Source organism: Drosophila biarmipes, chromosome 3L (genome assembly GCF_025231255.1).
Source record: "Drosophila biarmipes strain raj3 chromosome 3L, RU_DBia_V1.1, whole genome shotgun sequence".
NCBI lineage: Eukaryota > Metazoa > Arthropoda > Insecta > Diptera > Drosophilidae > Drosophila > Drosophila biarmipes.
The window spans coordinates 2,442,802-2,586,980 of record NC_066613.1 but is presented as its reverse complement, the minus strand read 5'-3'; the positions used below and the strand labels follow the sequence as shown (position 1 = coordinate 2,586,980).

At 38.3% G+C, this 144,179-nt stretch overlaps 2 protein-coding genes and 2 long non-coding RNA genes across 6 annotated transcripts; 2 read left to right on the top strand and 2 right to left on the bottom strand.

Moving 5' to 3' along the window:
- The first annotated feature begins 67,651 nt into the window (after positions 1–67,651).
- On the top strand, positions 67,652–91,205 carry LOC108031821 (programmed cell death protein 6). Of its 2 annotated transcripts, none has more exons than XM_044092612.2 (3): positions 67,652–67,810; positions 67,864–67,994; positions 91,025–91,205. In XM_044092612.2, the coding sequence occupies exons 1-3, from the start codon at positions 67,752–67,754 to the stop codon at positions 91,057–91,059; spliced, it is 225 nt and encodes a 74-aa protein (XP_043948547.1). In that variant the 5' UTR covers positions 67,652–67,751; the 3' UTR covers positions 91,060–91,205. The 2 variants fall into 2 exon arrangements, with proteins under 2 accessions (XP_043948547.1, XP_043948546.1); XM_044092611.2 differs by having other exon boundaries at positions 67,653–67,810; positions 67,864–68,239.
- Positions 91,206–115,684: 24,479 nt separating this feature from the next.
- LOC127010905 (uncharacterized protein DDB_G0290685-like) lies at positions 115,685–126,450 on the bottom strand. The gene is made up of 2 exons (XM_050886538.1): positions 126,219–126,450; positions 115,685–116,547 (listed from the first exon to the last, which is right to left on the bottom strand). Exon 2 carries the CDS (start codon positions 116,072–116,074, stop codon positions 115,685–115,687), a length of 390 nt encoding a protein of 129 aa, XP_050742495.1. The 5' UTR covers positions 116,075–116,547; positions 126,219–126,450.
- A 439-nt stretch (positions 126,451–126,889) lies between these two features.
- On the bottom strand, positions 126,890–130,059 carry LOC127010894 (uncharacterized). Its single transcript, XR_007763766.1, has 3 exons — positions 129,932–130,059; positions 127,084–127,171; positions 126,890–127,011 (listed from the first exon to the last, which is right to left on the bottom strand). It is a non-coding gene; the product is annotated as an uncharacterized LOC127010894 (long non-coding RNA).
- A 2,854-nt stretch (positions 130,060–132,913) lies between these two features.
- LOC127010892 (uncharacterized) lies at positions 132,914–142,059 on the top strand. Of its 2 annotated transcripts, none has more exons than XR_007763763.1 (2): positions 132,914–133,106; positions 141,860–142,059. It is a non-coding gene; the product is annotated as an uncharacterized LOC127010892 (long non-coding RNA). The 2 variants fall into 2 exon arrangements; XR_007763762.1 differs by lacking the exon at positions 132,914–133,106 and adding an exon at positions 141,073–141,390.
- The last annotated feature ends 2,120 nt before the right edge of the window (positions 142,060–144,179 follow it).

Below are 144,179 nucleotides of genomic sequence, written 5' to 3'. Positions count from 1 at the left end.
GGAAGTCGAAAGAAGGAAAGGAGAAGCTTCTTAAGTTTCATGACGAAACCCACATTGCCAAGACTCTAGGACTAATTTGGGAGCCAAGTTCGAACAATTTCTTATTCAACTTCTTACCAATGCTTCCAGATGGTCCACCATCCAAAATAAGCGTTTTATCGGTAAACGCAAGATGTTGTGACCCCCTTGGACTTAGAGCCCCAAATCTAGTCAAAGCCAAAATATTCCTGCAGGTAGGTGACCCATTACCCGAATCGCTGTCTTCAGTTCCAAACTGAGAGCTTGCCTCTTAGCTAAGCTTAGTTCAAAACATCAATTCCCCAGATTTTTCATGATGCCAAGTGCTTCCGTGCACCTTTTCTGTTGCCAGCAGTACAGCTTACGGAGCCTGTATCTATTTGAAAGCAGAAGCATTTAGAGCAGTAACGTCTCATCTACTATGTTCAAATTCTAAGGTAGGACCTTTGAAGACGCTAATTATACCCAAAATGGAATTGTCAGCTGCATTACTACTTGCAGAACTCATCGCCATGCCCTGTTGGTTTGACTAAACTGTCGTGTTGTCCTGGATAAGAGCAGCACTATCACGAAAAATTCAATGTTTTTGTGTTTTTTTTCTGACGACACAGTTAAAATGTTTTTATTCAAAGAATGGTACATTAAAATATGTCATTCGAAGAAAGTCTTATCCAATTTTTACAAAGAAATATTAAAAAAAAAATATGGCAATGGTAGCAACTGTCCGGATTTGTCTCGCAAAAAAGTTTAATTGTGGTGCCCCTCATAACTCAATGCTGGATCCTAAGAAATCCAAAAATCCAAGTCCATACATTAAATAATAATTAGCCCCAGGTTTTTCGGAGACTTTGAAGTAAAATACACAATTTATTGGGAAAAATCAGCTAATTTATAATTGTAAAATTAAAATTATGAAAAAAAAATGATTGGACACCGTTACCTTGTAAAATATATAAAAAAAAACATTTCAAAATAAAACAAATTTAAAACAAAAATTTTTTAATAACCTATCTCTTCTTAACAAAACAAAAAATATTTGTCAGTCGGAGGAAGAAAATGTGTACCAGTGTCCCAAACAAACGTGATAGGTGTTTTTGGATCAAACCAACAATTTTTTAACACATTATGGGCAGTCTACCAGTTGATCGAGTCCCAACTTTTCATCTATTTTTGTGGACTCTTATTTTACAAAGCTGAGGCTCGAAATAAGCCATCCCACAAATGCTATATTTCGCTTCTTATTTGCTTCTCAACCAAGGCCAATCATCATCATGAAGTTTATGCCTCGCCGTTCACCCCACTTCGGCGGACTATGGGAAACAGCCGTCAAAGTAACGAAATTTTATTTGTACCGGGCTGTCGGTCCCACAACCTTGATATTCGATGAACTCAGAACTCTTGTCTACGAAATATCTGCGATTCTTTATTCTCGTCCATTTAGTCCAATTTCAGAAGACCCGAATAATTTGGAAGTGCTCACACCGGCGCACTTTCTAAAAGGTTCGAACTTCAATATGTTTCCAGAGCCAGACGTAATTTATCTCAAGGCCCCTCGTCTCAGTGCAATTCACGAGCAAAGTCCAGATGCAGCATACCTCTTGAAGAAATGGAAACAGAGTATTTGTCCTTGCTGCAAGAAAAGTCCAAGGGGAAATCTGGACAAGCCAACATACGAGTGGAGTAGGTTGCTGAAGGATGAAAATCTGCCACCCCTTTAACGGCATATGGGAAGCGTCACAGAGTTTATATCTGGCCAGGGTGACATCATCAGAGTTGCTATGGATCAAAAGTTGAGTTGGTTGAAAGCGAATCCTTCCAATAGAGGGAGGATGCTCGGAGCAGAGCCAAAGCTTGAATGCTTAAAAGAATAGCTACCTGTTGCATATAAGTTTTTGTCTTCAGTGCAGCACCTATCATGAAAAATAAAACTCGGCACTAAGGGTGGTAAATTGTTGTCTACCCCTAAACGAGTAACATGATTTAAATATGACTTTAAAACTTTTACCAAGCTGTGCCAATTGAATTTTGTACGATTAAACCAACATAAACCCTGTCAGGAGGGATAAGACGCCGAAAAATGTATAGCATTTCAAAGTTCATTTGATACTACTACTAGTACACTGTTCCACCAGGGCGGAAACCTAGTGCGATACAGAAACCGAAAGTATTTTTATGGAAGGCAGGACCTAATCCGGCTTGTAAACTAAAGAGAGATGAAAGTTCGAGAAACGCGGAATAGAAGCAAGAGCCAACTAGGCTCTACGAACACAATCTATTTTACCGATGGCTCTAAATTATCCCAAATAAGAATATTAGGGTAATGGTTTCTATGTCTATTTATACAAATAAAACAAATTATATCTTTGGTGTTTTTTAACATGTAACCTCCTACGCTTGGAAATATCATTTTGTAATTGGTTTTGAATTCCGAATTAAATTTTATCAAAATCGGACGACTATATCATATAGCAGCCATAGGAACAATCGGAAAATTAGTGGTAAAATAATATGAAAAAATTATATCTTCGGTGTTTTTTAATATATAACCGAGTAAGCTTAGAAATAACATCTGTTATTTGGTTTTAAATTTCGTTAAAATTTAATCAAAATCGGACGACTATATCATATAGCTGTCAGAAGAACGCTCGGAGAATTGGTGGGAAAATAAAATGAAACAAATTATAGCTTTGGGTCTGTTGAGGCATTATATTAGTTTGCATTTGATATGTTGATGTTATGTCATTGTGTTATATAAGCAAAATACTAAAGTGTTATGGAATGAAAGACGGTCCCTCTAGTCGGCAAAAAGAGACGCCTCTTGCGTAAAAAATTCTTGAAGTACACGAGTTGACGAGCGCAAAAACTCAAATATATTGCAAAATATCTAAAATAAAGTGATCAGTATATAACTGGTGTTTTCTTCAAACGAATCTTTCGACGACTACAACGACATCTTTAATCGGTATAACCCTTACCAGGTAATTACCCCAACAAATGGTCTTTCGAGCCCCAAAATCCTTAATCGGTATAGCCCTTACCAGGTAATTACCCTAACAAATGGTCCTTCTTAGCCTCCTGAACGGCACATGGATTACGCGAAACTAGAGCGCAATTTCATCAGCCAAAATTTGCAAGTGTATGTATTACCGAGCGTGATCTCGGACATGCACAGAACAGTCTTCTCGCATACATTGACGACGACTAGTGTGTGTGTACCTGTAAAATTTGGAACTGGACAAACACAACCTCAAAAAGATGCCTAAGACACGTCTCAAGAAGCAGAACAATGACGACAATACGCCCAGGGAAATAGAGGACACGTCACGACCAGGCACCTATGCGGCGAATCTACTGGAGATTTCAATGGAACGGTTATGCGAGGCACAGCATCAATGCAGAAAGTTCCAGAAAGGTGGAACGAAGATGCACAGTCTAACCGGAGCCACCAACCTCAACGATCCGTTAAAGCCCAAAAACTTCAACTTCAAATGGAGCATCTACAGAAGCAACAAGAGCTGAAAGCTAAACGGATGCAGCTTGAGTTCGAGGAGAAACAGTTGGAACGGGAGATGCAAATGCAAATGACAGAAATTGAAGAAGACAACAGCAGCCAAGACGACCAAGATGACAACATCGGCGATGAGTACAACAACGGCACCAGGACACGTGAGTGGGTTAAGTCTTCTTAACGAAGAAGAAGTCTCTGGAATTTTGCTATCATGCTTATTTTACAGCCGTTGTCACAAAAACCATTACAGATTATCAGCCGCAGTTCATTACAAATGCTTCTACGTGGAATATACCCAAAAATATACTAGACCCTCAATTTTACAAATCGCAGCGTACAGATATGCTAACTGCGTTCCTGGCTATTCGCACCATGCATCAATTAGCTGATGATAAAGAATCTTTATTTCCCATTAAGGCTAAAATCGTAAAAAAGGGACTTCTAAAACGACGTTCGAATATCTTGTGGGAATACAATTGAAGAAGTTCAGGAAATTCGAAGGCAAGTCCGATTTGCAAATAGTGCTCCAACGAGCCGAGAATTCCTAAGGGGAAGTCGAAAGAAGGAAAGGAAAAGCTTCTTAAGTTTCATGACGAAACCCACATTGCCAAGACTCTAGGACTAATTTGGGAGCCAAGTTCGAACAATTTCTTATTCAACTTCTTACCAATGCTTCCAGATGGTCCACCATCCAAAATAAGCGTTTTATCGGTAAACGCAAGATGTTGTGACCCCCTTGGACTTAGAGCCCCAAATCTAGTCAAAGCCAAAATATTCCTGCAGGTAGGTGACCCATTACCCGAATCGCTGTCTTCAGTTCCAAACTGAGAGCTTGCCTCTTAGCTAAGCTTAGTTCAAAACATCAATTCCCCAGATTTTTCATGATGCCAAGTGCTTCCGTGCACCTTTTCTGTTGCCAGCAGTACAGCTTACGGAGCCTGTATCTATTTGAAAGCAGAAGCATTTAGAGCAGTAACGTCTCATCTACTATGTTCAAATTCTAAGGTAGGACCTTTGAAGACGCTAATTATACCCAAAATGGAATTGTCAGCTGCATTACTACTTGCAGAACTCATCGCCATGCCCTGTTGGTTTGACTAAACTGTCGTGTTGTCCTGGATAAGAGCAGCACTATCACGAAAAATTCAATGTTTTTGTGTTTTTTTTCTGACGACACAGTTAAAATGTTTTTATTCAAAGAATGGTACATTAAAATATGTCATTCGAAGAAAGTCTTATCCAATTTTTACAAAGAAATATTAAAAAAAAAATATGGCAATGGTAGCAACTGTCCGGATTTGTCTCGCAAAAAAGTTTAATTGTGGTGCCCCTCATAACTCAATGCTGGATCCTAAGAAATCCAAAAATCCAAGTCCATACATTAAATAATAATTAGCCCCAGGTTTTTCGGAGACTTTGAAGTAAAATACACAATTTATTGGGAAAAATCAGCTAATTTATAATTGTAAAATTAAAATTATGAAAAAAAAATGATTGGACACCGTTACCTTGTAAAATATATAAAAAAAAACATTTCAAAATAAAACAAATTTAAAACAAAAATTTTTTAATAACCTATCTCTTCTTAACAAAACAAAAAATATTTGTCAGTCGGAGGAAGAAAATGTGTACCAGTGTCCCAAACAAACGTGATAGGTGTTTTTGGATCAAACCAACAATTTTTTAACACATTATGGGCAGTCTACCAGTTGATCGAGTCCCAACTTTTCATCTATTTTTGTGGACTCTTATTTTACAAAGCTGAGGCTCGAAATAAGCCATCCCACAAATGCTATATTTCGCTTCTTATTTGCTTCTCAACCAAGGCCAATCATCATCATGAAGTTTATGCCTCGCCGTTCACCCCACTTCGGCGGACTATGGGAAACAGCCGTCAAAGTAACGAAATTTTATTTGTACCGGGCTGTCGGTCCCACAACCTTGATATTCGATGAACTCAGAACTCTTGTCTACGAAATATCTGCGATTCTTTATTCTCGTCCATTTAGTCCAATTTCAGAAGACCCGAATAATTTGGAAGTGCTCACACCGGCGCACTTTCTAAAAGGTTCGAACTTCAATATGTTTCCAGAGCCAGACGTAATTTATCTCAAGGCCCCTCGTCTCAGTGCAATTCACGAGCAAAGTCCAGATGCAGCATACCTCTTGAAGAAATGGAAACAGAGTATTTGTCCTTGCTGCAAGAAAAGTCCAAGGGGAAATCTGGACAAGCCAACATACGAGTGGAGTAGGTTGCTGAAGGATGAAAATCTGCCACCCCTTTAACGGCATATGGGAAGCGTCACAGAGTTTATATCTGGCCAGGGTGACATCATCAGAGTTGCTATGGATCAAAAGTTGAGTTGGTTGAAAGCGAATCCTTCCAATAGAGGGAGGATGCTCGGAGCAGAGCCAAAGCTTGAATGCTTAAAAGAATAGCTACCTGTTGCATATAAGTTTTTGTCTTCAGTGCAGCACCTATCATGAAAAATAAAACTCGGCACTAAGGGTGGTAAATTGTTGTCTACCCCTAAACGAGTAACATGATTTAAATATGACTTTAAAACTTTTACCAAGCTGTGCCAATTGAATTTTGTACGATTAAACCAACATAAACCCTGTCAGGAGGGATAAGACGCCGAAAAATGTATAGCATTTCAAAGTTCATTTGATACTACTACTAGTACACTGTTCCACCAGGGCGGAAACCTAGTGCGATACAGAAACCGAAAGTATTTTTATGGAAGGCAGGACCTAATCCGGCTTGTAAACTAAAGAGAGATGAAAGTTCGAGAAACGCGGAATAGAAGCAAGAGCCAACTAGGCTCTACGAACACAATCTATTTTACCGATGGCTCTAAATTATCCCAAATAAGAATATTAGGGTAATGGTTTCTATGTCTATTTATACAAATAAAACAAATTATATCTTTGGTGTTTTTTAACATGTAACCTCCTACGCTTGGAAATATCATTTTGTAATTGGTTTTGAATTCCGAATTAAATTTTATCAAAATCGGACGACTATATCATATAGCAGCCATAGGAACAATCGGAAAATTAGTGGTAAAATAATATGAAAAAATTATATCTTCGGTGTTTTTTAATATATAACCGAGTAAGCTTAGAAATAACATCTGTTATTTGGTTTTAAATTTCGTTAAAATTTAATCAAAATCGGACGACTATATCATATAGCTGTCAGAAGAACGCTCGGAGAATTGGTGGGAAAATAAAATGAAACAAATTATAGCTTTGGGTCTGTTGAGGCATTATATTAGTTTGCATTTGATATGTTGATGTTATGTCATTGTGTTATATAAGCAAAATACTAAAGTGTTATGGAATGAAAGACGGTCCCTCTAGTCGGCAAAAAGAGACGCCTCTTGCGTAAAAAATTCTTGAAGTACACGAGTTGACGAGCGCAAAAACTCAAATATATTGCAAAATATCTAAAATAAAGTGATCAGCATATAACTGGTGTTTTCTTCAAACGAATCTTTCGACGACTACAACGACAGTGGCTTGTGTGGGTTAGAAGTCGGTCTTTCGAGTCCCATAATCTTTAATCGGTATAACCCTTACCAGGTAATTACCCCAACAAATGGTCTTTCGAGCCCCAAAATCCTTAATCGGTATAGCCCTTACCAGGTAATTACCCTAACAAATGGTCCTTCTTAGCCTCCTGAACGGCACATGGATTACGCGAAACTAGAGCGCAATTTCATCAGCCAAAATTTGCAAGTGTATGTATTACCGAGCGTGATCTCGGACATGCACAGAACAGTCTTCTCGCATACATTGACGACGACTAGTGTGTGTGTACCTGTAAAATTTGGAACTGGACAAACACAACCTCAAAAAGATGCCTAAGACACGTCTCAAGAAGCAGAACAATGACGACAATACGCCCAGGGAAATAGAGGACACGTCACGACCAGGCACCTATGCGGCGAATCTACTGGAGATTTCAATGGAACGGTTATGCGAGGCACAGCATCAATGCAGAAAGTTCCAGAAAGGTGGAACGAAGATGCACAGTCTAACCGGAGCCACCAACCTCAACGATCCGTTAAAGCCCAAAAACTTCAACTTCAAATGGAGCATCTACAGAAGCAACAAGAGCTGAAAGCTAAACGGATGCAGCTTGAGTTCGAGGAGAAACAGTTGGAACGGGAGATGCAAATGCAAATGACAGAAATTGAAGAAGACAACAGCAGCCAAGACGACCAAGATGACAACATCGGCGATGAGTACAACAACGGCACCAGGACACGTGAGTGGATTAAGTCTTCTTAACGAAAGCAAACAGATGAGCCTGATGACATCAATTCAAATGCTATTGTTAGTTTTATGGCTAGGCAAACAATTAAACAAGAACTTCCCTTATTCAGTGGTGACCCTTTAGAATGGTCAATTTTTATTGCCGAGTATGAGAACAGTTCTCAAGTGTGTAAATTCACCGACTACGAAAACATCAATCGCTTGCGAAAAGCACTGACTGGGCGAGCCAAAAAATGTGTACAGTCACTTCTATTAGTGCCAAAAAATGTAAATGGGATAATTGACATATTAAGAGAATGATGATAGATAAAATTAGAGCTTTTCCTGTAATCAAAGAGGATAAATATGACAGACTTATCACTTTTTATGATATGATTACAAATCTCATTCAAACTTTACTGTTCTTCAATGATATTGATCAGATTCGCAACAATTTGCTGTTTGAGGAAATTCTAGAAAAAATTCAGGTTTCCCAAAGAATCTCATTCATAAAACATTTTCAAAAAATAAAGTCTGACGATCCGAAGATTATACTATTTCACGAATGGTTAGGTCATACCATAAAAGCAGCAACATTGCTCGGATTCGGTCAGAATAAATCAAAAGACACGACACTAACAGTCTCAAGTCCAGTCAAGACATTTGAAAAATCCAAATATTATTGTAACTATAGTAAGTCTACTGATCATCACATAACAGATTGTCCAAAATTTAAATCCTTGAGTGTCGACAAGCGTTGGGAATTCACATCTCACAATAAGTTATGTATATCTTGTCTGGGTAGAAATCACATTATGAAAGACTTCAAACGCAAAAAAACTTGTAGGGCAGAAAATTGTAAGCTTAACCACAATTTTTTGTTGCATAAAGACAAAGACAACACAGCAAGCGCTTCTCTTGATGTGCCTAATAATCCTGACCAAAACAAGACAATTCCCGACATGAACTGCAACATTAATTTCGGTTGTAACAAAGTATTACTAAAGGTCATTCCATTCACACTAATAGGTCCACAAAAAGCAATCGAGACATACGCTTTACTTGACGAAGCCTCGACAATTTCATTGATTGACGAACAACTAGCGACGGACCTACAACTAGAAGGACCGACTAGTCCTTTAAAGATGCAGTGGACAAATATCGAGGTATATGAACAAGCGAACTGAAAGGTAGTTAGTGTGGGTATCCGAGGTAAGAAACAGACTTCCAAAGCTCTTCGTATCATGCCTAAATCTACCCCTACAAACCCTTTCAATAAGCGACTTGTCTGAGACCTACGAGTTTTTAAAAGACTTTTCCTTTTGCTCCTACCAAAACGCGCATCCAAAGATTTTGATTGGTCAAGACAATTGGTCAATCATACAATCTTGGAAATTGAAATATCAATAATTTCAAGGACCTGTCGCTAGCAAAACAGCGCTGGGTTGGGTTGTACATGGAACAGTGGGAATGATTAGAGAAATACCAGATAGAAATGATTCGTATAATGTATTTAATTGCGTAGGTTACGACAATCCTAACGATGACCTGGAAATTCTACACAATTTGGTTAAATCCTATTGGTCCATTGAGAATGAGTTTTAACACCTCATGACTTTCCGAGATCACTTGACAACAGAAGATGTTTGGAAATTGTTGACAAAACCCTCAGGCGAATCGATGACAGATTTCAATGTTGTCTATTTTGGAAAAGTGACGACATTAAACTACCTGAATTACATTACAAAAATGCATACTCTAGATTGTTTTTATGCGAAAGAAAAATGGGAAAAAACACGGGGTACAGAAAGAAATATAAACAATCCTTTGACTCCTACATACAAAATGGGTATTTGAGGAAAATAACTTCTGCTGAGAAAACTAAAATCACTCCCTTGACCTACTATTTGCCACACTTTGGAGTTCTAAATAGCAACAAGCCAGACAAACTTAAAATAGTTTTCGACGCGGCCCCAAAGCCATATTGTCTTAAGGATTTCCTTTTGCCAGGTCCAGATCTATATAGCCAATGAATTTTCGAGAACACAAAATTGCATTTGTCGGATATATCAAAGATATGTTTCTCCAAATAAAAGTAAAGGAGTCAGACCGTTGCGCACAAAGAATCCTATAGCGAGGCGACAACCGACAATCCGAAATACAAGTTCTATTTTTTGGCGCTAAATGTAGCCCAAGTATCGCCCAACAGGTCAGAAACAGAAACGCCTTAGATTTTCAAAATGTCTATGACCAAGCCTGTAAGGACATAATAATAAAACATTACATGGATGATTATTTGGGTGGAGCTCCAGACATTAGTACAGCCGTAAAATGAATCAAGGACGTAACATATGTACACAAAGCAGGTGGATTCGACATGCGAAATTGGATATCTAATTCTCCAGAAGTTTTAAATCAGATAACAGACAACACTCCATCGAAACAAGTCACAGAATAGAATTTAACCGTAGAGAGAGTTCTAGGTTTAATTTGGGATCACAAAAAAGACGTTTTTACATACAATTTAAAGTTTTCTAAGTCCCATTTTGAACTTCTTAACAATCTCAGACGACCAACTAAGCGAGAAATATTAAAAATAACTATGTCCATTTTGGATCCCTTAGGGTTTCTTTCAAACCTTTTGATATCAAATAAAATCCTTCTACAAGCCATTTGGGATAGCGGAATCTATTGGGGCGACTACATTACAGACGATCAATTTCAAATATGGAAGGCATTGCGTAACAGCTTGAATAAAATAAACGATTTTTACATTCCAAGGCAGTTACCTACACTTATCATAAGACATTGTAATGTTCAGTTACATATATTTTGCGATGCATCAAAATACGCATCTTGCGCGTACCTACGCTTCCAGTGTAACAGCCAAATATAAGCCACCCTGATTTCAGCTAAGTCGCGAGTAGCGCCACTTAAACCAATGTCAATTCCTAGACTAGAGCTTCAAGGAACCTTACTAGGAGCTAGGCTAAGCAAAGCTATTAAAGAAACACTCAATCTCAGAATAGACTCAACTTTCATGTGAACAGATTCCGATATAGTCTTATACTGGCTGAAAACGAGCAGCAAAAGGTTCAAGACTTTTGTGGCTCAGCGCTTGGGAGAGATACAAGAATTGACACATTCAAGTGAATGGCGACATGTACCCTCAAAACTGAACCCCGCTGATAAAGCAACAAAGATATTATCCTTTGACTTCTAATCAAATGAGTTATGGCTGACAGGACCGCCATTCCTTAGAAAAAATCAAGATCAGTGACCATTAGGTAAAATCTCTCTAAGTCCAGACAGTTCTGATAATAGCGATAAAGAGTTCGTGAATCTCACAACCATTCAAAAGCAGTCATTTATATTACCGGACGTCTCAAGGTTCTCCAATTGGATGAGATTCCTAAGAAAAACATCCTGGGTTTTGAGATACTTGACAAAGCTAAGACCAAATTTGACAATATCTATCAATAATGAGCTAACAGCCACAGAACTTTTCAAAGCGGAAAAATTAATCTTTCTTAGCATACAACAAGACAGTTATTATCAGGAAATTGGAAAACTTAAATGTAACGAACCTGTATCAACTTCAAGCAGTCTGTTAAGACTCAGAGGCAGACTAAATAATTTAAGTGAAGAGGAGATGAGTATCGACTCTAAAAATCCGATTATCTTAAGCAGAGATCATCCAATCACTAAATTACTCGGTCAGTACTATCACGTCGAAAATTGTCATATGGGAACCGAAACTGTCATTGCCAACATTCGCCAAAGGTTTTGGATTACAAAATGTAGAAGTACAGTAAAGAACATCATTCGAAATTGTCAGCAATGTAATAACAGGCCCTAACCACCTCTAATGGGTCAGCTTTCAAGTTGTCGTATAAAGCCAACCGAAAGAGCCTTTTTGAAAATAGGTATTGATTATTTTTGGCCTATAGAAGTTACACAAAATAGACGCGTTACGGTGTAAGACCTATCCTGCAATGCGTTTATGTATGTATTTCGACAATTTGGTTGTAGGCGAGGATTTCCGACAGAATTATATTCTTAAAACGGAACTAATTTCAGACGCGCTGACAAGAACATAAAAGAAATCATAGAACAGTGGCCAAATGACAAGTTTACTCAGTTTTTAATCACCAAAGATTGCACTCAGTACTTTAACCCGCCATTGTTCCCTTACATGGGAGGAGCTTGGGAGAGGCTCATACAGTCAGTCAAGAAATATTTAGGAGTTCTACTAAAAGAGAGATAGAGAGTATACTTTGAAAACTTTGTTTTGTGAGATCGAGTTTATGATTAACAGTAGACCACTTTTGATTTTTCCTTCAGACTCCTTGTCGGAACCATTAACGCCAAATGACTTGTTAATTGGTTCTAATTATCGCGAATCCTTTTACACTGACCCCAATGATGGTGATTTGAGACTGTTAAACCTTCCTAGAAATGTTTGGCCAAAAAGCATAATTGTCAAAACGTATCCATCAATGATGGGCGTGTGAGAATTGTTGATGTAAAAATTAGAGACCATATTAATAAGAGACCTGCTGTAAAAATAATTAAACTAGATGTAAGAACAGAAACTCTAAGTATTGCCGTCGTCTATACTTAATTTTCCACGACTCCAATACTTTGGAGGAGGATGTTGATGCTGTGAGGAGTTGAATAACTCCCCACAAATCCCAGCAGCAGATGGCCGGCCGCTCACCAGGTACGCGGCGAATTCGCGTAGTGGCGGCGCGGCGAAGAGCGAGGACGGAGAACGAGAGAGTTGGAGGTCGAGGACGTAGAACGAGGGAGTTTGGAGATCGAGGACGGAGAACGTGAGAGTTTGGAGAGGAAGAGAGTTTGGAGAGAAAGAGAGTTTGGAGACAAGACTTTGGAGAGCGAGAGAGTTTGGAGAGGAAGAGAGTTTGGAGACAAGAGTTTGGAGGGCGAGAGAGTTTGGAGAGAAAGAGGGTTCGGAGACCAAGAGAGTTTGGAGACCAACAATGAAGAAGTAGAGAGCGGAGACTTGGCGGGCGGAGCGAGAGTGCCGTGTGCAAAAAGGAGTAGCGGGACGCCGCCGGACTTTGGACTTTGGAAAGAAGGTGCCACATCTCAGCAGCGGTGCGGCACACAAACATGTCGCATGCGTCTCCGGGATCAGCGGGACGGCAGCATCAGGCTGGACGGCGGCGGGAAGCAGTGCGTCAGGGACAAGAGGGTCAAACAGGAACCATGGACTGTGGACCCGATGTGGAGAGTTTTGGCGGGCCGTGTGCAAAAGGGAAATAACGGTTCCCAGAGGCCCTATATAAACCCGCAGGGCGCTGGCAGCTGGATCAATCATTCAGTCGAGAGCATTCAGTCGAGATCAGTCAGTCAAGAGCGAGCAGTCAGTCGAGAGCAAGGAGTCGAACGAAATCCAACCAAGCAAGCTACGAGGGAGCCACACCAGGGCGAGTCGTCGGAAGCAGCGCCGTGGGAGCCTACGAGAAGCAAGATCGTCACGTCGAGACGTTCGGGATTGGGATTACTAGGAATCTCCGAACTGAGACACAGGTGGCTGAGGTCTAAGGAGGCACCACACGGCTAAGTCAAGGCATCTGTTCTTTCCTGCCGACGAAGTCCTGGCGTTACGCCTGGAGGGTCTACTAGACTTAGATTTGAAATCGAGAGTAGCAAGCCAAAAGGGAGTGAAGTCCCGGAGCGGCGTAACAGAACCCCTAGAGTAGCGAGCCAGAAGGGAGAGAAGTCCCGGAGCGGCGCAACGGAACCCCTAGAGTAGCGAGCCAGAAGGGAGAGAAGTCCCGGAGCGGCGTAACAGAACCCCTAGAGTAGCGAGACAGAAGGGAGAAAAGTCCCGGAGCGGCGCAACAGAACCCTGAGAGTCACGAGCCAGAAGGGAGAGAAGTCCCGGATCGGCGTATGCCCTCGAACCCAGCACAGAAGTCTAGACCTACAGCCACCTGTCAGGAGCAGTTTGCAGGACATCGCCACCAGCAAGCAGGACACCACACCGCAACGGCCACACAAGGAGGATCGAGCCCGCAGGAACGGCACGGACAGTACGCGGAAGGGTGAGGCTAGGGTGGAACGTTCGTTTACACGAGGCACAGAAGCGAAGTGAAAAGCGAGGCAGCTTCCTGGCGTTCCGCCTTGACTGTCCGCACCCTAGTCTGAGAACGGTGACGCTTCCCTAAGCCCGCACGGCTGACCCCATAGCGAGTCTGAATCGTGGCCGAGCAGTCACCGAGTCAAACACACACAATCTACTGAGCTAGCCGCACAAATACCGTAGCGAGCAGAAACCAAAGAAAACAGTTCGTTACAATGCATTGTATTAATTTGAATTTGATATGTTGATGTTTTGTCATTGTGTTATGTAAGAAAAATTCTAAACTGTAATGGAAATCTCGCATGTATCACCGAATGAAAGACGGTCCCTCTAGTCGGCAAAAAGAGACGCCGCTTGCGTAAAAAATTCTTGAAGTACACGAGTTGACGAGCGCAAAAACTCAAATATATTGCAAAAGATCTAAAATAAAGTGATCAGCATATAACAGGTGTTTTCTTCAAACGAATCTTTCGACGACTACAAGGACAGTGGCTTGTGTGGGTTAGAAGTCGGTCTTTCGGGCCCCATAATCCTTAATCAGTATAACCCTTACCAGGTAATTACCCCAACAGGGGCTTTTCGACATATTATCTTATAATATTGGGAAAATAATTTTTTATATTTTTAAGAATTTCGAATTCAATAAAAAAATGGTCTAAAAAAAAGAATGAATATATTTTTTTTAATATCACTAAGTCTTCTTATATCTGCAAGGGTATATTCGGCAAGCCGAAGTTAACTTCCTTTCTTGTTTTTTAGTCTTTTTTATTTATTACCATAGCAGTGGAGTCCACAGTCTTTGAACCTAACATCTTTAATGTTTTATGTTTTACGCCGTTAATAAATGTTTTTTCTTTGCTGGATAATGATATTGATATATGTACTCTTCTTATGCATTCGTATTAGTCTATTATAATTATTTCAGAAAAATATGTGTATTACATTTGCTATATTTTTGTTAGCTTTACGAGCTACATTTCTATTGGGCAGAAAAAGTTCCTTTCAATCTTACAGAAAAAATTTTTAATAATGTAATTAGTATATTAATTTAAATATAGTAATAATGATTATCATCTCTCCTACTTGGATAGAGCAGAGATAAAAGTTTTGCAACTGCGCTCCCAAAAGCGGCAGCGGAGACAAAATTATATTGTTGAGTATATAGCTGTGCTCGCTTAAGCTGGAACACGATGGTCTATGAACATACACTTTAGTTTTACACATGTGAGTTCGCGGGTGACAAGTATACTGACAATGGCACTTTCTGTGAGCGGGCCAAGGCATACCTATCGGTTTATGTGACCTGGACTTTGAGCAATGTTAACTCTTCAATAAACGGTTACAGTATGTACACTTTATGTACTCTTGGTACAGTGAAAATTCAATTTGTGTGCATACTGTAACACAAACACTTCTCATTCGAAATTTATCGTAGAATCCGTGAAGTAACTAAGTAATAAAAGGTTACATTTTATTACATATTGTGAATCGCATTAATTATATAGGTGACGGAAGGATAAAGTGACAAACAATTCGTTTTTTAAATGTCACTTTTTCAAAAATTAGCATTTCTCAAATATTTAATGATGCTCACATATATCAATACTAGTAATTATTAAAGATGGATGTTTTGCGAACAATAGGCACTACCATGATTTTCCCCGAGTGCTCCGAACCACTTGTTAGGCCGTTTTTGCGCAGGAAAAGGTGTAATATTTCTTTCTCACAGTCACTTGTAATAATACTTTACTTTGTCACTTGTTCGCTTTATTTAGATCAACAGGTCTTTATTTTTTATTCAGTTGTCAATTTAAAATGTTTCGGCAGCAACGGGGAAAAATGCCGACAATGCAAATGACAATATATTCACCACGCTGGCAGCCAAATGAATCAAAGCGCAGCCCCCTAAGGTGGCTGTGCTCTATGGGCAGTTGAGATGCCAATATTCTTATAGACTACTTCTTGCCCATTAATTTTATGCAAATATTTATATTCGCCATTTAAGCAAAAGGGGGTATGCAGTGCGCGCGACATTTAAATCGTGTTCAAGTAAGTCGACATCTGTGTAAAACATGCCGACATAGCGACAGTTGTCTGCTGGGTGATCATATTACCAATGCACTTAAAAATGTTCTGGCCGTTGGACTATTGTGTATTTATAATTTAATTTTATTAGTGTTCAGGGTGTACCCGATATGTGCGCATACTACATCTTCCTCTTTTTGAAAAATAACGTAATATAGTAGAGTTATTTTCTATAGATTATATATTACTGTGTTTATACGATGCCGACCACGCTATCATTTCACACTTTCAGGCGATTCGTGTATGTATAATCGCCTTTTCGTGAATTCGGCAACGTGAATTTGGCTCTTGCAAAAAGCACTCAGTAAGTTTGGAAATTAATTTTTCGGTTCTTATTTGCCGATTGTAAATGAAGAATTTTTGTTTATCCATCGCCTTGTTTGGTTTGTTTACATTTTGTAAAAGTGTGACCAGACTAAAATAAAAAATTTTACACGTCTGTCATCTCTACTGAAAGCAAATCACGAAATGATATGCGTCGTATAAACAGGGGTTATCTCTATATCGCGTTTTTAAGAAATCGTGATTCCTATCGTATAAACATAGTAAATAATAAGTATAATGTTTTTTGTATGTATATAACATGTTTTATGATTAAAAATTAAAAGATTTTGAAAAATAAAAATTTTTTATATATATGTTTTAACTTTAATCAGGAAAACGTATATCTATATATTTTTTTTTTTTTAATAATGTTTTAACTATGGCCTGTGTATGACCATATCGAATTGTATATAAGTAATAAATTAAAAGCGATTCTTAAAGAAAAATTTTTATAAATGAGATTATAATTAATAAAGTTTAATTAATTATAATTAATAAAATTTTAAAGTTTTTATATTACAAATACAAAATAAAATAAAATATAAAAATCTGTCTTTATGTACTACCTGCTGTTTATTCTTAATGTCTTTATCTTAATATTTTAATAAAGCTTTATATACTATTTATACATTAAAATCTTTATCGTTTTTGTCAGAAATTAATTTCTGTGCCATTTTTTTTGTTCAATCATTGTTCGTGCTCCATGCTTTTTTATATATATATATATATATATATATATATATATATGTACGATCTAAGATATTCGTTAAACGTTCTGTGGCTTATTTCTCTTGTACCTAAGGTCTGGTGGTCATGTGCAGCAGATGTTATGTTTTCAATATTTATATATTTACATACATCTTTGATTACTGAATTCTTGTAAGTTGGCTAATCTTATTTATACCGGCCGTTCTTTCCAGCCTTCGGAAAAATTGATCTAAATCGAATATTCTATTAGTATATAGATCATCAGCACTTATTTTTGTATATACCTCTTTTCTTTTTTAAGGAAAAATTTGAAGTTTTTCAATGCAAGATCACTACTTTTTTAACATCCTCATTGCGATGAGGCCAAATGAGGTCATTGCGTCAAATATTTTTGGCTTAGAAGCTGTCGGCGGTTTTCTTGTAGTGAAAATTGCTATAAAACGTCTGTAATAATTGCAGAAAGCGACAAATCTTCTTGATTCATCTGCATCAGAAGGAACAGGGTATTTAGTTATTACGTCATAAAATGTGACTCCGTGCATAAAGAATGAACATTTTTCTGGATGTAGCTTAAGATTGTGTTTTCGACACATTAGTTAAGCTTATATTCTTATGATTTTCGGAACAGCCTATTACTATTGGATCGTCCGTGTAAAGGAAAGCTTGGAACGTCCCAAGCTAGTCCCAAGAAGGCTAGTATCATCATTCTTTTTTTAAGTATATACAAATTTTAAATGAAATTAAAATTATATATTTTTTTTTATACTTATTAAAAATTTTAATCTGTCCTTATGTACTACCTGCAGTTTGTTTAATTTGGGAGATTTACTAAAAACAAGCTTGTGTGGAAAGTAATTGTGTACCATCGAGGGTGTAATGTTAAACCAATATGTAAAGTATAAAAGCCAAACCTCCAAATCTGTTTTGTCTGATGAGATGTACGATCTAACATATTCGTTGAACGTTTTGTGGCTTCTTTCTCTTGTACCTAAGGTCTAGTGCGAATGCAGAAGTTTTACCGTTGCATGTTGTTGGTGCGACGGAGGTCCAAACTGATGGTGGGGGGTTTTGTATTGTTGACTCCATACTGTCAGAGTAGGGGTAGCCGTAAGTAAGCATGGTGAGCAAGATCATGATCTTTGGCTATTGACCGACAGTGGGGTCGTTTTTTGCACTTCGTTGGTGGTAATTGGCTGGGCTGCAAGAGAAGTACGCGTTGTTTCATTGTACTGAGAGCCGTCTCTCATCTTGCTCACGTTGACGTTGTGTGCGAACAACGTTTTGACTCATTGTAATTGAGGTTGATTAAGTAAGAGTTTTAGGTTTTATGTTATATATTAATTTAATAATCATTCAATATAAACATTAGCGATTTCATCGCAGTGAGCGTCTTTTCGCGTTATTATAGATTTATTAAACCAGTCACTGAATTTTTATGATTTTAATGGACAAGTATCCACGATGCGTATTGGATTTATTTTCCGCCGGTTTTTCTTTTTTCACGCAGTTCTTTGATATGTATGTCGGCGCATTGAAACTGCGTGGTTGCGAAGCCTCTTGCGCTGTGAGTGTGTGGTTGCAGGGCAGAACAAAACTGTGCAGCTACCCAAATTCAACCCAGACAAACCAGGCGCCAACGCATCATCGTGGTGCACAACTGTGGAAATAATTTTACAAGAAAACACATTGAGAAGTAGTGCGTTTTTTATGGCTTTGAGTTCGGCTTTAAAAGGAAGTGCTTCGCGATGGCTTTCGCAAGTGTGCTATGCTGAAATAACTTGGCCTGAGTTTAAAGAATTGTTTATACAACGCTTCGACACTATAGAAACACTATCCGCTATGTTTCTTAATATGCTATCAAATCGACAGACTGATGGCGAGAGTCTGGCTGTTCATGCAAGTCGCATGGTTACCGAACTAACGACGAAATGGCGCCAAATGGATAACGAAGAGATTGCTGTGTCTGTGACCCTTGCGCTGCTGGCAAGCTTCGATCACCGATTGCAGCGTTTAAGTTTTACATCAAATGTTCGAACCAGAGGCGATCTACAGTCCGAATTAAAAGCATTCACTTTTATTAAAAGGAAAAGCGGCGCTATGGAGCATCAGTCTGAAACATATTCTAAACGGCAAAAACAATCACCGATAGAGTGCCATTTCTGCGGAAAAGTGAGCCATAAAATGTCTGAATGCAGATTCAGGAAATAACATAATCAATTCGCGACTGATAAAACCCAACATGACAGGCATGATGTTCGTCACCGTGGAAAATCAAATTTAACTTGCTACAAGTGCGGAGAACTGGGTCACATATCCACCCAATGTACAAAGAAGGACGCTGATAAGAACAAGGCATTCAACCGGGAGAAGCGAGTGGAACAGTGCAGCGTTGCACTTTTCCACCAAAGGGATGCCTGAACCATAGAGGCCAAATTTTTGAAATCACCTTCGATTCGGGATCGGTATGCTCGTTGATAAAAGAAAAGCTAAGTATCAAATTTTCTAATAAAAGATTCAATAATATTGTTATGTTAATGCAGCAATGGAATATGTTGTACTGTACAAATATTAGGCAATGTAAAAATTGACGATTATTGTATTGAAATTTTGTTTCACGTATAGGCGATAATGATAGCAAAACGACATTGTAATTGGCCGTGAGATATTAAATCAGGGTCTTGATATTATCATTTCATCAAACCAATTTAGGATCTCAAAGACCAAAGTAGTTAATTTGTGTACCGGCAATGAGCCAGCCGATATTGATACTGTGCTTGAGGGACAAGATAAAATAAAACTACATTCACTGTTGGCAAAGTACTCAAATTCATTTATAACTGGGATCCTAATTACTAAAGTCAGAATTGGCGTAATGAAAATTAGGTTGATTGATCCAACAAAAACCATACAGAGAAGGCCATTTCATTTAAGTCCATGCGAGCGAGATTTGGTTAGGGACAAAATTAATGAACTGCTAAAATGCAATATAATTAGGCCAAGCTGCTCACCTTATGCAAGCCCTAAATTATTAGTGAAGAAAAAAAATGGTACGGACAGACTTTGTGTTGACGTTAGAGAGCTGAATTCAAATACAGTCGCTGATAAATACCCTTTACCACTTATACAAAATCAAATAACTAGGCTTGGGGGAGTTAATTACTTTACATGTCTAGACATGGCCAGCGGATATTACCAAATTCCTTTACATTCAGATTCTATCGAGTACGGCGCTTGTGACTCCGGATGGTCAATACGAGTACCTGTCCATGCCATTTGGGCTCAAAAACGCACCTTCTGTTTTTCAGCGATTAGTAATACAGGCGCTAGGGGATCCAGCAAATTCCTTTGTCATCGTCTATATGGAATGATATCATCCATAGCCGCCTCAACAAAATGCGAGGCGCTAGAAAGATTACAGATCGTTGTAGATGCTTTGACAAAGGCTGGGTTTTCATTCAATCTTTCAAAGTGCTCATTCATGAAAACATCGGTTCAATATTTGGGTTACAATATAAGTGCGGGTGAGATTCGTCCAAACCCACAGAAAGTTATAGCGTTGACTGCTCTTCCGCCTCCACAGTCAGTCACTTCACTTAGACAATTCATTGGGCTAGCATCCTATTTCCGACAGTTTATTAAGGGATTTTCACAATTAATGAAACCGTTATATTTCTTAACTGCAGATAAAAAAAGAATTTTCGACATTATTTGCTGGGCAGGAACTTTGTAGTTTATACTGACTGCAACTCGCTTAAGGCGTCGAGAAATAAACAAGATTTAACCCCCAGAGCACAGCGTTGGTGGGCTTATTTGCAGTCATTCCCATTCGATATTCAGTATAGAGAAGGGAAAAGGATGGCACACGTTGACTTTTTATCGAGAAATTCCCTTTCAAAAAAGTCTACTACAACCGCAAAAATAGTCGAAGAGAAAAGCGTAAATTTAGCTGAAATTTCAAGCAACTGGGATATTGCTGAACAACGTCGAGATTTGGACATAATCGAAATTGTTAAACATTTTAAAAACTTTTCTCTGCCTGAAGATATTGCGAAAACCTATGAACTAAGGGCAGAAGTTCTTCATCGAAAGATACAAAGAAATGGGAGAACACGTTGCTTACCAGTGGTGCCACGAGCTTTCAGATGGTCTGTCATAAATCAAGTGCATGAGTCCATAATGCATTTAGATTTCGAAAAGACATAAGATAAAACTTACGATTTCTACTGGTTTGACAACATGTCAAAATACGTAAAAAAAAATGTCTCGACAAGTGCATCACTTGTAAAATGTCAAAATGCACTTCAGGAAAAATACAAGCGGAGTTGCATCCAATACCAAAAGTCATTATACCTTAGCACACTATCCACATCGATATCACAGGAAAATTAAGTGGCAAGAGTGATCAGAAGGAGTATGTTATTGTTCAGATAGACGCGTTTACTAAATATGTCTATCTTAGTCATAGTCTTAAATTAGACAGTGAGAGTTGTATAAGGGCCGTTCAATCTGCCGTTTCATTGTTTGGAGTACCAAACCGAATAATAGCTGACCAGGGAAGGTGTTTTACAGGCGCAAAGTTCAGTCAATTTTGTTCAGATCAAAAAATAAACTTGCATTTGATAGCCACTGGTGCAAGTCGAGCTAATGGTCAAGTGGAGTGAACTATGAGCACGTTGAAGAATATGTTAACGTCGGTTGAAACGGGAACACAGTCTTGGCAGGATGTGTTGGGAGAGGTGCAGTTGGCAATCAATTGTACAACCAATCGCACTACGAAAGCAAGTCCTTAAGAAATGTTATTGGGAAAGGTAGCACGCCCATTGGGATTACTTCCACCTAGTGATATAGATATTGTTATTGATTTGCCAAACGTAAGAGCGCAAGCTGCAAAGAATGTATTAGCCAGTGCAGCTTATGAAAAAGAACGATTTTATAGAAATAAGGTAAAAGTAAAAAGGCACAAAATTGGAGATTTCGTATTACTTAAGAGCGAAGAAAGACACCAGACCAAGCTAAGTCCAAAATTTAGAAAGATTCCTTTTGAAATAGTAAAAGTTCTAGAAGGTGACAGGTACATTTTAAAGTCTTTAACTAATAAAAAAAAATTATAAATATGCACATGAGGATTTAAGAAAATTACCAGAGGGGCAAGTGATCGAAGAGCTAAATGTGTACGATGATTATAATAATTTAGATGAAAGAAACATAACCGCTATTGATATTGAGAGTATTGAAGAAAAGAGTGAAAATGAAAAAATTGAGAGTATTGAAGAAAGGAGTGAAAATGAAAATGCTGAGAGTATTGAAGAAGAAAATGAAGTACACCAATAAGGGTGACAAAGTTGTAATACTGGCCAATGAAAATGGCAGAGTAATGAGTCCATAAAATATAATGCAAGCACAAGTGCAAAACATATTGTTTGTTTTGATCATGGCGTGTGGGGTATTTGATTATGCGACTATAAGAGTGAATAATGAAGGAGAATGGATTATATAAAAGAAGAAGAAAAACAAAGAAATGAAAAGAAAGAAAGAAAAATTGAATTGAATTGATGGAAAAAATGATGGTTATGGAACTGAATACTGTTTTGTGAAACTGTTAATATGATAATTTGTTATGAATTAAGATAAGAAAATTGGATTTTGTTATGAAACTATTTAATGTTTAGTCTAATAATTAAAAGAAAGAAAGAAAATTCGAATGTTGCTATTTTCTACACGAGGTCGTGTTAGGGTCAGGATGGCCGTGTCGGCGCATTGAAACTGCGTGGTTGCGAATGTATGTGTGTGTGTGTGCGAATACACATTTTCGGGTATTCCACCAGAGTGATATGTTGTTGCTTGGATGTTGTCGCTTTAAAAGGTACCGTTGTAGCGAGGCGACAGCGTTGTGTCGCTGTCGCCGATCGTGGTTCGGTAGTATGCACAGTAGGTAGAGAATTAGACGCAGGCAGTTGCGTATCAGAACTTGAAGTGTGTACAAGGCCGAAACTCGTTGCGCCACAATGGAAGACAACAACAACAACAACGATCATGATTCGACATGTACTTGAACTCATTGCAGTAAAAGCGCTGAGGGCCTTCCCTCTTGCTGTTGCATTTGTTGAAAACGTGCCCCATTTCTCCAAAATTGTAACAAATGCATTATTTTTTGTAGCTTTTTACTGGACCACTTTGGTTTTTTTTAGTCTTTTTTTTTAGTCTTTTAGTTTATACTTGAACTCCCTTAATTTTTTCTGTTCCGACCATTCCCCGCAGTCCTTCATAAGGTAAAAGCATTCGTACCCGGTTCGTCCTAGCGGCGTTTGGTTTCATTGGACCGAAATTCATCCCGCAAAGCAAATTTAAGCGAGCAATTTTGCAAATAGTTCCAGCATATTAGCGTCGAATTTAGGCTACCAAGTGCTCTTTTGGTTCTCAGAATCACGAACTCCGCCATATGCCCGATTTTCGCACTCAATCCAAGAGTTGACGGACTTTTCCTTTCGTTGTCGTTTTGAAAACGATATGCTTGAAAACTGGAGAGTTAAAGAGGAGGATTTTTGAGGATTTTTCTCATCTGCTGACTCCTCGTCATTCTCTTCGTCACTGTATTCGTCACCAGTAGCTTCTAGCTAGCTCTCACTTTTCAGATTGTTAAAATGTGAAAGCAAATATCACCTCCTTCATGGGATATTTTCAAAACACCGCAAATGCTTCCAAAATCATGGTCATTTAGGTTTTCGTTAATATAAACAATTTTGCAACTTCATTACTCTCTTTGTCAATGGAAAACCCTCTCCTTCAAAAATGCGTCGTTTTTTCTGCAACCATGTTCTTTTCGGACACACACACACTTATTTTTCCCGGCGAACCCTCAAAACTCCGGTTTCATTAAGTTTATTATCTTATTGATGCATAAGTGGGAAAGTCATTTGTCCTTTCGCCAAGAGTGTTTTAAATTATAAAAGCTCTATTGAGAAATTAATAGCTAAACAAGTTGGTAACATGGAAGCTTACTAGCATGAGTTATATTCTAGAGTAGGTCAGTGGGTTTCGATGATGGTAACATTTAGAGTTGTTGGCTTGGCTGACACTTCAGCAATGTGATGACCGCTTTGGCGGGTCAGTGCGCCGTCGATTATGTAAGACGTTGGGTCAACCGCTGACATTTAAGATAATATGCTGATCAGCAATTCTCATAACAAGTGGATAATTCTGAGCGTTTTGAACTGTTCCAAACTAGCCTACTGCTTGATTTGTTGGGTGCTGGTCATGTTGAGTACGAACATTCTTCTCCCTATTGAGGGCTAGAAAGCAGCCAACAAATTTTTGATCGCTAATTAGCCCATCCTAGACTTCCTGCGTATTATTAACATTCTCCATATCTTCTTGATGCTGCTTCACGCTCCCTTTTGTGCTAACGACGGCCATGTCATAGGTGACATTGTGCCCTCGTAGAAATTGATCATTTGGCACGTCTTGTTATGAGATCCTTCAGCTTAGATATTTCTTGATAAGACTTACAATGTTTCAGAACAGTCCGAGTTCCTAAAGGTTGTAAGTTGATGAAAAGTTGGTTTTATATTAATTGACTTTTCTCTTGCAGTGGGTAATTCGGTCAGCTTCACGGAAACGTTATTTGTGGCGGTTGATTCCCGTTCGGACGAATCCGTTTCGTTTTTTATTGATTTGTCAGGTTATAAGCCATTAATGCTAAGTTAGTTTGTTACCACTAAAACATTATACTAAATCTAATTGATGCATTACTGGGGAAGTCATTTGACACTTCCCAGAGTGTTTTAAATTATAAAAGCTCTATTGAGAAATTAATAGTTAAACTATTGTATTAGTTTTGGATCTGTCCTTCTGTATACATTTTTTATGGCTTTTTTTATGCTGGGGATATCCTCTTTTGTTTATATTAACATTTGTATCTGCGCAGAGGAATTTTAAGAATCCTTTACAACCTGACTATTTGTGTTGTTGGTAACAGTCATGACTTTGGGTTTAAGGTTCACAAAAGGAAACTTCCTAAATACAATATGCTCATTATTTTGCTTTTATAGTTTAATTGTCAGAGAGATTATAAGTTATTTCCCATTTCGTCAAGCCGACGATTGTATACCCTTTCAGTTATAAGAAATAATCAATGATAGCAAAAGCATGTTAAATTTTTTAAGGATTGTTGCTAGCTTCAGTGATTTAAAATAACATAAAAATTATTTCATTATATATCTAACCGTTTCTTAGACATCTATATGTCAGATTCGTCCGATTTTTATTAATTTTTATTTTAAAAAAAATAAAAAACACCCATGCTATAAATTGTTTTATTTTATTTTACCACCAATTTTCCTATATGATATAGTCGTCCGATTTTGATAAAATGGAATTCCAAATTCAGAACTAATTAAATAGTTTTGTTTCCAAGCTTAAGATGTTATTTGCTAACTAGAAAGGAAGTTAAATTGGGCAAGCCGAAGTTTGTAGCCTTGGAAGTATTAGAAGTAATCAACGTTAGTATCACTATATTACATTTTTAAGGTTTGTTGCTAGCGTCAGTGACATTAACAAAATAAAATTTCATTCTTTCTTTGACTTGTTGTTTGGCAGCTAGATGTTAAAGTCGTCCGAATTTTATTAAATTTAATTCGAAATTCTTAAAAATATTAAAAATGATATTCCCCATATTAAAAAATAATATGTCAAAGAACACTGAAGCTACAATATTTTTTTGCCCTTGCAGAGGGTATAATGATTTCAGTCAGAAGTTTACAACGCAGTGAAGGGACGTTTTCGATCCCATGAAGTATATATATTCTTGATCAGCGTCACTAGACGAGTCGATCTAGCCATGTCCGTCTGTCCGCCTGTCCGTCCGTTTCTACGCAAACTAGTCTCTCAGTTTTTAAGCTATCGGGCTGAAACTTTCCCAAAAGTCTTCTTTCTATTGAAGGTAGTATGTAAGTCGGAACCGATTGTTCCTATGAGAGCTATATGATATATTCGAAATTCAGAACTAATTTAAAAATGTTATATCCAAGCTTAGAAAGGTATATGTTGAAAAATAGCAAGGATACATTTTTTTTTTAAATTTTTTCCCCGTAGGATGTTATAAGTTAAAAAACATCAAAAATATAATTATTCATATTATTTTCGCATAAATTTTTTAAACGTTCCTATGGCAAGATATATGATACAGTCATCCGATTTTGACCAAATTAAATTCGAAATTCAAAACCAATTAAAAAATGTTATTTCTAAGCTTAGGAGGTTACATGTTTTTCAACGCCGTCGAATTGCAGCGAGAAATGTGTCCGAGTTGCGGAGGTTACTAGGCAGACGAATAGACTGATTTATGTCTTTTTCTTTCATCCCTTGTGCACTTTGAGGAGAAGCGGTCCGCCGAAGTCGCCCCTAGTTTTCGTCCCAACTATCCAATGTTGTTGGCAAACGATGACGAAAAGTGCTATCACACCTGGATGAAGATGTAGCCAAGTCTAGTGCTTTGTGCCAGAGGTTTATTAGGTCCTAGTCTAAGAAGTTCACCAGTTATTAGCCGGGCATAAAGGACAACCCCTAAGTTAAGGTCAGGTTGCCGAAAGTCAGGATCTGCTTAGGGCAGTCTCTCAGAAATGTTAAGATCGAGTGAAATCGGTGTTTTGAAATGACATTGGAAATAATAAATACCTCTACTGGTGTTTCAAAATCGGAGAAACATGACGATAGCTTAGGTATTGACTTGGTCGCTGTTGTTATTTTTTATCCGATTCCAGATATTTCAATCGGTATCGACATTTCTTTAAAAGATAGTAGATCTCCCCTCTGCCTTGGGATTAAATTCACTTGTGACCCGGAATCTATTATGTTGATCGGTAGGTCGTTCTACTAATAGCTTGGCTCACGAGTAGAATATGGCCTCTGTGGCTTTTGTAGCCTACGATGGTTACTGTGCCGGCCACTGGATTGCTAGTCAGTGTTTTTTTTTTGTAACAGCAATGTAATAATGATACCGTTGATGGCAGTCTCGACAAGTAGACAGTGAACACCTAGGAGAAGGTCCTGAATTTTATAGTGAAGCTAGTCTAGTTTCCTTTTAATAATATAACACAGAAGTGGGTCCTAGGATTTTTTATATATATAGACGTTTTTAGGTGTGCCTAAAGTTTTTCAAACTGTGTCATGTAGCGCTCGAAGCTGTTGCGCAGACCTGTTGACTGGCACGTAATCGACGATTCGTCCTATTGCCGCAAAGACTAATACTAGGTGTGTTCAAAAAGTAAGGTGACTTTTCAAATTTCGCGGGCAACATATTTTCGATTATCGATTTTTTTTGTTTTGTTATGTTGGTACACTCTTCCCTAATCTGTACCAAGTTTCAATTGAATCCCCTTTTTTGTTTAGTTGTGAGAGGCGTAAAGGTAACAAGTTGTTTTGCGTCCTCAGCGATTTTTTGCTATCGAAAAATATGGATCAAAGGATTTGCATCAAATTTTGTGTAAAAAATTAAATTAAGTGCTCCGAAACACTTGAAATGTTGAAAGTGGCATACGGTGAAACTGTTCTGAGTAAAAAAAATGTTTACAAGTGGTACAAACTCTTCCAAGATGGCTGGGAAGATGCCAATGACGAGCCTCGCTCTGGACGCCCAAGCACGTCAACAACTGATGAAAACATTCAAGCAGTGAAGAAAATTGTTTTGGAAAATCGTTAAATCACTATCAGAGAAGTTGCTGAAGATGTCGGTATATCGCTTGGCTCGTAGCATGAAATTTTTTCGAATGTTTTGGGCATGAGTCGTGTGTCAGCGAAGTTTGTTCCAAAATTGCTGAATTTTGACCAAAAGAACCGTCGCATGGGCATCGCTTAAGAGCTGTTGGATGACGTCAACGACGACCTAGATTAACTCAAAAGGGTCATAACTGGTGACGAATCATGGGTATATGGTTATGATATCGAAACCAAAGCCCAATCGTCACAATGGAAGAACCCAGGTGAGCCAAGACCGAAAAAAGCACGCCAAGTTCTTCGATTATCATGGCGTGGTGCATCAGGAGTTCTTACCATATGGTCGTACGGTCAATAAACAGTATTATCTGGAAGTTATGCGCCATTTGCGAGAAGCAATACGAAAGAAACGTCCAGAATTGAGGAAAATAATTCATGGCTTTTGCATCACGATAATGCCCCTGCTCACTCATCTTTGCTTGTGAGAGATTTTTTGGCCAAAAACAACACCACAAAATGCCTCAGCCACCATATTCACCGGATTTGGCCCCATGTGACTTTTTCTTGTTCCCAAAACTAAAGAGACCTATGAAAGGACGGAGAATTGCAACGACTGAAGAGATAAGGACTGCATCGCTGGAAGAGCTCAAGGCTATACCGAAAAGTGGTTATGGGAAGTGCTTTGAGGATTGGAAAAACCGTTGGCATAAGTGTATTGTATCTGAGGGGGATTACTTTGAAGGAGACAACATTAATATTGATAAATAAATTAATAGTTTTTCTTGAAAATACAAAGTCACCTTACTTTTTGAACACACCTCGTATTTACCGTTTTGGTGTCCTCGTATCCGCCTTGAATTCTACAAGGCTCACTCCACGGTGAAGCATGAAATATTTGACTGATACGAACTTCTCTCAAGGCGGATACGACGCCACCAAAACGGTAAAATATGCAGCTACTGGCTGGCTGACTATGTGAACTGTAAGTTGTGAATATTTGTGGAACTAGTGCATAATAAAACCGGGAATACTGATTGGTGGTACAGTTTTAGGCATGTTTTCTCGAAGCAATGCTAAATTATATTCTTTATATAGGTTCTGAAATCGGCGGCTGTCTCTGCTCAGGCATATTATCAAGATCATCATGTCTGAATAATTCCCATTGAACCCCCAAGTGCCGCTGTAGAGCTTGGGTGATTTGGTACACGAATAAGAGTTGTTTCTTATGCGTTGCACCGTCTCTATAGCTGGCGAATAACCGCGCCAATCGGTAAGTCACTCTTGATTTGCTTGAGTTATGGGCCTTTTTGGTTGTTTTGGATCCGCCGAGGTATCATTTAAGATCCGCTTGCTGACGCCATATGGTCTTTGAATACTTGCTGTTATTTTGCTAGCAGCTTTAATGCTGTGAGTCTTGAGGCGTACTCATCTCCAGTGGATAATTCTGTATGACGGACTTCTTCATAAAGGTCACAGAACTGCTGCCAGAGATCGCTCAACTGGCTTAGCTTATTAGAATAGCTAGAATAAACACATTTGGTTACGAGCAGACAGCAAGCAGATGCTGTCTGCTTGTAAAATCTATGTAATTCGATTTTTCCCGATCCGTGTATATAACTTGGAACCCTTAAGTTTTTTATTTAGTTGACATCGTTGCGACAGATCTGCCACCACTCAACCAGCTTCGGTGTGAATTTTAAATCCCACTCCAGGTCAAGTAGCCAGGGTTCTTAGAAAAGGATCTTGAACTGTACTACCGGCGCCAGAATACCTAGAAATTCAAATATTCGTGAGACATCTAAAATACTTGCCGTTTCGTAGCATTTGACTGCTTAGAAAGTAAAGCTTTGTAAGACTGGGCGTAGTCTTGGGGTTTCCGTTTCTAAAATTTTAAAATTCAAGCTTAGCTTTGAACATCAGCTGGATGAGTTTGTCGCGGCGGCTAAGTAATTCGTCTTTAGTTTCAGCGCCGATGACGACATCGTCTACGTACAAGTCCTCAAGCACAATTTTTGAGGCTATAGGGAACTCTTCCTAGAGGCATCGCTCTGACAGCAAAAAACAGTGCACAGCTTGATCCATAAGTGACTGTACAGAGTTGAGAGTGTTGGAGAGGATCACTCAGAGCATCTCTCCATACGGCCCATTGAAAGTTGCGGTGCTTAGGGGCTATCCAGATCTGGCGAATCATTTTGACTATGTCCGCCGATAACACAAACTTGTGCATTCAAAAGCAAAGGCATACATGAAAATAGTTACGTTGAATGCTGGGTCCGATATGTAAGGCGTCCCGGTGACCCGTCAAAAACCACGCGCAGCTTCTTTCCTAGAACTGGGAGGTGTGGCTTGTAAACCGTTTTGGCTAATGTATAACATTCCTCTGGACGCAGCTTTTGCATATGATCTAGGCTTACAATGTTACGCATATAAGCGTGAAACAGCGCCCTGCAGGCTGTTTTTAAACTCTTGGCTTTCGTGTTTCAAATTTAATGATGTATTTTCCGTCTGTGTCTCGGACTGTTGGGTCAGAAAGTGCTACTCCCCCTTTCCTGCGAAGGGTCTCGTTGTGTATGCTCAGTGTTATCCTCGATCTCTCAAAAGTAGTCATGAGCGTGTTGGCGCTTAATGGGTGCAGCATTGCAACGGAAGTGATTACCCATCCAAAGATCGAGCTGATTGCAATAATGTTTATAATATTCAATCGGTGTCATATTTTTTATCACCGGAAAAAAATTGTTTATTTTCTAGTAAATGTCTACAGGTGACGATGTGATAAACGAAGTATCGGCTAACTGGAGTCCATCGTAGATCCTTAAAGCTTTTTCGCCAATGTCTTATCGTTGAAGTGATGATGTGAGTTTGCCCAGCACAATCGTATACAGTGACACTATTGATTTGATATGCAGATATTTCAGTTTAACTTAAGAGTGAACGTGCTAGACCAAGTGCGTTGATGCATCGTTCAGAAACGTAGGATGGCTCAGATCCGCTATCCAACAGCCCACGGCAAATTGTAAAATAACCTTTAAAGCCTAAGACATACACCAAAGCTGTGGGCAATGGACTTTTTTGAAGTCCCTGTGACTCTTCTACAAACTGCTGTTTTGCGTCTGTGCGATTAAAGTTGAGCTACATCCAGAAGTTTTAGGACTGGATTGCAGTGCTTGCATGAATGTTTTGATTGACATTGTAAAGATCGTTGGCCAGGTCGTAGGCAATTGAAAGCGACTTTCCTCTCATAAAGAACCCCCGCTGTTCGGTGCTTACGTTTTGAAATTTAGAGCATCTATACAGCTGATGGTCTGCTGAGCTACACTTACCACAATTGCAACGGTTGACTGCAGTGCTTCTTCTTCGAACACACTTTGCTGTTTCAGCAATGTGGCCATGTTGTGATCGGGTAAAGGAATGGAGCTTGGCTAAAGGTCAGAGCGCGTACCTACTTATCCTCATACGCTTGGAAATTTTTGGTAGTATTCTCAAAGTTCAAGTTCATTTCGTGAGTGAACTTTTCAAGGCTCCTGAATGCTTTATTTAGCCGTGCCAGCATGGCATCGACTCCGGAGTAAATGCTCTATGGAGGTTGCTTCTTGATGTAATTGACCAAGAGAGACAATGTCGCCTTTATTCGACCACGTGCTTGGGTATGTGCTTGATGATCGCCATATACCCAGTAGCAACGTTAATCCTCTCCGTAGTCCACATAGGGCGCTTTTAAAGTGTAGTGAGGTACTCCTGATGCCATCTCTACCGGAAACCTTGTAGGAATGCCTGGTCATTTTTGTCAGTAATCCGTGACTGATATATAAGGACGTCCAATCAACAGGTGTGCGGGTGACAAGTAGGAAACCTCGATGTCTGACATAGAGAAGAGTGGGCAATGGGCTCAATGTGAGCCAGAAGGGTGTGCATCAGCTTTACGGAGCCAACAGCAGATTCCCATTTTCCGACCCAGTTAGGTGCGTATTGTGCTATAAAATTCCATTTAATACCATCGCTGGCCAACGCTTGGATTGGATTATTGGATTGGATGAGCATATACATACATGTCTAAAACTTTCTTTGCTACCTCAAAGTTGCGACCGCTGTCGCTGAAGATGTAGGTACACTTGGCTCGAGGGGAGATAAAACGGTGAAGTGAGCCTCGGTGATTTTCTTAAATATATGTCTGATGTTTGACGGAATCCGTTTCTTCATTCTCCTTTGATCCATAAAGCGTGAAACATAAGCAGTGCAGCAAATCAGCTTGGTCCAGAAAGAAACTCGAAGCGATAGGCACTCAATCGGGGACGCTTCAGCTTAAGAGTCAATACGGCTCGATAGTGAAGAGGATTTTAGCCCATCCATTATGGGCGTGACCATTTTTGTTATCTGGCACCAATCGGCTAGGTTTGATGTGAGTTTTGAATCCCAGACCTAGTCAAGAAACCAAAGTTCCTGGAAAAGTTCTTGAACTGAACTACCACAGATACCAGAATACATAGAGAATCAAATATTCGTGAGACACTTAAAATTCGTGCCTTTTGTAGCATCTGGCTGCTTAGAAAGTAAAGCCTTCTAAGACTGGGCGTAGTCTTGGGGATTCCGTTGCATTTCTAAAACTTTAAAATTCAAGCTTAGCTTTGGACATCAGCTGGATGACATTTAACCGCAAGAGCAAGGCATCGACTATGAAATAAGTGACCTGCGTAGGTGGACTATCGATGTTATTGACTAAGCGCTTCAGTGTCGCCTCTAGACAGTAAGTGAGTGAGGCGTAGGATTAAGTGTCTGCTGCTCCATGGCTTTATGATCTAAATGACCACATTATATGGCATGGAATATTGGGAGGAAACCAAAAGAGACTTATCACTGAGGTTTATATTACTATAGACCTAAGAAAACTATCATAAGAAAAATGGATTGTCTTAACCATCCCTAACCCAACCCAACCCCACCCCCACGAAAATTGAATATTACGAGAATTTTTAAAAGTAGTGTTATTACATTTTGACACCAAATTTGTATTAGTATGACGAATCTTAGAATTTTTCAACCACTCATCTGCCAATATGAAAAAAAAATAAATAAAAAAAATTGGAATACGCTTAAAAAGTTTGCAATAAGACCATTATGTACACCGGCCTCCCATACTCTGGGCCTCTACTTTATTGAGGAGGTGAGAAAATAGATAAATTCAAAAAAAAAACAAAAGAGAGAAAAGATCGAGGAAAGTTAGAGACAGCGATGCCCAAGTTGTTGTCGTAGTCGTAAAATGCCCACCGTACCTATGATCACCAACCTTCAGAGCTAGACTCCGATGACCCCTAATACCCTACGATTGTGGAAGCATCAGCAGAGTTAAAAGAGTGAACTACTCAAGGTTCATTTTAAAATTCAATTTAATTAATAGAGATACAAGAATTCATACATGGTTTTGGTCTTCCTATACCAACTATGCCCATAATTAATTTTCACTAGATCTTGAAAAAAATACAATTTTAGATACAGGAAGTAAAAATAAAATCTAGGTACTTAATTATTTAAAGGATGTTGTCCTTATAAAAGAAAAGTGGTCAGGATATACATATAAATTTAAAAAGAAGAAATAAAAAAAATTTAACAGGCATTGTACATCATCAATAGAAAATGTTATTTTTATGTGCTAATAGGTATTTAAATTTGATTGCTTTAAATTCAATTTTGACTTCACTATCAATCAATCATCTTTGCTCTACATTAATATTATACAATTTCCAAGTTTAGTGAGGCTATCGGTATTGGGTTCTTTTAAATTCACTCTTTCTTTCATATGGATTATTTAATTCATTTCAAAGGGCATTAGATATAAATGGAATGGATTCAATACATATAGAAAAAAAATATGCGTTGGATCCAGCAGTTTTGCCGTGCAGGTAGCTGTAAAGGCAAAATTGCGGCTCGCCATGTCAAAACTATAATCTTTTACTTGGAATCCTTGTCTAACATAAGTACATCTTTCTTTACTGAGAAACCTTTGCGACACCTTCACTTAACCACAATTTTAATTATTATATTTACTATTATTTCTCTGATTAGTTTGCATATTTCTGATTGTAATTAAATTTATAAAAAAAATATATATATATAGGTATAAATTCTCATGCGCAGGATAAATTAAATGTAAGACTTTTGCACTTGAACGTTAGATAAGAATTATGCGAACGTTAGGTATTTCACTAGAATTTTTATTTCTATTTTTCATTTCATTAAATTTTCTTTACTTTAACACATTTCAAACGGTCGATTTTTTAAATTATAAATTGGCCGTAGCGGGTCCTTATGAGTTCCAGGTTATGTATTCCCTTCTTATGCATATTCTGCTCTGCTATATGTGCTGCTGCTGCCGCCGTAGGTACATCTCTCTAAGTGCCTTCTTTTTTAATTCCTTACTTTTACATCCGATTTACTTTGGGGCACGAAGTTAAAATCATCACACCACTGTCTAGTAGGGGTGCTCCCACAGATGCCAAAATCAATGCCAACGTGAGAGATATATAATAAATATCTAAAGAAAATCTGGGGTTAGGAATAAAAACCTTTTTTAATCACTTTCATTTCACATTGTAAAATAAAAGACCAACAAAATTCCCAGCTCCACTGGCTGCACTTAGTCTTTGTATTATTTCCACGAGTTTTTATATATAATTTTTTAAATAAGAACTTGGTCGGAGCAAGGCAAAGGCACGTCTGGTTATTTTTCATGTCAATCAGAAAAGAACCTTGTCGAATATAGGTAGAGTTAGACTAGGGGACGGTCGGAAATTTGCAACAGTTGATTAGGACAGATATATAAATCGAGCTTCCCACTTCATCTCTGGTACAGCTGTTTAAGCAAACAGATGTGTAATTAGCTAAAACAATAAGCCGAGCTTAATTTTTTTTTTTAAACATGTTTCCAAGCCGAACAAAACAATCTGGTCGCCACAGATTTGCTGTATATTACTTACGTTTCAATATCGCTTTCCTTTAGCATGGATTAGTAATTTGCCATTGTTTTATGCCCACCTTATATGCAACATGTATGAAACATTACAAAAATCGTAATCAGCAAGAGCCTTATACCAAATTTTAAATTATGCAATTACTTAAAACACTTAAAATTGTGTTTTCTTAGGAAATCTTTTTAGTTTGACTGGTATGTTGGGCATTGTTGAAATGATTTTGTATCTGCAAAGCATTTAGTGCTTTACCATTAATGATAATAAAATATGGACTGAATTTTTAGAGAAACTTTATCTGCTGTCTCCGAAACGTGAATGTTGTCTATTCTGCATTTTACTCTGCTTCATTTTTGTATGGGGTAGAAATCCTACTAACTTTTTCGAATGTCATCCCGAAAGGCACAATACCGCTTCTTGGTAAATATTTATATAAAATTAATGCCAATGCTTCATCTTTAAACACACATAGAGGTGGCTCACTCGGCTTTGTTAAGCCCCACTTGCTTGGCTTCCTCTGGGATATTTGCACGTACGAGGTGTGTTCAAAAAGTAAGCTGACTTTCCAAATTTCGCGGGCAACATATTTTCGATTATCGATTTTTTTGTTTTGTTATGTTGGTACACTCTTCCCTAACATCTGTACCAAGTTTCAATTGAATCCCCTTTTTTGTTTAGTTGTAAGAGGCGTAAAGGTAACAAGTTGTTTTGCGTGCTCAGCGATTTTTTGCTATCGAAAAATATGGATCAAAGGATTTGCATCAAATTTTGTGTAAAAAATCAAATTAAGTGCTCCGAAACACTTGAAATGTTGAGAGTGGCATACGGTGAAACTGTTCTGAGTAAAAAAAATGTTTACAAGTGGTACAAACTCTTCCAAGATAGCCGGGAAGATGCCAATGACGAGCCTCGCTCTGGACACCCAAGCACGTCAACAACTGATGAAAACGTTCAAGCAGTGAAGAAAATTGTTTGGGCATGAGTCGTGCGTCAGCGAAGTTTGAGTTTGAGCATTGCTCAAGAGCTGTTGGATGACGTCAACGACGACCCAGATTTACTCAAAAGGGTCATAACTGGTGACGAATCATGGGTATATGGTTATGATATCGAAACCAAAGCCCACTCGTCACAACGGAAGAGCCCAGGTGAGCCAAGACCGAAAAAAGCACGCCAAGTTCGATCAAATGTCAAAGTTTTAATCACTGTATTCTTCGATTACCATGGCGTGGTGCATCAGGAGTTCTTACAATATGGTCGTACGGTCAATAAACCGTATTATCTGGAAGTTATGCGCCGTTTGCGAGAAGCAATACGAAAGAAACGTCCAGAATTGTGGAAAAACAATTCATGGCTTTTGCATCACGACAATGCCCCTGCTTACTCATCTTTGCTTGTGAGAGATTTCTTGGCCAAAAACAACACCACAATAATGCCTCAGCCACCATATTCACTGGATTTGGCCCCATGTGACTTTTTCTTGTTCCCAAAACTAAAGAGACCTATGAAAGGACGGAGATTTGCAACGATTGAAGAGATAAAGACTGCATCACTGGAAGAGCTGAAGGCTATACCGAAAAGTGGTTATGGGAAGTGCTTTGAGGATTGGAAAAACCGTTGACATAAGTGTATTGTGTCTGAGGGGGATTACTTTGAACATTAATATTGATAAATAAATTAATAGTTTTTCTTGAAAATACAAAGTCACCTTACTTTTTGAACACACCTCGTATAGAGAGACAGCGAGATCACGAAGTCCTTGATTCCAGGCAGGAGGACTTCATTACTCTGCTAGTACGCTAGTTTAGCTGCTTTCAATCTGTGAGGCCATTCGATGCAAATGAAAAAGAAGGTCGTTCAAAAGACCTTTTAAGGGCACTGTTGAAATGTTAATTTCTGCTACAACTTTGCCATTTGTAATGCAGGCCATTAGAGAATTGCTGGCTTTTTATAACCGTTACTCGTAGAGTAAAAGGGTATACTAGATTTGTAGGAAAATATGTAACAGGTAAAAGGAAGCGTTTTCGACCCCATAACGTATATATATTCTTTATCAGGATAACTAGGCAGTCGATATAGCCATGTCCGTCTGTCCGTATTAAAACTGATATGTTGGAAACTATAATAGATAGAAGATTAGGACTTGTCTTGCAGATTCCTTGCTTAAATATATTTGTCTCATTAATACCTATCGATAGACCTCAAAAATAATGTTGCCGCACCCACCCTAACGGCCACAAACGGTTAAAGCACTTAAATCTGTCTGCCGCTCACAAACCATAGGTTACAAACGGGTAGGTGATGCTTTGTAATTTTGCTTTACTGCTTATATATGTCTATTTTCCTTTTGCTCCCTTTAGCTGAGTAACGGGTATTTGACAGCGAGGCGTTCGACTATAGTGGTCTTCCTTGGTCCATTTAAAATTGCATTATCCACATTGTTGCTTGAATTGTAGCAGGCTTGCTACGTCGTAGTATGTATGTATGTGTATGTTATTGTATTCCTTCTAGATCAGTCGTGTAAGTTCTAAGAATAAGTTGTTGTACGATGCCGCTCACTGTTCTCTAACTCTCTCTCTCAATCTCATCGCTCTCACACTCTCTCAGTGAATCGGGGGTTGATGCGGATCGTGAGCTGAGAGCGAGAGCAGTTGAACGCCGACCGTGATCCTGAACAGACCAAATTAAATAAAATAAAAGAAAAGACTAGAAGTCATATTTGTGTTGGTGTTTAACTTCAGGGGAATACGTTATACCCCTACAAAATCAGAAGTGGGCCGATCACGAGCCAATTAATTACAAAAAGTAAATACAATTAAAAAAAAAACAATTAAAAAGGTGGTTGAGTGTGTTGAACCTATCAACAACTGGAACGAAAAAGGAATTGATCTTACGGTTAAATAAAGTACCAAAGGAAGTTCGTGGAAAAGTTGATGAAATGGCGAAACAAAAATGAGATGAAGACGGCGATAAAAGTAAGGGCAATGACAGCAGCGACGAAATTTTCGAAGACGGCGGCGGAATTTTCCAGAAAGAAGGCGGCGGCAGAAGTAATGGCAAAGACGGAGACAAAAGTAAAGGCGAAGACCGCGGCATTCAGAGCTACGTCGAAGAAGACGGCGAAAAAAGTAAAGGCGAAGACGGCGGCATTGGGAATTACAGCGAAGAAGACGGCGAAACTAACGGCGAAGATGGTGAAGCGAGTGAGGAAGTGGCTGGCAGCATTCTCAGAATTAGGGGCAAACGGAGCAACGAAAAAGGCGGCGAACAAAAGGAACGACAATTACGCAGAAGGCGACATGCACAACCAGGCTGGAGACCAGTCTAGAAACGCAAGAAGCAGCGAACGTAAAGCGGTGGTGGAAAATTTTAACGAAAGCATCGACGTCTCGTTGGGCATGGCAACACAGGTGTTGAGTGAGTTTTCTGGCGAGTCGTGTGCCCGCAAATGGACTACTCAATTGCAAAATATCGCGACCATTTACGGAATAAAAGGAAAATTTGTAAAGATGCTAATGTTGAGCAAAATAAAGGGAAAAGCTTATGAGTGGCTGCACGCAGATGCAGACCGCGTGTTGCTACCGTTGGATGACCTAATGGCAGAGCTGATCTCAACGTTTAGGGGAAAATCATCGAAGTTAGAGATACGACGCAAATTCGAAGGGCGCAAATGGAAAAATAGCGAAAGTTTCGGGAGCTATGTCGACGATAAGATAATGCTTGCTCAGGGCATTAATATTGATGCAGATGAAATGTTGAGCTGCGTCATCGAAGGTCTCCCCAATCAAGGGCTACGCAATCAGGCGCATATTTAATGCTTTGTGGATGTTGGGCACATAAAGAGGGCGTTTGCGGATGTAAGCTTGCCAAAGCTATATGGAGTTGGCAGGCCGACGACATCAACGGATCCCAAGGACAGCAAGGAGACTCGTTGTTTCAATTGCAATGTCAAAGGGCATTGGGCGTATGAGTGCAAGAAGTCGAAACGGGAGAAAGGATCATGCTATGCGTGCGGAGAGATGGGACACTTTGTTGCGAAATGCTTGAAAAACAAAAACAAGAACGAGGGCGAAGACAAATATGTAAGATATGTTGAAATTAATTTTGTTAGCGATTCTAATACCAGGTTAATTGCAGAATGCCTCATAGGTACAGGAAGCCCAATTTCATTTATTAAAATATCCAAAGTGCCAGAAGACATTTAAAAATTACCAGTTTTAAGTTCATATTATGGTTTAAACAAAAGTTACCTAAAAACTTATGGAAAAATACTATGTTATGTTTTGAAAAATTTAAATAAAGTACATTTTAATTTAGTTGTTGTGGCAAATGAATCTATGAGTCATGATGTAATCTTGGGACGAGATTTTATGGATGCTTGTAATCTAAATTTGAACCTTGACACTTTGAAAATGGTTACGATTGAGAGTATTGAAAATCCTTCTGATGTTAGTGATGAAAAGCAGATAGTTAGCGATGATGTTAGTGATGAAAAGCAGATAGTTAGCGATGAAAAGAAGATAGTTAGCGATGATGTTAGTGATGAAAAGCAGATAGTTAGCGATGATGTTAGTGATGAAAAGCAAATAATTGGTGATGTTGTTAGTAATGTTAGGAATAAAAATACAAATTTTAGCGATGTTAATTATAGAACAAGGGACAGCAGGGAAACAAATAAAGAAAATTTTAGTAAATAAAACATATATATATATAAAATAAAAAAAAATATAAAATTATATTGAGCCTGAAATAAATCTAGTGGAAAAGGAATTATTTAATATAAATTTAATGGATGAAAGTGTAGAATATAAAGTTGGTGATAATGTGAATTATAATGTTAGGTGTCAGTTTGTTAGGATGGTAGAGAGTTGTTATGTAAATAAAGAAAGGCCAAAGGAACCGGAGGTTAAATGCGAAATGAAATTGAGATTAGAGGATTCAAAACCATTCAGTTGTTCGCCCAGACGTTTAGCTTACACAGAGAAAGAAAAATTACAGGTGATATTAGACGAATACTTAAGGGAAGGAATTATAAGGCCGATTGAATCTGAGTATGCATCTCCAATAGTGTTAGTTAAAAAGAAGTCAGGCGACTTACGACTATGTGAACTATGTGAAAGCTTAACAAGACTATGGTGAAAGATAATTATCCGTTACCTTTGATTGACGATTTCTTAGATACATTAGTAAATAAAACAATATTTTCGAAATTGGATTTAAAGCATGGCTACTTTCATGTGTTCGTGGATAGTGAATCGATAAAATATACCTCATTTATGACGCCTTTAGGACAATTTGAGTTTATGCGGATGCCAATGGGGCTAAAGAATGCACCAGCGGTGTTTCAACGATTTATCTATAAGATTTTTGCAGACATGATAAGGGATGGTAAGGAAGTTATATACATGGACGATATCATGATTGCGAGTAAAGAAATGCAAGAACATTTATGTGTTATTAGAGAAGTTTTTGATCGATTAGCAAGCAACAAACTAGAATTAAGAATGGACAAGTGTGAGTTTCTACAAGCAAGTGTACAATACTTAGGATTTTTGGTAACTAGCAAGGGAATACAGGCTAACGACAAAGGAATAGAAGCTGTTAGAGATTTTCCCGTTCCAGACAAAGTACACAATGTTAGAAGCTTTCTAGGCTTGTGTTCGTATTTTAGAAGGTTCATTAAAGATTTTTCGATAATCGCTAAACCTCTATATGAATTGTTAAAAAAGGATAAAGAATTTGTATTTGAAGAAAAGTAAGTGCAATGTTTTGAAATGCTTAAGAAAAAGTTACTGGAAGCTCCAGTGTTAGGATTATATTATTACAAGGACGAGGTAGAATTGCATACAGACGCTAGCGCACAAGGTTTTGGGACAGTTTTGCTGCAAAGAAAAGAGGATAAAAAGCTTCATCCTATATTTTATTTTTCAAAAGCAACAACAAAAGACGAAGCAAAGTATCATAGTTTTGAACTGGAAACGTTAGCAATAATTTACGCTCTTAGAAGATTTAGAATTTATGTGCAGGGCAGACGATTTAGAATAGTCACAGACTGTAACTCACTGACGTTGACGTTAAATAGAATTGAGTTAAACCCTCGTATTGCACGGTGGGCATTAGAATTGCTAGAGTATGACTTTGAATTAGTCCATAAATCGGGAAAACTTATGCAACACGTTGACGCTTTAAGTACAAATACACACATAATGGTGGTTGAAACGAATAGCTTTGAAGATAATTTAATTATTTGTCAAGCGAAAGATGAAAAATTAAAAGATGTTAGAAAAAGGTTAGAAAATGAGGAAGATAAAATGTTTGAGATGAGGAATGGAGTTATATATAGAAAGTCGAATAATGGAAAGCTGTTATTTTGTGTTCCAGAAGAAATGGAGGAAAAGATATTATACAAATATCACAATGAATTAGGTCATTTAGGAAGAGATAAAGTTATGGATGCAATTCTTAGATCGTATTGGTTTTCGAATATGAAAGAAAAAGTGGTTAGACATATTGAAAAATATTAAGATGTGTAGCATATTCGCCAAAGTCAGGGAAAGAGGAAGGACTGTTGTACAGTATACCAAAAGGAAATGTGCCATTCGAAATTATACATATTGATCATTATGGACCGGTTGATAATGGAAGAGCAAAGAAACATCTCTCTGTGGTTATAGACGGATTTACTAAATATGTTAGGCTATATGCAACAAAAACGACGAACACAAAGGAAGTTATTATAGCATTGAAAGACTACTTTAGGTCTTACAGCAGGCCAACTTGTACAGTTTCGGATAGGGGAAGCTGTTTTACGTCGGAAGATTTTGAAAAATTTATGGAAGAATGTAATATTAAACATGTCAAAATTGCGACTGGGTCACCTCAAGCCAATGGACAAGTAGAAAGGATTAATAGAATTGTGGAACCAATGAAAGCTAAGTTAGCAGATTCAGAAGAGAAAATTCATTGGGACACAGTTGTGGAAGATGTTGAGTTTTCATTGAACAACACGAAGCAAAGAAGCATAGCACAATTGCCAAGTAAAATGTTGTTTGGAATCGAGCAGAAAGGAAAAGTTATTGATGAATTGAGACAAAAGTTAGAAGAATTAGATAATGTTAGTGATGTTAGAGATTTAGACAAAATTAGAAAAGATGGTTCAGAAGCGCAAAGAAAATTACAAAAAGACAACGAACAGAGATATAATGAAAAAAGAACAAGGAGTTCGGAATACAAACTAGGAGACTATATCATGGTGAAAAATTTTGATAGCTCAGTAGGAGTCGCAAGAAAGCTAATACAGGATTGCTACGTCGTAGTATGTATGTATGTGTAGGTTATTGTATTCCTTCTAGATCAGGCGTGTAAGTTCTAAGAAGAAGTTGTTGTTGTTGTACGATGCCGCTCACTGTTCTCTAACTCTCTCTCTCTCAATCTCATCGCTCTCACACTCTCTCAGTGAATCGGGGGTTGGTGCGGATCGTGAGCTGAGAGCGAGAGCAGTTGAACGCCGACCGTGATCCTGAACAGACAAAATTAAATTAAATAAAAGAAAAGACTAGAAGTCATATTTGTGTTGGTGTTTAAACTTCAGGGGAATACGTTATACCCCTACAAAATCAGAAGTGGGCCGATCACGAGCCAATTAATTACAAACAAAAAGAAAATAAAATGTAATTAATTAACGCTTCGATCGAACAATTAAAAAGGTGGTTGAGTGTGTTAAAGCTATCAGCAACTTGAACGAAAAAGGAATTGATCTTACGGTTAAATAAAGTACCAAAGGAAGTTCGTGGAAAAGTTGATGAAATGGCGAAACAAAAATGAGATGAAGACGGCGATAAAAGTAAGGGCAATGACAGCAGCGACGAAATTTTCGAAGACGGCGGCGGAATTTTCCAGAAAGAAGGCGGCGGCAGAAGTAATGGCAAAGACGGAGACAAAAGTAAAGGCGAAGACCGCGGCATTAAGAGCTACGTCGAAGAAGACGGCGAAAAAAGTAAAGGCGAAGACGGCGGCATTGGGAATTACAGCGAAGAAGACGGCGAAACTAACGGCGAAGATGGTGAAGCGAGTGAGGAAGTGGCTGGCAACATTCTCAGAATTAGGGGCAAACGGAGCAACGAAAAAGGCGGCGAACAAAAGGAACGACAATTACGCAGAAGGCGACATGCACAACCAGGCTGGAGACCAGTCTAGAAACGCAAGAAGCAGCGAACGTAAAGCGGTGGTGGAAAATTTTAACGAAAGCATCGACGTCTCGTTGGGCATGGCAACACAGGTGTTGAGTGAGTTTTCTGGCGAGTCGTGTGCCCGCAAATGGACTACTCAATTGCAAAATATCGCGACCATTTACGGAATAAAAGGAAAATTTGTAAAGATGCTAATGTTGAGCAAAATAAAGGGAAAAGCTTATGAGTGGCTGCACGCAGATGCAGACCGCGTGTTGCTACCGTACGATGACCTAATGGCAGAGCTGATCTCAACGTTTAGGGGAAAATCATCGAAGTTAGAGATACGACGCAAAATCGAAGGGCGCAAATGGAAAAATAGCGAAAGTTTCGGGAGCTATGTCGACGATAAGATAATGCTTGCTCAGGGCATTAATATTGATGCAGATGAAATGTTGAGCTGCGTCATCGAAGGTCTCCCCAATCAAGGGCTACGCAATCAGGCGCATATTTAATGCTTTGTGGATGTTGGGCACATAAAGAGGGCGTTTGCGGATGTAAGCTTGCCAAAGCTATATGGAGTTGGCAGGCCGACGACATCAACGGATCCCAAGGACAGCAAGGAGACTCGTTGTTTCAATTGCAATGTCAAAGGGCATTGGGCGTATGAGTGCAGGAAGTCGAAACGGGAGAAAGGATCATGCTATGCGTGCGGAGAGATGGGACACTTTGTTGCGAAATGCTTGAAAAACAAAAACAAGAACGAGGGCGAAGACAAATATGTAAGATATGTTGAAATTAATTTTGTTAGCGATTCTAATACCAGGTTAATTGCAGAATGCCTCATAGGTACAGGAAGCCCAATTTCATTTATTAAAATATCCAAAGTGCCAGAAGACATTTAAAAATTACCAGTTTTAAGTTCATATTATGGTTTAAACAAAAGTTACCTAAAAACTTATGGAAAAATACTATGTTATGTTTTGAAAAATTTAAATAAAGTACATTTTAATTTAGTTGTTGTGGCAAATGAATCTATGAGTCATGATGTAATCTTGGGACGAGATTTTATGGATGCTTGTAATCTAAATTTGAACCTTGACACTTTGAAAATGGTTACGATTGAGAGTATTGAAAATCCTTCTGATGTTAGTGATGAAAAGCAGATAGTTAGCGATGATGTTAGTGATGAAAAGCAGATAGTTAGCGATGAAAAGAAGATAGTTAGCGATGATGTTAGTGATGAAAAGCAGATAGTTAGCGATGATGTTAGTGATGAAAAGCAAATAATTGGTGATGTTGTTAGTAATGTTAGGAATAAAAATACAAATTTTAGCGATGTTAATTATGGAACTAGGGACAGCAGGGAAACAAATAAAGAACATTTTTGTAAAATCAGAGATGAAGAAAAAAATATGAATAAAAATTATATTGAGCCGGAAATAAATCTAGTGGAAAAGGAATTATTTAATATAAATTTAACGGATGGATGTGTAGAATAAAAAGTTGGTGATAATGTGAATTATAATGTTAGGTGTCAGTTTGTTAGGATGGTAGAAGTTGTTATGTAAATAAAGAAAGGCCAAAGGAACCGGAGGTTAAATGCGAAATGAAATTGAGATTAGAGGATTCAAAACCATTCAGTTGTTCGCCCAGACGTTTAGCTTACACAGAGAAAGAAAAATTACAGGTGATATTAGACGAATACTTAAGGGAAGGAATTATAAGGCCGATTGAATCTGAGTATGCATCTCCAATAGTGTTAGTTAAAAAGAAGTCAGGCGACTTACGACTATGTGAACTATGTGAAAGCTTAACAAGACTATGGTGAAAGATAATTATCCGTTACCTTTGATTGACGATTTCTTAGATACATTAGTAAATAAAACAATATTTTCGAAATTGGATTTAAAGCATGGCTACTTTCATGTGTTCGTGGATAGTGAATCGATAAAATATACCTCATTTATGACGCCTTTAGGACAATTTGAGTTTATGCGGATGCCAATGGGGCTAAAGAATGCACCAGCGGTGTTTCAACGATTTATCAATAAGATTTTTGCAGACATGATAAGGGATGGTAAGGAAGTTATATACATGGACGATATCATGATTGCGAGTAAAGAAATGCAAGAACATTTAAGTGTTATTAGAGAAGTTTTTGATTGATTAGCAAGCAACAAACTAGAATTAAGAATGGACAAGTGTGAGTTTCTACAAGCAAGTGTACAATACTTAGGATTTTTGGTAACTAGCAAGGGAATACCGGCTAACGACAAAGGAATAGAAGCTGTTAGAGATTTTCCCGTTCCAGACAAAGTACACAATGTTAGAAGCTTTCTAGGCTTGTGTTCGTATTTTAGAAGGTTCATTAAAGATTTTTCGATAATCGCTAAACCTCTATATGAATTGTTGAAAAAGGATAAAGAATTTCTATTTGAAGAAAAGGAATTGCAATGTTTTGAAATGCTTAAGAAAAAATTAGTGGAAGCTCCATTGTTAGGATTATATTATTACAAGGACGAGGAAGAATTGCATACAGACGCCAGCGCACAAGGTTTTGGGGCAGTTTTGCTGCAAAGAAAAGAGGATAAAAAGCTTCATCCTATATTTTATTTTTCAAAAGCAACAACAAAAGACGAAGCAAAGTATCATAGTTTTGAACTGGAAACGTTAGCAATAATTTACGCTCTTAGAAGATTTAGAATTTATGTGCAGGGCAGACGATTTAGAATAGTCACAGACTGTAACTCACTGACGTTGACGTTAAACAGAATTGAGTTAAACCCTCGTATTGCACGGTGGGCATTAGAATTGCTAGAGTATGACTTTGAATTAGTCCATAAATCGGGAAAACTTATGCAACACGTTGACGCTTTAAGTACAAATACACACATAATGGTGGTTGAAACGAATAGCTTTGAAGATAATTTAATTATTTGTCAAGCGAAAGATGAAAAATTAAAAGATGTTAGAAAAAGGTTAGAAAATGAGGAAGATAAAATGTTTGAGATGAGGAATGGAGTTATATATAGAAAGTCGAATAATGAAAAGCTGTTATTTTGTGTTCCAGAAATAATGGAGGAAAAGATATTATACAAATATCACAATGAATTAGGTCATTTAGGAAGAGATAAAGTTATGGATGCAATTCTTAGATCGTATTGGTTTTCGAATATGAAAGAAAAAGTGGTTAGACATATTGAAAAATATTAAGATGTGTAGCATATTCGCCAAAGTCAGGGAAAGGGGAAGGACTATTGTACAGTATACCAAAAGGAAATGTGCCATTCGAAATTATACATATTGATCATTATGGACCGGTTGATAATGGAAGAGCAAAGAAACATCTCTTTGTGGTTATAGACGGATTTACTAAATATGTTAGGCTATATGCAACAAAAACGACGAACACAAAGGAAGTTATTATAGCATTGAAAGACTACTTTAGGTCTTACAGCAGGCCAACTTGTATAGTTTCGGATAGGGGAAGCTGTTTTACGTCGGAAGATTTTGGAAAATTTATGGAAGAATGTAATATTAAACATGTCAAAATTGCGACTGGGTCACCTCAAGCCAATGGACAAGTAGAAAGGATTAATAGAATTGTGGGACTAATGATAGCTAAGTTAGCAGATCCAGAAGAGAAAATTCATTGGGACACAGTTGTGGAAGATGTTGAGTTTTCATTGAACAACACGAAGCAAAGAAGCATAGCTCAAATGCCAAGTAAAATGTTGTTTGGAATCGAGCAGAAAGGGAAAGTTATTGATGAATTGAGACAAAAGTTAGAAGAATTAGATAATGTTAGTGATGTTAGAGATTTAGACAAAATTAGAAAAGATGGTTCAGAAGCGCAAAGAAAATTACAAAAAGACAACGAACAGAGATATAATGAAAAAAGAACAAAGAGTTCGGAGTACAAAGTAGGAGACTATATCATGGTAAAAAATTTTGATAGCTCAGTAGGAGTCGCAAGAAAGCTAATACCTAAACACAAGGGCCCTTATGTTATAGATAAAATTTTGAGGAATGATAGATACTTAATAAAAGATGTTGAAGGTTTTCAATTATCGCGTTGCCCTTATCAATGTGTCTGGAGTAGCCAAAATATTAAGCATTGGATTGGAAAACGAAAATAAAGTTGTGAATATATCTAAGAATTTGTAAATACAAAACTAAATTATAGAAACTAAGATAAATATAAGCAAAAAAATCAATTGTTAATTAACACAAGATCAGGGGATCTTAAAATGTCAGGACGGCCGAATTGTAGCAGGATTGCTACGTCGTAGTATGTATGTATGTGTATGTTATTGTATTCCTTCTAGATCAGTCGTGTAAGTTCTAAGAATAAGTTGTTGTTGTTGTTGTTGTACGATGCCGCTCACTGTTCTCTAACTCTCTCTCTCTCAATCTCATCGCTCTCACACTCTCTCAGTGAATCGGGGGTTGATGGGGATCGTGAGCTGAGAGCGAGAGCAGTTGAACGCCGACCGTGATCCTGAACAGACCAAATTAAATTAAATAAAAGAAAAGACTAGAAGTCATATTTGTGTTGGTGTTTAACTTCAGGGGAATACGTTATACCCCTACAGAATGGAAGTCGAAAAAGCATTATATTGCCTTGTCTTTCCCACGGAGGCCTTTTTGCTGTTCCATTCAGCAAACAAATCAATGTTGGAAAATGAACCTGCGAAAAATTCCTAATTGCCACAAAAAGTGATCATACACCCCATAGCGCATTCGCAGTTGTACTTCTAAGACCCAACAATTATGGTGAATACTACACGCCAATGGTTAGTTTGGCCACTTTCAAATCGGAATAAAAATTCACAATTAATTTTCAATAAGATTTTTTTTATTCATATTGACTGCCAATGGTCAGGGAAGATGTACGATCGTAAGTAAACCCCGAATTGGGGCATGACAGCTGAAATGTAAAATTGTTTATTAACCGCGAAAATCCAAAACTCTTAAGAATTTTATTTGCATTAAGTGGAACTAAATGGCCTTATTTCAATAAACTTATCAAACTTAAATTTTCACTTGAACTGTGATTGAAATGTATACAAGATTTCAATCAACTTAGTAAAACGCAACCATTTTTGAATCCAAATGAATATAATTTAAAGGCCCCTATTATTGTTGCTGTACTTTCGTATAAAACCAATCAGTGAAAACTTATCCAAATCAAAATCAATAAAACTAAGGACACCAAGCATGAAAATACCAAAGCTCCTCATGTATGTTTAACTTAATATAACCCTTTAAACGGAATAGTACAACGAGCTGTTTAACTTTTGGAAAATGTTGATGTTTAAAATTTGTTTAAAGTAGCAAATTTTTACATATTTTTTGAAAAGGCGGGCTGGGTGAAAATTATCCTTCCCATTTAATCGATAAATAAGACTCAGAAAAATGTTTATTTGAAAACAAGTAGGTAATTAAAGGCCAGCTTGGAAGGTTTCGTGTCCCCTCGGTGCGAATCTTGATCTCACTCCTGGCGTCAGGTGCGTGTGCTCCTCGATAGGTCCTTCGCCACCACTCGCCTGGGCCAAAACGACCGCTGCGTCTATTTACATTTTGTTCGTCCGAGTCAATCGACCGCTCGCAAATCACTGACTACCAGTTTGTGTCCAGCATCTTGTCTACGATTAATACTAACCTTTTCTACTAATACTTATATTTGTGAGGAGCCGTACGGTTCCTTACACTGTATACACAATTTCATGAGGAAATTCACCTTTTTATTAAACAATTTAAAGGGCATATAATTAAATAAAAATAACACCAAAACTTTGTTTATAAGTCAGGGTAAACATAATTTCAAAACTATGAGTTATGGCTTACACTTTACAATCTGCAATTCTGAATTGACATCGGAAACATGCGCCTGACTCTTCTATAAGACTGGCATGGAATCAGAAAATGATTTCAAAATATAATAAAACATATTCGCAACTCTTATATAAATAAACAAATATATTATTAGGCTACAAAATAAAATGTGGACTTTTTATTTGTAGTTAAAATTGCAGGAACGGTGAATGAAAAATATTTTTCTTATTATTTATTTTATTTTTAAACGGCTACTTGCGCGTTGTTGTGTGATCGTGATTTCAACGTCATTATGAGACGTGTGAAACGGGGAATGAAAAATATTTATATCATTATTTATTTTCTTTTTATAACGGCTACTTGCGAGTTGTTGTGGGTTCGTGATTTCCAATTCATTATGAGACGTGTGAGAGCGAGCATGTATTTCTTACATGTAGAAGAGTTTAGATTAGGACCAGCTAGTTAGATATTGCAAATGACCAACTTTAAACTTATAAGTGCTAAGATGTCGGTCAAATAATCAGCAGACGACCTAAAATCAACAAAGATCTTTTATCAAAATAATTCCCATTCTCCAATTTGTATTTTACAAACTAAAAAGGGTTATTGTTTGTGCCTAACTAAAGTAGGCTCTTCTGGGTCACGCTGCGGGAAAAGGGGCCTATAGTGAACTCCTTGTCGCTGGCACGGGGACGCTTTGATGGCAGGACGATCTAGTCACGACGATGGACGGACAGGCGTTGAGGTTGAGCTAACGGAGGTTAGATAATATGGGAGTCGAGATAATATTGTACAAGGCATATTCCCAGAGCTAGGAAGCAGAACCGCGGAGTTAAGTTGATAATTTATTCTTAAAGTGGTATATGCTGACATACTACATAGACTACGGATGTTTAGTAAAGTAAGATGTACATATGCGCAGAGTACAGTCCAATTGATCGTCAATGAGCATTCATCACGCTCTCGAAATCTTAGGCTTCTTATAGATTTGAAGTTGATGAAAAGTCGGTTTTATATTGAGTGATTTTTCTCTTGCACCTATTAAACCGTTATTTGTGACAGTTGATTCCCGTTCGGACAATTCAGTTTCGTTTTTAAATTGATTGCTCAAGGTCAGTTTTTTGTATGAACCATCAATGTTAAGTAAATGAATCCCTTATTCTTGGTGGGGGATATGACGTTTGCCATCTTTTTGTCCAGATTGGTTATAATTCACCAGAAATTGATCATTCGTTAGCTTACAAGCAGGCTTATGCCTGGCAAGATCGTTTTTGTCTTGTTCCAAAATAAGACTAAATTGAGGTTTCTTTCTTGACAAAATTGATGATTACATAGCGAAGTCTAGTTCCTTGCGCCAGAGGTTTATTAGGTCCTAGTCTTAGAAGTTCACCAGTTATAACCCGGGCACACAGACCAACCACTGTGGTGAATTCAATAAGTCCATGCTGTCAAAGTCAGGTTCTGTAACGGCAATCTCTCAGGAATGTTAAGATCGAGTGCAATCGGTAATGATGGTTGTTTTGAAATAACTTTGAAAATAATAAATCTTGTTTCAAAATCGGAGGTACATAACGATAGCTTAAGTATTGACTTTGTCACTGTTGATATTTTTACTCGGATTTCAATCGGTAAGGACATTTCTTTAAGAGATAGCAGATCGGCCATCCTCCTTGAGATAAGACCTTCCAATGATACCTTGGTCGCAATTAGAACATGTCCTCTGGGGTTGTCGTAGCCTACAATGGTTACTGTGCCAGCCACTTGCAGTCAGTGTTGTGTGTAACATTGAATGATGCCGTTGCTGGCAGTCTCGACAAGTAGACAGTGACCCACATTATAAACCTTATGAGCTGTAGAGAAACAACTTGTACTTGGGGGTCCATTTCTTAAAAACGACAGTCAAATTAGTAAGACGTTGAGTCAACCGTTTACATTGACTATACTATGCTGATCAGCAGTTCTCATAACCAAAGGGCGATACTGAGCGCGTGGTCTGTCCCCAATTTGGCTACTGCTTGATTTGTTGGATGCGGGTCATGTTGAGCAACCTTGGGTACAGGAAGTTAGTTCTTCTTATAAAAATTGAAAACAAGTCTTGTTGTTGTTGTTAATTAGTAAATATAATTTGTTTCGTCATTGCTGCAGAAAGTTGCCAATCACCATGGCAATAGTTAATGGCACTAATAGCTTTCCCTTAGCAGGAGTCCTTTCCCTTCCTTCTTCCTACAGAAGCCATTCTTCGTAAAATCCAACAAAAGTTTTTCGTGGAATGAGCACTTCGAAGCCTTATACTTCGGTATACTTAGGCGACTGTTCCAAGCAACGAATGCTTGTGTTGGACGGATAATTGGGCAGTATTAAAATGCGAGCATTCACACATTAGCTCCAACCAGCGACCAACCTTTCTGACCGACAAAAAATATGAATTAATAGGTCGTCCGACGTTCAGCCTTGATTTGGAAGCCCAATGCAATCTTTTCATTCCTTGAAAAATGGTTCTCAAATATTTTGTCGTCAAAATATTCTGGTAAAGCAGCCAGCGACTCTTGCAGAGCCAAAAGACAGCTACAGGGAGAACGAAAAAAAAAAAATTTTCCCCTCTCTCCTCTCTTACCACGTCACCGCTAAAAATGCGTGCGAAGGCAAAAAGGACAAATAATAAATAGGTGACTTTTGTGCAACATTGCATTATAAATAATGAGACATTTTTTCGGATATGTAAATACAAAAAATTTAAATAATTTGTGTGGCTTCTAAAATATTCTTTTTTCAGTTAATAAGTTTATCATTATTACTTATTAAAAAGTTAATAAAGTTACAATTTTCAAATCTATATTTTTGTATAACGATTTGCATAGTCAGTTACGTCTATAAATAGCCTTCTTTTATGTGCAACGGAACATGCACAGACAAACGGGACATGCCAAAAAAATAGAAAAACAACGGAGTAGCATTGTTGTTGCTTGTTGGTTTGGAAGGCATGGCCTTTTTCGTCCTAAACAAGACCAGTGATTTAAGAGCATATATATATACGATTCCTAGGATAGACTTCTGCAGAACAATATTTTTCAAACAGAGAAAGTAAAAATAAGTTTATGTACATTAAATAAAATAAAATTCCAGATTCCCAAAAGCAGAAAAAAACTGCACTGGAAAATATTGATTTTTGCAGGGAAAAACAAGAAATTGTGCATATTAATAAATATATGAAAGGTACTGCAAAACTGTGAAAGAAACTTGAAATCTTAAGTGCTAACTTCCTAGGACTCAAAAATAGGAGATGTTTTGAAAACTTATGCTTGCTCTTCAAATTCCTTAATTTTTACTTTTGTGTACGTAAACAAATTCCTGATGTGGTTATTCAATTAAAACTCCCAAACATTTTTAATTATTACTCCCTGGAATGAAATAAAACAAAATTATATTTTATATTAACCTGTGCTAAACCTGTGCTTTTTCTTCTGCTTAAACAAGCGCTCAACCTGTGCTGAACCTGTGTTTTTTCTTCTGCTGAAAGAAGTGCTTAATTTGTTCTGAGCTTGTGCTTTTTTTTTTCTGCTTAAAAAAAGATCAAAAGGGTGATGCTAAGCACTTCTGACATTATCATTTTTTAATAGTTCCATAATTTTATTTGATTATCTTCTATCATTATTCTAGCTCTTTTATAAGGTACTTCTAGCTTATACTTGGATTCCTTAGCATAGTCATCTACATTATAAAGTAGTTTTATTCTATCTATGCTATTAAAATGTATTGGTAAGTTTGATGCTTTACCAAATACTAACCTATAAATACTTACCCAAATACTTACCCCCTGTAAGAAAAAGGGCGATAATTCTAACGCCTATCGTCCAGAAGTCACTTCTGGAAGATAGAAAGACGATAGTACACATTTTACAAACCAATATATACATATATCGCTTAGAAGTAACTTCTAAGTCACTTTTGAGCGATAAAGAGGCGATAGACCACATTTCGATCTCGAAGAAGTATCTTCTGAGATACTTCTGGACGATAGATAACGAAAAGGGTCGCGATATCGAAGAAGTATCTTCTGAGACACTTCTGAACAATAGATATATGATAGAAAAACAAAGTTACTGGGAAAAAGTAGGACACGATAATTGGCGTTACCCATTTTTCTTAAAAATTCCTCTTTCTTTTTTAATAAAATTTTGTATAAAATTTGTGTGTTGCTTTGTTTTTCGGTATTTTTTAAATTTTATAACACATTAAAATATCCAACTCAATGAAGAGTGCGAATTTACGTGAAGCTGTACGATTAGTTCTAGATATTTTCACATTACCTGGCTCGATTGCAGTGAAATAAGCATTCAAAGACTCTCCACCTAATTATAAATGGTAGTTCTTGCTTCTGTTTATTTTAGAAATGGTTATTATTTAATTTCTCATGTGAACGGAGCTGGACATAAATAAAATTATTAAGCAGCATTTCCGATATGCCAAGGACCGGGTCAACAAGCACTCAAATTCCTTATGGAAAAAATAAATGCAAAATATTGCCTCACATGTAAAACGAGTTTTTTATTCATGATTTCCAATGGGAAAAGGCCATTCTAGTATCTTCTACAAGCGTTTGTTCACTTCTAAGTAACTTCCAGAAGTGACTTCGGCGATATCGCATTCGCATCGCGGAAGCCACTCCCGTCGGGAAGAAATGTGCCACTTCGGCGGCACTACTAGGAGTCACTTTGGCGACACTTCCAGAAATTACTTCGACGACACTTCCAGAAGTCACTTCGGCGAAATCGCATTCGGATCGCGAAAGTCACTCCTCTTGGGAAGAAATGAGCCACTTCGGCGGAGTTCCTCAGAGTCACTTCGGCGACACTTTCAGAAGTATCGCCGAAGTCATTCCTGGAAGTGTCACCGAAGACACTTTCAGAATAGTCGCCGAAGTGACTTCCCGAAGTGTCGATGAAGTGACTCCGAGAAGTGCCGCCGAAGTGGCACATTTCTTCCCGACGGGAGTGACTTCCGCGATCCGAATGCGATATCTAGAAGTCACTTAGAAGTGTCTTCCGCGATAGAAAATTCTAGCAGGGCCATTGAAGGTGTTGTATTGAAACAGTATACGAAATACTGGAGCCACTCGTCCCAATTGGTTTTATCTATTGAAATTCAAATTTCAAATTTCTACATAGCAAATCTATTATTGAATTTTTGTATTTTTTTCCCATGTCAGTAATGAACATCTTCATTGGACATTTCTTCAGAATAAAATCTTCCAATATATCTTTAGCTACTGTTTTTGCCCTTTGTCTTTAATTAGTATTGCGACAAGGTATTTTGTTAGGTCGCAAATTAGAGTAATGGTATACTCGTTGCCTTGTTCTGATTTAGGTAGTGTACCGATCGTATCCCCAATTACCCTGTCGAAAGCAATTTGTGGCGTTTCGGTTTTAGTCATTGGGGTCTTTGTGTTCTTTGTGAACAGTGAAGTGTTTACCATAAATGTATGGTCTGAAAAAAGTTATTGGCCAGTACAAGATCTTTTTTGCATAATCTGGTTACGTAACGGGAATATTCGGCAAAATTTTTTATAAAGCGTCTATAATAGTTGCAAAAAGCAACGAATTGTCTAGCCTTTTTCGCATCTTATGGGACTGGATAGTTTTTTTGTGCATTTGTGTCCCAAAAATGTGACTTCATGTATAGTTTGTATGTCCTACAATTCTCAAAAACGACAGTTATATTTTTAAGCATATGTTTTTCGGAACAACCAATGAAAATTAGATAATTCATTTAAAGGAAAGCATGAGAAGGTTCTAGTTCGGTATAGTCATCATCCTCTGGAATGAATTTCGCGCTATTTTTAAGTCGAATGGTAATCGCGTAAAGCCATTGCTTTCCTCGATTTTTGTACCTGTACCTGTATTTCATCTTTTTGACTATGAGGAGTTTTTGCTTATAAAAATTGAGTGCATAAGGTTGTAAATTGTTTGTGGAATTGTAATGGACATTTTTTGAAAGTTGTGATAACACTGATTTTTCTCTACATTCGGAATTAGTTTGAGCTATTTTATAGCTCTAAAATATTTCATATTTAAAATTTTTTATATTTATTGTTAGAAGTACTGGTCGCATTTAGTAATCGGAGAAATGCATTTTTGGTTTGGTGGTGTTTGCAACATAAATGCCATTTCGAATTTCCTGGTTTGAAATTAGTACAATATTTTCATCTAATGATATGTGCATTTTTCGGACTAGAAGTCACTAGAAGTGTATGTTATTGGAACATAAATCGGATAATTTAAATTATTTGGTCTAATTATAAGCCAGTCTACAGATGGATTGAGATCTAAATTATAGTTAAATTTTATCATGAAATCAATTCCTAATATTCCATCACAAGGGATATCGAATTTTGAGCTTACAATGTGGAAATCAGTCCTTTTGATTTGGTAACCGCTAGGCTGATGCCCTGTATATTTATTATATTATCTGTTTGTATGTATTTAAAAGTGTAAGAATTTTGTTTTAATAAGGATATTTTTGCACCTGTGGCTATTAAGGAAAATAGTTTATTCCCTGTTTCTACGTTAATAAAGGTTGAAAATAAGTAACTTCTGGAAGTGTCGCCGTAACTCTTTCTTATTCTTGTGTAATAGTCTATCTATCGTCCAGAAGTGTCTCAGGAGTTACTTCTTCGCAATCGTAATGTGTGCTATCGCCTTTCTATTGCTCAGAAGTGACTTAGAAGTTACTTCTACGCGATAAATGTATATTTGGTTTTTGTAAAATGTGTACTATCGTCTTTCTATCTTCCAGAAGTGACTTAGAAGTGACTTCTGGACGATAGGCGATAGAATTATCGCTCATTTGGTTGTAGGGATTGTACACATGGGTGAACTTTGCGAATTAACACTAAAATAAATTTTAAAAATTGAGCGAAAAAATGAAGTTTTTCACGAATAATCTATGGATAAATAATAGTAAAGTACCAGTTTAAAACAAGTTTGAGGAATTTTACTGATGACTTTTAAAAATAAAGAGACAAAATTAATTCTTAACAAACGGCAAAATACCAGTTAAAAACATTTTGGAAAAGTTTAAGTTTAAGGAGTTGAATTGCTAACTTAATATCAACTTTGCAGAACACATTATAATTAAACAAAATTAAACGGCAAGTTTTTTCTTTCTTTATAAATAAATTGATGAAGGCAACCTTGTTTTTCCGATGAGGTACATCTCCCTGATCAAGAAATGGGCACTTGATGCATATTTTGCGACCGGCACTTAATTCAATTAAAAAAAGCTAATAGAGAAAATTCCCTTGGAAAAGACTCGATAAAAAGCTACATGAATATATTTTAAAAGTAAAGTTATTGCTTTAGTCCCAATTGGTATATTTTTTCATTTTACTAGTTTAAGCCCAAGACGACACCAATTTCGCGAACTTACCCCGTTAAGTAAATATATTCTTGGTCAGCGTCACAAGACGAGTCGATCTACCCATATCCGTCTGTCTGTCCGATTTTACGCAATACTTGTCTCAGTTTTATAGCTATCGGGCTAAAACTTCCCGAAAAGTCTTATTTCTTTAGCAGGCAATATATAAGTCGTAACCAACGAATATAATTTTTTGTATATATAAAATTTTAATGAAAATACATATGCATTTTATTTATTGTATCTTCTTTGAATTGAGACTAAAATCTTAAATTAAAAATCTATCTGAAAGTCATGATGACAGATAACTATTGCTGATCTGGAAGGTCATTTCGTTGCCATCGGGTCCGGTATGAAACCCTGGCTAGGACCCTGCCGAGCTGGTTTGGATGAGAAGTTAGCTTGGTGTGGTAGGACGCTTTTCGTTTTGATATTTCGTCTTTTACGGGTAGAACGCCAAGATCTCTGTGGATGTTGTCGTTCTGAACATACCAAGGTGCCCCAGTGATAGTTCTCAGGATTTTTGATTGTGCTCGCTGAAAAATGTCGATGTTGCTGCTGCTGGCGTTTCCCCACAACTGGGAGCCGTAAGTCCAGACTGGCTTAAGTATTGAATTGTAGAGCAGGACTTTGAAGTCCAGGCAGAGGGGAGCGAGCGTTTATGAGTCAAAGGAGGCTATTTTAGTTTAAGATAAATTTTCTTATCTTCTCCTGTCTAGGTGAACGCCAGCATCACTAGACTAGACGATCAGCTATGTCCATCTGTACGTCCGTTTCTATGCAAACTAGTCTCTCAGTTTTAAAGCTATCGGGCTGATATTTTCCCAAAAGTCTTCTTTAGTGTATAAGTCGGAACCAGCCGGATCGGACAACTATATCTTATTGCTCCCATAGAAATAATCGGGAAAAACTCTAGGCATTCTTATTGTAAAAAGTCAAATAGACAAACAAAAAGCATCCTACAATGAAAAAGTCTCTGTGCACCCCAATCGCCTCGCTAGAGGCTTGACTTAGGTTTCCAGCCGATCGCGATATGGGAATATCCGCCAAATGACAAACGTTAATAAAGGTTGAAAATAAGAATTTTTAATTTTTTGTGTTGCTGAGTTTTCCGACGCATTTTGAGCTACAGTGGCTCACAGATTATTTCGTGCCGAGGTAAACTAATAATTTAACTGAGATATCTTTAATTTAGCCGTATTTGGGATATGATTTTCATTTTATTTATTTCTTTTTACTTTGAGTGTTACAATGTGAATTATTATTGTTGTCATTACTCATTAATTGATGTTTTTTTGTTTAAATTTTGCCCAGGTCATCTGCCTGGCTCATGTACCTCTTTTTGATGCACTTATTATGCAACTTGTACAATTTATAAAAACAATTTTCACACATTATGAGAACAATTATTAATATTAATATATTTACTAATTTTAAATCAATAATGTTTGACTCTACTTTATTTATAACATTATCAGTGAAAACCACTGTCTTAAAATCTGCTAGTCCCATTTTGGGATTTTGTATATTTAAATTGTAAGTATAATTTTCCTGCAAATTTTCATCAAATTTGCTTATTAAATTTCTAAGTATGTGTTTTAAAGATTTCCTACCTATTGTTTTCTAATTCGGCAAAAAATGTTTCGCTCAATTTTGCATTTGTTATTTATTATTAATAAAAAAAATATGCTTTGTAGTGGAAAGAAAAAATTTTTTTTGTTCTTGAAAAAGCGAATTATTTATAGTTTTAATGTTTGCTGAATGAGTTACGGAGTTTGGCTTTCTTAGCCAGAGGCTTTCGTTCAAAAAATCAACCCCATCTGTAAGCTTTTGTGCCGTTGCCAATGTGGGTGGCGTTTCCTGCGTGTTAACGCATAGCGTGTACAATTCTGCTTATTATTTTATTGCCCATTACCTACTCTACTCACCCACACTTTCTGTGTGTTCCATTCCGGTGCCGTGCCACCCGCTTCTTCCGCTGGGGTTTTGCAGGGTTTTTGCTGGTCCATACGATGTCACGGTCGCCATGTTATGAATCTAAGTCCTCAAAGGTTAGAAGTCTTTACTTTTCTTTATGGGTTTAGCTTACAAATTTATTGTTTTATTTATTTCAGTTGTCCGGAGGCAGCAATGATGCCGCGTCCAGCTCTGGATCGTCTCTGTTCTATCATATCATTTCGCATCAACTAAGGTCGAGTCTCGAGGTGCTGAGCAGCGGCAGTTACGTTTATATATTATTATGTATATATCTATGCTCGCTTAATATGGAGCGCGAGGAAAAATGAATGTTCATACACTTAAGGTCTGCATGTGACAGTTTATGATGACACTTCGTTCACTTGGTCAAAGAACTCGTATCTTTATCGGTTGTTTATTTATATGCAACAATGGATGAGGTATAGTGCGCATTCGATAAATGTGCATATTACTTGACATAAAAACTGTGGGCGGCACTGTTTCGTACGGCTTGTAGGCGTAAGAGTGGGCGTGACACCCTAACACCCAACATGAGCTGTCCAGGAATCTCTAGAATCTGCATTCATAATCCCGGTATTGCAGTTTTTCCAGTTCTCGAGTTTACAGCGTTCATACTGGAAAATATATATAAGTTATTTAATTGTGTTTCTTTATTTAGATACCAAGGTATTTCATTATTTCACTTAAGCCTTTTCAAGCCAAAGATATTTTAATTCATACAATGGATTGTTAATTATAATACTGATCGCCAGCTATAGCTGCGGAGTTCAGTTTTAAACTAAACTGAAGGTCTGTCCCGGTCGCAGCATGAAGCCCTTATTTGCGCTGCCGCGCAACCGCCTAAGTGCGATGTCAGCATTCCGTATCCAGCTAGCAACGATCACTCGCTGCAGGCGTGTTGGGACCGAGCGTCGGGCAACTGCCCCGGGAATGCGCGATCAGCAGTTTCGCCCTTGCGCGTGTTGGCCGTCGGATCCGGTCTGTAATTTGGCAATTTCTCCAAACTCTTCTTGCGCGTGTTAACTTCTCCTTCCTTTAAATGGTCGCCGTCCCCGTGACCCGTCTGTTCTATGTCATCGGCAGCCCTTGATCTGGCAAGACGTTTGTTCTTCAGATAATGTTTGCCGAGCCAGATAATACAGCATAACAGGATGGCGACTAGTATGATGAGAGAATTGTTGAGGAAGGATCTCATCGAGTACCGCTCATTAAGGGTTCCAATGTGGTGGAGGTTCCTCAGGCTAAGCTCATGAAGAAATGGAAGACTTAGCCGGTTATGGTGACCAGTGATGTTTACTACGGTCATAGCTGATACTGCAGGTTTCTTCTTCGAGCTTCCCAGTTGGTTTATGAACCAGGTTCCATTGACGGCTACCTTGTCGGAGTACGTTACCAGGTAAGTTCCCGATATTACCTGGTCTCGGCCCTGATCATCGGTAATGGTTGCGTCAACGTCGTTGATGATGAGGGTACCATGATCCACTATTGTAACCGGTTCTAGGTGACCCGGGAGCGTGAGACAGTGCGCAGTGGTTCCGGAAACGATTTGCTGTGCGCAAGTGTTGTTTTGCAGTTCCCTGCAGAAGGTGGCGCCTACAGTCGCTTTACAGTAGCCGATGTTAGGGTTCTGCGTTGGGCATTCGGCGACTAAGTTCCCGTTCTCAAAGTCTAGGATCTTGTTCTTGTGCTGGACCGGGTAGACCGTTACCTTCTTACATACGAACTTAGGAGTTGGAAATTTAATTAGGAAGTGAAGAATTTCTGAATTTTGGAAGACACTTATGCTAGATACTTCTAATATTTCTACAATACTAATATTAATAGGCTGTTTGTCCTTAAATTCGCCAATGTCAGTGCTATCCAGGATAGCCGGACTAACAATGTTTATTTATGCCAGTGTTAAGCCCATAAGAATGTTTTCTAAATCTGTGATAACGATTCTATTTTTTACCAAAATAATTTCCGGAAGGTGTGTTTCTTTTTCTGTATCGAATTTTTGAATTTTATTCATCGCGTTCGCGAGTTCATTTAAGCGTTCTTGAAATTTGATATTTAAATCTGTTTGTCCCTCGTTTGTTCTCATTAAAATCTCTTGATTGATTTTTATCTGCTCCCTATCTGCTAAAGTCAGGCGTACCTGCAATAACTTTGAGGGCTGTCCCAATTACGTTAATACTTCTAGCTGCTCTATTGTGGATTTTTAAGGTAGCTACCAACTTGCGAATGTGTCAGAGGTCCGTTAATATTACTGGTGTCCTATGATCGTCAGTGAACGTTTTCGTCATTGCTTCTGTCTGGTCCACGTAGTCATTGTAAGTTGTCAGGTTCGTTGCGTGTTGTAAGTATCCGTAAGTCTCCCAGATTACGATGTCGTTGTCTTCTATCGGGATATAGTCTGCGTTCGTGTAGTCGTTGAGTTTCACCGTCGCGTCTGTCCTAACAGCCACTAGTGCCAAGATAAAAAGATATTGTCTTAACCTAGAAATAATATGAAAAGAATATAATAACTAAAAGCGTAGTAAGGATCGTTATCGAAGATTGTCCTTGTGGACCACCCTCCCCCTAATGAGAACCGGGGTCCCCAGGTCTGCCTCAATGATTCCCTCTGAGCATAGCGGCGAAAGCTTGTTTCCTAATCGTTTATTTGCCTTCAGAAAAACTTTTTCGCCGACTTGATACTTCCTATGGGTCCTATCTTTGTTCATTTGGTCGAGGGTTTTTTCTTGTGCCTGTTGGATTTTCTTGCTAATTTCCCTTTCGCATTCTGCGGGCTTGGAATGGACAATTGCTATGGGTTTTTCGTTGGTTACTGAATGAATTGATTTATTATATTTGTTGGTAGCCAAAAGGATTATCTCAGTGGTGTCGTTCAGATTATGTTCTATTTTTAGGCATCGGGCTATTTCTGCTAAAGTGCTATGAAATCTCTCCACTTGGCCGTTCGAGTGCTATGAAATCTCTCCACTTGGCCGTTTGAGGTACTGTGAAGAGGTGGCGCGTTCGAAATAGTAATATTAAAGTTGTTTAATAACATTAATTTTATTGTTTCGGAATTTAATGACATTTCGATGTCGCAATAAATTCTTTTTATATTTGGAAAAAAATTTACTATGTTTAATATAGGGTCCTTAATGTCGACAATAGCCCTTCATGCGATGGCCTGCACCGTGGCGAATTTAGAAAATTTATCGACACACGTAAGAAAGAGGATTCCGTCTGTGGAAAAGATATCGATATGGAGAATTTCTCCTATATAACCTGGTATTGGAGTTTGTGCTATAGTCTGTTTGGATTGATGGCGTTTGTATTTTGCCATAGAACAGGTCTTGCAATTTAAGGTTATTTCTGTGGCTAAATTAAGCATTTTGGAGAAAAAGTAGTCTCTTAAAATTTGTTTTACATTATCTTGAGCCGCTCGATGGGCTCTATTGTGTTCTGTTAATATAATTTCCTTCTGCTCGCTTTTGTCCGTTATGTCTTGAACGAAATATTTCGTGTGTCTAAATACGGTTCCTGGGAACAATTCTACTAGTCGGTGCTGGATTTTTGCCAGGATTGGGAGCGAGCAATGTATTGCGTTCACTGCATTGGCATTAACCACATCTTGTAACGCATTTAGCAAATTATCATGGTCCGAAATGTTTACTATAGTTCTCACATTGGTTTTAAACAAAACGAGGGTGCTTACCGAAAAAATTTTTTTCGTTATCACGTATTGTTCGTGATATCATTGTTATCGGGCGTCCGTCTTGCGATAGTACCGCCCCTAGACCAAAGCCTGACGCATCCGTTGTTAAATCGAACGGTCTCTTAAAGTCTGGATAGGAAAGATGCTAGGATTTCTTTTAGTCTGTGGAATGTTTCACTTTGTTCTTTGTTAAGATCGATATCAATTTTTCTGATATTTGATATTTGCTCGTCTTTCCGTTTTCGCCTTTAAGGATACTTGTTAGGGGCCTGGCGATTGCCGCGAAGTTTTTAATAAAGCACCTGTAGTAACTTGTTAGTCCTAGAAAGGATCTAAGTTCGAACAAAGTTTTTGGCGGGGGGAACTCTTTGATAGCCTTCACTTTTTCAGGTGATGTCCGCAGCCCCCATTGTAACACTATGAATCCGAGATATTCAACGCTCTTTTTAAAGAACTTTGAATTTTCCTTGAATACTCTCATGCCGGCCTCAAGAAGTTTTTGTAATACCCAATTGATATCGTTAATATGGTCTTCTTTGGTTGTGGAGAATATTATAACATCATCGACATAAACATAGCATATCTTAGATATTCCTTCTCTTAGGTCATCATCTATGGCTCTCTGGAAAATACTTGGAGCATTCTTGAGCCCAAAAGGCAGTCTACAGAATTCGAATTACCGTTATTTATCGAAAAAGCCGTTTTTTCTCGGTCTTTCTCTGCCAGCTCTATCTGGTGGAAACCTGACTTGAGGTCAAGAGTGGTAAAAAATTTGGACTCTCCCATATTTTACAGTATTGTCGAAATCATAGGGATAGGGTATCTATCGTCCACTGTTTTTTTGGTCAACTTCCTAAAGTCGATAACCAATCGCTTTTTTTTAACCCGTTTTGGTCAATTCCTTTTTTATCTACAACCCAGGTTGGGTTGTTATAAGGAGATTTGGATGGCCTTATTACGCCGTCCGCTAGATGTTGCTTAACCTCTGCGTTGAAGAACTCGGTTACACCCATGGGGTGCGGGTATGACCTGGAATATACCGGCTCCCCATCCGTTTTATCGTAGCTACCGTGTTAATGTTGAAAGGTAGCGCCTCGTCTGGATCGGCGAAGGCTTTACGGTTTTTTAATATTATTTTATCAAAAGCAGTTTTTACTGCGGGAAGCACGTCACCATCATTGATTTTAATGAAATTTACATTCTCAACTCTTGCAAAATGAATTTTCTCAGTTCCGTTATTGGTGTGTAGAACATTTCCAGTAAAATCGAGTTTCGCATTTACTTGTTTAAGTAAATCGAGCCCGATAATACCGTCAAAGTCTTTAAGAGCGCTAAGGCAAAATCAGGCATTTTTCATTTATTTTAGTAATGCCATGGATTGATTTTACGTCGAATGGGGTATCCACTGCCACGATGCCTTTGAGCCCCGGGAGTGGAGAGATGAAATTCTTCGAGGTGCCCGTGTCAATTAACAATTTTATTTCTCTTCCTGCTAGCCTACGTGTGACGTATGGAAGCAGGGACTTTACCCTAAAAAATTACAGGACTCATCTGTGTCTAGATCATCCTGTATTTCCGTGGCGGACGCCTAAGCAACGGGGGCATCGCCATTTTATTTCTCTTCCTGCTAGCCTACGTGTGACATATGGAAGCAGGGACTTTACCCTAAAAAATTACAGGACTCATCTGTGTCTAGATCATCCTGTATTTCCGTGGCGGACGCCTGAGCAACGGACTCATAATCTTTTCCACCAGATTTTTCTTCTGTAAAGCGTCGCTCCTAAATTGTGTGTTTAAAACAGACGCCGCGGCGGCGTCGTGCGTCATTATTGTTTTGTTTGTCAGAAGCGTTAGCTTCCGTTCTACATCGTCATAATATTTGAGTAAGGCCAGGTCGCCCTGTCTGGACAGGCTTAATTCCTGTTGTATTACGTGTGTCGGAGTTTTGTCGGCATACGTAAAGTCTAAACGTGCCAATATGGCATGAAAATTTAGCACCGTATTAAATGAAGCTAATACGGCAGCTGCCGGTCCCCTTACTTTATTTCTGAGGATTGCGACCGCTTGGTAAAAGCGACTGCTCCCTTCATAGGGCTCAAATACCCTGTAGGCTGCGATATCAGCTTGTCTCCAGGAAACATAATTTTCTTGTTTCCCGTCGAATTCTGGGACGGACTTGATAATGTCCAGGGGCTCATTACATTGCTTTTCAGGTTCTATTTGAATCTCTTGGAATGTTTGAGTTTTCGGAGTTTTTCTTAGTAAATTTAGCTCCCCCATAATTGTGGCTAATTTTTCGTCAAATTGCGTCTGCTGTCTTTGAAGTGCCTGATTTATTGATTGTGTTTATATGGGTAAAAATATATGGTCATCATAAAAATTGATCAAAAGTTGTTTTTTTTATATTATTGATTAAATTAGCGGGGAGAAATAATATCAAATATCATGAAAAACGGTGTTTAAGAAATATAAAGTTTTATTTACTATTCATAAATGTTTTTAAGTTTTAAAGCATTATCTTGTGTATTTTTTATATTATATCTTTCGGTAAATCTATCAATTTTGGCTTTTTGAAAAAAAAAAAAAAAATTACACAAAAACTTTGGTTTTAAAATTTATATATGGTGAAAATGGTTTATATTTGGTGAAAATTTGAACCAATTCTCTCGGTGTATTCTTTGAAATACGAGACGACACGGTAAGTGTTATTTAAGTTTAATCGTTTTATTTCAATGCTCACAGATTTAGCGAACCGTTTTATATTTGCGTTTTTATTTATGATAATTCGGACAAATAGCCTACTTACATTTTCTTAAATGTTCTTTTAATTGTTGCTGGATTCTGCTGCTATTGCTGTAGATCCCACGGATGGGGCGAGGGGTTTCCCTACAGCTCCCTTTTGCTCAATTTTTCCCGCGGAGGGGGCGAGGGGTTTCCCTGCAGCTCCCTTTCGTTCCCCTCTTGGTTATAAACTTGCACATATTTTGTTTTCTCACGTTCTGTTTTATTTGCGTTCACTTGCTCTAAACACTTGCACTTTTGTAATATTCATTCCACTTTTCAATTGACTCCACTTTTTCACTTTTTTGAATTTGGTTTAATTTTGGTGGATTTTTGAAAATTATTCCTATTGGGCGCCAGTTAATTAATTGTGTTTCTTTATTTAGATACCAAGGTATTTATTTATTTCACTCAAGCCTTTTCCAGGCAAAGATATTTAAATTCATACAATGGATTCTTAATTATAATATTGATCGTCAGCTATAGCTGCGGAGTTCAGTTTTAAACTAAACTAAAGGTCTGTCCCGATCGCACCATAAAGCCCTTATTTCACTGCGGCGCAACCGCCAAAGTGCGATTTCAGCATTCCCTATCCAGCTAGCGACGATCACTCGCTCCAGGCGTGTTGGGACCGAGCCCGGGCAACTGCCCCGGGAATGCGCGATCAGCAGTTTCGCCCTTGCGCGTGTTGGCCGTCGGATCCGGTCTGCAATTTGGCAATTTTTCCAAACTCTTCTTGCGCGTGTTAACTTATACTCCAAGGGGACGGAAACGCTACCTTCTGCTTTCCGATAAATCTAGTTGACGTTTTCACTCATTTTTAACTAATAAATTTTTAGCTAATACTGTTTTTAAAATAATCAAAGCTGTTTACAAATTCAACAGTCGCCATTTAGGTGCTAATTCTTTTGGCCAAAATGTACTTTCTTGGTGTAGACACGACCGGCAGAATGTCCATACTCCTTCTCAATGGGCTTCTCGATTGGCTCATCACCACACCTTCCACTTTTCTGTGGGCTCGCCCTGTGGTTTCCTGTGGATTACGTACCACAATAATGGTAATCAAATTCGGCTACGGCCGTTGCTTGTAAAAAGACAGCTTACTCGAATGATAACTTATCACATGATTTGTGATAACGAATAAATTTCCCGACCGCCAGTCAATACTGATAAGGTCACAAAAGATGCTTTTGAACCTAATAATTGCCTCTTTGGGGTTTCTGATGAAACAGCTTACGGATCTAGAAATGGTTTATGTAGAAGCAAAGTTGCCCAAGGACTTCAAAATGGAACAAGACAACTGCTCACTTAAATGTATACCATCATTAGCTAAATCAAATAAGTAAGTAAGCCCCAAGCGGACCAGCAAGACTGTCGCTGACAAAGAACGGTTGCTTAAGTAAAGTACTTAAGAAAAGGAAGGAATCTTGACCAATCCATCGACAGTACTCGTAAGTCTGAACGTTTAAAGCCAGACCAGTATTAAATACATAATCTGTTGTACCCCCTTTTTTATAGAGGCAAAACCATTGTTCGGAGTCCATCAAATGCATCTAGCCAAAATAGAATTAAGAAACGAGATCTTCATCCTCCAACTTTTTTTTAATGAGGTGTCACGGATTTTAATCAGCTAATTGCGTCACCACCTGTTATTACGCGTTTTCGCCTTTAGACTGGTAGATCTTCCTGTAGAATTACTGTGGAGAATGATCCAAAAAAATTCCATAAAGCACATTCCGATTCTTTCGATATCTAGCAGACTTAAAAATTAGGCAATGTATATAACCCACCTGGCGAATATAGTAAGTTTAAACGAGACTTATTATTTGTTGAATTATAATAATAATAATGTTTATAACATTCGAGCAATAGATTCGAGTATTAGGTTACAAAATATTAACACATTCAAAGAAAAATCCTTTAAGGGTTTTCAATGTCAATCATTAAACTATTTAAAGAACTTTTACTTATTTTTACCCAAATGAGCTAGGTAACACTAAATGACACAAAGGACAAGGATAAATGCCTGGCACTGATGGTGGATCAGTTTATGTAGTAGTAGTATTAGTAGTGCTTTCTAACGCAATTATTCTACCTATTTATCAAACTGTTGATACTCCGTTCCCGAGCCATAATAATTAAGAGAACTGACAGCGCCACAGTTTTTGGCGTTAAAATTGACTTTACCAATTAACCACCTGAACTATAGGTCGCACATATTTTTCTTTATAGGCTCACTAACAGGGGAAAAAAAAGAAACTTTGTTTAAAGTTTTTGGATGGCAGGTTTCGAAAAAAATACTAAAATACCACTCAAGAAATACGTGATTTTATATATATCTTAAGCAATTGAGCTGCAAAGCACTATATCTATAATGTGAGCTATTTTTGTTTCGTCCTTTCTTAAGACGTTGGCCCAATATCTAGGATGTTTTTATTGTCATCGTCCATAATAACTAATAGTATAACAGCAAAGGCTATGACATCTTTTGTTTCTGTTCATTATAGAAGTGCAAAATCCATTTTATTCGTTATCAATTTGATTTTAGTTTGTACGCAAGCCAGGGTGACCGTAAATCTAAACGCAGATTTTACCAAGTTTATCAACACTCAAGAAAAAATATTCTGAAAAATCTATTTTTGGGCCAGTTTTTGTTAGGTTAAGTACTCGGCCTTTATGTAATAAAGTACGTAAGTGAGTAAAAATATTTGTTTTCGTCTAATTTATTAATTAAAACAAGGGACTATAGTCAAGCTTATTTAGCATTGAAAATGTAGGTGCCATAATTTTGAACGGTATGTTCGCATAGCAAACTTGCGCTGCGTAATAAATTTAAAATCTCAACTCCGAAATCACAGCGTTTAAACAAACAAACGGGGAGACGGACATGGCCCAATCGGCGAGTTTAGAGAAGCTGATGATGTTCCATTTTCGTTGAAGCGAGTCGTAGCGACTTCTTCGGGCCCCTTTCTAGCAATTTATATCATAGTTTTAGTTCTAAAATAAAACCTCCCTGTGTGAATAGGCTATTGCATTAGCGATGTGGTGAATGTTGGTAGTCGCTATTAAACCGATACTTCTAAAAAAAAACGTAAATACATCGATAATTGATGTTATCATTAATTTTTTCCACCTATAGTTGTGTAGCCTTTCACCATTTAAGCCTGTAACGTAAATTAATAATTTCAAGTCAACAACAATGGCCTATAGCAATGGCGGAATGCCAGATCAACAATTTCTTTGGGATGTTTTTCAAAGGCAAGTGTCGAGAATTGAACTATTAAAATTGGCTAATACGGTACTGTTTTCAGAGTTGACAAAGACAGGAGCGGCCATATATCTGCTGATGAGCTACAGGTGGCCCTCTCAAATGGTACATGGTCTGCATTTAATCCCGAAACGATCCGTTTGATGATAGGAATGTTTGATCGCGAAAGTACGGGTACCGTATCCTTTCAAGATTTCGGAGCGCTATGGAAATATGTTACTGATTGGCAGAATTGCTTTAGATCATTTGATCGTGACAGTTCGGGAAACATAGACAAAACTGAGCTTAAAACGGCACTGACATCATTCGGTTATCGTTTATCCGATCAATTAATTGAAGTTTTGCTTCGCAAGTTTGATCGCTTTGGACATGGTACAATTCTTTTTGATGATTTTATTCAATGTTGTATTGTGCTGTATGTAAGTATATTTCGAAGCTATTACTCAGAAATGTAAACCTTAGAAGGTACAGTGACTCAGCGTAAATGATGCAATAGATACTATTCACTTTGACGCTAGAGGGCAGTGGATTTAAAATAGCGGTCGGCCGATTTATTATGCCACTTGTTTGTTATGTATCGAGCAGTCGGAAATTAATACATTCCGGAATACGTTTTTTCATTGCAAATTGATCACTAATTACGAGATGCAAAAGTGATTGATTTTTCCATACCATTTTCACGAAATGAAAGTACATGTTTAATTATGTCATTACTTAAATATAATGCCGAATTCCGAAGAATAAATAAAATAATAAATTTCGTATTAATTATAATACTAAAATAAATTTTATTCGGTAACGCTTCTGCACCTTCTGCATCTCTTCTGGTTAGTTTTTTCTGTGCACTGTTCATCTTGTAAAAGTGATTCTTACAACATTCCTAACATTCTTTTTTCCTTTTTCATTGTGTACTCTTTCTAATGTATATGTATATAGTAAAATTGTTCATTAATTCAATGAGTCGAAATAATGTCCCGTCAGTTGACTAAGGACGCTAAGAAGAATAAATTAACGAATATTTAGTTTCACGTCTTTATTCAAATGAACTCAGCTTAGGACTAATTTCTTGTGAAAAAAATCTTTCTTGTGCTGCCCTTTGTCTACAAAAGTTTGGGAGCGGTTGGGATATGGATTGTACATAAGATTGGGAGAGAAGTCGCCCGTTTGGGATATTGATTGATTACAATAGTTTGAGAGTAAGAATGCCACACACTTATTGATTGCAAGAATTGTTTATGTTATTGAAGAGCGGCGTCGCCTGCTCTGGATGTGGATTGTTTACATTGATTCAGCGTGGACTCGCGTACGGTGCATATTCTTATTTTTTGGTACATAACTGTATATGTGATTATGTTACTTTATGTATTTATATCAGGGGTCGGCATCGCCCTATAATTTAAGCTTGGGGAATTGTTCTGCCCACCCGCTGCTCGCTCACCTACAACGAAAACAGCTGTCGAAACACACATGACATCACAGCCCTTCCGTTCCGAAAAAAAGTGACACTTGTGAATCACCTTGTGAAGTAAAGCTTGCACGAGTAAAAAAGAAATATAGAAAATTTTATGGGTTGTCCGCTTTTTCACAAGTGAAAATGCAAAGGAAACTTTTTTGAAGCCACGTTGGATTTCACTTGTTTATTTGTTGTATGGCTGTCACCTGCCATTGATACGTCCTAAGTGAAAGAGAAGAAAAGTAAAAAAGGGCATGTGTTTAAAAAAAAGTGTGTTTACTTGTATACCTAAATGTATATTTACCTTTTAAAACTGTTTAAACATTTGAGGAATTTCATCACACCACTTTTGGGTAATGGAAACAGAACTGTCTGGGTTATGTTATAAGACCCATAAAAATCTCAAAAAGGAACGATTTTTAAAAGTAGATCAACGCACAACATATTCAAAAAAATATAATTTTGTATTAATAAATTAAAATGTGTCGCAGCGCACAATTTAAACATCCGCTGCTTCTCTTTTCATATCTCAAACAAAATGCACCAGGTTTTCTTCTTCTTTTGGTTTCTTTCTGAACATAATGAAGAGACGCAAAGACAAGGACCGGCGGAAGGTTGTCTCTCTGAGAGGCAGGCAGATTATAAGACTTAGAAAGAGAGGGTAATCAACGAAGATCTACCTCTCTTGCCGGACCGCTTTCGTCGGCACTCTTCTACGCTGTTCCTATTTCTCTGCTGACGTCGTTATAAAGCAGCATACAGTTTTAGGCAGAAAAAAAGAAAGAAATTTTTTTGCGCTCGTACATGTTCCGGCGAGCGGACTTCGGAACTGAAATGTTGCAATTAACACTCACACTAATGCAAGTCAAACTTTAAATTTCTATCTGTAGCGTGCCGTGGACTTTCCTGCGAGCGGACTTCGCAACTGAAAAGTTGCAATTAACACTCACACTAATGCAAGTCAATTTTCTGTATGGGGCGTCCCGTGGACATCCCCCGTGCAAGAGGATATGTCCCCCCAGAATCCCAAGGGGATTTCCATAAGAATGAAGGGTTATGATGCAAGCAAAAGGTAGATAATTCTATCACCTGTCGTCCAGAAGTCATTTCTGGAAGATAGAAAGATGATAACACATTTTACAATAAATATACATATGTCGCGTAGAAGTCACTTCATCGCGATCGCGAATAAGTATCTCCTGAGATACTTCTGGACGATAGATAAACAATAGAAAACATAAAAAAAAAAACAAAGTTATTGGAGAAAAAGGACGCATAATTGCCGTTTTGACCCACGCTACTATTTATCGTCCGAGCGTCAGTCTATTTCGCAATTTGCCTGTGGTTAGTCCAGTTTTGTATCAAATTTGTGTGCGACTTTGAAGTTTTTTTTCTTCTAATTTTATAATACATTAAATTGTCCAACTTAACAAACAGTGCGAAATTAGGTGGAGCTGTACGATTACTTTAAGTTATTTACACATTACCTGGCACGATTGCAGTGAAATAAGCATTCAAAGATTCTCCATAATAATTATAAAAGGTAAGGTATTTTCATTTTAACTAAGAAAAAAAATTTTTCTGTTAATTTTAGAAAAGGTTATTGTTTAATTTCTCATGTCATCGGAGCTGGACATAAACAAAATTATTTAGCAGCACTTCCGAGATGCTAAGGACCGTGTCTACAAGGGCTCAAAACTGTTAAAGGAAAAACTAATGCAAAATATCTCAGAAAATATAAAAAAATTTTTTATTCAAGATTTCCAATTGGAAAAAGTTCTTTTGGTATTTTCAACAAGCGTTTGTTAGTCACTTCTAAGTAACTTTCAAAAGACTTCGGCGATATCGCATTCGGATCGCGGAAGTGACTCCCTCTCAGCACCACTAGTCTGTCTGTCCGTCCGTTTCTACGCAAACTAGTCTCTCTGTTTTAAAGCTATCGGGCTGAAACTTCGGGAAGCCACTTCGGCAATATCCCATTCGGATCGTGGAAGTGACTCCCGTCGGGAAGAAATGTGCCTTTTCGGCGGCACTTCTCTCAGCATCACTAGACTAGACGATCAGCTATGTCCATCTGTACGTCCATTTCTACGCTAACTAGTCTCTCAGTTTTAAAGCTATCGGGCTGAAATTTTTACAAAAGTCTTCTTTAGTGTATAAGTCGGAACCAGCCGGATCGGACAACTATATCTTATTGCTCCCATAGAAATAATCGGGAAAAACTCTAGGCATTCTTATTGTAAAAAGTCAAATAGACAAACAAAAAGCATCCTACAATGAAAAAGTCTCTGTGCACCCCAATCGCATCGCTAGAGGCTTGACTTAGGTTTCCAGCCGATCGCGATATGGGAATATCCGCCAAATGACAAACCAGGAGCGAAAAAAAATCTTCATCATCATCGTATATTTATATGTATCTTCGTAAATAAATGTCAAAATTTGTTGTTTTTTTTAGAAATCGGCTTGAAAACTGAAAAAATTGAATTATTCAGTACTACTTTGCAAGAAAATTTATTTAACTTTGCCTTTTGACTACCAAATCTCTTTATTGAATCCTAAAAAAAAGAAAAAAAAAAAACAAAGAGAGCAGAGGTATGTTAAACTAAGTGTTAATTTTCATTTCGCTTCCAATCAATGTTCTAATCGTAATACGAAAACGTAATTTTATTGTAATCGCTTCGCATCGAGGTTTGCAAAATTTTAAGTCTATTTCATCGACTATAGCGTTTACTCTTCTTCTCCATCCCTGCGAAAGTGACTTCCCGAAGTGTCGCCGAAGTGACTCCGAGAAGGGCAGCCGAAGTGGCACATTTCTTCCCGACGGGAGTGTCTTCCGCGATCCAAATGCGATATCGCGGACGATAGTTTTCTTCTTCTAGAAGTCACTTAGAAGTGTCTTCCGCGATAGAAAATTCTAGCAGGGCCATAGAAGGTGTTGTATTGAAACAGTATACGAAATACTGGAGCCACTCGTCCCAATTGGTTTTATTTATTGAAATTCAAATTTCTACATAGCAAATCTATTATTGAATTTTTGTATTTTTTTCCCATGTCAGTAATGAACATCTTCATTGGACATTTCTTCAGAATAAAATCTTCCAATATACATATCTTTAGCTACTGTTTTTGCCCTTTGTCTTTAATTAGTATTGCGACAAGGTATTTTGTTAGGTCGCAAATTAGAGTAATGGTATACTCGTTGCCTTGTTCTGATTTAGGTAGTGTACCGATCGTATCCACAATTACCCTGTCGAAAGCAATTTGTGGCGTTTCGGTTTTAGTCATTGGGGTCTTTGTGTTCTTTGTGAACAGTGAAGTGTTTACCATAAATGTATGGTCTGAAAAAAGTTATTGGCCAGTACAAGATCTTTTTTGCATAATCTGGTTACGTAACGGGAATATTCGGCAAAATTTTTTATAAAGCGTCTATAATAGTTGCAAAAAGCAACGAATTGTCTAGCCTTTTTCGCATCTTATGGGACTGGATAGTTTTTTTGTGCATTTGTGTCCCAAAAATGTGACTTCATGTATAGTTTGTATGTCCTACAATTCTCAAAAACGACAGTTATATTTTTAAGCATATGTTTTTCGGAACAACCAATGAAAATTAGATAATTCATTTAAAGGAAAGCATGAGAAGGTTCTAGTTCGGTATAGTCATCATCCTCTGGAATGAATTTCGCGCTATTTTTAAGTCGAATGGTAATCGCGTGAAGCCATTGCTTTCCTCGATTTTTGTACCTGTACCTGTATTTCATCTTTTTGACTATGAGGAGTTTTTGCTTATAAAAATTGAGTGCATAAGGTTGTAAATTGTTTGTGGAATTGTAATGGACATTTTTTGAAAGTTGTGATAACACTGATTTTTCTCTACATTCGGAATTAGTTTGAGCTATTTTATAGCTCTAAAATATTTCATATTTAAAATTTTTTATATTTATTGTTAGAAGTACTGGTCGCATTTAGTAATCGGAGAAATGCATTTTTGGTTTGGTGGTGTTTGCAACATAAATGCCATTTCGAATTTCCTGGTTTGAAATTAGTACAATATTTTCATCTAATGATATGTGCATTTTTCGGACTAGAAGTCACTAGAAGTGTATGTTATTGGAACATAAATCGGATAATTTAAATTATTTGGTCTAATTATAAGCCAGTCTACAGATGGATTGAGATCTAAATTATAGTTAAATTTTATCATGAAATCAATTCCTAATATTCCATCACAAGGGATATCGAATTTTGAGCTTACAATGTGGAAATCAGTCCTTTTGATTTGGTAACCGCTAGGCTGATGCCCTGTATATTTATTATATTATCTGTTTGTATGTATTTAAAAGTGTAAGAATTTTGTTTTAATAAGGATATTTTTGCACCTGTGGCTATTAAGGAAAATAGTTTATTCCCTGTTTCTACGTTAATAAAGGTTGAAAATAAGTAACTTCTGGAAGTGTCGCCGTAACTCTTTCTTATTCTTGTGTTATAGTCTATCTATCGCCCAGAAGTGTCTCAGGAGTTACTTCTTCGCAATCGTAATGTGTGCTATCGCCTTTCTATTGCTCAGAAGTGACTTAGAAGTTACTTCTACGCGATAAATGTATATTTGGTTTTTGTAAAATGTGTACTATCGTCTTTCTATCTTCCAGAAGTGACTTAGAAGTGACTTCTGGACGATAGGCGATAGAATTATCGCTCATTTGGTTGTAGGGATTGTACACATGGGTGAACTTTGCGAATTAACACTAAAATAAATTTTAAAAATTGAGCGAAAAAATAAAGTTTTTCACGAATAATCTATGGATAAATAATAGTAAAGTACCAGTTTAAAACAAGTTTGAGGAATTTTACTGATGACTTTTAAAAATAAAGAGACAAAATTAATTCTTAACAAACGGCAAAATACCAGTTAAAAACATTTTGGAAAAGTTTAAGTTTAAGGAGTTGAATTGCTAACTTAATATCAACTTTGCAGAACACATTATAATTAAACAAAATTAAACGGCAAGTTTTTTCTTTCTTTATAAATAAATTGATGAAGGCAACCTTGTTTTTTCGATGAGGTACATCTCCCTGATCAAGAAATGGGCACTTGATGCATATTTTGCGACCGGCACTTAATTCAATTAAAAAAAGCTAATAGAGAAAATTCCCTTGGAAAAGACTCGATAAAAAGCTACATGAATATATTTTAAAAGTAAAGTTATTGCTTTAGTCCCAATTGGTATATTTTTTCATTTTACTAGTTTAAGCCCAAGACGACACCAATTTCGCGAACTTCCGACCCCGTTAAGTAAATATATTTTTGGTCAGCGTCACAAGACGAGTCGATCTACCCATGTCCGTCTGTCTGTCCGATTTTACGCAATACTAGTCTCAGTTTTATAGCTATCGGGCTAAAACTTCCCGAAGAGTCTTATTTCTTTAGCAGGCAATATATAAGTCGTAACCAACGAATATAATTTTTTGTATATATAAAATTTTAATGAAAATACATATGCATTTTATTTATTGTATCTTCTTTGAATTGAGACTAAAATCTTAAATTAAAAATCTATCTGAAAGTCATGATGACAGATAACTATTGCTGATCTGGAAGGTCATTTCGTTGCCATCGGGTCCGGTATGAAACCCTGGCTAGGACCCTGCCGAGCTGGTTTGGATGAGAAGTTAGCTTGGTGTGGTAGGACGCTTTTCGTTTTGATATTTCGTCTTTTACGGGTAGAACGCCAAGATCTCTGTGGATGTTGTCGTTCTGAACATACCAAGGTGCCCCAGTGATAGTTCTCAGGATTTTTGATTGTGCTCGCTGAAAAATGTCGATGTTGCTGCTGCTGGCGTTTCCCCACAACTGGGAGCCGTAAGTCCAGACTGGCTTAAGCATTGAATTGTAGAGCAGGACTTTGAAGTCCAGGCAGAGGGGAGCGAGCGTTTATGAGCCAGAGGAGGCTATTTTAGTTTAAGATACATTTTCTTATCTTCTCCTGTCTAGGTGAACGCCAAGGTACGTTACATCGTGAGTTTGTGGTAGTGGCGCGTTATTTAGAGTTAGCGGGGGACACGTTGGTCTGTTAAGAGTAAACGTTATGTGTTTACACATTTGCGCATTTGTTTTTATACGCCAGTCTGATAACCACCTCTCCAGTACCACGAGATAATCAGCAGGTAATGCTGTTGCCTGAATTGGGCATTTGGACCGACTTATGATCGCGGTATCGACTGCAAATGAAGAAGTAGTAAGCCGGTCGTTCGTATCTACCTTGGGGAACTCCAGCCTCTATAGTGTAATCGTCGGATGATGCAGTGTTGCATCTCACGGCGAATTCTCTGTTGTAAAGGTACACTTGAAGTATCCTGAGAGTGTTTTTCGGCAGAATAGTTCTGATTTTATGCATAAGGCCATCAAGCCAGATTCGATCGAAAGCCTGTGCAATCGGTCTGTGTGATCTTTTCCTGGCTTTATTATCATTACGGAATTTGTCCATTATTTTGGGAATTAGCCAAATCATGTAATCCCGTTAAAGAGTTTACAAATGACCCTAACTGCACAGTTAGCAGTTCAATTAGCATTTTGAGAGTTATTAAATCACCGCTGGGTGCAGGCGTTTTTCAACTTCGGTTGGTTGAAACAGAATTGGCTCCGCCTCAGTTTCATTTCGAATTGACGGCGACGGTAGTGCGAATGAATTTGTTGCATGATTTGGTTGAACGACATTTCGAAGGTATAGAGCAAATGTTCAAGCTATGTATTTGTCGCTTCTGCACCAGCTGCGTGAAGAGTATCTTATGGGAATTACCGGCCGGCGCACTTAGATTTGGTCCACAAGGAATGCTTGGTGCTGGTGGGTGAAAGTTTCTCAATGTATTGGCGTTGTGCTTTTACTTCTTCGTGCCTTAGGGCCTTGGTAATTCTGCGACCAGGTTCCTTATGACTTTGTTTTGATGATGGCGATCTGCTGGCTTGCCAAGCACGCCTAAAACGTCTTTTCACCAAAACAAGCTGTTCGATTTCAAGGTTAGTTTTGTGTTGGTGTCTTTGGCTGCTGCGACGAGTACAGACTCCAGTGCATCGTCATAGCAGTAGATGTCCTGCTTCTTGTTGAGCTGTGGAGTTAATGCTCGATTGATTCCGGGCATTGAAGTAGAGTTATTAGCACTGGTGAGTGGTCCGATGATAGATCCAAAAGCGATTTTGCAGATATTAGATTGCGAGAAATATTTTTTTTCACAGCAAAATCAATTAAATCAGATAGTTTTCTAGGATCTGTAGGCCAGTATGTAGGGCTGCCTGGTTTGTTGCATGTTTTGATTAGTGCATTATATAGTTGCCTTCATTGGCGTTGTAATCTTCTCCTGCTATGAATCGCTCTCCAAGTGAATTGTAGAAGTCCATGAATTGGTCTTCGGAGACTGTAATATAGTGTGGAAATTAAACAGCGGCAATGGCAGTTGGCCAGCTGTAATTTTATCGATGTAGATTGCAAATCATTTTTTGCAAACCTTTGCTAAAAGTGGTGTTTAAAGCAGTCTCTTATAAAGATGCCGGTTCCGCCATGTGCTTTACCATTTGGATGATCCGTTCTGGAGAACGTGTATCCCCGTATTTGAAAGTTATATTTGCTGTATTTGCTTATATTTTTCATAAAGGAAAGTGGGTCATTTGTGATCTCATGTGTATGTTCTGTCGCTCGTTGCATACGACTTTTCATCTTCTTGTAGACTGGACAGCCTCTGTAGTTTGCTATTTGGTTTTCTTCACAGGTTGCACACTTTTTAGTGAGAGAGTCTTTCTTGTTGGCAGGGCAGGGCTCGGAGCCGTGGCAGTTTCCACAAGCTACACATACTGACCTGGGGGAGCAGTAAGCCCTGGTGTGTCCGTACTCCTGGCAATTTGTGCATTGCACTGGCCCGTTCCGTTTGTGCGGCTCTTCTACTGTGATCCTACGATGCAGCAGGTACTGCAACTTGTAGATCGGGTGCATTGCGTTTTTTCAAAGTTCTGCTGTCTGCTTCCAGCTCGACCTTGAATAGTGTTTGCGGCTTCTTGTTTTTGTTCATAATGTTTATAACATTTTTTGCACAAAACCCGTTTTGTTTTAAAGCCTCTGTTATTTCAGAGTTGGTCACATCGGGTTCTAAGTTTCCTTGGGGCTATTTCAGACTCTGTTTCGGGCTCCGCCAGAATGGAAAATCTATTTTCTAATGGCCCGAGATTTTTAGCGCCTTTGTTGGTACGGTTTACTTTGGGCTTATTGCCGTCAGATTTTTTTGGGGGTGTTAGCTCCCGCTTGTCTACATGGCCGAACCCGCTTGCGGAATTGTCAATTCTTCTACCGTAGCTTTGTTTTTGCCGTCTGACCTGATTTTTTCACTTGGTTGTGTTGTTGCTTTACCCACTTCAGAAGAAACTTGCACTTTCTTGCACTTTCGGTTCTAGAGTATTACTCGTGACAGAGAAATAGGCATAGGGCCCTGAGTGCGCTGATCCACGATCTTAATCATTTGTTTATTGATAGTGCGTAAAGATTAATTAATTAATTAATTAAAACTTAATTTTACGATTTGCGATTAGCATCGCGAAACGCAAAACATTGTGTTTATAAATTTTTCGAACGTTTTCGACATAGTTCTTTTTTTTTTTCTTCCTAACATATAGTTGTCAAAAAAACAATCAGAGAAATAATGAAACTATTATTTAAAAAGAACAACGTTTTTAATATCACTGAAACTATAAAAAATCCTTAAAAATTGTAAATGGGACTACAAGATTGATAATTTTATTACTACAAAGGTACACAAACGGCTTGCCGAAATTAACTTCCTTTCGTAACCCGTGGATATTCTGAAATGTAAAAATAAATCCAAAGTCCACTTTACTTTCCTTTCCTTTTAAAATTATTAATTAAAAATTGATGACAGGAATAAAAAAAATTATGAAAGGGGCGCGAACTTCACGTTTCATTCGTTTGTCAAGTGTAAATTTATGAAAAATCGCTTATCATGGGATTTATTTTTTTCCTTCAGCTATTACTCGTCAAAAATCTTATTCTTTGCAGTGTGATCGAAGATTTCAAAGTTCACCGGCAATACAAAAGAACAAAGCCTCTAAAAAGTGTAACAATTTAAAATCTGCTGCTTCGTAAAAAAATTCAAATTAATGGAATTAAAAATGTTTGATGTTCCGTGAAACCCGCTCAGCAACATTTAATAAAAAAATCGGTTTTAAATTAAAGAATGAATTTTCACTATCCTGTCGTGCCCTTTTGATTATATAATTTAATTGAGTGTTACCTCTATCTGGTGAAGCCGTCGAATGCTTGACAGTTGGTTCTTATACATGCAATGCAAATGCTACAATGCACTATGGTTCAAAGGGCCAAATTTTTGGCATAAACTCTAAAAATGATCGTAAGATTCTGAAAATTTGCACGAATATCAGGGAGGATAAAATAGAATTTCGAAAAAAATGTTGTGTTATTCTGACCGCGCTTCCCCCCGCCCCCATACAACCGATATAAACAAAATTACACATTTGTCGTATTTATTGGTATAAATAGTAAAGTCGTCTTATATACAACCCCAAAATCAACACAAATGAAAACGCTAATACATTTATAAAATATATTTTTATCATTATATTATTAAACTAATTTTCATTTTCAATTTCTGAATCCAAAATAATATTATCTAAACAAAAAAAATCTTCTTCGTCTGTTTCTCCATCCGACTTTCCGGTCATATATAGCTCTGGATCAGGAACATCGAGTAGATCAATGACTTCTTTGGGAAGGACCTTTTTGGATTTTTTTTTTCCCTTTCTTTTAAACAAATTGTAGAGAGAAATGGGTCGGAAGAGTTCAGTGCTCGATGAAAGACGTCTTCAATATTTGCTAATCGGCTGCATTTTCTGGCATGAGACTTTCGATCGCTCTTGTATAATTTGTTTCGCGCTTCAGATGCATTTTTTCCAAGCACACCAACTGGAACAATAAAATGGGTTATAATTTGGTGTCCATGTACCAATATTTTATGTATGGTTGGGGACATTGGATACCAAGAATACAGTTTCATATATAAATTAAAAGTATTGTTACACAAATATTTAAATTTTTCGGAGTCAATAATATGCTCAGAAGAAATAGCTATTAAAATAAAATTTTAGACTATTTGAGAATGCGCGTCTTGCGGTATTTCCGTCATTGCTATTACCGCTTCCATTTTGTTTTGGTGTATCTACATTTAGGCCAAGTTTAATCCACAACTTCTCTTGAATACTTTTTTTACGCAAGGATACTTTAAGCTTTTCATCTCCTTTGACGTGCCATTTCTTTACTTCAATTCTATAGGAAATTCGCAAAGCAAACTCCATAAACCGTATCCATGCATGTAGCGGACTCACTCCATATTTTAAATTTTCTGATTTCACATTAAAAATCGGCGAGTTAAAATCAGTTGTTTTAAGCAATTGAGTAGGCTTTGCTCCACATAACGGACATGATTGGCACGAATTGGTTCCGGTTACAATGTTTAAGACCTTACCATCGATTAAAGTCATATGAGTTTGGTATTATACAGTTATTATATTGCTTTTGTAGCTATAAGATAATACGTTTAGGTTTTCTATTTCCACGTCCAGATTTTTTTTCTCTTTTAAAATCAGTGCAGTACTTTCCTTCACGAACTCAATTTTCAAAGGTCGACAAAATCTCACTGACTGTGGAGTCCTATTAATCCAAATAACCCGATGATGCTGATTTATTAGCTTTAACGGTATAGCAGTGGTGACAAAAAGCGAATGATCTAAGCTAACAGATTCATTCAATTGAAATCTTTGCTTATATGTGCTGTGTCCAGTAGACCCATCGAACCCATAGCTCACAATTAAAGTGCATTCTGTTGCATCTGGCCAAATATCAAAAACTTCCTGTTGCATTTCAAGTATGCGGTGAGCTGTATGATCTAGCAAATTTTGGTATGAGACTTCCGCTTTCGTTTCACAGATTTTAATTTCCAGTGGTCTGCATTTCAATTTGGATTCGGCGATTTGATTATCTGAAGGGAAAATATCACATCCTTGTTGCTTATTTAGTGCTCTTATATTCAAATATTGCTGCTTTGTAAATCCATTTTCAATAAAAAATGCCAGTGCACTATCAGGACTTATTGGAATTTTTTTTTAAAATCATTTATGTCTTCACTGCTTTTAGCTTTCTTTAATAAAAAGACGATTTTTGGTTCCTTAGACTTTTTTGCTGAAACTGAGGCAGCGTGTAAAAGGAGAGAAGTTGAATGAGCTTCTTCTGAAGCCAGCTCAGATGCTAATTTTCTTTTAAGGCGTGGTCCTGCATCTTCATAATTCGACTTTTTTCTCCCAGTTTTCAAAGTGACTGGTTGCTTGTCAATGCGTATAACCATTTTTGAACCAAGCCATCGTGAGTGAACTGATTTAAAACGCCCTAACATACGATTGCATTTCGGTAAGTTTCTCTTAACATAGTTAATGAAATACTTAACTTTATTTAGTATTTCCCCCATATGCTCTTCAGAAAAGTCAATCCTGTCGCTTTCTGTTATTCGTTTTATAACAAAACCTCTAACAGCGTCGTCTTTCCGGTTGCTGTCCTCCCAAACTTCGAGGAGCGCTGCATGAGAAAACTCATAAACACCTGCAACATGTATTGTTTTTTGAAAAAGGGGCAAAACGGGCAAAAACCATTACTTAAAATTGATTTTATAGTATTTTGTTAAAAACATTAATATATTACCTTCAAGGCACTTGGAGGCACTTAAAAGAAAACTTTAACAGAACACGTGTACTTTTGTTAGAATAACCTAGAACAACACACTTGCAACACATTGGAAAAAACAACACAAACATGTATAAATATAGTAAAAAGTTTAGAAATTATAAATTTACATACCTTGACCTTTGTTTTCCATTAAGACACTTTTAGCTTTGAATGTTCGCTTTAATTGATTCACTAGCTGCAAGTTATGAAAATTTTCCCGCGTTTTTTAGCCAAAACATAACGACACTGAACAGCTGACTTTAAAAGCGCGCGGAAGATTAGGGGCATTCCGAAAAAATCTTTCCAAAATTTTTTTATATCATTTCAGTATTATAGAAACCAAAAAATTAAACAAAAATAAATTATTTCACAAAAAAAAAATATCATTTATGCCAAAAATTTGGGGTTTTGGACCATAGTGCAATGTTAAGATATTAAGGGTACAGTGTATACCCGATATGTGAGACGGTCGTTTCGCTATTGGAAATGGTTTTTTTAGTTGTCCATTAGCGCCCGTCCTTTTTCTTTCTCTCCTAGAAGCCAGCTCCGCATTAGCTCGTCACGTAGCTGGTGAAGGTGCAGTCCAGTGTTTCCCCAATGGAGAACTCTTTGGAGATAGTATTACCAAACGTATCGCATTTATTAACCAAATTCCTGAATTGACAAAAAAGAATATGGAAGCCGCGCTAAAAACACACGCCAAAAGCCCCATTTTTTATTTTCCCACTAATTTTGCGATCGTTCCTATAACAGCTATATGATATAGTCGTCCGATTTTGATAAAATATAATTCGAAATTCAGAATTAATTTAAAAATGTTATATCCAAGCTTAGAAAGGAATACGTTAAAAAACACGAAAGATATAATTTTTTTTTTAATTTTTTCCTTGATAGTTTTTATGGGAGCTATAAGATATAGTTGTCCGATCCGGCTGGTTCCGACTTATATACCACCTGCAATAGAAAGAAGACTTTTGGGAAAGTTTCAGCTTAAAAAGACTAGAAGAGACTAGTTAGCGTAGAAACGGACGGACAGACGGACTTGGCTAGATCGACTCGTCTAGTGACGATGATCAAGAGTATATATACTTTATGGGGTCGGAAACGCTTCCTTCCTCTGCAAGGGCATACATATGATATAATTGGTGTTTCTTTACATATAAGATCCTACGCTTGAAAATAAAATTTTTTAATTAGTTTTGAGTTTTGAATTTAATTTTATTAAAATCGGACTACTATATCATATAGCTGTCATAGGAACGTTCGGAAAATTGGTGGGAAAATATATGAAACAAATTATAGCTTCGTTGTTTTTTGACATAATATTTGGAATATAAACTTCAATATTTTTAGGAATTTCGAATTAAAGTTTAACAAAAATCGGACGACATATATAACATATAGCTGTTAAGGAAACGGTCCGAGAAACAATTAATTAATTCCATTCTTGTTTTAACGAGCGTTGCTCCCTGGTATCCTATCAAACCCAAAACGTAATGCATCTTTTATGATTATTATTTTCATTCTGGGATATAGTCATAAAAAGCATTTTAATACAGACCTGAAGCTGTGACATATACACACATCCATTAACTTTGGACCTACAGTGGAGAGTAGTCAAAAGTCAAGATCAGTTAATTATCAAAGTGAGGAACCATTCAAGCAGCAGCGTCGCTACGTGGAGACGTTCGGGATCGGGAAATCAGGAATATCCGAATTAAGACACAGGTAGCTTAGGTCCTGAAGGCAGCACATGACTAAGTCAAGACCGTCCGGGACAGGGAAAGGGACAGGCGGTCGTCGTCTTGAAAGGCCTAGTCTGAGTTCATTGACGATCCCCTAATTCCGCACAGCCGATTAGTTGTGTCTTTTACCAATTACCGTTTGCACTTGAATTTAATAATGCCACTTACAAGGTGAGTTCCAAGGTAAACAGGACTATTTTAATCTAGCGCCCTCTAGTGACGCCATCTATATGTCAACTGGTGCGTTAGAATCTGCTACCGTTTATCGACTTCCAGTAAAAATTTCATGACATTTCATCAATTGGAAGTGAGGTTATTGTATGCCAGTATGTTTTTGTCATAGGTGCGAGAGTTAGCTTCGAACAAAGAACCAATATTAAATCATCATCTTCATCGATCGACGCTTCTGTCCGACTATTTGACCAAAAATCACATTTTAACCATCAACCACTCCCCGTATTCACCTGATATGGCAGCGTGCGACTTCTACCTTTTCGGAAAAATGCATTTGCCGATGATAGAGCGTTATGCAGATTTAGAGGCCATTCAAAAGGCTTGCATAGGCATACTGGCGCCCATACCAGGCAACGAGCTAAAACACTCGTTCGACATGCTTTTGGACCGTACAAAACGCTGTTTTAAAGCAGAATGAGACTATTTTGAATAAAATAAATTGATTTTGCCGAAAAAAATATTTGTTCTGTCTTTTTTTTAAAAGTCCTGTTTACTTTGGAACTCACTTTGTATTTTTAAAATAATGCCGGAAATGTTATGTCTTTGAACTTTCAAGATGTATTGCAACGTCTTCAGAGCTGTCGTAAAAGTGACACACAAAATGCCGCATTTCTTGAACATTTCTATTAATAGCATTTTTATATATCGCGATATACCGTGTTTAAATAAGTTTATATAATTATCATATTGGTAACATTATTTATTTAGGGTTTTTTAAATTACCTTACAGGGGGTTAAGTGTGTTATCATATCATAGTGACACTTGGCATATGTATTCAAAGGTGGCTCAAAAATGAAACAAAAATACGAAATAAAAGAACAACACGAGAAATTATACAAACGCTTTAAAATCCTTATCAAAAACCTAAAACTATTATCAGAACTATTTAGCACTATTCCTTTTAAATAAAACTATAAACATATAATTATAAAAATTCAATTAGTGGGACCTTTCATTTAACTTGCAGAAAATCAATTTCACAAATATGGGCGCTCAACCTACATGAAAAGTAAAAAAGAAAAACCACCAATGTGTGCATAAAAAGAGATTCGAAACGAAAAAATCTCTGGGAAACGATGCGTATGTGTATATAAACGACGGGTAGAGAACGTAAGTGAGAACGACAAACACGAGTGTACGAGTGAAAATTTTCAAAAACTGTTTCTGCAAACATGCCTTATCTATCTGATTTTGAGTCGGTTTTACAGGCGCTTAAATATGAAAAATAGAAGAATGTTGAGCTGCTTCGTGTACGGAAACGACGGCAGTAGGCATAACCGAAAGCGACTACGGAGTTTCGACGGATTTGTCTTTTTAGGGACCGTCTAACTCTTTGACCTGAAAATGTCTTACATTTCGCAAAATTTAGCAAACAGCGACCTTGCTCGTCCAAAAATAACAATTCCTTCTCTGTAAAAAATGTCTCTGTAAATTCGCCACGTTTTTTTGTAAACTTCCGCGATGTTAAAGACTGTATACAGCCTTGCAGTTTAGGTTTGGGTTTCCGATTTCGAGGACATGGCTTCCATTTCCAGCAAAAACTTCGGGAAAAGTTCTATAAAAGTTCTCACTAAAGTGATTATTATGAGTGAGCGATACGTCGATGAGTCAAGAGATCTATATGATAAGCAACAAGTACACAGCCCTTATTGACACAGGCAGCAAACACAACATTGTAAGCGAAACAACTTACATAAGCTTGAACAAGCGAAAACTAAGTGCTGTTTTGTTTCGGGAACAACAATCAGGTAAAACCATTCAGTTGAGGAAAACTTTCTAGTTGTCTAATTTGACGTTTTAGACGTTCAATTTGTGTTATGTGCCGAATTTTGTAACAACGCTGAAATACCAATAAATCGTAACGGAATAAAAATTCAAAGCCAGGAAAAGCATGCCAAAACTGAATTAGATGCACTTATAAAAACCAACGTCGAAAGTGCCGAAAATGTGAACATAAACATTGGCTGAGGTCAAACACTAAGTTTACGATTAAGAACTATAATAAGCCGACAAGTACAAAAACAACAAACGTTTTGATGCGTATAGTTTTCAAGGATGACAATCTCGTATATTCGCACCCGCGTAGATTCAAGTTTTCCAAACGGTGTTTTATAGACGATCAAATCGAACAATGGCTCAAAGAGGAAATCATCGAGTATTCTGAGTCCGAGTACAGCAGTCCAGTCGTCCTGGTAAAGAAATGCGACAACAGAGATCGACTCTGCATTGACTTTAGAAGGATTACCAAGGTAATAGTACCTACCTTGATCGAAGACCAAAAAGACCGTCTGCAAGAAGCGCAGGTATTCAGCACACTGGCCCTAACAACAGATTTTTCTACGTTAATGTCGATAAAGAAAGCAGCAAGTACACATCCTTTGTAACTCACAATGCCAGTACCAGTTCCTGAAAGTTCCTTTTGGACTCACGAATTCTCCAAGTTTATTTCAAAGACAAAGACGTCATTAACGTCGACGATATTATATTCTCAGCTGTAGATGAAGAATAAGCAGTAGCCAATCTCAAGATTGTCGCCAAGTGTTATGAGGATTATGGTTTAGTTTTCAACATAACGAGATGCTTCTTCCTTAAAAAGAAAATCGAGTTTCTAGACCATTGTATTGAAAACCAATCGGTCAGCATCTCGGATGACAAGACAAAAGCTGTGACGAAGTTTCTCTTCCAATAATTAAGAAGCAATTACAAAGCTTTCTGGATCTAATTGGATATTTCCGCAAATTCATCCATAGCTTTTCGATCATCGCCAAACCGATCTTATGAAGCATGACGCCAAGATTTGTTTTCCTGGCAGAGAGATTGACGCTTTTAACAAGCTTAAGATTTTAATTACCCAAAAACCTGTGCTCAAAATGTTTCATCCACTGCACGAAACACAACTTCATACAGATACGATTGATGGTTTTAGGGCAGTTATACTCCAAAAATCTTCTAAGGATAACCAAGTTCATCGAGTTACATGGGTTAGAAAACGACAGACGCCAAAAAAAATTTGTAAGCTACGAGTTGAAGATCGTGGCGGTGGGAGACGCCAACAAAAATGTGTTAGCTACGAGTTGGAGATCGTGGCAGTGGTAGAAGCTTTTCATAAACACTTTTCACATGTCCCGCGGCGTGAAAAATGCAGGTCGCAATTTCCATCCGAGACAAACAAAACCAAACATTTTATATTTTCAATAGCGTAGCGTTAAACCTACAAAATTAAACAAAATCTATTTTTTTACGAATACAACAAATATTGCCGCGTTCCGATGGGAATTATACTTTTTTCCGCCAATTAAAATAAAAAGCCTACAAATCGCACTTCAAAGTTTTCCAGCCGCTTGTACACCCCTCGTCGCTTGCTCATTATTTCATTCATAACTTGAAATTCTTGAAATTTTGGGTACACATTTATGGAAATAATTTTTTGAAGCCTCTATATTCAAGGCAAAAGTTAAAATGCTTCAGCTTAAATATAGACTGCACCATCAAAAAAAATGCGTGCCCCCTCATCTATAAGTGGAATCAATCTACTACTTCTACTACTATTGAATTATGTGGCAAACGTAGACTTATCAATTCAATACTCTCTGGCTTGAAACAATGTCCAAGTTTTTGGACGATAGATAGACGATAGCACATATCTTACAAAAACGAAAAGGGTCGTGATCGCGAAGAAGTATCGATAGATAGATGATAGAACACATTTTACAAACACAAAAAGGGTCGCGATATCGAAGAAGTATCATCTGAGACACTTCTGAACGATAGATATATAATAGAAAAACAAAGTTACTGGGAAAAAGTAGGACACGATAATTGCCGTTACCCATTTTTTCTGAAAATTCCTCTTTCTTTTTTAATAAAATTTTGTATAAAATTTGTGTGTTGCTTTGTTTTTCGGTATTTTTTAAATTGTATAACACATTAAAATATCCAACTCAATGAAGAGTGCGAATTTACGTGAAGCTGTACGATTAGTTTAAGATATTTTCACATTACCTAGCTCGATTGCAGTGAATTAAGCATTTAAAGACTCTACACCTAATTATAAAAGGTAGTTCTTGCTTCTGTTTATTTTAGAAATAGTTATTATTAAATTTCTCATGTGAACGAAGCTGGACATAAATAAAATTATAAAGCAGGATTTCCGATATGCCAAGGACCGTGTCAACAAGCGCTCAAATTAATTATGGAAAAAATAAATGGTCGATAGTTTCTAGCGTATCAGAAAGTGCGTGGCATGTTTGCGGTACAAATAGGCGCTGCGTACGAAAACAAGGAACAATTTCAAGCGCCGCTACGTCGGAAAATGCAAGATATACATTTATTTAAAATTTACTTTGATTTTATTGCTAAAAAAATTTTAGAGGAATAAATAAAAAAAAAACAAATGAAGTCAATCGGATAACTACTGTTGGATACATGGATTTTGAAACGAGGGGTTCTTCTTAGAATTTTTTTAAAAATTCCACCTGAAGAAATCCTTTAATTATCCTTTAATAATTCCTTTTCTTTTTGACGCACGCTATTTTTCGTCCGAGCGTGCCCTACGTGTTTTTAAAACCATTTAGGAACTTTAAAAGCCCTATGGCATATTATTATATTACCCGTTAATAGTAAAGGCATTCCCCGTTAAAATTAAAAGAGTTAATTGTATTGAAAAGCGTCGCAATGGTCGATAGTTTCTAGCGTGTCAGAGAGTGCGTGGCATGTTTGCGGTACAAATAGGCGCTGCGTACAAAAACAAGGAACTATTACGAGCGCCGTTACGTAGGAAAATGCAAGATATACATTTATTTAAAATTTACTTTGATTTTATTGCTAAAAAATTTTAGAGGAATAAAAAAAAAAACAAATGAAGTCAATCGGATAACTACTGTTGGATACATGGATTTTGAAACGAGGGGTTCTTCTTAGAATTTTTTTAAAAATTCCAACTGAAGAAATCCTTTAATAATTCCTTTTCTTTTTGACGCACGCTATTTTTCGTCCAAGCGTCAGTTTATTTCGGAATTTGGTTGTGGTCAGTCCAGTTTTGTATTCAATTTTTGTGTTGCTTTGATTTTCAAAATTTTTTTAATTGTGTTACACATTAAAATGTCCAACTCAATAAAGAGTGCGAATTTACGTGAAGCTGTACGATCACTTTAAGATATTTTCACATTACCTTGAGTGATTGAAGTAAGAAGAGCATTCAAAGATTCTCCATCTAAGATTATGAACGGAGCTAGACATAACCAAAATTATAAAACAGCATTTCCGACATGCAAAGGACCGTGTTTACAAGCAATCAAAGACATTAAGAAAAAAAAATGCAAAATATTGCCAAACATGTAAAAACAAGTTTTTTATTTAAGATTTGCAATGAGGAAAGGCCCTTCTGGTATCTTCTACAAACATGTGTTATGTTCTAAGTAGCTTCCAGAATATTATCATTATGTGATTTGCAAGCTCTTTTGATTGCGAATAGTTGTTTTCTAAATTGTAAAAAAGAATGAGTGGTTGTATACGCTTCCTTTTACCTGCTACATACTTTCTGATAAACCTATTGTTATTGTTACAACACGGGTCCACTGGCCTTATCAATGTGACCATGTACGCCTGTCAGTGAATCCTGAAGTCGAACATGAGTTTCTTTTATTAGATAAGATTTGAGACAAAAAAGTTTGCCTTTTTATCTCTGTGGACGGCAGTCCACGTAGTGCAAAGCGCACCAAAAGGGTGAGCGAAGGCGACTACTATATATACGCAAAGAAATGAAAATCTATGTATTTAACATATACTTTCTATATTATTACATTCGGCAAGCTGCAATTTACTATGTCACTGCTTAGTATTGTTTGATATTAATAAAGCGTGCCGAATGTAAAAAATAAAGAAAGCGTATTTATTTAGTAGATCATATATTACATTTTCGTCACAGAAGTTGATATCAAAACGTTTGCTTGTTGAAGGTGCGATCGTCACTATATTTTTACATCGTTAAGAGCTCTTTTTGGTTTATATATACAGACAAGTTTTTGTTATTTCCTACTTAAGAGGCTTACACAGAATGATTTTATATCAATTGCGATAGGTTCCTAGTTACTACTGGCTTAGTCATAAACTTTACATCAAAAACATACCAAAAAATTATTGTGTCCATTTATAACTATTATTGTCTTTTAATACAATTACAATTTCTATTGCAGTATACTTTTATTAAACAACAATGAGGGAATACTTATTGTAAAAATAATTTAGTAAAGATAAATTATTTAGCTCATATGGAAGATACCTCTTTATTGGCGCCATCAACTGCTTTTAGTTAAGAAACTAGAGCCCTACGTGTTTTTAAAACCATTTAGGAACTTTAAAAGCCCTATGGCATATTATTATATTACGCGTTAATAGTAAAGACATTCCCCGTTAAAATTAGAAGAGTTAATTGTATTGAAAAGGGTTGCAATGGTCGATAGTTTCTAGCGTGTCAGAGAGTGCGTGGCATGTTTGCGGTACAAATAGGCGCTGCGTACAAAAACAAGGAACTATTACGAGCACCGTTACGTAGAAAAATGCAAGATATACATTTATTTAAAATTTACTTTGATTTTATTGCTAAAAAAATTTTAGAGGAATAAATAAAAAAAAAAAAAAGAAGTCAATCGGATAACTACTGTTGGATACATGGATTTTGAAACGAGGGGTTCTTCTTAGAATTTTTTTAAAAATTCCAACTGAAGAAATCCTTTAATTATCCTTTAATAATTCCTTTTCTTTTTGACGCACGCTATTTTTCGTCCGAGCGTCAGTTTATTTCGCAATTTGGTTGTGGTCAGTCCAGTTTTGTATTCAATTTTTGTGTTGCTTTGATTTTCGGAATTTTTTTAATTGTGTTACACATTAAAATGTCCAACTCAATAAAGAGTGCGAATTTACGTGAAGCTGTACGATCACTTTAAGATATTTTCACATTACCTTGAGTGATTGAAGTAAGAAGAGCATTCAAAGATTCTCCATCTAAGATGATGAACGGAGCTAGACATAACCAAAATTATAAAGCAGCATTTCCGACATGCAAAGGACCGTGTTTACAAGCAATCAAAGACATTATAGAAAAAAAAAATGCAAAATATTGCCAAACATGTAAAAACAAGTTTTTTATTTAAGATTTGCAATGAGGAAAGGCCCTTCTGGTATCTTCTACAAACATGTGTTATGTTCTAAGTAGCTTCCAGAATATTATCATTATGTGATTTGCAAGCTCTTTTGATTGCGAATAGTTGTTTTCTAAATTGTAAAAAAGAATGAGTGGTTGTATACGCTTCCTTTTACCTGCTACATACTTTCTGATAAACCTATTGTTATTGTTACAACACGGGTCCACTGGCCTTATCAATGTGACCATGTACGCCTGTCAGTGAATCCTTAAGTCGAACATGAGTTTCTTTTATTAGATAAGATTTGAGACAAAAAAGTTTGCCTTTTTATCTCTGTGGACGGCAGTCCACGTAGTGCAAAGCGCACCAAAAGGGTGAGCGAAGGCGACTACTATATATACGCAAAGAAATGAAAATCTACTAAATACATATACTTTCTATATTATTACATTCGGCAAGCTGCAATTTACTATGTCATTGCTTAGTATTGTTTGATATTAATAAAGCGTGCCGAATGTAAAAAATAAAGAAAGCGTATTTATTTAGTAGATCATATATTACATTTTCGTCACAGAAGTTGATATCAAAACGTTTGCTTGTTGAAGGTGCGATCGTCACTATATTTTTACATCGTTAAGAGCTCTTTTTGGTTGATATATACAGACAAGGTTTTTGTTATTTCCTACTTAAGAGGCTTACACAGAATGATTTTATATCAATTGCGATAGGTTCCTAGTTACTACTGGCTTAGTCATAAACTTTACATCAAAAACATACCAAAAAATTATTGTGTCCATTTATAACTATTATTGTCTTTTAATACAATTACAATTTCTATTGCAGACATTAACAACTGCATTCCGGCAGCACGACACTGATATGGATGGAATCATAACCATACATTATGAACAATTTTTAAGCATGGTTTTTTCTTTAAAAATTTAAAGCCAAGCAAAACAAATACAAATAACAAATATAATGTACTTTTACTACACTATTGAAATATACTTTTATTAAACAACAATGAGGGAATACTTATTGTAAAAATAATTTAGTAAAGATAAATTATTTAGCTCATATGGAAGATACCTCTTTATTGGCGCCATCAACTGCTTTTAGTTAAGAAACTAGAGCCCTACGTGTTTTTAAAACCATTTAGGAACTTTAAAAGCCCTATGGCATATTATTATATTACGCGTTAATAGTAAAGACATTCCCCGTTAAAATTAGAAGAGTTAATTGTATTGAAAAGGGTTGCAATGGTCGATAGTTTCTAGCGTGTCAGAGAGTGCGTGGCATGTTTGCGGTACAAATAGGCGCTGCGTACAAAAACAAGGAACTATTACGAGCGCCGTTACGTAGAAAAATGCAAGATATACATTTATTTAAAATTTACTTTGATTTTATTGCTAAAAAAATGTTAGAGGAATAAATAAAAAAAAAAAAAAAAGAAGTCAATCGGATAACTACTGTTGGATACATGGATTTTGAAACGAGGGGTTCTTCTTAGAATTTTTTTAAAAATTCCAACTGAAGAAATCCTTTAATTATCCTTTAATAATTCCTTTTCTTTTTGACGCACGCTATTTTTCGTCCGAGCGTCAGTTTATTTCGCAATTTGGTTGTGGTCAGTCCAGTTTTGTATTCAATTTTTGTGTTGCTTTGATTTTCGGAATTTTTTTAATTGTGTTACACATTAAAATGTCCAACTCAATAAAGAGTGCGAATTAACGTGAAGCTGTACGATCACTTTAAGATATTTTCACATTACCTTGAGTGATTGAAGTAAGAAGAGCATTCAAAGATTCTCCATCTAAGATGATGAACGGAGCTAGACATAACCAAAATTATAAAGCAGCATTTCCGACATGCAAAGGACCGTGTTTACAAGCAATCAAAGACATTATAGAAAAAAAAATGCAAAATATTGCCAAACATGTAAAAACAAGTTTTTTATTTAAGATTTGCAATAAGGAAAGGCCCTTCTGGTATCTTCTACAAACATGTGTTATGTTCTAAGTAGCTTTCAGAATATTATCATTATGTGATTTGCAAGCTCTTTTGATTGCGAATAGTTGTTTTCTAAATTGTAAAAAAGAATGAGTGGTTGTATACGCTTCCTTTTACCTGCTACATACTTTCTGATAAACCTATTGTTATTGTTACAACACAGGTCCACTGGCCTTATCAATGTGACCATGTACGCCTGTCAGTGAATCCTGAAGTCGAACATAAGTTTCTTTTATTAGATAAGATTTGAGACAAAAAAGTTTGCCTTTTTATCTCTGTGGACGGCAGTCCACGTAGTGCAAAGCGCACCAAAAGGGTGAGCGAAGGCGACTACTATATATACGCAAAGAAATGAAAATCTACTAAATACATATACTTTCTATATTATTACATTCGGCAAGCTGCAATTTACTATGTCATTGCTTAGTATTGTTTGATATTAATAAAGCGTGCCGAATGTAAAAAATAAGGAAAGCGTATTTATTTAGTAGATCATATACGAGGTGTGTTCAAAAAGTAAGGTGATTTTGTATTTTCAAGAAAAACCATTAATTTATTTATCAATATTAATGTTGTCCTCTTCAATGTAATCCCCCTCAGATACAATACACTTATGCCAACAGTTTTTTCAATCCTCAAAGCACTTCCCATAACCACTTTTCGGTATAGCCTTGAGCTCTTCCAGCGATGCAGTCTTTATCTCTTCAATCGTTGCAAATCTCCGTCCTTTCATAGGTCTCATTAGTTTTGGGAACAAGAAAAAGTCACATGGGGCCAAATCCGGTAATTATTGTGGCTGAGGCATTATTGTGGTGATGTTTTTGGCCAAAAAATCTCTCACAAGCAAAGATGAGTGAGCAGGGGCATTATCGTGATGCAAAAGCCATGAATTGTTTTTCCACAATTCTGGACGTTTCTTTCGTATTGCTTCTCGCAAACGGCGCATAACTTCCAGATAATACTGTTTATTGACCGTACGACCATATGGTAAGAACTCCTGATGCACCACGCAATGGTAATCGAAGAACTTGCTTTTTTCGGTCTTGGCTCACCTGGGCTCTTCCATTGTGACGATTGGGCTTTGGTTTCGATATCATAACCATATACCCATGATTCGTCACCAGTTATGACCCTTTTGAGTAAATCTAGGTCGTCGTTGACGTCATCCAACAGCTCTTGAGCGATGCTCATGCGACGGTTCTTTTGGTCAAAATTCAGCAATTTTGGAACAAACTTCGCTGACACACGACTCATGCCCAAAATATTCAAAAAAATTTCATGGCACGAGCCAAGCGATATACCGACATCTTCAGCAACTTTTCTGATAGTGATTCGACGATTTTCCAAAACAATTTTCTTCACTGCTTGAACGTTTTAATCAGTTGTTGACGTGCTTGGGCGTCCAGAGCGAGGCTCGTCATTGGCATCTTCCCGGCCATCTTGGAAGAGTTTGTACCACTTGTAAACGTTTTTTTTACTCAGAACAGTTTCACCGTATGCCACTGTCAACATTTCAAGTGTTTCGGAGCACTTAATTTTATTTTTTACACAAAATTTGATGCAAATCCTTTGATCCATATTTTTCGATAGCAAAAAATCGCTGAGGACGCAAAACAACTTGTTACCTTTACGCCTCTCACAACTAAACAAAAAAGGGGATTCAATTGAAACTTGGTACAGATAAGGGAAGAGTGTACCAACATAACAAAACAAAAAAATCGATAATCGAAAATATGTTGCCCGCGAAATTTGAAAAGTCACCTTACTTTTTGAATACATCTCGTATTACATTTTCGTCACAGAAGTTGATATCAAAAAGTTTGGTTGTTGAAGGTGCGATCGTCATGTATATATATTTTTACATCGTTAAGAGCTCTTTTTTGTTGATATATACAAACAAGGTTTTTGTTATTTGCTACTTAAGAGACTTACACAAAATCCAATAAAGGATGATCGCCAAGAAAATTATTCATATAAATTCACAAATGTTGGTGCCCATGCCGCTATAACTACTGTTGGATACATGGATTTTGAAACGAGGGGTTCTTCCTTGAATTTTTTTTTTTTAATTCCAACTGAAGAAATCCTTTAATAATTTCAGAAAAATCTTTTATTTACATACCGAGTAGTATACGAATTAACAGTTTTAGATCAAAAATGTGCCATTAAACTATATGTTCGGTTAATATAAGTTAGTTCTTAAAATAATATTAAATACCAAACAAAAATAGGATTAAGCATTGATTTGCACAATCAACATCATTTAAATGCTCTTAATAAAAGGGAAACAAATTGCGTTTAGAAGCTAGCCTTATACAAAAGTGATAGTAAACACATAAACTATCAAGTAGTGCCTAGACTGCATTTTATTGGTTAGCAGTCGTAGGAATATAAAAGAGTTGATCGAACTAGAATATACAAGTACAAGAATAACAAGGAAGAACGCTATAGCCGAGTGCCTAGACTATCAGATACCCGTCACTTAGCTTAAGAGAGAAAAATAAAAATGGAGATATATAAGCAGTAAAGAAATATTCTAAAGCGCCACCTACTAGCTATTTACGTATTTGTTATGTGGGAGGCAGACAGTTTTAATCGTTTAAGTTGTTTTGTTTCTATCATCAAAACTGTAGGCGGTACAGATTTTCGCGGAGTGTGGGCGTTAGAGTGGGCGTGGCCCGCTGAAACAAATTGAAATGTAAAAAAACTGAAATTGTAAAATAGAATGAGTGGTTGTATACGCTTCCTTTTACCTGTTACATACTTTCTGATAAACCAATTGTTATGGTTACAACACAGGTCCACTGGCCTTATCAATGTGACCATGTACGCCATGTACGAAATCGAACATAAGTTTCTTTTATTAGGTCAGATTTGAGACAAAAAAGTTTGCCATTTTATCTCTGTGGACGGCAGTCCACGTAGTGCAAAGCGCACCAAAAGAGTGAGCGAAGGCGACTACTATATATACACAAAGAAATGAAAATCTATTAAATACATATACTTTCTATATTATTCTATTCGGAAAGCTGCAATTTACTATGTCATTGCTTAGTATTGTTTGATAATAATAAAGTGTGCCGAATGTAAAAAATAAAGAAAGTGTATTTATTTAGTAGATCATATATTAAATTTTCGTCACAGAAGTTGATATCAAAACGTTTGCTTGTTGAAGGTGCGATCGTCACTATATTTTTACATCGTTAAGAGCTCTTTTTGGTTGATATATACAGACAAGGTTTTTGTTCTTTGTTACTTAAGAGGCTTTCACAAAATCCCAATAAAGGATGACCGCCAAGAAAATTATTCATATAAATTCACAAATATTGGTGCCCATGCCGGTATAAACCATATTGTAACGAACTTATTTCTTTGGTTTCTGCTCGCTACGGTATTTGTGCGGCTAGCTCAGTAGATTGTGTGTGTTCGTCCCACCAAATTTATATAAACGTGACCGTCCAGTAGTTCAGTGAAAAAGCACAGAGTTCTCGGGTTCGGAGTGGGTTTATTGCGGGTATAACTGCAGTCGGCTTTATAACTTGCTCGTCTCGCTGTCTCCGACGGTGTGGGTTGTCTTGTCGCTCCTCGAAGATCCTTGAGCGCTGATTGCTCCTGACGTGGCTGGCTGTCTTGTCGCTCCTCGAAGATCCTTGACCGCTGATTGCTCCTGACGTGGCTGGCTCGGTGACTGCTCGGCCACGATTCAGACTCGCTATGGGGTCAGCCATGCGGGCTTAGGGAAGCGTCACCGTTCTCAGACTAGGGTGAACAGACTGACGAGCTCTCCAGGATCACTCCTCTCGATACCCGACCGCCTGCCCCTTGCTCTGTCCCGGATGGTCCCACGGGCTTCCGCTCAGATCGTGCGGACAGTCAAGGCAGAACGCCAGGAAGCTGCCTCGCTTTTCACTTCGCTTCTGTGCCTCGTGTAAACGAACGTTCCACCCTAGCCTCACCCTTCCGCGTACTGTCCGTGCCGTTCCTGCGGGCTCGATCCTCCTTGCGTGGCCGTTGCGGTGTGGTGTCCTGCTTGCTGGTGGCGATATCCTGCGAACTACTCCTGACAGGTGGCTGTAGGTCTTGATTTCTGTGCTGGGTTCGAGGGTATACGCCGATCCGGGACTTCTCCCCTTCTGGCTCGTGACTCTCAGGGTTCTGTCGCGCCGCTCCGGGACTTCTCTCCCTTCTGGCTCGCTACTCTAGGGGTTCTGTTGCGCCGTTCCGGGACTTCTCTGCCTTCTGGCCCGCTACTCTAGGGGTTCCGTTGCGCCGCTCCGGGACTTCTCTCCCTTCTGGCTCGCTACTCTAGGGGTTCTGTTACGCCGCTCCAGGACTTCTCTCCCTTCTGGCTTTCTACTCTCGATTTCAAATCTCAGTCTAGTAGACCCTCCAGGCGTACCGCCAGGACTTCGTCGGCAGGACAGAACAAAACTTAGCCGTGTGGCGCCTCCTTAGACCTCAGCCACCTGTGTTTCAGTTCGGAGATTCCTAGTAATCCCAATCTCGAACGTCTCGACGTGACGATCTTGCTGCTCGTAGGCTCCCACGGCGCTGCTTACGACGACTCCTTGCTCTCGACTGACTGCCTGACTGACTGATCTCGACTGAATGCTCTCGACTGAATGCTCTCGACTGAATGCTCTCGACTGAATGCTCTCCACTGGATGACTGATCTCAATGCTCTCGACCGAATGACTGATACTGGATGACTGATCTCAATGCTCTCGACCGAATGACTGATACTGAATGACTGATCCGCTGCCAGCGCCCTGCGGGTTTATATAGGGCCTCTGGGAACCGTTATTTCCCTTTTGCACACGGCCCGACAAAACTCTCCACATCGGGTCTACAGTCCATGGTTTCTGTTTGACCCTCTTGTCCTTGACGCACTGCCTCCCGCCGCCGTTCAGCCTGATGTTGCCGTCCCGCTGATCCCGGAGACGCATGCGGCATGTTTGTGTGTCGCACCGCTGCTGAGATGTGGCACCTTCTTTCCAAAGTCCAAAGTCCGGTGGCGTCCCGTTACTCCTTTTTGCACACGGCACTCTCGCTCCGCCCGCCAAGTCTCCGCTCTCTCCTTCTCCATTGTTGGTCTCCAAACTCTCTTGGTCTCCGAACCCTATTGCTCTCCAAACTCTCTCGCTCTCCAAATTCCCTTATCTCCAAACTCTCTTCCTCTCCAAACTCTCACGTTCTCCAAACTTTCACGTTCTCCGTCCTCGATCTCCAAACTCTCTCGTTCTCCGTCCTCGATCTCCAAACTCTCTCGTTCTTCGTCCACGCTCTTCGCCGCGCCGCCACTACGCGAATTTGCCGCGTACCTGGTGAGCGGCCGGCCATCTGCTGCTGGGATTTGTGGGGCGTTATTCAACTCCTCACATTCCCCCCTTACTTCGGGAAGGATTAAGAAAACTCAGCGCTCCCACTCTCCGGCGTTCTTTTGTATATCCTAGCCATTGAGTCGGGGCGTATCTCGTTTCGGTTCCCTCGGTGTTCCCTCGTTGCTCCCTCGACGTTCCCTCGACGCTTCCCATCTTGTTTCCTTTCCACAGCGCCGGTCGTCCTCCGTATAGCAATTTCAAATCTCCCGCGCCGATCCTCCATCTGTTCCTACTGGGCACCGATATTAATCAGCTATCGATACCCAGAGGGCCTGCTCACGATATCGATATCGCAGGTGCGGCGTTGCCACTCGCGAGCCGCGATGTTCATCCTCACCGATATTTTCATTTTCTTGTGCCCATCGATCGCACTATCGTCCAGTGCCAATCGACCGCCTATCGAGGCGCCCCCTTCCCTGTTATCTGGTGAGTCTGCAAAATTGGCGACTTCTCAAGGTGAGTTTCCATTTCCTTTTTCCAATTTCGCTCCTATCCTTTCGGCGACTTTCCTTCACTTTCCTTCTTCTTCGCCCTCAGCTGGCTGACCCGGCTCCAGGCGGACTTCTTCGTGAGCGGGAGCGGAGAGGACTCAGAATTCGCTTCGCAGCGGGTAAGTAAGCTGGAGTTTTTTGGTCTTTGCCTCCGCCCTAACCCTTCCCCTTCTCTTTCAGATTGCTGCCATGTATGCCCCCTTCTTCACTCTTTCAGCCGCGCTCCCGCCCTCCCCGGTAATTAGCTTCTGCGTGTTAGATTTTCACGATTTATTTTTTTACTACCGCTCCCCAGCCTCACGCGATACATGCGTCCACCACTCCTGATCCGCACGCTGCTCCTGCCGCCCAGGTTGCGAGCCTCGCGTACCGCCGGTTCCTCCGCGATTCCGGCGGGCCACTCCTGCTCCGGGACTCCCAGCCATCGCTGGCCTTCCGGCGCCGACATCGTCCGCGCCAACTTAGGACGCGCCGCCGATGCGGGCTCCACGGGCGCCGAATGTTGACGTTTTAAGCTTGGGCTTCCACCTCCCGTCGGTTCCGACCATTTCCACGGTCCCCTCTCCTGAGGCTCCGCCGCTTCCGCCTCGTTTCGCGCCGCTGCCGGTGTCGTGGGCCCAGTACCTGGAGTCGATGGCCGCGTACTCGGTGTCGGCGGGGTCCATAGGTCCGGCCGTCCACGGGTCCTGGGATCCATCGGGCTCACCCGAGGTCCGTCTCCTCCCAAATCCGGGGCTCCTCCACCGTCGCCTTCTCCGCGGGGCCCTCCGGCCATGTCCAGACGACCGTTTGTTGCCGCCACCTCACGCCTTCGGCAACGAACGACCGCACGCTATGGGTCACGTGTGCCGCCGGGATGTCCGTTCAGACGTGGTGTCCCACCGGGTCTCCGGGTTGGTATTGCGGCGTGTCCGGCCGCGGGTGCGATCCTACCGCAGGCGGCCGTTCGAACCTCGGCGTGGGTGGTCGCGCAGGTTTCCACCGGGGAGATTCCCCGCCGTGCCTCGCCGGTGAAGGTGGCGTATCCGGTTGCGGCGGTGGTGGCGACCGGGCAGGGAGCGCCTCGCCTTTCGGTGAGGGTGGTCGCGTCGGCGACCCCTCGTACCACGGCGTAAGCGCTCCTCCGGCAGCCAGCCCGGCGGAGAGGCAGCCCGAACGTCGGCCACCTCCTGGGGCGGCACCCACGTTTCGGCGACATACCTCGGAGTGGGTGGGCATGCCGGTTCCTCCTACAACTGCTGCTCCTTCTACTCGGCCCGTCGCAAACGGGCCTGCCATTCCGGGTCCTCCTCCATCTCTCGCAGTTAAGTCTCCTCCGTCTTCCGCCGCGCCTCCAGGCTCAGCCGAAACTCCAGCGTGGCGGCTGCCACCTGCTCCTCGTGGCTGCGGGGAGTCCGTTGCTCCGCAGGTGGCTCCTCGCTGGCCCACTCGACATGGGTGGTGTCGGTTGGGATGCGGCCGTCGGTGTCGCTCGTGGCCTTCTGAAGCCGCCACCTCCTCTGCTCCAACCGCGGATCCTCGACCAGCTCGACGTCGCTGTCGGAGCTGATCACCGGATCGGGCTTCCCTCGCCTCGAGATCAGCCGCGAGGTTCGGGTAGGCCGTGTGGTGGACCACCCTTGCCCCGGGCAAGATCTCTCGGCCGGCTGGCGGGCAGTCATCGCTTTCTTTGCGTCGCTCCTTGCTACTCGGGTACTCATGGTGGTGTTCTCGCTAAATGACCGTCTGCCGCCGGCCGTTCCTTCCTCGACACCTCGGTTCTAAGCCTTACACTTTGCTCGGTACCGCTATTTCTCACAGCCTCCCTCCTTTTCCAGTTCGTTTTTACGGTACAGCTCTCTGACCCTTCCTTCGGCGGACTATCGCTGGACATTTTCCTTTCAGTCATCATCGAGCGATCGGACGATCCGGTCTACTGTTTGTGTCTTCTCTCCCTCCAGTTGGAAAAATTCCTTTTTTCCCTTCGAGATATTCTTTATTCCTGAGCATCCTTGGAAGTATCCTCGGCTTTTTCCTTATGTCCTTTGGGTATCCTTGGAGGTATCCTTGGACCCCTTTCCTCGTGTCCTTCGGGTATCTTTGGAGGTATCCTTGGACCCCTTTCCTCGTGTCCTTCGGGTATCCTTGGAGGTATCCTTGGACCCACTTCCTCGTGTCCTTCGGGTATCCTTGGAGATATCCTTGGACCCTTTTCCTCGTGTCCTTCGGGTATCCTTGGAGATATCCTTGGACCCTTTTCCTCGTGTCCTTCGGGTATCCTTGGAGGTATCCTTGGACCCTTTTCCTCGTGTCCTTCGGGTATCCTTGGAGGTATCCATGGACCCATTTCCTCGTGTCCTTCGGGTATCCTTGGAGGTATCCTTGGACTCACTTCCTCGTGTCCTTCGGGTATCCTTGGAGGTATCCTTGGACCCCTTTCCTCGTGTCCTTTGGGTATCCTTGGAGCTCTCCTTGGACCCTTTTTCTCGTGTCCTTCGGGTATCCTTGGAGCTATCCTTGCCTTTTGTCTATCGTATCTGCTTGTAGCTGCTCGCTGGTGTTCTGTGTTTGTTGTTGTTTCAGTTCGCTCACGTGGATGGTCCTCTCTTTTTTTGTGTTCACGTGCCGTATTTTGCAGATTACTGGTGACGCAAAATCCGTGACCTGGTAAGGTCCGTCGTATCTTGGGGCCAACTTTGCTGCGAACCCCTCGGCCGCCCTCGACAAATGATGTTCCTTGGCCCACACGACGTCTCCCACCGCTGGTGTCCATTGTCTCCTACTCAGGTTGTAATGCCTAGCCTGATCCTGGGAGGCTCTCCCCAGATTCCGCCTTACAATCTCGAAGATTTCCCCGAGTTTGTTTGCCTTCTCCCCTGGGGTCTCAGTGGGTCGTCCTGTTCCCAAGGTCTCTCTGTCGTATAGGGCGCTCGGCAGTCTCGGTTCTCTGCCTTGAGTAATAAACGCTGGCGTGGCCGAAACACTCGTATTTACTGCCAGCATGATCTCAGGTCATTTCTCGTCCCAGTTTCTCTGGTCCTGCCCTGTGAACTGCGCTATCATCGTTTTCACGGTCCTGTTTGCTCTTTCTGTCGGGTTCTCTTGCGGGGTATATGGAGCCGTGAACTGTTGCTTGGCTCCCATCTCGGCCAGGAAACTCTTGAAGATTTTGCTGTTAAACTGTACTCCGTTGTCCGTTTGACTACCTTCAGGACTCCAAACCTTGCGATGATGCGCTCCCAGAACGCTTTCTTTAGGGACTCGGCTGTCGCGCTCCGCAGCGGCACCAATTCAGTCCACTTGGGGAACCTGTCTATCAGCACCAGCAGCATTTGGTTGCCGTGTTTTGAACGCGGCAGTGGTCCGACGAAGTCTGCGCACACTGTAGCCCACGGTTCCTCTGGCACCTGCGTTAGCATTTTCCCAGCTGCCTGCATCTGATTTGGCTTGAATCTGATACATGTCTCGCATCCTCTTACGTGGGCTCGAGCGTCTCGGTGCATGCCTGGCCAGTAGTACCGGGCTGCCAGACGTGCTATTGTCCTTCTGCTTCCTACATGGCCAGCTGCCGGTGAGTCGTGGTTCTCTTTCAGCACCGCTTCTCGCAGAGCTTTCGGGACGCACATCTTCCACGTCGCAACATCCTCACTGCCTGCTCTGTGTGGAATGTTCCTGTACAAGGTGTCTCCCTCCATTACGTAGTCCGGGTACTTTTGTGGCTGCGTCCTTATCTTTTCGCGCATGTCCTGAATCCAGCTGCATGCTGCGGAGGCTTCCGTCGCCGATGTCTCCTTGATCCCTCGCAGTGTTACTGGTAGTGGCTGCCTTGATAATGCGTCTGCCACCACATTGAGTTGTCCCTTCCTGTGCGCTATTTCGAAGTCATACTGCTGCAACTCCAGGGACCATCTGGCGATCCTTCCTGAAGGGCTCTCGATGCTGTTGAGCCACTTCAGCGCCATGTGGTCGGTTACCACCTTGAAGTGGTACCCTTCCAAATACGGCTTCAGTTTCCGGATCGCCCAGACTATTGCCAAACACTCCTTCTCGGTCGTGGAGTAGTTTTTCTCAGCCCCGTTAAGCGTTCGGCTTGAGTAAGAGATCACCTTTTCGCCACGTTCGGTTTCCTGGGTCAAAATGGCCCCAATACCGTAATCACTTGCGTCCGTCTGCAGAACAAATGGTTTTTCAAAATCGTTGAGTGGTTTGACTGTTTTTGCGAAGTCAGGAACAAATCGCCGATACCATGAAGCTACTCCCAGGTACTGTCGGAGCTCTCTTACTGTTGACGGCGGCTCTAATTCGGCAATGGCTGCTACCTTTTCCGGATCCGTGCCTATCCCGTCGCTAGTCACTCTATGACCCAAATACAGCAGCTCCTTCTTGAAAAACTGGCATTTTTCCGGGTTTAATCTCAGATTAGCCTCTTTCAGTCGCCGGAATACCTCTTTCAAGTTTGCCTTGTGCTCTTCTAGTGTGCGTCCGATCACTATGATATCGTCCTGGTACGCAAATGCGTGCGGCGACATCTCGGGACCAATTACCCGATCCAACACCCGCTGGAAGGTCGCAGATGCCGAATGGAGTCCGAACGGCATTACTCTCCACTGGAATAAGCCCTTTCCCGGCACTGTAAATGCAGTGTACTGCCTTCTGCTTTCTTTCAGCGGGATTTGCCAGTAGCCATCCTTCAGGTCCAAGCTGCTTATGTACCGTGCCTCTCTCAGCTGGTCGAGGATATAATTTATTCGAGGCATCCTTTATCGATTTGGCGTTGATCTGCCTGAAGTCGACGCACAGTCTCCACTTGCCCGTCTTCTTTCTAACCATCACGATGGGAGAACTGTATGGGCTGGTTGAGTGCTCTAGGCATCCCATTTGGAGTAGCTCGTCCACCTTCGCATTGATCTCCCCTTGAACTTTCGGATTCTTCGGGTAGTATCGCTGTTTTATTGGCTTGTCGTCCTTCATCGTTATTTGATGCTCTGCCATGTTCGACGTTCCTGTCATGGTTTTAAAACTGGCTAGCTGCCTCCAGGAACTTCGCTGTGTCGTCATACTCTGCTTCCTGCTGTACGACTGCTACCGATAGCCTGTCCTCAAACTACCCATTGTGTCGGTTCCTGGCCGGTATTCTCACCTCGTGTCCAGCGCACCTTATCTCGGTTCCGACTTGAGTTAGAAAGTCCCATCCTAACACCAATGAATCCACTACCCCTGGTAGTATCAACAGGTTCATGGTTAGTCGCTTGTTCCCGAATGCGATCTCCACCTCCACCTGTTCATCGATTCCGCCGCACCTTCCCTCTGCCAACCTAACTTGCCGCCGTGTCCTCGTAATCCTCCCGAGGGCAGCCAGGTTGTCCGCCAGTTCCTTGCTTATAAAGCTCGCTGTTGCTCCGGTGTCGATCGTGGCCTTGTACGTGCCTCCCCCAATCGTCACCGCTGCGGACAACTGCTGCTCCTCCTCGATTAGCTTGCCCGTTAGTTTGGAGGCTGAGGTCGCTGGGCATTTCCCGCCTGCTGGCAGCACTCGACGCTCCTGACACCTACTCTCCCGCACACCCAGCAGAACAGCAGGCGTTGGAGTCGACATCCTCGTGCCCAGTGTTCGTGGCCGCCGCACCTTCGGCAGGCCTCATGGGGATCTGCAATGTGTGTCGTGCCCCGCGGCCTCTGTGTTGTGTTTGGCGGTCTCCACACCGTGTTCGCTGGTTGTATCTGTTGCTGCTGTGGTGGCGTCCATTGGCCTCCTCGTGGTGCTCCTGTTGCCTGCTGTCGTGGGACTCGTTGCGGCGGTGAAAATTGGTCATCTCTCCGTGTCTCCTGGCCATCTGTCTCCTCGCATCTTCTGCACGTGACCAGCGTTGGTGGTGACGACTTTGCCTTTGATAACTTGTTTTCTTGGGCGAACGCTTCCTGCTCCTTTTCCAGTTCTTCGTATTCATCGGCTAATAGCATCAACGTGTCCAGGTCCGGCACTTTGTACGCCCTTAAGAAGATCCTTAGGCTTGGGGTGCAGTTTTCCTTTATGATCTTTAAGGTGTCTTTCGCAGAATAGTTTAGTGGCCTCGACATCGTCTGCATGTCGATCATGTAGTCTTTAAATGACTCACTGAAACCCTGCTTTCGTTGCCTGACCCGATCCAACAGCCTTGTAAAGAAATCTCTCGGCAGAAAGTAGAGATGGAAGCTCTCAATGAACTCGGCCCAGGTTTTCCATTGTTTATTGTTGGCGATAAACCACTTCAACGCCCTTCCTTTCAGCAACTCCGGCATTGCTCGGGGGATCATGTCTAGGTCTAGACCGTAGGTGTTGGCGGACCATTCGACTTGTTTCAGGAACTCGAACGGTTTCTCCGCCCCGTCGAACCTGAATGACCACTCGCGGACTTGTTTAGCGACCCTTGCATAATCCTCCTGGCTGTGTCTAGAGGTCAGCACCGTTGTCTTCCTGTCCTGGCTTGACTCTCTCCTGTGGGCCTCCCTTTGCATGTTGTTGGCGCTCAAGCTTGCTACTAGGCGTTAATTAGCGTGATACTCGGGCCGGTTCTGTCGTAATACATGGCTTCCAGCTCAGCCAAGATGTCGGCAAGTTGTGGGTCGTTCTCTGTTTCGGAGTAATACTCCGACAATGTCCTCCTCATGTCCTCTAATCTGCCGTCCAGGACGACATTAAGCCTTTGTGCGACATGGGCGAAGTCCTCCTTCTTAAGGCGGTAAATCCACTTCTTTCCCACTTGTTTATTTTGCTTTCACCGCTGGGACAATCACGTTTTGGGCGCCAGATGTAACGAGCTGATTTCTTTGGTTTCTGCTCGCTACGGTATTTGTGCGGCTAGCTCAGTAGATTGTGTGTGTTCGTCCCACCAAATTTATATAAACGTGACCGCCCAGTAGTTCAGTCAAAAAGCACAGAATTCTCGGGTTCGAAGTGGGTTTATTGCGGGTATAACTGCAGTCGGCTTTATAACTTGCTCGTCTCGCTGTCTCCGACGGTGTGGGTTGTCTTGTCGCTCCTCGAAGATCCTTGACCGCTGATTGCTCCTGACGTGGCTGGCTGTCTTGTCGCTCCTCGAAGATCCTTGACCGCTGATTGCTCCTGACGTGGCTGGCTCGGTGACTGCTTGGCCACGATTCAGACTCGCTATGGGGTCAGCCATGCGGGCTTAGGGAAGCGTCACCGTTCTCAGACTAGGGTGAACAGACTGACGAGCTCTCCAGGATCACTCCTCTCGATACCCGACCGCCTGCCCCTTGCTCTGTCCCGGATGGTCCCACGGGCTTCCGCTCAGATCGTGCGGACAGTCAAGGCAGAACGCCAGGAAGCTGCCTCGCTTTTCACTTCGCTTCTGTGCTTGCTGGTGGCGATATCCTGCGAACTACTCCTGACAGGTGGCTGTAGGTCTTGATTTCTGTGCTGGGTTCGAGGGTATACGCCGATCCGGGACTTCTCTCCCTTCTGGCTCGTGACTCTCAGGGTTCTGTCGCGCCGCTCCGGGACTTCTCTCCCTTCTGGCTCGCTACTCTAGGGGTTCCGTTGCGCCGCTCCGGGACTTCTCTCCCTTCTGGCTCGCTACTCTAGGGGTTCTGTTACGCCGCTCCGGGACTTCTCTCCCTTCTGGCTTGCTACTCTCGATTTCAAATCTCAGTCTAGTAGACCCTCCAGGCGTACCGCCAGGACTTCGTCGGCAGGACAGAACAGAACTTAGCCGTGTGGCGCCTCCTTAGACCTCAGCCACCTGTGTTTCAGTTCGGAGATTCCTAGTAATCCCAATCTCGAACGTCTCGACGTGACGATCTTGCTGCTCGTAGGCTCCCACGGCGCTGCTTACGACGACTCCTTGCTCTCGACTGACTGCCTGACTGACTGATCTCGACTGAATGCTCTCGACTGAATGCTCTCCACTGGATGACTGATCTCAATGCTCTCGACCGAATGACTGATACTGGATGACTGATCTCAATGCTCTCGACCGAATGACTGATACTGAATGACTGATCCGCTGCCAGCGCCCTGCGGGTTTATATAGGGCCTCTGGGAACCGTTATTTCCCTTTTGCACACGGCCCGCCAAAACTCTCCACTTCCACAGTCCATGGTTTCTGTTTGACCCTCTTGTCCTTGACGCACTGCCTCCCGCCGCCGTTCAGCCTGATGTTGCCGTCCCGCTGATCCCGGAGACGCATGCGGCATGTTTGTGTGCCGCACCGCTGCTGAGATGTGGCACCTTCTTTCCAAAGTCCAAAGTCCGGTGGCGTCCCGTTACTCCTTTTTGCACACGGCACTCTCGCTCCGCCCGCCAAGTCTCCGCTCTCTCCTTCTCCATTGTTGGTCTCCAAACTCTCTTGGTCTCCGAACCCTATTGCTCTCCAAACTCTCTCGCTCTCCAAATTCCCTTGTCTCCAAACTCTCTTCCTCTCCAAACTCTCACGTTCTCCAAACTCTCACGTTCTCCTTCCTCGATCTCCAAACTCTCTCGTCCTCCGTCCTCGATCTCCAAACTCTCTCGTTCTCCGTCCTCGATCTCCAAACTCTCTAGTTCTTCGTCCACGCTCTTCGCCGCGCCGCCACTACGCGAATTTGCCGCGTACCTGGTGAGCGGCCAGCCATCTGCTGCTGGGATTTGTGGGGAGTTATTCAACTGCTCACAATATATGTTATGATCATTTACTTATGCATTAGCTATTCGTTAGTTGTGTCATGTGTGTGCTTACCGTTTTTCTGTGTATATGCCGATATACACAGAGAATGATTTATTATCAATTGCGATAGGTTCCTAGTTACTACTGGCTTAGTCATAAACTTTACATCAAAAACATGCCAAAAAATTATTGTGTCCATTTATAACTATTATTGTCTTTTAATAAAATTACAAGTTCTATTGCAGACATTAACAACTGCATTCCGGCAGCACGACACTGATATGGATGGAATCATAACCATACATTATGAACAATTTTTAGGCATGGTTTTTTCTTTAGAAATTTAAAGCCAAGCTAAACAAATGCTAATATCAAATTGTAGGGGTATAACGTATTCCCCTGAAGTTTAAACACCAACACAAATATGACTTCTGGTCTTTTCTTTTATTTAATTTAATTTGGTCTGTTCAGGATCACGGTCGGCGTTCAACTGCTCTCGCTCTCAGCTCACGATCCGCATCAACCCCCGATTCACTGAGGGAGTGTGAGAGCGATGAGATAGAGAGAGAGAGTTGTACGGCATCGTACAACAACAACAACTTCTTCTTAGAACTTACACGGCTGATCTAGAAGGAATACAATAACCTACACATACATACATACTACGACGTAGCAATCCTGTATTAGCTTTCTTGCGACTCCTACTGAGCTATCAAAATTTTTCACCATGATATAGTCTCCTAGTTTGTATTCCGAACTCCTTGTTCTTTTTTCATTATATCTCTGTTCGTTGTCTTTTTGTAATTTTCTTTGCGCTTCTGAACCATCTTTTCTAATTTTGTCTAAATCTCTAACATCACTAACATTATCTAATTCTTCTAACTTTTGTCTCAATTCATCAATAACTTTTCCTTTCTGCTCGATTCCAAACAACATTTTACTTGGCATTTGTGCTATGCTTCTTTGCTTCGTGTTGTTCAATGAAAACTCAACATCTTCCACAACTGTGTCCCAATGAATTTTCTCTTCTGAATCTGCTAACTTAGCTTTCATTGGTTCCACAATTCTATTAATCCTTTCTACTTGTCCATTGGCTTGAGGTGACCCAGTCGCAATTTTGACATGTTTAATATTACATTCTTCCATAAATTTTTCAAAATCTTCCGACGTAAAACAGCTTCCCCTATCCGAAACTGTACAAGTTGGCCTGCTGTAAGACCTAAAGTAGTCTTTCAATGCTATAATAACTTCCTTTGTGTTCGTCGTTTTTGTTGCATATAGCCTAACATATTTAGTAAATCCGTCTATAACCACAGAGAGATGTTTCTTTGCTCTTCCATTATCAACCGGTCCATAATGATCAATATGTATAATTTCGAATGGCACATTTCCTTTTGGTATACTGTACAACAGTCCTTCCTCTTTCCCTGACTTTGGCGAATATGCTACACATCTTATACAATTTTCAATATGTCTAACCACTTTTTCTTTCATATTCGAAAACCAATACGATCTAAGGATTGCATCCATAACTTTATCTCTTCCTAAATGACCTAATTCATTGTGAAGTCATACTCTAGCAATTCTAATGCCCACCGTGCAATACGAGGGTTTAACTCAATTCTATTTAACGTCAACGTCAGTGATTTACAGTCTGTGACTATTCTAAATCGTCTGCCCTGCACATAAATTCTAAATCTTCTAAGAGCGTAAATTATTGCTAACGTTTCCAGTTCAAAACTATGATACTTTGCTTCGTCTTTTGTTGTTGCTTTTGAAAAATAAAATATAGGATGAAGCTTTTTATCCTCTTTTCTTTGCAGCAAAACTGCCCCAAAACCTTGTGCGCTGGCGTCTGTATGCAATTCTACCTCGTCCTTGTAATAATATAATCCTAACACTGGAGCTTCCAGTAACTTTTTCTTAAGCATTTCAAAACATTGCACTTACTTTTCTTCAAATACAAATTCTTTATCCTTTTTTAACAATTCATATAGAGGTTTAGCGATTATCGAAAAATCTTTAATGAACCTTCTAAAATACGAACACAAGCCTAGAAAGCTTCTAACATTGTGTACTTTGTCTGGAACGGGAAAATCTCTAACAGCTTCTATTCCTTTGTCGTTAGCCTGTATTCCCTTGCTAGTTACCAAAAATCCTAAGTATTGTACACTTGCTTGTAGAAACTCACACTTGTCCATTCTTAATTCTAGTTTGTTGCTTGCTAATCGATCAAAAACTTCTCTAATAACACTTAAATGTTCTTGCATTTCTTTACTCGCAATCATGATATCGTCCATGTATATAACTTCCTTACCATCCCTTATCATGTCTGCAAAAATCTTATTGATAAATCGTTGAAACACCGCTGGTGCATTCTTTAGCCCCATTGGCATCCGCATAAACTCAAATTGTCCTAAAGGCGTCATAAATGAGGTATATTTTATCGATTCACTATCCACGAACACATGAAAGTAGCCATGCTTTAAATCCAATTTCGAAAATATTGTTTTATTTACTAATGTATCTAAGAAATCGTCAATCAAAGGTAACGGATAATTATCTTTCACCATAGTCTTGTTAAGCTTTCACATAGTTCACTAGTCGTAAGTCGCCTGACTTCTTTTTAACTAACACTATTGGAGATGCATACTCAGATTCAATCGGCCTTATAATTCCTTCCCTTAAGTATTCGTCTAATATCACCTGTAATTTTTCTTTCTCTGTGTAAGCTAAACGTCTGGGCGAACAACTGAATGGTTTTGAATCCTCTAATCTCAATTTCATTTCGCATTTAACCTCCGGTTCCTTTGGCCTTTCTTTATTTACATAACAACTCTCTACCATCCTAACAAACTGACACCTAACATTATAATTCACATTATCACCAACTTTTTATTCTACACATCCATCCGTTAAATTTATATTAAATAATTCCTTTTCCACTAGATTTATTTCCGGCTCAATATAATTTTTATTCATAGTTTCTTCTTCATCTCTGATTTTACAAAAATGTTCTTTATTTGTTTCCCTGCTGTCCCTAGTTCCATAATTAACATCGCTAAAATTTGTATTTTTATTCCTAACATTACTAACAACATCACCAATTATTTGCTTTTCATCACTAACATTATCGCTAACTATCTGCTTTTCATCACTAACATCATCGCTAACTATCTGCTTTTCATCACTAACATTATCGCTAACTATCTGCTTTTCATCACTAACATCAGAAGGATTTTCAATACTCTCAATCGTAACCATTTTCAAAGTGTCAAGGTTCAAATTTAGATTACAAGCATCCATAAAATCTCGTCCCAAGATTACATCATGACTCATAGATTCATTTGCCACAACAACTAAATTAAAATGTACTTTATTTAAATTTTTCAAAACATAACATAGTATTTTTCCATAAGTTTTAGGTAACTTTTGTTTAAACCATAATATGAACTTAAAACTGGTAATTTTGAAATGTCTTCTGGCACTTTGGATATTTTAATAAATGAAATTGGGCTTCCTGTACCTATGAGGCATTCTGCAATTAACCTGGTATTAGAATCGCTAACAAAATTAATTTCAACATATCTTACATATTTGTCTTCGCCCTCGTTCTTGTTTTTGTTTTTCAAGCATTTCGCAACAAAGTGTCCCATCTCTCCGCACGCATAGCATGATCCTTTCTCCCGTTTCGACTTCTTGCACTCATACGCCCAATGCCCTTTGACATTGCAATTGAAACAACGAGTCTCCTTGCTGTCCTTGGGATCCGTTGATGTCGTCGGCCTGCCAACTCCATATAGCTTTGGCAAGCTTATATCCGCAAACGCCCTCTTTATGTGCCCAACATCCACAAAGCATTAAATATGCGCCTGATTGCGTAGCCCTTGATTGGGGAGACCTTCGATGACGCAGCTCAACATTTCATCTGCATCAATATTAATGCCCTGAGCAAGCATTATCTTATCGTCGACATAGCTCCCGAAACTTTCGCTATTTTTCCATTTGCGCCCTTCGAATTTGCGTCGTATCTCTAACTTCGATGATTTTCCCCTAAACGTTGAGATCAGCTCTGCCATTAGGTCATCCAACGGTAGCAACACGCGGTCTGCATCTGCGTGCAGCCACTCATAAGCTTTTCCCTTTATTTTGCTCAACATTAGCATCTTTACAAATTTTCCTTTTATTCCGTAAATGGTCGCGATATTTTGCAATTGAGTAGTCCATTTGCGGGCACACGACTCGCCAGAAAACTCACTCAACACCTGTGTTGCCATGCCCAACGAGACGTCGATGCTTTCGTTAAAATTTTCCACCACCGCTTTACGTTCGCTGCTTCTTGCGTTTCTAGACTGGTCTCCAGCCTGGTTGTGCATGTCGCCTTCTGCGTAATTGTCGTTCCTTTTGTTCGCCGCCTTTTTCGTTGCTCCGTTTGCCCCTAATTCTGAGAATGCTGCCAGCCACTTCCTCACTCGCTTCACCATCTTCGCCGTTAGTTTCGCCGTCTTCTTCGCTGTAATTCCCAATGCCGCCGTCTTCGCCTTTACTTTTTTCGCCGTCTTCTTCGACGTAGCTCTGAATGCCGCGGTCTTCGCCTTTACTTTTGTCTCCGTCTTTGCCATTACTTCTGCCGCCGCCCTCTTTCTGGAAAATTCCGCCGCCGTCTTCGAAAATTTCGTCGCTGCTTTCATTGCCCTTACTTTTATCGCCGTCTTCATCTCCTTTTTGTTTCGCCATTTCATCAACTTTTCCACGAACTTCCTTTGGTACTTTATTTAACCGTAAGATCAATTCCTTTTTCGTTCCAGTTGCTGATAGCTTCAACACACTCAACCACCTTTTTAATTGTTCGATCGAAGCGTTAATTAATTACATTTTATTTTCTTTTTGTTTGTAATTAATTGGCTCGTGATCGGCCCACTTCTGATTTTGTAGGGGTATAACGTATTCCCCTGAAGTTTAAACACCAACACAAATATGACTTCTAGTCTTTTCTTTTATTTAATTTAATTTTGTCTGTTCAGGATCACGGTCGGCGTTCAACTGCTCTCGCTCTCAGCTCACGATCCGCACCAACCCCCGATTCACTGAGAGAGTGTGAGAGCGATGAGATTGAGAGAGAGAGAGTTAGAGAACAGTGAGCGGCATCGTACAACAACAACAACTTCTTCTTAGAACTTACACGACTGATCTAGAAGGAATACAATAACCTACACATAAATACATACTACGACGTAGCAATCCTGTATTAGCTTTCTTGCGACTCCTACTGAGCTATCAAATTTTTCACCATGATATAGTCTCCTAGTTTGTATTCCGAACTCCTTGTTCTTTTTTCATTATATCTCTGTTCGTTGTCTTTTTGTAATTTTCTTTGCGCTTCTGAACCATCTTTTCTAATTTTGTCTAAATCTCTAACATCACTAACATTATCTAATTCTTCTAACTTTTGTCTCAATTCATCAATAACTTTTCCTTTCTGCTCGATTCCAAACAACATTTTACTTGGCATTTGTGCCTTGCTTCTTTGCTTCGTGTTGTTCAATGAAAACTCAACATCTTCCACAACTGTGTCCCAATGAATTTTCTCTTCTGAATCTGCTAACTTAGCTTTCATTGGTTCCACAATTCTATTAATCCTTTCTACTTGTCCATTGGCTTGAGGTGACCCAGTCGCAATTTTGACATGTTTAATATTACATTCTTCCATAAATTTTTCAAAATCTTCCGACGTAAAACAGCTTCCCCTATCCGAAACTGTACAAGTTGGCCTGCTGTAAGACCTAAAGTAGTCTTTCAATGCTATAATAACTTCCTTTGTGTTCGTCGTTTTTGTTGCATATAGCCTAACATATTTAGTAAATCCGTCTATAACCACAGAGAGATGTTTCTTTGCTCTTCCATTATCAACCGGTCCATAATGATCAATATGTATAATTTCGAATGGCACATTTCCTTTTGGTATACTGTACAACAGTCCTTCCTCTTTCCCTGACTTTGGCGAATATGCTACACATCTTAATATTTTTCAATATGTCTAACCACTTTTTCTTTCATATTCGAAAACCAATACGATCTAAGAATTGCATCCATAACTTTATCTCTTCCTAAATGACCTAATTCATTGTGATATTTGTATAATATCTTTTCCTCCATTTCTTCTGGAACACAAAATAACAGCTTTCCATTATTCGACTTTCTATATATAACTCCATTCCTCATCTCAAACATTTTATCTTCCTCATTTTCTAACCTTTTTCTAACATCTTTTAATTTTTCATCTTTCGCTTGACAAATAATTAAATTATCTTCAAAGCTATTCGTTTCAACCACCATTATGTGTGTATTTGTACTTAAAGCGTCAACGTGTTGCATAAGTTTTCCCGATTTATGGACTAATTCAAAGTCATACTCTAGCAATTCTAATGCCCACCGTGCAATACGAGGGTTTAACTCAATTCTATTTAACGTCAACGTCAGTGAGTTACAGTCTGTGACTATTCTAAATCGTCTGCCCTGCACATAAATTCTAAATCTTCTAAGAGCGTAAATTATTGCTAACGTTTCCAGTTCAAAACTATGATACTTTGCTTCGTCTTTTGTTGTTGCTTTTGAAAAATAAAATATAGGATGAAGCTTTTTATCCTCTTTTCTTTGCAGCAAAACTGCCCCAAAACCTTGTGCGCTAGCGTCTGTATGCAATTCTACCTCGTCCTTGTAATAATATAATCCTAACACTGGAGCTTCCAGTAACTTTTTCTTAAGCATTTCAAAACATTGCACTTACTTTTCTTCAAATACAAATTCTTTATCCTTTTTTAACAATTCATATAGAGGTTTAGCGATTATCGAAAAATCTTTAATGAACCTTCTTAAATACGAACACAAGCCTAGAAAGCTTCTAACATTGTGTACTTTGTCTGGAACGGGAAAATCTCTAACAGCTTCTATTCCTTTGTCGTTAGCCTGTATTCCCTTGCTAGTTACCAAAAATCCTAAGTATTGTACACTTGCTTGTAGAAACTCACACTTGTCCATTCTTAATTCTAGTTTGTTGCTTGCTAATCGATCAAAAACTTCTCTAATAACACTTAAATGTTCTTGCATTTCTTTACTCGCAATCATGATATCGTCCATGTATATAACTTCCTTACCATCCCTTATCATGTCTGCAAAAATCTTATTGATAAATCGTTGAAACACCGCTGGTGCATTCTTTAGCCCCATTGGCATCCGCATAAACTCAAATTGTCCTAAAGGCGTCATAAATGAGGTATATTTTATCGATTCACTATCCACGAACACATGAAAGTAGCCATGCTTTAAATCCAATTTCGAAAATATTGTTTTATTTACTAATGTATCTAAGAAATCGTCAATCAAAGGTAACGGATAATTATCTTTCACCATAGTCTTGTTAAGCTTTCACATAGTTCACATAGTCGTAAGTCGCCTGACTTCTGCGAACAACTGAATGGTTTTGAATCCTCTAATCTCAATTTCATTTCGCATTTAACCTCCGGTTCCTTTGGCCTTTCTTTATTTACATAACAACTCTCTACCATCCTAACAAACTGACACCTAACATTATAATTCACATTATCACCAACTTTTTATTCTACACATCCATCCGTTAAATTTATATTAAATAATTCCTTTTCATAGTTTCTTCTTCATCTCTGATTTTACAAAAATGTTCTTTATTTGTTTCCCTGCTGTCCCTAGTTCCATAATTAACATCGCTAAAATTTGTATTTTTATTCCTAACATTACTAACAACATCACCAATTATTTGCTTTTCATCACTAACATCATCGCTAACTATCTGCTTTTCATCACTAACATCATCGGTAACTATCTGCTTTTCATCACTAACATCAGAAGGATTTTCAATACTCTCAATACTCTCGTAACCATTTTCAAAGTGTCAAGGTTCAAATTTAGATTACAAGCATCCATAAAATCTCGTCCCAAGATTACATCGTGACTCATAGATTCATTTGCCACAACAACTAAATTAAAATGTACTTTATTTAAATTTTTCAAAACATAACATAGTATTTTTCCATAAGTTTTTAGGTAACTTTTGTTTAAACCATAATATGAACTTAAAACTGGTAATTTTGAAATGTCTTCTGGCACTTTGGATATTTTAATAAATGAAATTGGGCTTCCTGTACCTATGAGGCATTCTGCAATTAACCTGGTATTAGAATCGCTAACAAAATTAATTTCAACATATCTTACATATTTGTCTTCGCCCTCGTTCTTGTTTTTGTTTTTCAAGCATTTCGCAACAAAGTGTCCCATCTCTCCGCACGCATAGCATGATCCTTTCTCCCGTTTCGACTTCCTGCACTCATACGCCCAATGCCCTTTGACATTGCAATTGAAGCAACGAGTCTCCTTGCTGTCCTTGGGATCCGTTGATGTCGTCGGCCTGCCAACTCCATATAGCTTTGGCAAGCTTACATCCGCAAACGCCCTCTTTATGTGCCCAACATCCACAAAGCATTAAATATGCGCCTGATTGCGTAGCCCTTGATTGGGGAGACCTTCGATGACGCAGCTCAACATTTCATCTGCATCAATATTAATGCCCTGAGTAAGCATTATCTTATCGTCGACATAGCTCCCGAAACTTTCGCTATTTTTCCATTTGCCCCCTTCGAATTTGCGTCGTATAACTTCGATGATTTTCCCCTAAACGTTGAGATCAGCTCTGCCATTAGGTCATCCAACGGTAGCAACACGCGGTCTGCATCTGCGTGCAGCCACTCATAAGCTTTTCCCTTTATTTTGCTAAACATTAGCATCTTTACAAATTTTCCTTTTATTCCGTAAATGGTCGCGATATTTTGCAATTGAGTAGTCCATTTGCGGGCACACGACTCGCCAGAAAACTCACTCAACACCTGTGTTGCCATGCCCAACGAGACGTCGATGCTTTCGTTAAAATTTTCCACCACCGCTTTACGTTCGCTGCTTCTTGCGTTTCTAGACTGGTCTCCAGCCTGGTTGTGCATGTCGCCTTCTGCGTAATTGTCGTTCCTTTTGTTCGCCGCCTTTTTCGTTGCTCCGTTTGCCCCTAATTCTGAGAATGCTGCCAGCCACTTCCTCACTCGCTTCACCATCTTCGCCGTTAGTTTCGCCGTCTTCTTCGCTGTAATTCCCAATGCCGCCGTCTTCGCCTTTACTTTTTTCGCCGTCTTCTTCGACGTAGCTCTGAATGCCGCGGTCTTCGCCTTTACTTTTGTCTCCGTCTTTGCCATTACTTCTGCCGCCGCCCTCTTTCTGGAAAATTCCGCCGCCGTCTTCGAAAATTTCGTCGCTGCTTTCATTGCCCTTACTTTTATCGCCGTCTTCATCTCCTTTTTGTTTCGCCATTTCATCAACTTTTCCACGAACTTCCTTTGGTACTTTATTTAACCGTAAGATCAATTCCTTTTTCGTTCCAGTTGCTGATAGCTTCAACACACTCAACCACCTTTTTAATTGTTCGATCGAAGCGTTAATTAATTACATTTTATTTTCTTTTTGTTTGTAATTAATTGGCTCGTGATCGGCCCACTTCTGATTTTGTAGGGGTATAACGTATTCCCCTGAAGTTTAAACACCAACACAAATATGACTTCTAGTCTTTTCTTTTATTTAATTTAATTTTGTCTGTTCAGGATCACGGTCGGCGTTCAACTGCTCTCGCTCTCAGCTCACGATCCGCACCAACCCCCGATTCACTGAGAGAGTGTGAGAGCGATGAGATTGAGAGAGAGAGAGTTAGAGAACAGTGAGCGGCATCGTACAACAACAACAACTTCTTCTTAGAACTTACACGACTGATCTAGAAGGAATACAATAACCTACACATAAATACATACTACGACGTAGCAATCCTGTATTAGCTTTCTTGCGACTCCTACTGAGCTATCAAATTTTTCACCATGATATAGTCTCCTAGTTTGTATTCCGAACTCCTTGTTCTTTTTTCATTATATCTCTGTTCGTTGTCTTTTTGTAATTTTCTTTGCGCTTCTGAACCATCTTTTCTAATTTTGTCTAAATCTCTAACATCACTAACATTATCTAATTCTTCTAACTTTTGTCTCAATTCATCAATAACTTTTCCTTTCTGCTCGATTCCAAACAACATTTTACTTGGCATTTGTGCTATGCTTCTTTGCTTCGTGTTGTTCAATGAAAACTCAACATCTTCCACAACTGTGTCCCAATGAATTTTCTCTTCTGAATCTGCTAACTTAGCTTTCATTGGTTCCACAATTCTATTAATCCTTTCTACTTGTCCATTGGCTTGAGGTGACCCAGTCGCAATTTTGACATGTTTAATATTACATTCTTCCATAAATTTTTCAAAATCTTCCGACGTAAAACAGCTTCCCCTATCCGAAACTGTACAAGTTGGCCTGCTGTAAGACCTAAAGTAGTCTTTCAATGCTATAATAACTTCCTTTGTGTTCGTCGTTTTTGTTGCATATAGCCTAACATATTTAGTAAATCCGTCTATAACCACAGAGAGATGTTTCTTTGCTCTTCCATTATCAACCGGTCCATAATGATCAATATGTATAATTTCGAATGGCACATTTCCTTTTGGTATACTGTACAACAGTCCTTCCTCTTTCCCTGACTTTGGCGAATATGCTACACATCTTAATATTTTTCAATATGTCTAACCACTTTTTCTTTCATATTCGAAAACCAATACGATCTAAGAATTGCATCCATAACTTTATCTCTTCCTAAATGACCTAATTCATTGTGATATTTGTATAATATCTTTTCCTCCATTTCTTCTGGAACACAAAATAACAGCTTTCCATTATTCGACTTTCTATATATAACTCCATTCCTCATCTCAAACATTTTATCTTCCTCATTTTCTAACCTTTTTCTAACATCTTTTAATTTTTCATCTTTCGCTTGACAAATAATTAAATTATCTTCAAAGCTATTCGTTTCAACCACCATTATGTGTGTATTTGTACTTAAAGCGTCAACGTGTTGCATAAGTTTTCCCGATTTATGGACTAATTCAAAGTCATACTCTAGCAATTCTAATGCCCACCGTGCAATACGAGGGTTTAACTCAATTCTATTTAACGTCAACGTCAGTGAGTTACAGTCTGTGACTATTCTAAATCGTCTGCCCTGCACATAAATTCTAAATCTTCTAAGAGCGTAAATTATTGCTAACGTTTCCAGTTCAAAACTATGATACTTTGCTTCGTCTTTTGTTGTTGCTTTTGAAAAATAAAATATAGGATGAAGCTTTTTATCCTCTTTTCTTTGCAGCAAAACTGTCCCAAAACCTTGTGCGCTAGCGTCTGTATGCAATTCTACCTCGTCCTTGTAATAATATAATCCTAACACTGGAGCTTCCAGTAACTTTTTCTTAAGCATTTCAAAACATTGCACTTACTTTTCTTCAAATACAAATTCTTTATCCTTTTTTAACAATTCATATAGAGGTTTAGCGATTATCGAAAAATCTTTAATGAACCTTCTAAAATACGAACACAAGCCTAGAAAGCTTCTAACATTGTGTACTTTGTCTGGAACGGGAAAATCTCTAACAGCTTCTATTCCTTTGTCGTTAGCCTGTATTCCCTTGCTAGTTACCAAAAATCCTAAGTATTGTACACTTGCTTGTAGAAACTCACACTTGTCCATTCTTAATTCTAGTTTGTTGCTTGCTAATCGATCAAAAACTTCTCTAATAACACATAAATGTTCTTGCATTTCTTTACTCGCAATCATGATATCGTCCATGTATATAACTTCCTTACCATCCCTTATCATGTCTGCAAAAATCTTATAGATAAATCGTTGAAACACCGCTGGTGCATTCTTTAGCCCCATTGGCATCCGCATAAACTCAAATTGTCCTAAAGGCGTCATAAATGAGGTATATTTTATCGATTCACTATCCACGAACACATGAAAGTAGCCATGCTTTAAATCCAATTTCGAAAATATTGTTTTATTTACTAATGTATCTAAGAAATCGTCAATCAAAGGTAACGGATAATTATCTTTCACCATAGTCTTGTTAAGCTTTCACATAGTTCACATAGTCGTAAGTCGCCTGACTTCTTTTTAACTAACACTATTGGAGATGCATACTCAGATTCAATCGGCCTTATAATTCCTTCCCTTAAGTATTCCTCTAATATCACCTGTAATTTTTCTTTCTCTGTGTAAGCTAAACGTCTGGGCGAACAACTGAATGGTTTTGAATCCTCTAATCTCAATTTCATTTCGCATTTAACCTCCGGTTCCTTTGGCCTTTCTTTATTTACATAACAACTCTCTACCATCCTAACAAACTGACACCTAACATTATAATTCACATTATCACCAACTTTTTATTCTACACATCCATCCGTTAAATTTATATTAAATAATTCCTTTTCCACTAGATTTATTTCCGGCTCAATATAATTTTTATTCATAGTTTCTTCTTCATCTCTGATTTTACAAAAATGTTCTTTATTTGTTTCCCTGCTGTCCCTAGTTCCATAATTAACATCGCTAAAATTTGTATTTTTATTCCTAACATTACTAACAACATCACCAATTATTTGCTTTTCATCACTAACATTATCGCTAACTATCTGCTTTTCATCACTAACATCATCGCTAACTATCTGCTTTTCATCACTAACATTATCGCTAACTATCTGCTTTTCATCACTAACATCAGAAGGATTTTCAATACTCTCAATCGTAACCATTTTCAAAGTGTCAAGGTTCAAATTTAGATTACAAGCATCCATAAAATCTCGTCCCAAGATTACATCATGACTCATAGATTCATTTGCCACAACAACTAAATTAAAATGTACTTTATTTAAATTTTTCAAAACAACATAGTATTTTTCCATAAGTTTTAGGTAACTTTTGTTTAAACCATAATATGAACTTAAAACTGGTAATTTTGAAATGTCTTCTGGCACTTTGGATATTTTAATAAATGAAATTGGGCTTCCTGTACCTATGAGGCATTCTGCAATTAACCTGGTATTAGAATCGCTAACAAAATTAATTTCAACATATCTTACATATTTGTCTTCGCCCTCGTTCTTGTTTTTGTTTTTCAAGCATTTCGCAACAAAGTGTCCCATCTCTCCGCACGCATAGCATGATCCTTTCTCCCGTTTCGACTTCTTGCACTCATACGCCCAATGCCCTTTGACATTGCAATTGAAACAACGAGTCTCCTTGCTGTCCTTGGGATCCGTTGATGTCGTCGGCCTGCCAACTCCATATAGCTTTGGCAAGCTTACATCCGCAAACGCCCTCTTTATGTGCCCAACATCCACAAAGCATTAAATATGCGCCTGATTGCGTAGCCCTTGATTGGGGAGACCTTCGATGACGCAGCTCAACATTTCATCTGCATCAATATTAATGCCCTGAGCAAGCATTATCTTATCGTCGACATAGCTCCCGAAACTTTCGCTATTTTTCCATTTGCGCCCTTCGAATTTGCGTCGTATCTCTAACTTCGATGATTTTCCCCTAAACGTTGAGATCAGCTCTGCCATTAGGTCATCCAACGGTAGCAACACGCGGTCTGCATCTGCGTGCAGCCACTCATAAGCTTTTCCCTTTATTTTGCTCAACATTAGCATCTTTACAAATTTTCCTTTTATTCCGTAAATGGTCGCGATATTTTGCAATTGAGTAGTCCATTTGCGGGCACACGACTCGCCAGAAAACTCACTCAACACCTGTGTTGCCATGCCCAACGAGACGTCGATGCTTTCGTTAAAATTTTCCACCACCGCTTTACGTTCGCTGCTTCTTGCGTTTCTAGACTGGTCTCCAGCCTGGTTGTGCATGTCGCCTTCTGCGTAATTGTCGTTCCTTTTGTTCGCCGCCTTTTTCGTTGCTCCGTTTGCCCCTAATTCTGAGAATGCTGCCAGCCACTTCCTCACTCGCTTCACCATCTTCGCCGTTAGTTTCGCCGTCTTCTTCGCTGTAATTCCCAATGCCGCCGTCTTCGCCTTTACTTTTTTCGCCGTCTTCTTCGACGTAGCTCTGAATGCCGCGGTCTTCGCCTTTACTTTTGTCTCCGTCTTTGCCATTACTTCTGCCGCCGCCTTCTTTCTGGAAAATTCCGCCGCCGTCTTCGTCGCTTCGTCGCTGCTGTCATTGCCCTTACTTTTATCGCCGTCTTCATCTCCTTTTTGTTTCGCCATTTCATCAACTTTTCCACGAACTTCCTTTGGTACTTTATTTAACCGTAAGATCAATTCCTTTTTCGTTCCAGTTGCTGATAGCTTCAACACACTCAACCACCTTTTTAATTGTTCGATCGAAGCGTTAATTAATTACATTTTATTTTCTTTTTGTTTGTAATTAATTGGCTCGTGATCGGCCCACTTCTGATTTTGTAGGGGTATAACGTATTCCCCTGAAGTTTAAACACCAACACAAATATGACTTCTAGTCTTTTCTTTTATTTAATTTAATTTTGTCTGTTCAGGATCACGGTCGGCGTTCAACTGCTCTCGCTCTCAGCTCACGATCCGCACCAACCCCCGATTCACTGAGAGAGTGTGAGAGCGATGAGATTGAGAGAGAGAGAGTTAGAGAACAGTGAGCGGCATCGTACAACAACAACAACTTCTTCTTAGAACTTACACGACTGATCTAGAAGGAATACAATAACCTACACATAAATACATACTACGACGTAGCAATCCTGTATTAGCTTTCTTGCGACTCCTACTGAGCTATCAAATTTTTCACCATGATATAGTCTCCTAGTTTGTATTCCGAACTCCTTGTTCTTTTTTCATTATATCTCTGTTCGTTGTCTTTTTGTAATTTTCTTTGCGCTTCTGAACCATCTTTTCTAATTTTGTCTAAATCTCTAACATCACTAACATTATCTAATTCTTCTAACTTTTGTCTCAATTCATCAATAACTTTTCCTTTCTGCTCGATTCCAAACAACATTTTACTTGGCATTTGTGCTATGCTTCTTTGCTTCGTGTTGTTCAATGAAAACTCAACATCTTCCACAACTGTGTCCCAATGAATTTTCTCTTCTGAATCTGCTAACTTAGCTTTCATTGGTTCCACAATTCTATTAATCCTTTCTACTTGTCCATTGGCTTGAGGTGACCCAGTCGCAATTTTGACATGTTTAATATTACATTCTTCCATAAATTTTTCAAAATCTTCCGACGTAAAACAGCTTCCCCTATCCGAAACTGTACAAGTTGGCCTGCTGTAAGACCTAAAGTAGTCTTTCAATGCTATAATAACTTCCTTTGTGTTCGTCGTTTTTGTTGCATATAGCCTAACATATTTAGTAAATCCGTCTATAACCACAGAGAGATGTTTCTTTGCTCTTCCATTATCAACCGGTCCATAATGATCAATATGTATAATTTCGAATGGCACATTTCCTTTTGGTATACTGTACAACAGTCCTTCCTCTTTCCCTGACTTTGGCGAATATGCTACACATCTTAATATTTTTCAATATGTCTAACCACTTTTTCTTTCATATTCGAAAACCAATACGATCTAAGAATTGCATCCATAACTTTATCTCTTCCTAAATGACCTAATTCATTGTGATATTTGTATAATATCTTTTCCTCCATTTCTTCTGGAACACAAAATAACAGCTTTCCATTATTCGACTTTCTATATATAACTCCATTCCTCATCTCAAACATTTTATCTTCCTCATTTTCTAACCTTTTTCTAACATCTTTTAATTTTTCATCTTTCGCTTGACAAATAATTAAATTATCTTCAAAGCTATTCGTTTCAACCACCATTATGTGTGTATTTGTACTTAAAGCGTCAACGTGTTGCATAAGTTTTCCCGATTTATGGACTAATTCAAAGTCATACTCTAGCAATTCTAATGCCCACCGTGCAATACGAGGGTTTAACTCAATTCTATTTAACGTTAACGTCAGTGAGTTACAGTCTGTGACTATTCTAAATCGTCTGCCCTGCACATAAATTCTAAATCTTCTAAGAGCGTAAATTATTGCTAACGTTTCCAGTTCAAAACTATGATACTTTGCTTCGTCTTTTGTTGTTGCTTTTGAAAAATAAAATATAGGATGAAGCTTTTTATCCTCTTTTCTTTGCAGCAAAACTGCCCCAAAACCTTGTGCGCTGGCGTCTGTATGCAATTCTACCTCGTCCTTGTAATAATATAATCCTAACACTGGAGCTTCCAGTAACTTTTTCTTAAGCATTTCAAAACATTGCACTTACTTTTCTTCAAATACAAATTCTTTATCCTTTTTTAACAATTCATATAGAGGTTTAGCGATTATCGAAAAATCTTTAATGAACCTTCTAAAATACGAACACAAGCCTAGAAAGCTTCTAACATTGTGTACTTTGTCTGGAACGGGAAAATCTCTAACAGCTTCTATTCCTTTGTCGTTAGCCTGTATTCCCTTGCTAGTTACCAAAAATCCTAAGTATTGTACACTTGCTTGTAGAAACTCACACTTGTCCATTCTTAATTCTAGTTTGTTGCTTGCTAATCGATCAAAAACTTCTCTAATAACACATAAATGTTCTTGCATTTCTTTACTCGCAATCATGATATCATCCATGTATATAACTTCCTTACCATCCCTTATCATGTCTGCAAAAATCTTATTGATAAATCGTTGAAACACCGCTGGCGCATTCTTTAGCCCCATTGGCATCCGCATAAACTCAAATTGTCCTAAAGGCGTCATAAATGAGGTATATTTTATCGATTCACTATCCACGAACACATGAAAGTAGCCATGCTTTAAATCCAATTTCGAAAATATTGTTTTATTTACTAATGTATCTAAGAAATCGTCAATCAAAGGTAACGGATAATTATCTTTCACCATAGTCTTGTTAAGCTTTCACATAGTTCACATAGTCGTAAGTCGCCTGACTTCTTTTTAACTAACACTATTGGAGATGCATACTCAGATTCAATCGGCCTTATAATTCCTTCCCTTAAGTATTCGTCTAATATCACCTGTAATTTTTCTTTCTCTGTGTAAGCTAAACGTCTGGGCGAACAACTGAATGGTTTTGAATCCTCTAATCTCAATTTCATTTCGCATTTAACCTCCGGTTCCTTTGGCCTTTCTTTATTTACATAACAACTCTCTACCATCCTAACAAACTGACACCTAACATTATAATTCACATTATCACCAACTTTTTATTCTACACATCCATCCGTTAAATTTATATTAAATAATTCCTTTTCCACTAGATTTATTTCCGGCTCAATATAATTTTTATTCATAGTTTCTTCTTCATCTCTGATTTTACAAAAATGTTCTTTATTTGTTTCCCTGCTGTCCCTAGTTCCATAATTAACATCGCTAAAATTTGTATTTTTATTCCTAACATTACTAACAACATCACCAATTATTTGCTTTTCATCACTAACATTATCGCTAACTATCTGCTTTTCATCACTAACATCATCGCTAACTATCTGCTTTTCATCACTAACATCATCGCTAACTATCTGCTTTTCATCACTAACATCAGAAGGATTTTCAATACTCTCAATCGTAACCATTTTCAAAGTGTCAAGGTTCAAATTTAGATTACAAGCATCCATAAAATCTCGTCCCAAGATTACATCATGACTCATAGATTCATTTGCCACAACAACTAAATTAAAATGTACTTTATTTAAATTTTTCAAAACATAACATAGTATTTTTCCATAAGTTTTAGGTAACTTTTGTTTAAACCATAATATGAACTTAAAACTGGTAATTTTGAAATGTCTTCTGGCACTTTGGATATTTTAATAAATGAAATTGGGCTTCCTGTACCTATGAGGCATTCTGCAATTAACCTGGTATTAGAATCGCTAACAAAATTAATTTCAACATATCTTACATATTTGTCTTCGCCCTCGTTCTTGTTTTTGTTTTTCAAGCATTTCGCAACAAAGTGTCCCATCTCTCCGCACGCATAGCATGATCCTTTCTCCCGTTTCGACTTCTTGCACTCATACGCCCAATGCCCTTTGACATTGCAATTGAAACAACGAGTCTCCTTGCTGTCCTTGGGATCCGTTGATGTCGTCGGCCTGCCAACTCCATATAGCTTTGGCAAGCTTACAACCGCAAACGCCCTCTTTATGTGCCCAACATCCACAAAGCATTAAATATGCGCCTGATTGCGTAGCCCTTGATTGGGGAGACCTTCGATGACGCAGCTCAACATTTCATCTGCATCAATATTAATGCCCTGAGCAAGCATTACAAGCATCGACATAGCTCCCGAAACTTTCGCTATTTTTCCATTTGCGCCCTTCGAATTTGCGTCGTATCTCTAACTTCGATGATTTTCCCCTAAACGTTGAGATCAGCTCTGCCATTAGGTCATCCAACGGTAGCAACACGCGGTCTGCATCTGCGTGCAGCCACTCATAAGCTTTTCCCTTTATTTTGCTCAACATTAGCATCTTTACAAATTTTCCTTTTATTCCGTAAATGGTCGCGATATTTTGCAATTGAGTAGTCCATTTGCGGGCACACGACTCGCCAGAAAACTCACTCAACACCTGTGTTGCCATGCCCAACGAGACGTCGATGCTTTCGTTAAAATTTTCCACCACCGCTTTACGTTCGCTGCTTCTTGCGTTTCTAGACTGGTCTCCAGCCTGGTTGTGCATGTCGCCTTCTGCGTAATTGTCGTTCCTTTTGTTCGCCGCCTTTTTCGTTGCTCCGTTTGCCCCTAATTCTGAGAATGCTGCCAGCCACTTCCTCACTCGCTTCACCATCTTCGCCGTTAGTTTCGCCGTCTTCTTCGCTGTAATTCCCAATGCCGCCGTCTTCGCCTTTACTTTTTTCGCCGTCTTCTTCGACGTAGCTCTGAATGCCGCGGTCTTCGCCTTTACTTTTGTCTCCGTCTTTGCCATTACTTCTGCCGCCGCCCTCTTTCTGGAAAATTCCGCCGCCGTCTTCGAAAATTTCGTCGCTGCTTTCATTGCCCTTACTTTTATCGCCGTCTTCATCTCCTTTTTGTTTCGCCATTTCATCAACTTTTCCACGAACTTCCTTTGGTACTTTATTTAACCGTAAGATCAATTCCTTTTTCGTTCCAGTTGCTGATAGCTTCAACACACTCAACCACCTTTTTAATTGTTCGATCGAAGCGTTAATTAATTACATTTTATTTTCTTTTTGTTTGTAATTAATTGGCTCGTGATCGGCCCACTTCTGATTTTGTAGGGGTATAACGTATTCCCCTGAAGTTTAAACACCAACACAAATATGACTTCTAGTCTTTTCTTTTATTTAATTTAATTTTGTCTGTTCAGGATCACGGTCGGCGTTCAACTGCTCTCGCTCTCAGCTCACGATCCGCACCAACCCCCGATTCACTGAGAGAGTGTGAGAGCGATGAGATTGAGAGAGAGAGAGTTAGAGAACAGTGAGCGGCATCGTACAACAACAACAACTTCTTCTTAGAACTTACACGACTGATCCAGAAGGAATACAATAACCTACACATACATACATACTACGACGTAGCAATCCTGCTACAAAATATAATGTACTTTTACTACATTATTATAATATACTTTTATTAAACAACAATGAGGGAATACTTATTGTAAAAATAATTTAGTAAAGATAAATTATTTGGCTCATATGGAAGATACCTCTTTATTGGCGCCACCAACTGCTTTTAGTTAAGAAACTAGAGCCCTAGGTGTTTTTAAAACCATTTAGGAACTTTAAAAGCCCTATGGCATATTAATATTTTACCCGTTAATAGTAAAGGCATTCCCCGTTAAAATTAAAAGAGTTAATTGTATTGAAAAGGGTTGCAATGGTCGATAGTTTCTAGCGTGTCAGAGAGTGCGTGGCATGTTTGCGGTACAAATAGGCGCTGCGTACGAAAACAAGGAACTATTTCGAGCGCCGCTACGTGGGAAAATGCAAGATATACATTTATTTAAAATTTACTTTGATTTTATTGCTAAAAAATTTTCGGATAACTACTGTTGGATACATGGCTTTTGAAACGAGGGGTTCTTCTTAGAATTTTTTTAAAAATTCCAACTGAAGAAATCCTTTAATTATCCTTTAACAATTCCTTTTCTTTTTGACGCACGCTATTTTTCGTCCGAGCGTCAGTTTATTTCGCAATTTGGTTGTGGTCAGTCCAGTTTTGTATTCAAATGCTGTGGGAGGCAGACAGTTTTAATCGTTTAAGTCGATTTGTTTCTATCATCAAAACTGTAGGCGGTACAGATTTTCGCGGAGTGTGGGCGTTAGAGTGGGCGTGGCCCGCTGAAACAAATTGAAATGTGAAAAAACTGAAATTGTAAAAAAGAATGAGTGGTTGTATACGCTTCCTTTTACCTGATACATCCTTTCTGATAAGCCAATTGTTATTGTTAAAACACAGGTCCACTGGCCTTATCAATGTGACCATGTCTGTCAGTGAATCCTGAAATCGAACATAAGTTTCTTTTATTAGATAAAATTTGAGACAAAAAAGTTTGCCATTTTATCTCTGTGGAGGGCAGTCCACGTAGTGCAAAGCGCACCAAAACGGTGAGCGAAGGTGACTACTATATATACACAAAGAAATGAAAATCTATTAAATACATATACTTTTTCTAATATTATATTCGGCAAGCTGCAATTTACTATGTCATTGCTCAGTATTGTTTGATATTAATAAAGCGTGCCGAATGTGAAAAATAAAGAAAGTGTATTTATTTAGTAGATCATATACGAGGTGTGTTCAAAAAGTAAGGTGATTTTGTATTTTCAAGAAAAGCTATTAATTTATTTATCAATATTAATGTTGTCCCCTTCAAAGTAATCCCCCTCAGATACAATACACTTATGCCAACGGTTTTTCCAATCCTCAAAACACTTCCCATAAGCACTTTTCGGTATAGCCTTGAGCTCTTCCAGCGATGCAGTCTTTATCTCTACAATCGTTGCAAATCTCCGTCCTTTCATAGGTCTCTTTAGTTTTGGAAACAAGAAAAAGTCACATGGGGCCAAATCCGGTAAATATTGTGGCTGAGGCATTATTGTGGTGTTGTTTTTGGCCAAAAAATCTCTCACAAGCAAAGATGAGTGAGCAGGGGCATTATCGTGATGCAAAAGCCATGAATTGTTTTTCCACAATTCTGGACGTTTCTTTCGTATTGCTTCTCGCAAACGGCGCATAACTTCCAGATAATACTGTTTATTGACCGTACGACCATATGGTAAGAACTCCTGATGCACCACGCCATGGTAATCGAAGAACTTGGCGTGCTTTTTTCGGTCTTGGCTCACCTGGGCTCTTCCATTGTGACGATTGGGCTTTGGTTTCGATATCATAACCATGTAGCCATGATTCGTCACCAGTTATGACCCTTTTGAGTAAATCTGGGTCGTCGTAGACGTCATCCAACAGCTCTTGAGCGATGCTCATGCGACGGTTCTTTTGGTCAAAATTCAGCAATTTTGGAACAAACTTCGCTGACACACGACTCATGCCCAAAATATTCGAAAAAATTTCATGGCACGAGCCAAGCGATATACCGATATTTTTTACACAAAATTTGATGCAAATCCATTGATCCATATTTTTCGATAGCAAAAAGCGCTGGCCACGCAAAACAACTTGTTACCTTTACGCCTCTCACAACTAAACAAAAAAGGGGATTCAATTGAAACTTGGTACAGATTAGGGAAGAGTGTACCAACATAACAAAACAAAAAAATCGATAATCGAAAATATGTTGCCCGCGAAATTTGAAAAGTCACCTTACTTTTTGAACACACCTCGTATTACATTTTCGTCACAGAAGTTGATATCAAAACGTTTGCTTGTTGAATGTGCGATCGTCACTATATTTTTACATCGTTAAGAGCTCTTTTTGGTTGATATATACAGACAAGGTTTTTGTTATTTGCTACGTAAGAGGCTTACACAAAATCCCAATAAAGGATGACCGCCAAGAAAATTATTCATATAAATTCACAAATGTTGGTGCCCATGCCGCTATAAACCATATATGTTATGATCATTTACTTATGCATTAGCTATTAGTTAGTTGTGTCATGTGTGTGCCTACCGTTTTTCTGTGTATATGCCGATATACAAGAGAATGATTTTATATCAATTGCGATAGGTTCCTAGTTACTACTGGCTTAGTCATAAACTTTACAACAAAAACATGCCAAACAATTATGGTGTCCATTTATAACTATTATTGTCTTTTAATACAATTACAATTTCTATTGCAGACATTAACAACTGCATTCCGGTAGCACGACACTGATGTGCATGGTTTTTTCTTTAAAAATTTAAAGCCAAGCAAAACAAATACAAATAAAAAATTTAATGTACTTTTACATCATTATTATAATAAACTTTTATTAAAGAACAATGAGGGAATACTTATTGTAAAAATAATTTAGTAAAGATAAATTATTTGGCTCATATGGAAGATACCTCTTTATTGGCGCCACCAACTGCTTTTAGTTAAGAAACTAGAGCCCTAGGTGTTTTTAAAACCATTTAGGAACTTTAAAAGCCCTATGACATATTATTATATAACCCGTTAATAGTAAAGACATTCCCCGTTAAAATTAAAAGAGTTAATTGTATTGAAAAGGGTTGCAATGGTCGGTAGTTTCTAGCGTGTCAGAGAGTGCGTGGCATGTTTGCGGTACAAATAGGCGCTGCGTACGAAAACAAGGAACTATTTCGAGCGCCGCTACGTGGGAAAATGCAAGATATACATTTATTTAAAATTTACTTTGATTTTATTGCTAAAAAATTTTTAGAGGAATAAATAAAAAAGAACAAATGAAGTCAATCGGATAACTACTGTTGGATACATGGATTTTGAAACGAGGGGTTCTTCTTAGAATTTTTTTAAAAATTCCAACTGAAGAAATCCTTTAATTATCTTTTAATAATTCCTTTTCTTTTTGACGCACGCTATTTTTCGTCCGAGCGTCAGTTTATTTCGCAATTTGGTTGTGGTCAGTCCAGTTTTGTATTAAAATGCTGTTATGTGGGAGGCAGACAGTTTTAATCGTTTAAGTCGTTTTGTTTCTATCATCAAAATTGTAGGCGGTACAGATTTTCGCGGAGTGTGGGCGTTAGAGTGGGCGTGGCCCGCTGAAACAAATTGAAATGTAAAAAAACTGAAATTGTAAAAAAGAATGAGTGGTTGTATACGCTTCCTTTTACCTGATACATCCTTTCTGATAAGCCAATTGTTATTGTTAAAACACAGGTCCACTGGCCTTATCAATGTGACCATGTACGCCTGTCAGTGAATCCTGAAATCGAACATAAGTTTCTTTTATTAGATAAGATTTGAGACAAAAAAGTTTGCCATTTTATCTCTGTGGACGGCAGTCCACGTAGTGCAAAGCGCACCAAAACGGTGAGAGAAGGCGACTACTATATATACACAAAGAAATGAAAATCTATTAAATACATATACTTTCTATATTATTATATTCGGAAAGCTGCAATTTACTATGTCATTGCTTAGTATTGTTTGATATTAATAAAGCGTGCCGAATGTGAAAAATAAAGATGATTTGTTTTTCCACAATTCTGGACGTTTCTTTCGTATTGCTTCTCGCAAACGGCGCATAACTTCCAGATAATACTGTTTATTGACCGTACGACCATATGGTAAGAACTCCTGATGCACCACGCCATGGTAATCGAAGAACTTGGCGTGCTTTTTTCGGTCTTGGCTCACCTGGGCTCTTCCATTGTGACGATTGGGCTTTGGTTTCGATATCATAACCATATAGCCATGATTCGTCACCAGTTATGACCCTTTTGAGTAAATCTGGGTCGTCGTTGACGTCATCCAACAGCTCTTGAGCGATGCTCATGCGACGGTTCTTTTGGTCAAAATTCAGCAATTTTGGAACAAACTTCGCTGACACACGACTCATGCCCAAAATATTCGAAAAAATTTCATGGCACGAGCCAAGCGATATACCGACATCTTCAGCAACTTTTCTGATAGTGATTCGACGATTTTCCAAAACAATTTTCTTCACTGCTTGAACGTTTTCATCAGTTGTTGACGTGCTTGGGCGTCCAGAGCGAGGCTCGTCATTGGCATCTTCCCGGCCATCTTGGAAGAGTTTGTACCACTTGTAAACGTTTTTTTTACTCAACAGTTTCACCGTATGCCACTGACAACATTTCAAGTGTTTCGGAGCACTTAATTTTTTTTTTTACACAAAATTTGATGCAAATCCATTGATCCATATTTTTCGATAGCAAAAAGCGCTGGCCACGCAAAACAACTTGTTACCTTTACGCCTCTCACAACTAAACAAAAAAGGGGATTCAATTGAAACTTGGTACAGATTAGGGAAGAGTGTACCAACATAACAAAACAAAAAAATCGATAATCGAAAATATGTTGCCCGCGAAATTTGAAAAGTCACCTTACTTTTTGAACACACCTCGTATTACATTTTCGTCACACAAGTTGATATCAAAACGTTTGCTTGTTGAATGTGCGATCGTCACTATATTTTTACATCGTTAAGAGCTCTTTTTGGTTGATATATACAGACAAGGTTTTTGTTATTTGCTACGTAAGAGGCTTACACAAAATCCCAATAAAGGATGACCGCCAAGAAAATTATTCATATAAATTCACTATTGTTGGTGCCCATGCCGCTATAAACCATATATGTTATGATCATTTACTTATGCATTAGCTATTAGTAAGTTGTGTCATGTGTGTGCCTACCGTTTTTCTGTGTATATGCCGATATACACAGGGAATGATTTAATATCAAGTCATAAACTTAGTCATAAACTTTACATCAAAAACATACCAAAAAATTATTGTGTCCATTTATAACTATTATTGTCTTTTAATACAATTACAATTTTTATTGCAGACATTAACAACTGCATTCCGGCAGCACGACACTGATATGGATGGAATCTTAACCATACATTATGAACAATTCTTAAGCATGGTTTTTTCTTTGCAATTTAAAGCCAAGCAAAACAAATACAAATAACAAATATAATGTAGTAAAAGCTTAAAATATACTTTTATTAAACAACAATGAGGGAATACTTATTGTAAAAATAATTTAGTAAAGATAAATTATTTAGCTCATATGGAAGATACCTCTTTATTGGCGCCACCAACTGCTTTTAGTTAAGAAACTAGAGCCCTACGTGTTTTTAAAACCATTTAGGAACTTTAAAAGCCCTATGGCATATTAATATTTTACCCGTTAATAGTAAAGGCATTCCCCGTTAAAATTAAAAGAGTTAATTGTATTGAAAAGGGTTGCAATGGTCGATAGTTTCTAGCGTGTCAGAGAGTGCGTGGCATGTTTGCGGTGCAAATAGGCGCTGCGTACAAAAACAAGGAACTATTACGAGCGCCGTTACGTAGGAAAATGCAAGATATACATTTATTTAAAATTTACTTTGATTTTATTGCTAAAAAAAATTTTAGAGGAATAAATAAAAAAAAAAAAAAAAAGAAGTCAATCGGATAACTACTGTTGGATACATGGATTTTGAAACGAGGGGTTCTTCTTAGAATTTTTTTAAAAATTCCAACTGAAGAAATCCCTTACTTATCCTTTAATGATTCCTTTTCTTTTTGACGCACGCTATTTTTCGTCCGAGCGTCAGTTTATTTCGCAATTTGGTTGTGGTCAGTCCAGTTTTGTATTCAATTTTTGTGTTGCCTTTATTTTCGGTATTTTTTTAATTGTGTTACACATTAAAATGTCCAACTCAGTAAAGAGTGCGAATTTACGTGAAGCTGTACGATCACTTTAAGATATTTTCACATTACCTTGGGTGATTGAAGTAAGAAGAGCATTCAAAGATTCTCCATCTAAGACGATGAACGGAGCTAGACATAACCAAAATTATAAAGCAGCATTTCTGACATGCAAAGGACCGTGTTTACAAGCAATCAAAGACATTATAGAAAAAAAAATGCAAAATATTGCCAAACATGTAAAAACAAGTTTTTTATTTAAGATTTGCAATGAGGAAAGACCCTTCTGGTATCTTCTACAAACATGTGTTATGTTCTAAGTAGCTTCCAGAATATTATCATTATGTGATTTGCAAGCTCTTTTCATCGCGAAAAATTGATTCCTAAATTGTAAAAAAGAATGAGTGGTTGTATACGCTTCCTTTTACCTGCTACATACTTTCTGATAAACCAATTGTTATTGTTACAACACGGGTCCACTGGCCTTATCAATGTGACCATGTACGCCTGTCAGTGAATCCTGAAGTCGAACATGAGTTTCTTTTATTAGATAAGATTTGAGACAAAAAAGTTTGCCTTTTTATCTCTGTGGACGGCAGTCCACGTAGTGCAAAGCGCACCAAAAGGGTGAGCGAAGGCGACTTCTATATATACGCAAAGAAATGAAAATCTACTAAATACATATACTTTCTATATTATTACATTCGGCAAGCTGCAATTTACTATGTCATTGCTTAGTATTGTTTGATATTAATAAAGCGTGCCGAATGTAAAAAATAAAGAAAGCGTATTTATTTAGTAGATCATATATTACATTTTCGTCACAGAAGTTGATATCAAAACGTTTGCTTGTTGAAGGTGCGATCGTCACTATATTTTTACATCGTTAAGAGCTCTTTTTGGTTGATATATACAGACAAGGTTTTTGTTATTTGATACTTAAGAGGCTTACACAAAATCCCAATAAAGGATGACCGCCAAGAAAATTATTCATATAACTTCACAAATTATGGTGCCATTGCCGCTATAAACCATTTATGTTATGATCATTTACTTATGCATTAGCTATTAGTTAGTTGTGTCATGTGTGTGCCTACCGTTTTTCTGTGTATATGCCGATATACAAGAGAATGATTTTATATCAATTGCGATAGGTTCCTAGTTACTACTGGCTTAGTCATAAACTTTACATCAAAAACATACCAAAAAATTATTGTGTCCATTTATAACTATTATTGTCTTTTAATACAATTACAATTTCTATTGCAGACATTAACAACTGCATTCCGGCAGCACGACACTGATATGGATGGAATCATAACCATACATTATGAACAATTTTTAAGCATGGTTTTTTCTTTAAAAATTCAAAGCCAAGCAAAACAAATACAAATAACAAATATAATGTAGTAAAAGTTTAAAATATACTTTTATTAAACAACAATGAGGGAATACTTATTGTAAAAATAATTTAGTAAAGATAAATTATTTAGCTCATATGGAAGATACCTCTTTATTGCCGCCACCAACTGCTTTTAGTTAAGAAACTAGAGCCCTACGTGTTTTTAAAACCATTTAGGAACTTTAAAAGCCCTATGGTATATTATTATATTACCCGTTAATAGTAAAGGCATTCCCCGTTAAAATTAAAAGAGTTAATTGTATTGAAAAGGGTTGCAATGGTCGATAGTTTCTAGCGTGTCAGAGAGTGAGTGGCATGTTTGCGGTACAAATAGGCGCTGCGTACGAAAACAAGGAACTATTACGAGCGCCGCTACGTGGGAAAATGCAAGATATACATTTATTTAAAATTTACTTTGATTTTATTGCTAAAAAATTTTTAGGGGGGAAAAAAAAACAAATGAAGTCAATCGGATAACTACTGTTTGATACATGGATTTTGAAACGAGGGGTTCTTCTCTGAATTTCCAATTCCAACTGAAGAAATCCTTTAATTATCCTTTAATAATTCCTTTTCCTTTTGACGCACGCTATTTTTCGTCCGAGCGTCAGTTTATTTCGCAATTTGGTTGTGGTCAGTCCAGTTTTGTATTCAATTTTTGTGTTGCTTTGATTTTCGGAATTTTTTTAATTGTGTTACACATTAAAATGACCAACTCAATAAAGAGTGTGAATTTACGTGAAGCTGTACGATCACTTTAAGATATTTTCACATTACCTTGGGTGATTGAAGTAAGAAGAGCATTCAAAGATTCTCCATCTAAGATGATGAATGGAGCTAGACATAACCAAATTTATAAAGCAGCATTTCCGACATGCAATGGACCGTGTTTACAAGCAATCAAAGACATTATAGAAAAAAAAATGCAAAATATTGCCAAACATGTAAAAACCAGTTTTTTATTTAAGATTTGCAATGAGGAAAGGCCCTTCTGGTATCTTCTAAAAACATGTGTTATGTTCTAAGTAGCTTCCAGAATATTATCTTTATGTGATTTGCAAGCTCTTTTCATCGCGAATAGTTGATTCTTAAATTGTAAAAAAGAATGAGTGGTTGTATAAGCTTCCTTTTATCTGCTACTTACTTTCTGATAAATCTATTGTTATTCTTATGTTGTTTAAATATAACAAAGTTTTTAAAACTAAGAGTGTATTATCGTTATGTGATTTGCAAGCTCTTTTCATTGCGAATAGTTGTTTTCTAAATTGTAAAAAAGAATGAGTGGTTGTATACGCTTCCTTTTACCTGCTACATACTTTCTGATAAACCAATTGTTATTGTTACAACACAGGTCCACTGGCCTTATTAATGTGACCATGTACGCCTGTCAGTGAATCCTGAAATCGAACATAAGTTTCTTTTATTAAATTAGATTTGAGACAAACAAATTTGCCTTTTTATCTCTGTGGACAGCAGTTCACGTAGTGCAAAGCGCACCAAAACGGTGAGCGAAGGCGACTACTATATATACACAAAGAAATGAAAATCTACTAAATACATATACATTCTATATTATTACATTCGGCAAGCTGCAATTTACTATGTCATTGCTTAGTATTGTTAGATATTAATAAAGCGTGCCGAATGTAAAAAATAAAGAAAGTGTATTTATTTAGTAGATCATATACGAGGTGTGTTCAAAAAGTAAGGTGATTTTGTATTTTCAAGAAAAGCTATTAATTTATTTATCAATATTAATGTTGTCCCCTTCAAAGTAATCCCCCTCAGATACAATACACTTATGCCAACGGTTTTTCCAATCCTCAAAACACTTCCCATAAGCACTTTTCGGTATAGCCTTGAGCTCTTCCAGCGATGCAGTCTTTATCTCTACAATCGTTGCAAATCTCCGTCCTTTCATAGGTCTCTTTAGTTTTGGAAACAAGAAAAAGTCACATGGGGCCAAATCCGGTAAATATTGTGGCTGAGGCATTATTGTGGTGTTGTTTTTGGCCAAAAAATCTCTCACAAGCAAAGATGAGTGAGCAGGGGCATTATCGTGATGCAAAAGCCATGAATTGTTTTTCCACAATTCTGGACGTTTCTTTCGTATTGCTTCTCGCAAACGGCGCATAACTTCCAGATAATACTGTTTATTGACCGTACGACCATATGGTAAGAACTCCTGATGCACCACGCCATGGTAATCGAAGAACTTGGCGTGCTTTTTTCGGTCTTGGCTCACCTGGGCTCTTCCATTGTGACGATTGGGCTTTGGTTTCGATATCATAACCATATAGCCATGATTCGTCACCAGTTATGACCCTTTTGAGTAAATCTGGGTCGTCGTAGACGTCATCCAACAGCTCTTGAGCGATGCTCATGCGACGGTTCTTTTGGTCAAAATTCAGCAATTTTGGAACAAACTTCGCTGACACACGACTCATGCCCAAAATATTCGAAAAAATTTCATGGCACGAGCCAAGCGATATACCGATATTTTTTACACAAAATTTGATGCAAATCCATTGATCCATATTTTTCGATAGCAAAAAGCGCTGGCCACGCAAAACAACTTGTTACCTTTACGCCTCTCACAACTAAACAAAAAAGGGGATTCAATTGAAACTTGGTACAGATTAGGGAAGAGTGTACCAACGTAACAAAACAAAAAAATCGATAATCGAAAATATGTTGCCCGCGAAATTTGAAAAGTCACCTTACTTTTTGAACACACCTCGTATTACATTTTCGTCACACAAGTTGATATCAAAACGTTTGCTTGTTGAATGTGCGATCGTCACTATATTTTTACATCGTTAAGAGCTCTTTTTGGTTGATATATACAGACAAGGTTTTTGTTATTTGCTACGTAAGAGGCTTACACAAAATCCCAATAAAGGATGACCGCCAAGAAAATTATTCATATAAATTCACTATTGTTGGTGCCCATGCCGCTATAAACCATATATGTTATGATCATTTACTTATGCATTAGCTATTAGTTAGTTGTGTCATGTGTGTGCCTACCGTTTTTCTGTGTATATGCCGATATACAAGAGAATGATTTTATATCAATTGCGATAGGTTCCTAGTTACTACTGGCTTAGTCATAAACTTTACAACAAAAACATGCCAAACAATTATGGTGTCCATTTATAACTATTATTGTCTTTTAATACAATTACAATTTCTATTGCAGACATTAACAACTGCATTCCGGTAGCACGACACTGATGTGCATGGTTTTTTCTTTAAAAATTTAAAGCCAAGCAAAACAAATACAAATAAAAAATTTAATGTACTTTTACATCATTATTATAATAAACTTTTATTAAAGAACAATGAGGGAATACTTATTGTAAAAATAATTTAGTAAAGATAAATTATTTGGCTCATATGGAAGATACCTCTTTATTGGCGCCACCAACTGCTTTTAGTTAAGAAACTAGAGCCCTAGGTGTTTTTAAAACCATTTAGGAACTTTAAAAGCCCTATGACATATTATTATATAACCCGTTAATAGTAAAGACATTCCCCGTTAAAATTAAAAGAGTTAATTGTATTGAAAAGGGTTGCAATGGTCGGTAGTTTCTAGCGTGTCAGAGAGTGCGTGGCATGTTTGCGGTACAAATAGGCGCTGCGTACGAAAACAAGGAACTATTTCGAGCGCCGCTACGTGAGATATTGCAAGATATACATTTATTTAAAATTTACTTTGATTTTATTGCTAAAAAATTTTTAGAGGAATAAATAAAAAAGAACAAATGAAGTCAATCGGATAACTACTGTTGGATACATGGATTTTGAAACGAGGGGTTCTTCTTAGAATTTTTTTAAAAATTCCAACTGAAGAAATCCTTTAATTATCCTTTAATAATTCCTTTTCTTTTTGACGCACGCTATTTTTCGTCCGAGCGTCAGTTTATTTCGCAATTTGGTTGTGGTCAGTCCAGTTTTGTATTAAAATGCTGTTATGTGGGAGGCAGACAGTTTTAATCGTTTAAGTCGTTTTGTTTCTATCATCAAAATTGTAGGCGGTACAGATTTTCGCGGAGTGTGGGCGTTAGAGTGGGCGTGGCCCGCTGAAACAAATTGAAATGTAAAAAAACTGAAATTGTAAAAAAGAATGAGTGGTTGTATACGCTTCCTTTTACCTGATGCATCCTTTCTGATAAGCCAATTGTTATTGTTAAAACACAGGTCCACTGGCCTTATCAATGTGACCATGTACGCCTGTCAGTGAATCCTGAAATCGAACATAAGTTTCTTTTATTAGATAAGATTTGAGACAAAAAAGTTTGCCATTTTATCTCTGTGGACGGCAGTCCACGTAGTGCAAAGCGCACCAAAACGGTGAGAGAAGGCGACTACTATATATACACAAAGAAATGAAAATCTATTAAATACATATACTTTCTATATTATTATATTCGGAAAGCTGCAATTTACTATGTCATTGCTTAGTATTGTTTGATATTAATAAAGCGTGCCGAATGTGAAAAATAAAGATGATTTGTTTTTCCACAATTCTGGACGTTTCTTTCGTATTGCTTCTCGCAAACGGCGCATAACTTCCAGATAATACTGTTTATTGACCGTACGACCATATGGTAAGAACTCCTGATGCACCACGCCATGGTAATCGAAGAACTTGGCGTGCTTTTTTCGGTCTTGGCTCACCTGGGCTCTTCCATTGTGACGATTGGGCTTTGGTTTCGATATCATAACCATATAGCCATGATTCGTCACCAGTTATGACCCTTTTGAGTAAATCTGGGTCGTCGTTGACGTCATCCAACAGCTCTTGAGCGATGCTCATGCGACGGTTCTTTTGGTCAAAATTCAGCAATTTTGGAACAAACTTCGCTGACACACGACTCATGCCCAAAATATTCGAAAAAATTTCATGGCACGAGCCAAGCGATATACCGACATCTTCAGCAACTTTTCTGATAGTGATTCGACGATTTTCCAAAACAATTTTCTTCACTGCTTGAACGTTTTCATCAGTTGTTGACGTGCTTGGGCGTCCATAGCGAGGCTCGTCATTGGCATCTTCCCGGCCATCTTGGAAGAGTTTGTACCACTTGTAAACGTTTTTTTTACTCAACAGTTTCACCGTATGCCACTGTCAACATTTCAAGTGTTTCGGAGCACTTAATTTTTTTTTTTACACAAAATTTGATGCAAATCCATTGATCCATATTTTTCGATAGCAAAAAGCGCTGGCCACGCAAAACAACTTGTTACCTTTACGCCTCTCACAACTAAACAAAAAAGGGGATTCAATTGAAACTTGGTACAGATTAGGGAAGAGTGTACCAACATAACAAAACAAAAAAATCGATAATCGAAAATATGTTGCCCGCGAAATTTGGAAAGTCACCTTACTTTTTGAACACACCTCGTATTACATTTTCGTCACACAAGTTGATATCAAAACGTTTGCTTGTTGAATGTGCGATCGTCACTATATTTTTACATCGTTAAGAGCTCTTTTTGGTTGATATATACAGACAAGGTTTTTGTTATTTGCTACGTAAGAGGCTTACACAAAATCCCAATAAAGGATGACCGCCAAGAAAATTATTCATATAAATTCACTATTGTTGGTGCCCATGCCGCTATAAACCATATATGTTATGATCATTTACTTATGCATTAGCTATTAGTAAGTTGTGTCATGTGTGTGCCTACCGTTTTTCTGTGTATATGCCGATATACACAGGGAATGATTTAATATCAAGTCATAAACTTAGTCATAAACTTTACATCAAAAACATACCAAAAAATTATTGTGTCCATTTATAACTATTATTGTCTTTTAATACAATTACAATTTTTATTGCAGACATTAACAACTGCATTCCGGCAGCACGACACTGATATGGATGGAATCATAACCATACATTATGAACAATTTTTAAGCATGGTTTTTCTTTAAAAGTTTAAAGCCAAGCAAAACAAATACAAATAACAAATATAATGTACTTTTACTACACTATTAAAATATACTTTTATTAAACAACAATGAGGGAATACTTATTGTAAAAATAATTTAGTAAAGATAAATTATTTAGCTCATATGGAAGATACCTCTTTATTGGCGCCACCAACTGCTTTTAGTTAAGAAACTAGAGCCCTACGTGTTTTTAAAACCATTTAGGAACTTTAAAAGCCCTATGGCATATTAATATTTTACCCGTTAATAGTAAAGGCATTCCCCGTTAAAATTAAAAGAGTTAATTGTATTGAAAAGGGTTGCAATGGTCGATAGTTTCTAGCGTGTCAGAGAGTGCGTGGCATGTTTGCGGTACAAATAGGCGCTGCGTACAAAAACAAGGAACTATTACGAGCGCCGTTACGTAGGAAAATGCAAGATATACATTTATTTAAAATTTACTTTGATTTTATTGCTAAAAAAAATTTTAGAGGAATAAATTAAAAAAAAAAAAAAGAAGTCAATCGGATAACTACTGTTGGATACATGGATTTTGAAACGAGGGGTTCTTCTTAGAATTTTTTTAAAAATTCCAACTGAAGAAATCCCTTAATTATCCTTTAATAATTCCTTTTCTTTTTGACGCACGCTATTTTTCGTCCGAGCGTCAGTTTATTTCGCAATTTGGTTGTGGTCAGTCCAGTTTTGTATTCAATTTTTGTGTTGCCTTTATTTTCGGTATTTTTTTAATTGTGTTACACATTAAAATGTCCAACTCAGTAAAGAGTGCGAATTTACGTGAAGCTGTACGATCACTTTAAGATATTTTCACATTACCTTGGGTGATTGAAGTAAGAAGAGCATTCAAAGATTCTCCATCTAAGACGATGAACGGAGCTAGACATAACCAAAATTATAAAGCAGCATTTCTGACATGCAAAGGACCGTGTTTACAAGCAATCAAAGACATTATAGAAAAAAAAAATGCAAAATATTGCCAAACATGTAAAAACAAGTTTTTTATTTAAGATTTGCAATGAGGAAAGACCCTTCTGGTATCTTCTACAAACATGTGTTATGTTCTAAGTAGCTTCCAGAATATTTTCATTATGTGATTTGCAAGCTCTTTTCATCGCGAAAAATTGATTCCTAAATTGTAAAAAAGAATGAGTGGTTGTATAAGCTTCCTTTTATCTGCTACTTACTTTCTGATAAATCTATTGTGTTTCTTATGGTGTTTAAATCTAACAAAGTTTTTAAAATGAATAGTTTATTATCATTATGTGATTTGCAAGCTCTTTTGATTGCGAATAGTTGTTTTCTAAATTGTAAAAAAGAATGAGTGGTTGTATACGCTTCCTTTTACCTGCTACATACTTTCTGATAAACCAATTGTTATTGTTACAACACGGGTCCACTGGCCTTATCAATGTGACCATGTACGCCTGTCAGTGAATCCTGAAGTCGAACATGAGTTTCTTTTATTAGATAAGATTTGAGACAAAAAAGTTTGCCTTTTTATCTCTGTGGACGGCAGTCCACGTAGTGCAAAGCGCACCAAAAGGGTGAGCGAAGGCGACTACTATATATACGCAAAGAAATGAAAATCTACTAAATACATATACTTTCTATATTATTACATTCGGCAAGCTGCAATTTACTATGTCATTGCTTAGTATTGTTTGATATTAATAAAGCGTGCCGAATGTAAAAAATAAAGAAAGCGTATTTATTTAGTAGATCATATATTACATTTTCGTCACAGAAGTTGATATCAAAACGTTTGCTTGTTGAAGGTGCGATCGTCACTATATTTTTACATCGTTAAGAGCTCTTTTTGGTTGATATATACAGACAAGGTTTTTGTTATTTCCTACTTAAGAGGCTTACACAGAATGATTTTATATCAATTGCGATAGGTTCCTAGTTACTACTGGCTTAGTCATAAACTTTACATCTAAAACATACCAAAAAATTATTGTGTCCATTTATAACTATTATTGTCTTTTAATACAATTACAATTTTTATTGCAGACATTAACAACTGCATTCCGGCAGCACGACACTGATATGGATGGAATCTTAACCATACATTATGAACAATTCTTAAGCATGGTTTTTTCTTTGCAATTTAAAGCCAAGCAAAACAAATACAAATAACAAATATAATGTAGTAAAAGCTTAAAATATACTTTTATTAAACAACAATGAGGGAATACTTATTGTAAAAATAATTTAGTAAAGATAAATTGTTTGGCTCATATGGAAGATACCTCTTTATTGGCGCCACCAACTGCTTTTAGTTAAGAAACTAGAGCCCTACTTGTTTTTAAAACCATTTAGGAACTTTAAAAGCCCTATGACATATTATTATATTACCCGTTAATAGTAAAGACATTCCCCGTTAAAATTAAAAGAGTTAATTGTATTGAAAAGGGTTGCAATGGTCGATAGTTTCTAGCGTGTCAGAGAGTGCGTGGCATGTTTGCGGTACAAATAGGCGCTGCGTACAAAAACAAGGAACTATTACGAGCGCCGTTACGTAGAAAAATGCAAGATATACATTTATTTAAAATTTACTTTGATTTTATTGCTAAAAAAATTTTAGAGGAATAAATAAAAAAAAAAAAAAGAAGTCAATCGGATAACTACTGTTGGATACATGGATTTTGAAACGAGGGGTTCTTCTTAGAATTTTTTTAAAAATTCCAACTGAAGAAATCCTTTAATTATCCTTTAATAATTCCTTTTCTTTTTGACGCACGCTATTTTTCGTCCGAGCGTCAGTTTATTTCGCAATTTGGTTGTGGTCAGTCCAGTTTTGTATTCAATTTTTGTGTTGCTTTGATTTTCGGAATTTTTTTAATTGTGTTACAAATTAAAATGTCCAACTCAATAAAGAGTGCGAATTTACGTGAAGCTGTACGATCACTTTAAGATATTTTCACATTACCTTGAGTGATTGAAGTAAGAAGAGCATTCAAAGATTCTCCATCTAAGATGATGAACGGAGCTAGACATAACCAAAATTATAAAGCAGCATTTCCGACATGCAAAGGACCGTGTTTACAAGCAATCAAAGACATTATAGAAAAAAAAATGCAAAATATTGCCAAACATGTAAAAACAAGTTTTTTATTTAAGATTTGCAATGAGGAAAGGCCCTTCTGGTATCTTCTACAAACATGTGTTATGTTCTAAGTAGCTTCCAGAATATTATCATTATGTGATTTGCAAGCTCTTTTGATTGCGAGTAGTTGTTTTCTAAATTGTAAAAAAGAATGAGTGGTTGTATACGCTTCCTTTTACCTGCTACATACTTTCTGATAAACCTATTGTTATTGTTAAAACACAGGTCCACTGGCCTTATCAATGTGACCATGTCTGTCAGTGAATCCTGAAATCGAACATAAGTTTCTTTTATTTGATAAAATTTGAGACAAAAAAGTTTGCCATTTTATCTCTGTGGAGGGCAGTCCACGTAGTGCAAAGCGCACCAAAACGGTGAGCGAAGGTGACTACTATATATACACAAAGAAATGAAAATCTATTAAATACATATACTTTTTCTAATATTATATTCGGCAAGCTGCAATTTACTATGTCATTGCTTAGTATTGTTTGATATTAATAAAGCGTGCCGAATGTAAAAAATAAAGAAAGTGTATTTATTTAGTAGATCATATACGAGGTGTGTTCAAAAAGTAAGGTGATTTTGTATTTTCAAGAAAAGCTATTAATTTATTTATCAATATTAATGTTGTCCCCTTCAAAGTAATCCCCCTCAGATACAATACACTTATGCCAACGGTTTTTCCAATCCTCAAAACACTTCCCATAAGCACTTTTCGGTATAGCCTTGAGCTCTTCCAGCGATGCAGTCTTTATCTCTACAATCGTTGCAAATCTCCGTCCTTTCATAGGTCTCTTTAGTTTTGGAAACAAGAAAAAGTCACATGGGGCCAAATCCGGTAAATATTGTGGCTGAGGCATTATTGTGGTGTTGTTTTTGGCCAAAAAATCTCTCACAAGCAAAGATGAGTGAGCAGGGGCATTATCGTGATGCAAAAGCCATGAATTGTTTTTCCACAATTCTGGACGTTTCTTTCGTATTGCTTCTCGCAAACGGCGCATAACTTCCAGATAATACTGTTTATTGACCGTACGACCATATGGTAAGAACTCCTGATGCACCACGCCATGGTAATCGAAGAACTTGGCGTGCTTTTTTCGGTCTTGGCTCACCTGGGCTCTTCCATTGTGACGATTGGGCTTTGGTTTCGATATCATAACCATATAGCCATGATTCGTCACCAGTTATGACCCTTTTGAGTAAATCTGGGTCGTCGTAGAC

Bases quoted from the DNA above. Each gene is read 5' to 3' on its own strand.
- LOC108031821 (XM_044092611.2), top strand. From the start codon at position 67,752: ATGGCCTATAGCAATGGCGGAATGCCAGATCAACAATTTCTTTGGGAT. The intron at 67,811-67,863 runs GCAAGTGTCGAG...TACTGTTTTCAG, and splicing joins CTTTGGGATGTTTTTCAAAG to AGTTGACAAAGACAGGAGCG. The intron at 68,240-91,024 runs GTAAGTATATTT...TTTCTATTGCAG, and splicing joins AATGTTGTATTGTGCTGTAT to ACATTAACAACTGCATTCCG.
- LOC127010905 (XM_050886538.1), bottom strand. From the start codon at position 116,074: ATGGCGAAACAAAAAGGAGATGAAGACGGCGATAAAAGTAAGGGCAAT.